The sequence below is a fragment of the Saccoglossus kowalevskii genome, chromosome 1, assembly GCF_978046115.1.
Source record: "Saccoglossus kowalevskii chromosome 1, keSacKowa6.1, whole genome shotgun sequence".
Lineage (NCBI taxonomy): Eukaryota > Metazoa > Hemichordata > Enteropneusta > Harrimaniidae > Saccoglossus > Saccoglossus kowalevskii.
Window position 1 is genome coordinate 40816483 of NC_140641.1, and position 144179 is coordinate 40960661.

A 144179-nucleotide genomic window follows, 5' to 3' on the forward strand; every position below is an offset into this window, starting at 1 on the left:
TCTGATATCTCCGTGGGTCTCACCTGCCCAAACATGCATATTTGGTATAATTTATATTTGTTGCCATGACAGCAATGTGAGGAATTTATTTTTTCAATGTTAGCATTTATATATGTCATTCAATGTGCACTGACCGGACAACAATGCTAATCTCGGTCTATTGTTGGTGTTGAGTCATTATTATTGTTAAGACTCAGCCTTCGAAGGTGCCACATTCAGTTTGTGAGAACATTATGAACTTGTTAGCAACTCTCAGATAGTGGGCATGGCCAAAACACAATTATGATGATAGAGCTGTTTTGGACGGGTAGCCTTTTATGTGTTTTCAAGCTACAGGGTCAAATAAACGCGGTTACCGGGGCAACAGTGTATATGTCTTTATACATGTAAAATTATAACATGGAAGTGTAAACTGTGACAAGTTCGACCAATAATGTTGATAGAAGGGTGTTCAAATCACATCGAAATGTGCGTTCAATGTTTCTAGTTTGATATGCGTGTTCCGTTCAGTCACTATTGTTTGTATTCGGTCACTACTACTTATCAGTTGTCTGTGTTTCTTTTCAATACGGTGTGACCCAACGTCGCGTACTATAACGTCTTTGTCATTCCACTATCCGAATCGTATGCTGCAGGTGGTATATCTCTGGATACATGGCACATCGACATAATAGGCACCAAAGTAACAGTTACTGATATTACTGCCATTTTTTGAACTTTAACACCCATGTCAGTGATTTTACAATTTGTAGTGGAAATGGTGATGCCGTTGCATATAAACAATCTACACAAATATCGGGTAAACCAAAACGACCACAATTATTTGTATAACTATTTATTCACCCAACGAATACAAACAATAAAACCAATTTATACATTGACATCAATTACTCTGGGCTCTAAAACTGATGTCATGAATTAGTTTTTGCGTATCTGTTGACCGACTTAATTAGCTGATTATTAGCGAATTGCTGTGTTATGTCTGTCATCGTTTAGGCCTATTTGAAGTTTTGGACGGAACTTGGCTCAGTGATTTGGAACTAATTACGAGATAACCGTCGCTATTCTGACTACGATTTCTGACAGTTGGTATCCGTAGTTATTAATGTAGTGAACGATTAATCAAAAGATATGACGTATTCAGTACTTAGTGTGATTGGCTTTATGATTGAAAGTTACGCCCTAGAGTCTTTTTTACTGTTTTGTAATTGGTTAGAGTTTTGAAAATGAATAAAGAGAGTTTTAGTTGGTCTTGGCGAGTAGACCAGGACAAGTCCAGTCCTGGAGAGCCTTGGGCGAGTGTTGACGCAGTCTAAGTCCAGCCTAAGAGAGTCTAAGTCCAGTCCTGGAGAGTCTTGGGCGAGTCTTGGGTCAGCCTTGCGATAGTCTTGGGGATTTTTCCCCAGGGCGCTGTGTCTGATAGAGTGCTCGATTGACCGACTAAGACGAGAATTGAAACGTATTTCGTTGTGTGTGTCTTATTTGACTGTAAAGCTTAAGTGACTTTCCCGATCCCGCACCTCAACGGGACGAGATATAGAGACGAGACGAGATTTCCCCCTGACAAGTGTGGAGAACCCCAGAGAAAAGAATTTTCCCCCTGATACTGAACTGAGCAAAATCGAATAAGTAAGGGAATCGTCACTGAATAGTGTATGGAAATAGATAATAAAAAAAATCTACAGGACAGTGACCCCGAACTGTTTTATTATAATACGGTAGCTAATTTAAATAGTTCACTTGTACTGATTGAAATTAGATTTAGAATAAGAGAAGATCAATATCATGATGTATCGTTAAAATTCAAACATGCTTGCTATCAATTCACTTTTATCTGTAATATATAGTTAATACAACAATCATTAAAATATTTCAGAATTCAAGGAAGCATTCGCTCTCTTCGACAAAGATGGCGATGGTACCATAACAACTAAGGAACTGGGAACCGTCATGCGGTCATTAGGCCAAAACCCAACAGAGGCTGAACTTCAAGATATGATCAACGAAGTTGATGTCGATGGTAAGCATATTATTATGTATGACTACAACTATGTATATTCGTGGTCGTGGGATGGATGGGGTGGCAGGGTGGTCACTTTTGACATGGATGGGATGAGGAGGGAGAATACTCATCAGGATGGATGAGATGAGAAGTGTGCGTTCTCGTAGGACGAATGATGCGCTGGTTGGGAAACTCGGAGGATAAATAGGACAAGGAGGATGGGTACTCGTGGAATTGATGGGGCAAAATAGGTGGGTTCTCGTGGAATGGGTGGGGCGGGGAAGGGTAATCGTGGGATTGATAGGCAGAGGAAAGGGTTACTTGTGGGATGGATGGAGCGAGAAAAAAGTACTCGTGGGGGAGGGGGGTCTATTTGGGGCGAGTAGTGCGAGATTATGTTAGAATTTTCTTTTACACTAGACTATAATACGAAACATACAAGAAAATATACCCTTTCAATTGTTGCAATATTTATGTATTATTCAAGTCTGCACACTGCACAGATAGCTCATGGTATTTCACACACTTTGGAAACACCCGCTAAATAAGAATACTCTACTCTACTCCAAGTGGTTGGCGCACGTGATTACAATTTGGATACGCAACATAAAAAAGGGCGAAATGGGGGTTATTGCGAGGTTGTTTCGGTGATACATGGGGGTTATTGCGAGGTGGTCTAGGTGACACATGGGGTTTATTGCGAGGTGGGCTAGGTGATACATGGGGGGGTGCGAGGTGGTCTCGGTGACACATGGGGTTTATTGTGAGAATATATATGTGACACATGGGGTTTATTGCGAGGTGGGCTAGGTGATACATGGGGGTTATTGCGAGGTGGTCTCGGTGACACATGGGGTTTATTGTGAGGATATATATGTGACACATGGGGTTTATTGCGAGATGGGCTAGGTGATACATGGGGGTTATTGCGAGGTGGTCTCGGTGACACATGGGGTTTATTGTGAGGATATATATGTGACACATGGGGTTTATTGCGAGATGGGCTAGGTGATACATGGGGGTTATTGCGAGGTGGTCTCGGTGACACATGGGGTTTATTGTGAGGATATATATGTGACACATGGGGTTTATTGCGAGATGGGCTAGGTGATACATGGGGGTTATTGCGAGGTGGTCTCGGTGACACATGGGGTTTATTGTGAGGATATATATGTGACACATGGGGTTTATTGCGAGATGGGCTAGGTGATACATGGGGGTTATTGCGAGGTGGTCTCGGTGACACATGGGGTTTATTGTGAGGATATATATGTGACACATGGGGTTTATTGCGAGATGGGCTAGGTGATACATGGGGGTTATTGCGAGGTTGTTTCGGTGATACATGGGGGTTATTGCGAGGTGGTCTAGGTGACACATGGGGTTTATTGCGAGGTGGGCTAGGTGATACATGGGGGGGGGTGCGAGGTGGTCTCGGTGACACATGGGGTTTATTGTGAGGATATATATGTGACACATGGGGTTTATTGCGAGGTGGGCTAGGTGATACATGGGGGTTATTGCGAGGTGGTCTCGGTGACACATGGGGTTTATTGTGAGGATATATATGTGACACATGGGGTTTATTGCGAGGTGGGCTAGGTGATACATGGGGTTATTGCGAGGTGGTCTCGGTGACACATGGGGTTTATTGTGAGGATATATATGTGACACATGGGGTTTATTGCGAGATGGGCTAGGTGATACATGGGGTTATTGCGAGGTGGTCTCGGTGACACATGGGGTTTATTGTGAGGATATATATGTGACACATGGGGTTTATTGCGAGGTGGGCTAGGTGATACATGGGGGTTATTGCGAGGTGGTCTCGGTGACACATGGGGTTTATTGTGAGGATATATATGTGACACATGGGGTTTATTGCGAGATGGGCTAGGTGATACATGGGGGTTATTGCGAGGTGGTCTCGGTGACACATGGGGTTTATTGTGAGGATATATATGTGACACTTGTGGTTGGTACGAGGTGGCCTAGGTGGCGCACATGGGGGAAAGGGTTATTGTGAAGTGACCTAGGGGATACATGAGGTTGGTACGGGGTGATCTAAGTGGCACACGGGGGGTGTTATTGCGAGGTGGCCCAGGTGACATATGGGGTTTATTGCGAGGTGGGCTAGGTGATACTGGGGGGTATGATTGCGAGATGGCTTAGGTAACACATGGGGTTATTGCGAGGTTGTCAAGGTGACACATGGGGGTATTGTGAGGTGACCTAGGTGACACATAGGGTTTATTTTGAGGTGGTCTAGGTGACATGTGTGGTTTATTGTGAGATGGCCAAGGTGACATATGGGGTTATTGCGAGGTGGCCTAAATGACACATTGGGTTTATGGTGAGGCGGCCAAGGTGGCACATGGAGTTATTGCAAGGTGGGCTGGGTGATACATAGGGGGGGGGTTATTACGAGCTGGCCTAAATGACACATGGAGTTTATTGTGAGATGGCCAAGGTGGCACATGGGGTTTATTGCAAGGTGGGCTGGGTGATACAGGTGGGGGGGGGGGGGTATTGCGAGCTGGTCTAAGTGACACTTGGGGCTTATTGTGAGGTGGCCAATGTGACACATGGGTTTATTGCGAGCTGGTCTAAGTGACACATGGGGTTTATTGTGAGATGGCCAAGATGACACATGGAGTTATTGCAAGGTGGGCTTGGTGATACATGGGGGGTATTTTTAGGTTGCCTAGCTGGCACACGGAGAGGGGTATATTGCGGTGGTCTATGTGACATATATGGGTTATTGCGAGGTGGTCTAGGTTACACATGGGGGCTATTGTGTGGTCTACGTGACACATAGGGTTGTTCCGGGAACATATAGATTGCCTCGTCCTCATGTATTTGCACTAATTAATCAATAATCTGGAAAACAACGCAAATAGTGGCCCTTTATGTTGGATTTCGAGGCATTTCTTTTGTATCATATAGGTATAATGATTACGTGAATTTCTTTATATTACCAGGCAATGGGACGATTGACTTTCCTGAATTTCTCCAGATGATGTCAAAAAGGAACGAAGGTGGAGACTCCGAAGAAGAACTTCGAGAAGCATTCCGTGTATTTGACAAGGATGGCAACGGATTCATAAGCGCCGCTGAACTTCGTCATGTCATGACAAACCTTGGAGAAAAATTAACTGACGAGGAAGTTGATGAAATGATTCGAGAAGCCGATACAGATGGCGATGGACAAGTTAATTATGAAGGTAATCGTGAATCATGTGACAATTTGTATATTGGATGAGATGCATGCGTAATAAACAAACACCTGATACAATCCTATACAGCAGACAATTTATTTATTATAATCCCCCTGGATTGCACTGGAAATTAAGCTAATTGGCATTCATCTAATCATTTATATGGAAAGTTTAACGTCCCATGACAGTGGCCCCATTGACACGTGATAAAACGTATCCCTATGCATGAGGGTTTTAATTGACAGGTTGGATCATTCCATTTTAATTGGGGATAACAACATATGAACTCTGTATAATTAATAAAACAACACATTCATTCAATAGAATAAATAAAAAAATAAAATAAACTGAAACAAAATTATATGCTACTTCATCGTATAAATTAGACGTCTAATTTACCAAGCCTATCTCTTTAAACTATTTTATTACATCGGTGTTGTGTCCAGCATTTCAAGGATGGTGCACCTTGGGAAATGTCTCGTAGCCGTGTTGCTTTTAGTGATAAACGCTTTGCAACCATTACTGGTCGCAGGTGTATTTTTGACACTGGCAGAGAGTTATATAGTAAATGTTCACGTGACAGAAGGGTACATATTAATTAATCATAGCGAAAACAACATCATCTTTCGTAATTATTTTTTTACAGAATTTGTGAAGATGATGACAACAAAGTGAAGATCTTCATTATCATGTTTCCTCAAATTTTCCTAATTATTCATGGAACGGAATTTCATTCTACTCATCTTCCAAGCGATCCACATGTCGGGGATCTTGCTGTTACTAGGTGACGATCAAATTATGCAAATGATATGTAAATACTAGCTTATTATGTAACTAATTATGTGCATAATTAATGCCTGTAATCCTGATTCGGGCTTGCACATTTCGAATTCATCTAAATAACCTTTCTTACCTTAATTAAAACATGCTTATATACTTTATTCAGTGGCTTCAATACATTATTTATACACTTTACGTCGAGTCTGTACAATAATTAAAATTTAAAATTTTTGTCGAATAATTCTTTCCACTGACTGTGTTTTGTTACAACAACAAATGCACCATCTGAAGGATGGTTTAAAGTTTTTTTAGAATAATTAAATGCTTTTTATACTTAATTGTGTATTTTAATTATGTATGATTCGGTGACAATGTACTGGGTTACGTAATCCAACAGGCGTATACGATCATTACAGTTAATGAATAAAATCACTTTCAACTTTCAAAAGTGCTAAATTCATGTTACCTGAAATTACACGGTGCATAATTAAATAACTGATACATTAATGTTTTCAAATGTCTAATTGCTAGACTATAATTCAAAGGAGTTCGTGCCAAATTCAAGTTTCTACAGACCATGCTACTGCGCATGTATAATGCGTAAAGCGAGATTACAACGTTGAAACTCCGAAATATATTGCATTTTTTATGACTCAATTTATTTAAACAATTATTACTAGAGGTCAAATTGAGACGATGGATGTTTCACCATGGTGTTTATTTCAAATTTACACAACGCGGCATTGTCGTAGATAAATAAGATTCACAAATCACTTGCACTGAACCACAAGTGTACCGTTAAGCATGTACATACTCTATCTATTGCTCACATAGAATGCTTTAACTTGTCATTCAATTATCACATAAGTGTACTTATCACCGCCCATATATACTAAAACTACCGCAGAGTGGAATAGTGACTCAAAGCGAATAATTTTTAATTAACATTTAACATTTAAGAAAATAATGTTTATTCATTTCATTTGTTCGTGTCAATTAGATTGACTACACCCGTGATTCATCGCAGAGCATCTTAACGTAATGCACAATAACGTATCAAAATCACCATAAAACTTCTGATAACTGCAGCTTAGTATTGTATCCCCTAGTGATATCATCACTTTAATTAACGGCTTGATGCGACAACAGCCACGCCAACCGACTTGGCATGAAACCCCACATAATCTCGTTATTACCACTATTAATGTAAATCTAAGGATCAATTGAAAGTGTAAGTAAAGAGTGTGAAATAATACAAGAGCGAAATAAGTGTCGTACTTTAAGGTTTGTGAATAATGGTAATGTGATTAGAAATAATGAATATGCATGTAATAACGTCTAAGTACAGCGGTTTCGCATAGCTGACTCCTTGACATGCCATGAATACTGAACAGAATGTCGCTCCCTTAATGGGTTATAGCAAACAACTGCGCGAGAAATATGTTCTATTACTTTTAATTATTCCTCTGTGAGTGTGCATGGAGTAAAACAGATGTGACTTTCTGCATAGAGCACTCCACGGAGTGGCGATCAAACGAGGTTCATATCCAGGTACTTGAAATCAGATAATGTCATACCATAAACCTTCCGATGGAGGGTTTGTGGTTATACTGTCACGTGATCCATATTACATTACCTATATCACCATGTTATTACATCACCCATGTCACAGATAACTTAACTAGATAATTCATCAACTATGCGATACATTCGTGTTTTGAATTCTCAAAAATGAATGCGTACCAACTATAGAGGTCGCACTAATATTATCTCTAATTTTACATGGGGTGGGTGTATTAGACAGTGATGGCCAACAATTGGCATTAGTACTCATCCAAAACATATTCATGTTTCGCGGATACGTATACGTACGTCGAAATAACCGTTGGTCCATCCTACGAGCGTTGTAACTGGAAAATTAATATTAAAATAAATTTAGAAAAACATTTTTGGCATTAGAATTTTAATTTAGATTTATATACTGTACATACATATCCCTTCACTAAGTAACAGTTGAATATTGATTGTATAATACTTGAGTTCAAATCAATTGTATTCAAAGTACATCCATGTAAAGGGTTGCAATTTAATTTAGTTGTTTCGGTTCCGCCCAGACAGCCTCCCTTGGAATGTCTCTCCCTTTTAGTCGTTTGGTTGTTATTTGGTTAATAATTGTTGTGATACTCCCTGCTTATCCGTTTGTCATTCCAGTACCATTCTCTTGGCATACCCCTCGCTGATATATAGGTGTACCCTGCTTAATATGTTTAATTCTGTGACCTTTACTTGGGATAGCCCGGTGTTCTATTGGTCAATTCCGCAATCTTTTCTTAGAATCTCAAATATTCCACACCCCTTCCCGCAAGTCTGCTTAATCCTGTGAACTTCACTTGGGGTAGTGTGATGAATTTGTTTTTACGTATCTGTTAATCGACTTAATTAGTTGATTACGAGTGAATGGCTGTGTTATGTCTGGCACCGTTTAGGCCATGTGAAGTTCTGGACGCAACTCGACTCAGTGATTTGAAACTAATTACGAGATAACCGTCGCTATTCTGACTACTATTTCAGTAGTATTCGTAGTTATTAATGTAGTGAACGATTAATCAAAATATATGACGTGTTCAGCACTTAGTTTGATTGGCTTTATGATTGAAGGTTACGCCTTAGAGTCTTTATACTGCTTTGTAATTAGTTAGGGTTTTGAAAATGAATAAAGTTGTTTTTAGTTGGTCTTGGCGAGCACACCAGAACAGAGGCAGTCCTGGAGAGTCTTTGGGCGAGTCTTGACGCAGTCTAAAGGCAGTCTAGGATTAGCCTTGCGATAGTATTGGGGATTTTTCCCCAGGGCGCTGTGTCTTATAGAGTGCTCGACTGACAGACTAAGACGAGAGTTGAAACGTATTTTGTTGTATGTGTCTTATTTGACTGTAAAGTTTAAGTGACGTTCCCGGTCCCGTACCTCAAGGGGACGTGATAGAGAGACGAGATTCCCCCCTGACACGTGTGGAGAACCCCAGAGAGGAAGAATTTACCCCTGATAGCAGCCTTTCTGTTTAGTAGTCTGTTTCCCAATCTCGTGACATTTCCCTGTTAGTCTGTGACTTTAATCCCGTGACCCTCTCATGAGATACCCTGCTGGTCAATTCTTTGCCCAGGGGGTTCTCTGAATAAAATATGGTACGCAAGCTGAAGTAAAAAAAAAACGCGTAAAAGGGTTGTTATTTAGTTATTTGACGCATGTACCGGATGTAAAATATAGTAATAAAGTGTGAAAAAAGGAATCTCAACTTGAAAATAGTATGATTTTAGTATGTATATAGGGTGTCTATTTTAAGTTTCTGCACTTGAAAAGGAGTATAATTTCACAAAAATAAGTACGTCATGGTGTTTAGAGGCTTTTTTGAAAAGCTATACTTCAGCAAGGGTACCAGTTCCTGCTCAATGCTACCACCTTTCCCGGCTACTCCGTTGCTTGATTGCCCCTGCTGGTCCGTTGGTTAATTCCGTGACTTTCATGTCTCCCCGTGGTTGCTCTAGTCCTGTTGGTTAATTGTTATAGCAGCAATAGAACAGAGCACTAAATATCATCTCAGTCTCGACAGCCTTGGGCGTCAAATCAAATGGCGCTTTTTAACCAAGGAATTTTGTCGTCTGAAAACGGCCTGTGAGGGCTCACTTTACTTACATCAATAGTGGCCGGTATATTTTTAGTGTGGCTTAATTGTCTAAGAGTAATTTCCTTACATCAGTTGATATCTTATAACTTGTTTTACAATTACCTTGTTAATCTGGTGCAAAAACGGTCAGGGTTGAATTTAAACTCAAGTAGACTTAAGAATTTACATTAGAATAGGTCTTCGGATTTGATTACGTTCTTTTCAAAATGAATAATGTCAAAGACAGGATTATTATCATTACGAGAAATGTAATTTTCGTATACAGATTAGGTATTACAATAAAATAGAACTGACTTTCCCCGTGTTTTGGACAAACCGCGGCATTTTCTTTCATCGCCACTTATTCGCTGAATTCGTGAATTTGTGGTGGCGATATGATTTATCTAACCGATGGAAAACAATTTAACAATTTCCCAGCGTTTGCAAAGGTCGACAATGTTCCGTCGCAGACCAATGTAAGAATAATGGTCATACTTTGTTACTGCCACGCCACCTAACGTCCAAACTATGAATTTCGTTCATACATTTACCACTCGTTGGGGTTTGGGGTTGTGATGCACTGTGCTATTAAATACACATATTTTCAATTTTGCGAACAATGTACAGCCCTGCCGGACTGAATTTAGACTGGCCGAATTCTTTCCATGGCTTGAACTCATGGTTGATTTTTTCTTTTATTTTTGAGCTTCTTATTTATAATTACAGCAATGAATTCTGGGATTGTAGAATCCGTTACAAACAAACTAGAGACCCAATTTGGCGGCACATATGAAAACAGCTTTCCATCCCCTGAATTTATTCGCCTCTTATAACACATTGTTTAAAAAACATGCCGACTCGCCCATAACGGTTGTCAAAAGTGATTTACATTTTTGTCACTTTGACTTGGCGCAGACGTTTTACTCTATGTCATTTTTGTCACTTTGACTTGGCGCAGACATTTTACTCTATGTCATTTTTGTCACTTTGACTTGGCGCAGACATTTTACTCTATGTCATTTTTGTCACTTTGACTTAGCGCAGACATTTTACTCTATGTCATTCTATACTCACATTCCTTAACTTAATACTTCTAAAGTTGTGACGTAGACTATGGCATAATCATTGTTGACATATTTCCGTCTGTCTGAAATAAATATAGTTACAGAGGGCGCTTTTATACAGAAACTAAGGGGTGAAAAGGATTGGATGCGCATAGAATAGCGTGGTCACAAGAAGGTCGGGTTATTGTCTAGTTGGTGTCATTCATAGATCATTGTCACTACGTATGTTTCCGACTACATGACAGACGGTTAGTGAAGAAATTTGTATTCACCACTGCACTATGGTAAGTAAATATACCACTATCTTACCAACACAGGCATAAAATATAATAACAATTTATGTTTAGTATTTGATGTCAAGAAACAATACATTCGATCGGGTTATCAACTATTCAATACACGATCTGTGTATCATATATTCACACAATGTTTTATAAGTTAATGCTTATTTTGAAACATATTGCATTAATCCATGGCCTGCAGCTATTGTTTGTAACTGCGAACCACTTTGTTACGAGGATACAACGCATTGTACCATGACTATTAACAAAAATGACAGTGTGGCGTCTTAACCTATTCCATTCTCGCTCTTATTGTCCCCTTTTCAGTTTATCACGAAACACGCTTTTGTTTGCTATTTTCCTATCTAGCAACTCGCCCTACGTCAGTATTTCTGCTGTTCATACAAAGAACAAATAATAATGCCATAAACATTAAAGTTCAAAGTTTCAATGTTTACTGCCGAAAGCTACTTTATACTGAAGTACTTCAGGACAGACTACAATTCACATATTTCTTTTGTAAGGAGCGAATTCATATTCTTCCTTTTGTATTTTAAATTCAAGTTAAATTCAGATCCAGACGGAAAGAGTAGTAACAATAATGCCCAGCAAGAACAGTCAAACGTTATGCAAAATGGCCAATCAGTACAAAAGGAATCCACTGGAGAAGACTTGTCGAGTCGTGACTTGACCAAAGAACAGCATGACGGTAAGGTTGACTTGTGTGTGTTGTTTTGTTGCCAATAACATTCTGGTATACTAATAGGTTGACGTGAATCTATGACAGAGAGAACACACAATGGAGATTACAGAATAAATAGTATCGTGCGACCTTCGTTATACACCCAACTTTCTGTACGTGCCAGATGAACAGAACACGTGTATATGTTAAATAGTGCATAACTTACTATATCAGTAATTTGTATAGATTGCTACAATCGACGTACTGCAATGGTGACTTAGATAAATAACATGTCCGAATATTTTAGTTTACGTTTTAAGTAAATATTTGTAGTTTTGGTTTCATGCAGCGCGTCACTGTTATATCAACAATTAGTTGTAAATGAATTCACGATGAATTCGCCGATATGTTGTGGAAAACGTACACGATTACTTTTACATTAAGGTATATATGACATTGCTAGAGTAAACAAAATAAAGTCAAACGTCAGAGAGTCATATCATTCACAATCAGCGGTAATGTGTTAATAAAGTCTGATTTTGTGATATACATGTGTATATCAAATTATACTTAAAGTCATATCATTCACAATCAGCGGTAATGTGTTAATAAAGTCTGATTTTGTGATATACATGTGTATATCAAATTATACTTAAAGTCAGCAAGCGACACAACTGGTTAAATTATGGACCCATCGAGATAATAACCTCAACAAAGTAGTTTCAATAATGATAAAATTAATGGGTGCAATAGAGACTGTGTTTCGCTAGGATAAACAATGTTATCACACCCATGAATTTAGGATGAAATCATGACTACTGTGGTGTATATCGCACAAACGTAGATGCTATTCACTCTCTGACAGATCAGACGACAACAGACGCATCTTATATATTTTTAAAGACACGGAAACATTGACATTCCCACTTTTATGAATTAAAGGGGACATAAGAACTGAAAACCGCATGAAAACTACATCTGTGTACTTGATAATGTGATCACACATACCCTTCAACTACTAAATACATTTCTTAAACATTCAATTGTTATCAAGTTGAAGTCAAAATAAAAAAAAACAGTGAGCAGGTAATATATATATATTTATTTGATGAATGATGTTTATTTTTTTATTCAACTTTCGGTGTATATATATACATACCGAAAGTTGAAGAAAAAAAACATCATTCATGAAACACACATCACAATAATCGCACAAAGCTTATCGATTTATCCAACAAATATAACTTAGCCCATAGTCCATCTATCTAGACAGAGGAACTGTGCTTAGCCTTGGTGTCGCCGGCGACCAATAAACTGACAAAAAAATCTACTACTGCGGATCAGCTCCAACATATCACATAAACAAGTACTTATCAATGAATTATCTTCCAATGACTATATACAATGTACTAGGAATAAAGGCACATAATAGGATTTGAGCTGCCGGTGTGTGAATGATTAATATTTCAAAACACACCCACATTTAATTTTAAGTTCACAAAAGAATTTAATTTGGGTCAATATAAGGAGCATTTTAATGTTGATTTGTTGAAATTTGGCTAATACACCGTTTTGTGTTCATCGTATCTTACTCGTATGAACAAGTATTAATAAGGAACCCACTGCGACCCGCAGTGCGATTCACAATTATACATTACGAATATCAGAAAAGACACAGTTAGGACAAACTGATATTGTGACTGTAGTTCTAACGTCCCACCTATCTCTTTGACCATTGATACCCAAATGTACAGAACTCATAATATATGAGGGAGTGGTAAACACATGCACTGGATAATGTGCATTATAATCCCCATATCATGAAGGTCAAGGCTTTTGTATGCGTTATTTAGGAACCTAGTATTCAGCCATGAATACCCATAAGACTTTCCTATGCTGTACAATAGAACATCAGGATAGTAATGTATTTTCTGTCCAGGGTAATGAATGATATTACACAGCTATCCTGTTCTACGTGGCACAGGCAGGTTATACGTGAAGAAACCTATCAAACAGTATAGAAACAAGTTAGCATACATGGCGTTCAAGTTATATGCGATTCTGCTCTAGTCACGGTCGCCCTGTCGTGAACAAATCACGTATACACCTTTCGACTTTGAATTGTGGATTTTCTTTTATACTAACAGTTTGTAGGTTTATAGAAACGCTCTTCAATTGAACAAAATGTGTGAATCGTTCTTTTTAATAATAGTAACCTATGGTTTGTTACTCAGCAGTTTGTAAGTTCATTAAACTTTCTTTATAATGTTCATTATGTTACATGGGTGATCTACGTAGGGATACCTTATAAGCAGCTTATACATGACTCTCACGGTCAGCTGTTTTTTGGTACATTCAATACTCTGCATATTGTGCTTGCAGTTCAAATAATGGGCTCACTTAATCGCTTGACAAATTCCAACACCTTTCGAATTCTAACTCCAAAATGCCATTTTGTATTTCACCACCTTAAAATAAGCCACAGTAATTGCGTGGGCCAGTTTAAATGAAAGGAACAATGCACTGCAGAAAAATACATAGACAGTAAACATTATTCTTCGCCATCTGTATAAACATTTTACTTTCAACATAACCGCTCTCCCATAATCATGCGATATATTAAAAAGGACGAATCTCTAATTTTCACAGACAATCAGTTAAATTGGATGCACAATTGACAATAGAACAAACAAGAAGTTCTTTTCAAAGATATTGTCAATAAAGAAAATGCGTTTTCAAAAGACTCATGGCAACCATGCACAGTGTATATGCTTATCGGCGGTTCAAATATGTGCAGTAGTGTCGTAGTGCAAGAACATGGTACTAAAACGTATTAGCAAATAAATTATGCGAGGACAGCCAACATTGATTCTGTCACTGAATCGAAACTCATAGAACCGTGTGTTTTATAAGTGCGTCTAACTTAGATTGTCATCGTCTGAATCTCACGTCTGTGTGATCCCAACTCTACTCGAGTCAACAACAGGCAGTGACGAAAACATGTTCTTGCGATTGAGTGGTAGATTACGCCATAAATTATCCTCCAATTGAAGTAGGTCTTGCATGACTAAGTCCTACTTAATTGTGTCACTTCATTGGATGTAGAATCAATGGCAACTAATTGTATTCGGAATTTGTACTAACATTTTGACCCAATTGCAGGCTTTATTTCTCTAGGGTAGTGAGATTTACAGTGAATAATTCTATAAATGTGGTGTGTAATTATTTATCTCAGTCATATCTTTTGAAAGACAGTCCCTTTTCCATTATTTGGGCAATAGGCCAATCTTATTTTAAGCTTATTGCCAGATTCCCATTCAGGTTTACTTTACAAACATTGGCATCCTACAAACAAACATTTGCGTCGGGTCTTCAATTTATTACATAGAATAAAATACATACCATATATATATATACGAGCCGTATATGTGGAAGGATTCTATTGTGAGTCGTCTTTCTATCAAAAGGATGTCATTGTAACAACAATTGTGTTTCGAAACAAATCATTTATATCACTGACCCTTTATACACTGTTACGTGAAATGCGATTCGACCATTACTTATTCAGGATTATAGTAATTATTTAATAAGACAACGCCATACTATTCTAGAATAAACTACTAATATACAGGCGGTATAAACAACTGTCCCGTATATTGAACTCTGACCTCTGGTTGCATACTATGTCAGCAAAATTTATGCTTGTAACAACCTCCTTTGTGAGATAAATGTAACATCGCGATTTTATGGTCCATGGTACAAGACAATCGACAAGCGTAAACTTCTGTTTTATCATGTCATGGCAACCGTAACTAACAATGTTTATACCGCTTAGCAGCCGCACGACTGTGGCATCTATTTTAATACAACCTATCCCGTGTGAATGACACGAAGTGCAATTATTTTGACCATTTACGTATTGCCTACACAAATAAAATGAACAACGACTGGGATATTGACGCAGGGATATCGCATTAAATTGTCATTATGATAAAGCCCTGATACCTAGTCCCGAACAAGGTATATGGTCTATGTGAGACTACTAGGGTATGTATATGCACTGACTGCCAAAACTTGCACTTTCCACACAACAAACGTGGAGAGAGAGAACTATGGAATTCAGGAATTGTCGCCTAATATATATATATATATATACATTTTATTCTCAAAAAAAAAAGAACAAAAAAAAACTAAGAACAAGGACAATGAAATATGCGCATATAAACATAAATATGAGATATTAGTTGATTTGTGGGATTCGTGTTTACTTTATTACCAGCCATTGACATGACGAATGTATTTTACATACTGGGTATTGTAAACACACGCTAAAAATGGAATGTATACAACGAGGTAGAACAAAATAATTACGTAACCAAAATTGGAATAATACATAAGGGATAGAAAGACGTATTATATGACGTCATTATATCAAATTACCATGGATTAGACTAGGTACACAGTCCCACACAAGAAAAATGTATTACCTCGTGCCCGCAGTTGCTGTAGTTAAATACAATGACACGAAGCTACGCCGTTACTTTGTTTTTGGTATGACAAGAAAAATGTCTGCGTAAAAACCTAATGTCGAATACCGAGACATTTAAAATTTTTTATCATGCAACGACTCTATTCACTGTCGCTTTATCGTAATTATAGACTGAGTTCCTTAAAACATTCACATTTACGTCGAATTTGAACGTGGTTTGTGTTAAAACTTGTGGCTGAACGTCTTGAGCTGTATTTGTCGGCTCACCAAGCGGAATTTTTTGATTACTGTTATTTTGCTGTCATTGGCTGCCCGGCAATACTTCCATTTTCTACTTTCTACCTGAAATTGACTTCTTATTTACCAAACAAGAAATCATGTTTGTTCACTATTTCAAAAACGTCTTATTGAAAACTGTTGTAGTAGTATGTTTGACTATTTCATGACACATTTTATTTTCGTTAGGTTAGACTCATTTCATTTTAGCTATTAATTTCATGAGTTTTGGTCACTTTGCCATTTTCGATATCTTCTTGATAATGAAGATTTGACATTTATATGTGATGTACATTTCACGATAAGTATGTTATATGCATCACTTAGCTATTGTAGGTTCTCTCTCAGATTAAGCATTACGTATTGTAATACAGAGTGATTGTTACTTTTACTAGTCATCGTGATTACAGTGCGGATCAAAAAGCGAAACAAAAACTAAGATTTTAGATTAGTCTACTAATAATATATATCATGAAAATGACAGTACAAGCTTTTCTGTATTAAATTGTTTGTCGTTTGAAACTTTATACTAGCAACGATGGGTAGAGGGAGGGACTAGAGCGTGATAGCTTGACTACTATGAACTGTCACTGAATTCAAACCAACAGTGGCAGTTAATGCAGATATAATCTTAATACAACAAATGACTACAAATAAATATGATATGATATCATTACTTGAGGCATACTTGAGGTGTATGGTAACGATCATAACTGTTATACAGACGTAGGATTAACAATAGCCGATTTGTTTCAGACAGGTTCCTTAACTCACAAGGAAATTGAGTATCTCGATGATAAAGGAATAAACAAACTATTGACGTTTGATTAGGACCACGGTTGTGCTCACATGCTGTGGTCAATTCTTCTACTCCGATGGTTCTGTACATATAAGGTGTTTGCGCGAATCGATAATTATTTTGCTTCACTAAACTAGGTAAACATCATTGTGGAGTTTATGGGTAAACCAAACTGACTCATAACGAGTTTCATTTCACTCGTATAGTTGTATACACGTTTCTATTTATTGTTCTTTATTTCACGATATACCTAGGAAAATATCCCAGCAATATATCACAAAGCAGATAACATAGCCTAGATATACCATAGTGCCATGGAACATATCCCAGATATACCATAGTGCCATGGAACATATCCCAGATATACCATAGTGCCATGGAACATATCCCAGCAATATATCACAGAGGAGGGAAAATATCTTAGATATACCATAGTGCCATGAAATATATCCCAGCAATATATCACAGAGCAGGGAACATATCTTAGATACACCATAGTGCCATGGAACATATTCCAGCAATATATCACAGTGCAGGGGACATATACCAGTAATATATCACAGTGCAGGGGACATATACAAATAATATAATACAGTGAAGAGGACATATACCAGGAATATATCACAGTGCAGGGGACATATACCAGTAATATATCACTGTGCAGGGGACATATACTAGTAATATATCACAGTTCAGGGGGCATATCCCCAGTAATATATCACAGTGCAGGGGACATATCCCAGTAATATGTCACAGTGCAGGGGACATATCCCAGTAATATATCACAGTGGAGGGGACATATCCCAGTAATATATCACAGTGCAGGTGACATATCCCAGTAATATATCACCCAGCAGGGGAGATATCCCAGTAATATATCACAGTGCAGAGGACATATACCAGTAATATATCACCCAGCAGGGGAAATATCCCAGTAATATATCACAGTGCAGGGGACATATCCCAGTAATATATCACAGTGCGGGGACATATCCCAGTAATATATCACAGTGCAGGGGACTTATCCCAGTAATATATCGCAGTGCAGGATACATATACCAGTGATATATCACTGTGCAGGGGACATATCCCAGTAATATACCACAGTGCAGGGGACATATCATAGTAATATATCACAGTGCAGGGGACATATACCAGTGATATATCACTGTGTAGGGGACATATCCCAGTAATATATCACAGTGCAGGGGACATATCCAGTAATATATCACAGTGCAGGGGACATATCCCAGTAATATATCACAGTACAAGGGACATATCCCAGTAATATGTCACAGTGCCATGGAATTTATCCCAGTAATATATCACAGAGCAGGGAAAATATCTTAGATATACCATAGTGCCATGGAACATATCCCAGCAATATATCACAGTGCAGTGGACATATACCAGTAATATATCACAGTGCAGGAGACATATACAAGTAATATAATACAGTGAAGAGGACATATACCAGGAATATATCACAGTGCAGGGGACATATCCCAGTAATATATCACAGTGCAGGGGACATATCCCAGTAATATATCACAGTGCAGGGGACTTATCCCAGTAATATATCGCAGTGCAGGAGACATATACCAGTGATATATCACTGTGCATGGGACATATCCCAGTAATATATCACAGTGCAGGGGACATATCCTAGTAATATATCACAGTGCAGGGGACATATACCAGTGATATATCACTGTGTAGGGGACATATCCCAGGAATATATCACAGTGCAGGGGACATATTCAGTAATATATCACAGTGCAGGGGACATATCCCAGTAATATATCACAGTGCAAGGGACATATCCCAGTAATATATCACAGTGCCATGAAATTTATCCCAGCAATATATCACAGAGCAGGGAACATATCTTAGATATACCATAGTGCCATGGAACATATCCCAGCAATATATCACAGTGCAGGGGACATATACCAGTAATATATCACAGTGCAGGAGACATATACAAGTAATATAATACAGTGAAAAGAGGACATATACCAGGAATATATCACAGTGCAGGGGACATATACCAGTAATATATCGCAGTGCAGGGGACATATCCCAGTAATATATTTCAGTGCAGGGGACATATCCCAGTAATATGTCACAGTGCAGGGGACACATCCCAGTAATATATCACAGTGGAGGGGACATATCCCAGTAAATATCACCCAGCAGGGGACATATCCCAGTAATATATCACAGTGCAGGGGACAAATCCCATGAATATATCACAGTGCAGGAAACATATACCAGTAATATATCACTGTGCAGGAGGCATATTCCAGTAATATATCACAGTGCAGGGGACATATACTGGTAATATATCACAGTGCAGGAGGACATATCCCAGTACTATATCATAGTGCAGGGGACATATCCCAGTAATATATCACAGTTCAGGGGGCATATCCCAGTAATATATCACAGTGCAGGGGACATATCCCAGTAATATGTCACAGTGCAGGGAACATATCCCAGTAACATATCACAGTGGAGGGGACATATCCCAGTAATATATCACAGTGCAGGTGACATATCCCAGTAATATATCACCCAGCAGGGGAGATATCCCAGTAATATATCACAGTGCAGAGGACATATACCAGTAATATATCACCCAGCAGGGAAGATTTCCCAGTAATATATCACAGTGCAGGGGACATATCCCAGTAATTTATCACAGTGTAGGGGACATATCCCAGTAATATATCACAGTGCAGGGGACTTATCCCAGTATTATATCACATTGCAGGGAACATATCCAAGTGATATATCACAGTGCAGGGGACATATCCAAGTGATATATCACAGTGCAGGGGACATATCCCAGTAATATATCGCAGTGCAGGAGACATATACCAGTGATATATCACTGTGCAGGGGACATATCTCAGTAATATATCACAGTGCAGGGGACATAGCCTAGTAATATATCACAGTGCAGGGGACATATACCAGTGATATATCACTGTGTAGGGGACATATCCCAGTAATATATCACAGTGCAGGGGACATATCCCAGTAATATATCACAGTGCAAGGGACATATCCCAGTAATATATCACAGTGCAGGGGACATATCCCAGTAATGTATCACAGTGCATGGGACATATCTCAGTAATATATCACAGTGCAGGGGACATATCTCAGTAATATATCACTGTGCAGGGAACATATACCATTAATATATCACAGTGCAGGGGAAATATACCTGTAATATATCATTGTGCAGGGAACATATACCTGTAATATATCGCAGTTTCGTGGATAATGTTGCAATAATACTTCACAATGCAGTAATGTATATCAGTACTATCACAGTAGTATATGATAGTCAGATGGACCATATTATAGTAATGTATCGCAGTGCAATGCAAATTATAATTTATCATAGGAATATTTCTTAGTAAAGTGTCATCATGTTTTAATATGATATCACAGTGCTTTGTGGCATATCGCAAGATCAGTACGGCGATTTGGATTTGTGACGAGTTTATTACCACCGACTATAAAATGTACTGGCGAAAAAACTACCACAGAAGAAACGACGTAGATCCTCATTCAAAGTCAATTCTGTTCCATAAAATACCCCTATGCATATCTAGATTTTAATTTCAAATTTGAAACTTTTTGACAATCATAATTTACATTCGAACAACAGTTTTACTGGCTTGTGTGAGCCTGGGAACGATTATTTTCACAAGAACAGAATTTAAGCGACATGCCTAAACTTTTAATAGCAAAGCCCGTCTTAAACTGTCGGGTTGTTTTAAACGAAACTATTGTATATTATATACCTCATGGCAGCCAATTACACTCGCGCATTACAGGTAGACATATTCCTGTGTCTACCTGCTGACAAAGTCGTATGGCATCCTCGATCCGGGCACCTTCCTCTCGAATATAATTTACGCCAATAACTGTCAAAGGAACACGATACGCGGCAATATTCATGCAATAACTAGATTGACATGCTTGCTTTCACTATTTTATTGAGTAGAAAACTAGGATTTTGTTGCGATTTCACGCGATTTTCAGTCGCTCTTGTTTGTTTTGCCAGTGCGCTTAGCTACGAGTACGCGCTTTGAGACATTCGATCTGTGGTTGCGCAATTTGTCTGTAATGAATCTGAGAGTCTTTGCCGTGCCCACTGTGTTTGATTTGTGTGTATTGACAGCATATCTACATATATTATTATGTAAAGTGTATTTGTTGAAATAGTATGGTGTTGACATAAGAGGCGAAGCCTTGGTTGTCAGGATCTCGAAAACTGTGTATCCACCATTGTTCGGGTGAAGATTTGTAAGCTTTTCATAGAGTGACTCTGTTGGTTGTATTTATGCTATTATATACAGATTGATTTTCAACAGTGTGACAGTATTAACTTCCGATACAACAACACAACTAAACGTGGAAATTTAAAATTACAATAACCAACACAATAAACGTAGACGGAAACAAACGTGTATTTCAGCCACTTCTTGATTCATACAGTTTATTGCCAAGCTTGGTCGCACCAGTACATCCGGGTACTAAATTGAACGAGTTGCACGTTTGCATCAATGATCGGGCTCACCTGAATGACATTTGAGTCGAGCACAACCGCCCATGCGTCGTTTAAAGACTTATTCACTCAATTCTTCGAATTTTTTGAAAACTACAGGTGTCGTTGCTACAGTCAATGTACGTAAACGGTTATCATAATTTCAAAAAAAAAACGTTTTTTGGCATGAATGACCCGCTTGCAATCGCACATGTAGTACTAGCGTTGTATGCATTTATGCTTTGATTATGTAATCATGATCAACGTAAAGTTTCTAGTAACATAATCATTGGATTCATTGAATGTGAATGTGTGATTATTTAGATTTTGGTTTCAAGTCTGCATAGGCGCGTGTATGGATAATCAATTACTGTTTTATGGTTTCTATGACGACATTTTTCATCTGGATAGTAAATTGTCAATTTCTGTCTCCAGATAACAAGCAGAGGCTTGCAATCCGATAAAATATATAAATCACCTAATGCGCTCGTGTTCCCATTATTTCATTGAACGAATCATACTGCTGTGTTTTCAGTGTGAACACACATTTTACGATAAATTAAACCATAATATTTTGTCATGGTGTAATAGCAAACACAATTATTACAAAATACAGGCGGCGAGGGAGGAGGAGAACAGCTATAAGGGGACAAACGATTCCAAGATGACGTCACATGAGTGAGGAATACCAGAAGGATATTATATATTTATCATATTCGTCGACGTTTTACGAGCGTAGACATGTTCTAAGTATATAAATTGTTCGAAGTATCACGCACTCTTGTTTGTGTGCAATTTAAAGTTGCCATTATTTCTGTTGGTGAAATCGTAGGAAAGTCACGGTTATACGGACGATTGTTTGATGCATGTATCGACCAACTACCAGCATACTAGTACGCTGGAGCATATAATGCGAAGTTCTCTGTGGACAAACATTTACAACAAAATACAACATTGTTGATATATCAATAGCTTTACCAGATATATTTCCAACTTGTTTACAATCTAGCGACAAATCTAGCCATGTAAATAAGTGTGATAATTAATGGAAAAGTAAACCTAGATCATATTCATGGTTATGTTACACTATTGATGTTCACCTGCATCAAAAATAATAATAACAATTTGTGCATCATAACATTACAAGCTATGAGTGTTAATTAAATTAAATCCTGTACAATTGGCGGACACCGTGGTGGCCGACATTGTTGTACAAAACATCGCCCTCATAAGAAAGTATGAGGCTATGAAGCAAGTAGTTGTGGGGGAAGTGTGACGTCAATTCCCCTGATATGATTGAGGCCGAACTAAAGCGTAGATAAGATGACAGTCGCCGTGAAATCGATGCGTGATCTACTTGATCTATCTATTTCTTACTTTAAAATGTAAAAACAATATTCCAAAGGCGTGGAGAATACATAATAATCATGTCAATCGCTTACTTCTTTTCATTGACGACAGTAAACTTTTTGAGGACATCCAACATTTATTGGCGACCTCAGCGATAAAATGGATGACAGGCAATAAACGCGGTGAACTATGGGTAATATAGCCATATATGGCGCTGTAACCTAGCGGGCAGATCTAATCAGGTGAAAACACACTGACAGTTTAATAAAAATAACATGTATTAGCACTTTTGCAAGTTACTTTCGCAATCGTGACAAATTAGGGTTTATTTCAAACGAAATTTATTCGATCAAGTTGTTGCAAGATAAGGTAAACGAAAATAAATTCGCATCTGCCAGTAATAAACCGTAAAAATAATGACACTGCAATGCTGTAACGACACTGAAGCGAAGTGAACGCAAATGAAAATTACGCTGATGCCACAAGGTAGCGGACTTCTGTTTATGCGAACCCGAAGTCAAATAAGCCAAAGCATTTGCGACATTGGTATTGTATGGCTCAGGACCCAGTTCATGGATATTCATTGTTATGTGCTTCACTGGAACTATGTACAACGCTCTCGAATGTTGAATAGCCCGGGAGTGAACTTGTGTTTATAACAATCAGGGGGGGGGGGATTACGTCACTAAAACCCCCGGATGTAGATGTTTGTAGGGTGATTTTCACCTCCATGAAAACTCCCCATGTATCTTCACGCACGTTTGTTCACGAGGCTCTCTTGTTCACACAACGTGTGCAACAATAATACAAATCATTTTAAAGTATTCGTGCCAGTTCATGGCAACTGCACAATCATGAATGTGGGCTAGGTTTACTTTTATTTAATTTAGAAAATGTATATCATCACAGTGTGACATCCGCCCAGGTCTATGTATCATAAACTTAGTTATGCACTTTTCCTTCCAAAGCGTAGAATGATGATTGAAGATTTGCTAGTATTCAGGAACGTTTGGTGAAATCTGTATCATCTGTATCACTACACACCATGACGATAATAGAATAAATGCACATGTGGACGCCCTCTATGTTCGTATAACTAATGCTTTTGGTTTACTCGAAAGAATGAATGAAATAATTCCATGCTAATAATAGCGCCCGCCAGCGCCCGCCTTAGGATATTTGAAGCGCTTTGGCAATTGAATAAGTTGAAAGTAATTTTCACACACTTTTACTGACGTGACAATGACTCCATGTCTTGGCCTAACCACATAATAATAATTGTTGTAATAGTAGATAACAACTGGCATATCTTGGCAAATGTATAGATACAATTATCCGGGGTCTAATACACAACTAAGGGTCTGGTTCAATCAAAGACAGAGAAAGAGAAGTCTTCTCTCGTGTCTTTGGTTCAATATAATGCGAACAACTGTATCTCCGTATGTCATAGAATATTAAGTGACACAGTGGTTATCACGCTCGCCCTTCATACCAGAAACATAATGGGTTTGTTCCCCCCTCCCAACGACTATTTACTTAGCAGTATAAACTAAAGTACTAAAGCAAATCTTTCTAAAACTCCAAACATGCGGAATGAGGTTTGGGAAAATGGCAAAAACCACCTGGACGTTAATGAATCAATTTATCCGCATCGCAATGAGTAGCGAAATAATTGACAAAAAAAGTATATGTGCCCTATGCTGTTGCAACAAGCTCGCCATATTTCACAGCGAACACTGTGGGTTAGAGGTTTCGCACTACCGTGACAATATAAGACGCCCAGAACACATGGTGTTCGATTAAATCTATTGTTTGTTGAGTTCAAAAAGACTACAAATACTTTTCGATGATGAACACATTATATCAAAATTTGTGTTTGCAGTATATTCAACTGAAACTAGACAAAATGCAGTTGGAAAAATAATGTGTATCAGGTTTTTCTGGAATTGAAAATCACAACTGGCGCTACAAAGATTCGGCGAAAACAGCGTAACAAACTCACACAGTTGATGGGGCCAGAAATATGTGGAAGGATGCCAGAAGATGATGATGGCAGTGTGCAAGACGTGTTACAAACTACGGGAGCCAAAGAATCGCAATTCGATATTTGTTTTGACTTCATCAAAGTCAAATATTGATGTATGCATATGTGTGTTCAACAACATTCCGCCAAAGAGGGCGTACTTTATTAGAAAATTGGCGATCGGTAACAGAATCTGGAAGGACTATATGTACTCCAATCTGGACCGTGGTTAGCCAAATAAGTGACACAGCAACATTCACTATATCATTTTCAATACAAATTTAGTAGTAGTTAACCAGATAATTCATTGGTGATATGAATTATTGGATGGGAAGCGTGGTTGTATATATATTTCCTCATTTTGATGTGTATTATATGAAACTGACGTCGGTTTCAATCTTAAACTGTCTCTTTATTGTCGGACATTGCCAACATACTACAAATACACACAACTAAAACTAGTGTAATGGTATTGGAAAGAAATATTCATTTTCAAATATAATACATCATGGATGATTGAGTTGTTTGATGTATCAATGGCCGCGCTGTACGATAAAATCGCCATATACCATTTTTACACATTTACGAGCGTCGCCGCAACAGCTGCGTTGTAGTTATTATCCCAGGACATAGTAAATATTGTCGATGCAAATAGTAAACTCACAACGTCGCTCAAATTATTTGCAGATTAATGAGTTATTGTGTTAATTTGCGACTATATGCGGTGAACGTAATCACTATATTCGGCATACTGCTCCCTATTATCACTCTACTATCTCATAATCGCTGTTTTTATTACAGAGCTCAAAGAATGCTTCGATTGGTTTGACAAGGATGGAAATGGATCAATATCATCTGATGAACTTGGTACACTTATGAGGACCCTTGGGCAGAATCCAACAGATAAAGAAATAGAATTGATGATAGCAAAAACAGATTTTAATAGTGAGTACACGGCTAAATGTAAAAATAATTGGCTGACCGTGAGACTGACGAGGTGGGTGGGTGGCTGTTTGATGACTGACTAGTCTGACAAACACTAAACAAGAAATCTACGAATCCTAGCATCTTACTCGTCATTGTATTTGTATGTGAGGTTAGTAACGGCCGAAGCTACATCTAAAAGAGTAAATTGAGAAACAAAATGTACCTTTTGTTGTATGTTGAATTCTGTCGTATTTACTGCGAGTACATCCTTTAAAAACTGTGGGTCGTTCATCAAATATTTTACACAATAATGACTATATTATAAACAAATACTGAAACAAATACGAAGGCAGAAGGGTTAAAGGCCCAGGGTTGGTTTGTTATTATGTACAAAGGGTGATTACTTGACATTCACGTCACAGGGAGTAGCTGTGTTGCACAGCACAGCAACAAGTCGGAATGAATTCATTACATTCAATGACATTTCCACCTCATTTTATCTACGTAATTAATTGACAAATTTTTCTATGGTATGTGTTGGAACGAATTAATTATAGCGAAGTACAGAAATTACCATATTAAATAGAAGCATGTCTCGCTGACAGAACTCATTGCCTAAGGGGATCATTGTTAATGCAATTGTTACACCTGGTCTTTATTACGCATGCGTTACGCGGCAAACGACATAAAAACGACTGACATCGAATTGATACACGTACAGCGAGTTGTACATGGACACAATCGTGAAGACGAATGAATAAAACATGTAAAAAAAACTGTGGGTAACGCGGCACGTATGATACTGTAATGTAAATTGTCTTTGGATATTAATGGATTCACGGATTTGCATCGCTTAACATAAAGGAGCTGATCATCAGGTGACTCATTCATGTTCGTCCCAAGCGAACACTGGCGTTGCTGGTTATTGATCGATCCAATATAAAAATAATCCATAAAATGTGAGTTAATATCACTTGCATTTTGATTGGTCTCCAGGGAGAAGCATATCTAGAGCTATACTAATGGGGTGCTGTGGACTGAATATTATCAATTTATCATGAATAGCCATGTTTTATTGTCACAGGTATCACAAAATACATAGATATCAAATGACGTGTATGTGTTTTACATGGGTATATCCTATATCTATTTTTCCCTGGCGTAACGCACGAATGTATTTAATAACAAGATGGAGTTCATAACCGTCGAGGCAGCTTTGTACTACAGGTGCCAATGTCTGTGTAGGTTATCGTTCACATTTATCATTGTGAAACAACGTCGAAAAGGGTTGATGAAATCCTGGTACGTTTGAATTCATTTTCATTCATAATGTGACAATATTGCGATCTATACATCTGAGATACTTGTTCTTATTAACAATATGTCAAGATTGCGAGCTGTACTTCTTAGACACTGTTCTGGTTAACAATGTGTCAACATAGCGATCTGTAAATCTGGGACACTGTTGTTCTGGTTAACAATGTGTCAAGATTGCGATTTGTACTTCTTAAACACTGTTCTGGTTATTAATATGTAAACATTGCAATCTGTACATCTGGGACACTGTTCTCATGGTTAACAATGTGTCACCATTGCGACCTGTACATCTTGTACACTGTTGTTCTAGTTAACAATGTGTCACATTGCTATTTGTACATCTGGAACACTTGTTCTGGTTATTAATGTGTAAACATTGCAATCTGTACATCTGAGACACTGTTCTCATGGTTAACAACGTGTCAACATTGCGATTTGTAAATCTGGAACACTGTTGTTCTAGTTAACAATGTGTCAACATTGCGGCCTGTACATCTGGGACACTGTTCTGGTTAACAATGTGTCAACATTGCGATCTGTAAATCTGGGACACTATTGTTCTAGTTAACAATGTGTCACATTGCTATTTGTACATCTGAGACACTGTTGTTATGGTTAACAATGTGTCAACATTGAGATCTGAACATCTGAGACACTGCTCTCATGGTTAACAATGTGTCACATTGCTATTTGTTCATCTGGAACACTTGTTCTGTTAACAATGTGTCAACATTGCGGCCTGTACATCTTATACACTGTTGTTGTGGTTAACAATAAATTAGCATTCACCATGCGGTGTATGCATGCTTCGCTCGAGAAAACCCTACCACGTGATACACCTGTCATTTATTCAAATAAATTCCATTCCTCATAAACGTGTGAACGAGGGCTCTGCCGTATAGTCAAATTAGTTGCCTATCAATCAATGAAATCATATTAATTTCAATGGCATGTAACCTGTACAGCTACTAGTATTGGAAAATACAGTATACTTCTGGAGCAGTTTCTTAATAACTTATCCTCACGGCAACGAATGCATTATTTTAAGGCGACAGTTAAATCATTGTATTATAAATGATCATGTTTTGTTTGTCCAATTATATATTAATCGCTATTTGTTTTTATGTCGTAGTTTGTCCGTTTGACAGACACCCTCTCGCCCAAGTTTGAACGACGATTTAAGCCATCTATGGCAGAGTGGAACGCCCTCAATGATTGTTCTCAGTGAATCATAATACAGCGTTGAAGCCGTAAACTTGCTTTTATGTGATCACAGTTAATGTACGGAGCCTCAGTTGGACCACCAATAACAAGAATTGCACCTCGTTTTATGGAAAAGTAAAAACTATCCCGCCATAATGAGATACTACCTCGTTATAAGAAGATACTTTCTCGTTATAGCGTGATACGAAACATTATTATTATAGGATAGTATATCGTTATTACAGGATAATATATCGTTATAACGAGGTACAGAATTTTTATTTTTCTCTCATAAAACGAAATGCAAATTTGTTATATTGACCGTAATGAGGCTCCATAAAAAAGAAAAGTGTACGCGCATAAATAATTATTATTATAAGACTACAATCTTTACTCAAGGGAAATTTTGCTATTTTTCATGTTTGTCAAGAGAGCACGCAGGTTATTACAGATGCAGCACTTCAAGCACTTCTATAAAAAAGTTCGTTTCACTATTTTTGTTTCTCACTAGAAAACGGTGTGATAGATTTTGACGAGTTTGTTGACTTAATGGCAACGCACATGGTAGACGACCCGGAAGACGAACTCATAGAAGCATTTAAAGTATTCGACAAAGACGGAGACGGGTTTATTGATGCCGGAGAGCTGAGACGAGTTGTCAGAGGTGTGGGCGAAAAATTGACCGATGATGAAATTGAGAATATGATGACAGAAGCTGACGTGAATGGGGATGGGAAGATTGATTACGAAGGTATAAACGGATATAAAATATATTTAGTTTTATAGGTCGGAAACCCCCACACACCTGTTAAGGTTATAGATGCCCAATTCAAGGTGTAGTGCATTTCTCACGGGAATTAAAAATTTATTATCAACAATGATTAGTAGAAACACTTTTGATAATTGAAATTAAAAGAATGTGGCATAGCCGTACATTGGCATTCCAAATTGAAGCATAATTTATAACGTTTGATGACTTTCTGACATTAAGTCTGCGTGGAGAATTTCAAGCCCTTATTGCCAAGTGTTTATAAGAGCATCTCTATAATAATTATGTTTATTAGAGTGTTTCTATGGTGATTGCTACTTAGTGTTTAGAAGAGCGTCTCTATAATTATTGCCAAGTGTTTATAAGAGCGTCTTTATAATAATTGTGTATATCAGAGTGTTTCTATGATGTTTGTGCAGTGTTCATAAGAGTGTTACCAGATGATTGCCAAGTGTTTATCAAAGTGTTTCTAAGATGATTGTGAGCAGTGTTTATAAGAGTGTTTCTATGGTGATTGTCAAGTGTATACAAGAGTGTTTCTACGGTGATTGTGCTGTTTATATAATAGTGTTTCTATGCTGATTGTGCAGTGTATATAAGAGTGTTTCTACGGTGATTGTGTTGTGTATATAATAGTGTTTCTATGATGATTGTGCAGTGGTTAGAAGAGTGTTTCTATGGTGATTGTGCAATGTATATAAGAGTGTTTCTATGGTTATTGTGCAGTGTATATAAGAGTGTTTCTATGGTGATTGTATAGTGTATATATAAGTGTTTCTATGGTTATTGTGCAGTGCATATAAAAGTATTTTTATGGCGATTGTACAGTGGATGTATAAGTGTTTCTATGATCATTGCCAAGTGTATATAAAAGTGTTTCTATAACGATTGCCAAGCGTTTATAAGAGTGTTTCTCTGATAATTGTGCAGTGTTTATAAAAGTGTTTCTATGGTTATTGTGCAGTGTATATAAGAGTTTTTCTATGATGATTGTACAGTAGATATACAAGTGTTTCTATGGCCATTGCCAAGTGTATATAAGTGTGTTTCTATGGTGATTGTATAGTGGATGTATAGGTGTTTCTTTGATAATTGTGCAGTGTATATAAGAGTGTTTCTCTGATAATTGTGCAGTGTTTATAAGACTGTTTCTCTGATAATTGTGCAGTGTATATAGCAGAGTTTCTACTATGACTGTCAAGTATTTATAAGAGTGTTTCGATGATGATTGTGCAGTGTTCATAAGAGTGTTTCTCTGATATTTGTGCAGTGTATATAAGAGTGAGATAATTGTGCTGTGTATAGAAGAGTTTTTCTCTGATAATTGTGCAGTGTATATAGCAGAGTTTCTACTATGACTGTCAAGTATTAATAAGAGTGTTTCGATGATGATTGTGCAGTGTTCATAATAGTGTTTCTCTGATATTTGTGCAGTGTTTATAGCAGAGTTTCTACTATGACTGTCAAGTATTTATAAGAGTGTTTCGATGATGATTGTGCAGTGTTTATAAGAGTGTTTCTCTGATAACTGTGCAGTGTATATAAGAGTGTTTCTCTGATAGTTGTGCAGTGTTTATAAGAGTGTTTCTATGATAATTGTGCAGTGTTTATAAGAGTGAGATAATTGTGCAGTGTTTATAAGAGTGAGATAATTGTGCAGTGTTTATAAGAGTGTTTCTATGGTGATTGTGCAGTGTTTATAAGAGTGTTTCTATGGTGATTGTGCAGTGTTTAGAAGAGTGTTTCTCTGATAATTGTGCAGTGTTTATAAGAGTGTTTCTCTGATAATTGTGCAGTGTTTATAAGAATGTTTCTATGATAATTGTGCAGTGTTTATAAGAGTGAGATAATTGTGCAGTGTTTATAAGAGTGTTTCTCTGATAATTGTGCAGTGTATATAAGAGTATTTCTCTGATAATTGTGCAGTGTTTATAAGAGTGTTTCTATGATAATTGTGCAGTGTTTATAAGAGTGAGATAATTGTGCAGTGTTTATAAGTGTGTTTCTCTGATGATTGTGCAGTGTATATAAGAGTGTTTCTATGGTGATTGTGCAGTGTTTATAAGAGTGTTTCTCTGATAATTGTGCAGTGTTTATAAGAGTGTTTCTCTGATAATTGTGCAGTGTTTATAAGATTGTTTCTCTGATAATTGTGCAGTGTTTATAGAAGAGTTTCTACTATGACTGTCAAGTGTTTATAATAGTGTTTCGATGATGATTTTGGAGTGTTTATAAGAGTGAGATAATTGTGCAGTGTTTATAGAAGAGTTTCTACTATGACTGTCAAGTGTATATAATAGTGTTTCGATGATGATTGTGCAGTGTTTATAAGAGTGATTCTCTGATAATTGTGCAGTGTGTATAAGAGAGTTTCGATGATGATTGTGCAGTGTTTATAAGAGTGAGATAATTGTGCAGCGTTTATAAGAGTGTTTCTCTGATAATTGTGCAGTGTATATAAGAGTGTTTATCTGATAATTGTGCTGTGTATATAAGAGTGAGATAATTGTGCATTGTTTATAGAAGAGTTTCTACTATGACTGTCAAGTGTTTATAATAGTGTTTCGATGATGATTGTGCAGTGTTTTTAAGATTGAGATAATTGTGCAGTGTTTATAAGAGTGTTTATCTGATAATTGTGCAGTGTTTATAGAAGAGTTTCTACTATGACTGTCAAGTGTATATAATAGTGTTTCGATGATGATTGTGCAGTGTTTATAAGAGTGAGATAATTGTGCAGTGTTTATAAGACTGTTTCTCTGATAATTGTGCAGTGTTTATAGAAGAGTTTCTACTATGACTGTCAAGTGTATATAATAGTGTTTCGATGATGATTGTGCAGTGTTTATAAGAGTGATTCTCTGATAATTGTGCAGTGTATATAAGAGTGAGATAATTGTGCAGCGTTTATAGAAGAGTTTCTACTATGACTTTCAAGTGTTTATAATAGTGTTTCGATGACGATTGTGCAGTGTTTATAAGAGTGAGATAATTGTGCAGCGTTTATAAGAGTGTTTATCTGATAATTGTGCAGTGTATATAAGAGTGTTTCTCTGATAATTGTGCAGTGTATATAAGAGTGAGATAATTGTGCAGCGTTTATAGAAGAGTTTCTACTATGACTTTCAAGTGTTTATAATAGTGTTTCGATGACGATTGTGCAGTGTTTATAAGAGTGAGATAATTGTGCAGTGTTTATAAGAATGTTTCTCTGATAATTGTGCAGTGTATATAGCAGAGTTTCTACTATGACTGTCAAGTATTTATAAGAGTGTTTCGATGATGATTGTGCAGTGTTCATAAGAGTGTTTCTCTGATATTTGTGCAGTGTATATAAGAGTGAGATAATTGTGCTGTGTATATAAGAGTTTTTCTCTGATAATTGTGCAGTGTATATAGCAGAGTTTCTACTATGACTGTCAAGTATTAATAAGAGTGTTTCGATGATGATTGTGCAGTGTTCATAATAGTGTTTCTCTGATATTTGTGCAGTGTTTATAGCAGAGTTTCTACTATGACTGTCAAGTATTTATAAGAGTGTTTCGATGATGATTGTGCAGTGTTTATAAGAGTGTTTCTCTGATAATTGTGCAGTGTATATAAGAGTGTTTCTCTGATAGTTGTGCAGTGTTTATAAGAGTGTTTCTATGATAATTGTGCAGTGTTTATAAGAGTGAGATAATTGTGCAGTGTTTATAAGAGTGAGATAATTGTGCAGTGTTTATAAGAGTGTTTCTATGGTGATTGTGCAGTGTTTATAAGAGTGTTTCTATGGTGATTGTGCAGTGTTTAGAAGAGTGTTTCTCTGATAATTGTGCAGTGTTTATAAGAGTGTTTCTCTGATAATTGTGCAGTGTTTATAAGAATGTTTCTATGATAATTGTGCAGTGTTTATAAGAGTGAGATAATTGTGCAGTGTTTATAAGAGTGTTTCTCTGATAATTGTGCAGTGTATATAAGAGTATTTCTCTGATAATTGTGCAGTGTTTATAAGAGTGTTTCTATGATAATTGTGCAGTGTTTATAGAAGAGTTTCTACTATGACTGTCAAGTGTTTATAATAGTGTTTCGATGATGATTGTGGAGTGTTTATAAGAGTGAGATAATTGTGCAGTGTTTATAGAAGAGTTTCTACTATGACTGTCAAGTGTATATAATAGTGTTTCGATGATGATTGTGCAGTGTTTATAAGAGTGATTCTCTGATAATTGTGCAGTGTGTATAAGAGAGTTTCGATGATGATTGTGCAGTGTTTATAAGAGTGAGATAATTGTGCAGCGTTTATAAGAGTGTTTCTCTGATAATTGTGCAGTGTATATAAGAGTGTTTATCTGATAATTGTGCTGTGTATATAAGAGTGAGATAATTGTGCATTGTTTATAGAAGAGTTTCTACTATGACTGTCAAGTGTTTATAATAGTGTTTCGATGATGATTGTGCAGTGTTTTTAAGATTGAGATAATTGTGCAGTGTTTATAAGAGTGTTTATCTGATAATTGTGCAGTGTTTATAGAAGAGTTTCTACTATGACTGTCAAGTGTATATAATAGTGTTTCGATGATGATTGTGCAGTGTTTATAAGAGTGAGATAATTGTGCAGTGTTTATAAGACTGTTTCTCTGATAATTGTGCAGTGTTTATAGAAGAGTTTCTACTATGACTGTCAAGTGTATATAATAGTGTTTCGATGATGATTGTGCAGTGTTTATAAGAGTGATTCTCTGATAATTGTGCAGTGTATATAAGAGTGAGATAATTGTGCAGCGTTTATAGAAGAGTTTCTACTATGACTTTCAAGTGTTTATAATAGTGTTTCGATGACGATTGTGCAGTGTTTATAAGAGTGAGATAATTGTGCAGCGTTTATAAGAGTGTTTATCTGATAATTGTGCAGTGTATATAAGAGTGTTTCTCTGATAATTGTGCAGTGTATATAAGAGTGAGATAATTGTGCAGCGTTTATAGAAGAGTTTCTACTATGACTTTCAAGTGTTTATAATAGTGTTTCGATGACGATTGTGCAGTGTTTATAAGAGTGAGATAATTGTGCAGTGTTTATAAGAATGTTTCTCTGATAATTGTGCAGTGTATATAGCAGAGTTTCTACTATGACTGTCAAGTATTTATAAGAGTGTTTCGATGATGATTGTGCAGTGTTCATAAGAGTGTTTCTCTGATATTTGTGCAGTGTATATAAGAGTGAGATAATTGTGCTGTGTATATAAGAGTTTTTCTCTGATAATTGTGCAGTGTATATAGCAGAGTTTCTACTATGACTGTCAAGTATTTATAAGAGTGTTTCGATGATGATTGTGCAGTGTTCATAATAGTGTATCTCTGATATTTGTGCAGTGTTTATAGCAGAGTTTCTACTGTGACTGTCAAGTATTTATAAGAGTGTTTCGATGATGATTGTGCAGTGTTTATAAGAGTGTTTCTCTGATAATTGTGCAGTGTATATAAGAGTGTTTCTCTGATAGTTGTGCAGTGTTTATAAGAGTGTTTCTATGATAATTGTGCAGTGTTTATAAGAGTGAGATAATTGTGCAGTGTTTATAAGAGTGTTTCGATGATGATTGTGCAGTGTATATAAGAGTGTTTCTCTGATAATTGTGCAGTGTTTATAAGAGTGTTTCTATGATAATTGTGCAGTGTTTATAAGAGTGAGATAATTGTGCAGTGTTTATAAGAGTGAGATAATTGTGCAGTGTTTATAAGAGTGTTTCTATGGTAATTGTGCAGTGTTTGTAAGAGTGTTTCTATGGTGATTGTGCAGTGTTTATAAGAGTGTTTCTCTGATAATTGTGCAGTGTTTATAAGAGTGTTTCTCTGATAATTGTGCAGTGTTTATAAGAGTGTTTCTATGATAATTGTGCAGTGTTTATAAGAGTGAGATAATTGTGCAGTGTTTATAAGAGTGTTTCTCTGATAATTGTGCAGTGTATATAAGAGTGTTTCTCTGATGATTGTGCAGTGTATATAAGAGTGTTTCTATGGTGATTGTGCAGTGTTTATAAGAGTGTTTCTCTGATAATTGTGCAATGTTTATAAGAGTGTTTCTCTGATAATTGTGCAGTGTTTATAAGAGTGTTTCTCTGATAATTGTGCAGTGTTTATAGAAGAGTTTCTACTATGACTGTCAAGTGTTTATAATAGTGTTTCGATGATGATTGTGGAGTGTTTATAAGAGTGAGATAATTGTGCAGTGTTTATAGAAGAGTTTCTACTATGACTGTCAAGTGTATATAATAGTGTTTCGATGATGATTGTGCAGTGTTTATAAGAGTGATTCACTGATAATTGTGCAGTGTTTATAAGAGAGTTTCGATGATGATTGTGCAGTGTTTATAAGAGTGAGATAATTGTGCAGCGTTTATAAGAGTGTTTCTCTGATAATTGTGCAGTGTATATAAGAGTGTTTATCTGATAATTGTGCAGTGTATATAAGAGTGTTTCTATGGTGATTGTGCAGTGTTTATAGAAGTGTTTCTACTATGACTGTCAAGTGTTTATAATAGTGTTTCGATGATGATTGTGGAGTGTTTATAAGAGTGAGATAATTGTGCAGTGTTTATAGAAGAGTTTCTACTATGACTGTCAAGTGTATATAATAGTGTTTCGATGATGATTGTGCAGTGTTTATAAGAGTGATTCTCTGATAATTGTGCAGTGTTTATAAGAGAGTTTCGATGATGATTGTGCAGTGTTTATAAGAGTGAGATAATTGTGCAGCGTTTATAAGAGTGTTTCTCTGATAATTGTGCAGTGTATATAAGAGTGTTTATCTGATAATTGTGCTGTGTATATAAGAGTGTTTCTCTGATAATAGTGCAGTGTATATAAGAGTGAGATAATTGTGCATTGTTTATAGAAGAGTTTCTACTATGACTGTCAAGTGTCTATAATAGTGTTTCGATGATGATTGTGCAGTGTTTTTAAGAGTGAGATAATTGTGCAGTGTTTATAAGAGTGTTTATCTGATAATTGTGCAGTGTTTATAGAAGAGTTTCTACTATGACTGTCAAGTGTATATAATAGCGTTTCGATGATGATTGTGCAGTGTTTATAAGAGTGTTTCTCTGATAATTGTGCAGTGTATATAAGAGTGTTTCTCTGATAGTTGTGCAGTGTTTATAAGAGTGTTTCTATGATAAGTGTGCAGTGTTTATAAGAGTGAGATTATTGTGCAGTGTTTATAGAAGAGTTTCTACTATGACTGCCAAGTGTATATAAAAGTGTTTCGATGATGATTGTGCAGTGTATGTACATGAATGTGGTTTGTCCATATATTCTACTGGTATAATCGGCACACTAAACAGTAACCGTAATTTGTACTCGGAATGTAAGGAAGAATGAAGCAAAAGAGCAACTGTACAGTGTAACGTATTTGGCTATCAGAGTAATAATATAAGAATTCTACGTGACCAATATCATACCACTTTCGTATGATAGTTTAAGAAACCATCCTGACCGTTCTAAGACGTCAATTCATCTCTAATTTGTTTAAGCCGATAAAGACATTATATTGAGATGGCGAGGTGTTCAATGTACTCTCCATCACAATGCATGGTAAAACCTCCACTGTCTGCAAGGCTAATATAATTAGTTTGGTAACATAAAAACAGAGTTAATAGCAGTATACAGCCCCCTTTTCGAGAATACCGACTTTCAAGTTGCAATCATCTATTCACTGACATTCAGTAGTCAAGGTCGGTCGCCCTTTGCAAATACTTGGTAATTACGTTCTATTGAACTATATACTGCTAGGCATTTCGAGGTAACGTGTATATATTAACCACGTGATAAATGGATTCCATATTTAGTTACACGAATTTAATTGTGCTGACATAGTTGTTCATTAACCTTGATTTATAAGTCATCTATATGATGGAGTATACAATACCGATGGCGTATGGTTTAGGATGCTAATTATACGCCACATACTGAACTAGTACATACAGTATCATATAATATATTGTACATCACGTGTAGTAGAACCATCTATGTGTACGTGGTGTACAACCATCGTTGTGTACATGGTGTAGCACCATCTATGTGTACATGGGGTAGAACCATCTATGTGTACATAGTGTGGCGCCATCTATGTGTACGTGGTGTAGCACCGTCTATGTTTATGTGGTGTAGAACCATCTATGTGTACGTCGGGTAGAACCATCTATGTGTACATAGTGTAGCACCATCTATGTGTACGTGGTGTAGCACCATCTATGTGTACATGGGGTAGAACCATCTATGTGTACATAGTGTAGCACCATCTATGTGTACGTGGTGTAGCACCGTCTATGTGTACGTGGTGTAGAACCATCTATGTATACGTGGTGTAACACCGTCTATGTGCACGAGGGGTAGAACCATGTATGTGTACGTAGTGTAGCACCATCTATATGTGTACTTGGTATAGCACCATCTATGTGTACGTGGGGTAGCACCGTCTATGTGTTAGTGGTGTAGAACCATCTATGTGCACGTGGTGCAGCACCATCTATGTACACGTGGGGTAGAACCATCTATGTGTACATGATGTAGCACCGTCTATATGTACGTGGTATAGAACCATCTATGTGTACGTGGTGTTGCACCATCTATGTACACGTGGGGTAGAACCATCTATGTGTACATGGGGTAGAACCATCTATGTATACGTGGGACGAACCATCTATGTGTACGTGGGGTAGCACTATCTATGTGTATGTGGTGTAACACCATCTATGTGGACGTGGTGTTGCACCATCTATGTGTATGTAGTGTAGCACCATCTATATGTGTACTTTGTATAGCACCATCTATGTGTACGTGGGGTAGCACCATCTATGTGTACGTGGGATAGCACCATATATGTGTATGTGGTGTAGCACTGTCTATGTGTATGTGTTGTATAACCATTTATGTTTATGTGGTGTAACACCATCTATGTGCACGTGGGGTAGAACCATGTATGTGCACGTGGGGTACAACCATCGTTGTGTACATGGTGTAGCACCATCTATGTGTACGTGGGGTAGAACCATCTATGTGTACATAGTGTGGCACCATCTATGTGAACGTGGTGTAGCACCGTCTATGTTTATGTGATGTAGAACCATCCATGTGTACGTGGTGTAGCACCATATATGTACACGTGGTGTAGAACCATCTATGTGTACGTGGTGTTACACCATCTATGTACACGTGGGGTAGAACCATCTATGTGTACATGGGGTAGAACCATCTATGCATACGTGGGAAGAACCATCTATGTGTACGTGGGGTAGCACTATCTATGTGTATGTAGTGTATCACCATCTATGTGGACATGGTGTTGCACCATCTATGTGTACGTAGTGTAGCACCATCTATATGTGTACTTTGTATACCACCATCTATGTGTAGGTGGGGCAGCACCATATCTATGTGTACGTGGGATTGCACCATCTATGTGTACGTGTTGTAGCACCGTCTATGTGTATGTGGTGTATAACCATCTATGTTTATGTGGTGTAACGCCATCTATGTGCACGTGGGGTAGAACCATGTATGTGCACGTGGGGTAGAACCATCTATGTGTACGTGGTGTAGAACCACCTATGTGTACGTGGCATAGCACCATCTATGTGTACGTTGGGTAAACCATCTATGTGTACATGGGGTAAACCATATATGTGTATGTGGGATAGCACCATCTATGTGTACGTGGTGTAGCACCGTCTATGTCTACGTGGTGTAGAACCACCTATGTGTACGTGGCATAGCACCATCTATGTGCACGTGGGGTAGAACCATCTATGTGTACGTGGGTTAGCACCATGCATGTGTACGTGGTGTAGCACCGTCTATGTGTACGTGGTGTAGAACCATCTATGTGTATGTGGCATAGTACCGTCTATGTGCACGTGGGGTAGAACCATCTATGTGTACGTGGGGTAGCACCATCTATGTGTACATGGGGTAGAACCATCTATGTGTACATGTGGTAGCACCATCTATGTGTACGTGGCATAGCACCATCTATGTGTACATGGGGTAGAACCATCTATGTGTACATGTGGTAGCACCATCTATGTGTACGTGGCATAGCACCATCTATGTGTACGTGGCATAGCACCATTTATGTGTACGTGGGGTAGAACTATCTATGTGTACATGGTAGAACCATATATGTGTATGTGGGGTAGCACCATCTATGTGTACGTTGTGTAGCACCATCTATGTGTACGTGGGGTAGAAACATCTATGTGTACATGGGGTAGAACCATATATGTGTACGTGGGGTAGCACCATATATGTGTACGTGGTGTAGCACCATCTATGTATACGTGGTGTAGCACCATCTATGTGTACGTTGTGTAGCACCATCTATGTGTACGTGGGGTAGAAACATCTATGTGTACATGGGGTAGAACCATATATGTGTACGTGTGGTAGCACCATCTATGTGTACGTTGTGTAGCACCATCTATGTGCACACGGGGTAGAACCATTTATGTGCACATGGGGTAGAACCATTTATGTGTACGTGATGTAGAACCATCTATGTGCACATGGGGTAGCACCATCTATGTGTACGTGGCATAGCACCATCTATGTGCACATGAGGTAGAACCATCTATGTGTACGTGGGGTAGCACCATGTATGTGTACGTGGTGTAGCACCGTCTATGTGCACTTGGGGTAGAACCATCTATGTGTACGTGGCGTAGAACCATCTATGTGTACATGTGATAGAACCATCTATGTGTACGTGGGGTAGCACCCTCTATGTGTACGTGGTGTAGCACCATGTATGTGTACGTGGTGTAGCACCATCTATGTGTACGTGGGGTAGAACCATCTATGTGCACGTAGTGTAGCACCGTCTATGTGTACGTGGTGTAGAACCATCTATGTGTACGTGGCATAGTACCATCTATGTGCACGTGGGGTAGAACCATCTATGTGTATGTGGGGTAGAACCATCTATGTGTACATGGGTAGAACCATCTATGTGTATGTGGGGTAGCACCATCTATGTGTACGTTGCGTAGCACCATCTATGTGTACGTGGGGTAGAAACATCTATGTGTACATGGGGTAGAACCATATATGTGTACGTGGCATAGCACCATCTATGTGTACGTTGTGTAGCACCATCTATGTGTACGTTGTGTAGCACCATCTATGTGTACGTGGGGTAGAACCATCTATGTGTACGTGGTGTAGAACCATCTATGTATACGTGGCATAGCACCATCTATGTGCAAGTGGGGTAGAACCATCCATGTGTACATGGAGTAGAACCATCTATGTAAACGTGGGGTAGAACCATCTATGTGTACGTGGTGTACAACCATCGTGTACGTGGGGTAGAACCATCTATGTGTATGTGGGTTAGTACCATCTATGTGTACGTAGTGTACCGCCATCTATGTGTACATTGTGTTGCACCATCTATGTATACGTTGGGTAGCACCATCTGTGTATACGTGCTTTAGCACCGCCTCTGTGTGCGTTGTTAGCACCATCTCTGTATTGCTTGTACATGAGTACTATTTTTAACGACTCTTCCGCAAATTCTAACCACATTGTTTTCTTTTTCTTTTAGAATTCGTAAAATATATTGCAGCGAAGCCATAAATTATGTACTCACCTGGGAGTAATAGCACGCACTGGCGGAGATAACGTAATTAAACATCATTTACAATTTACAACGGGCTATAATAATTACGCATGCGTAACCAAGTTAGTTGTGAAACTCATTTCTTTTCATATATTGCAGATAGTAATGTCGTTGACAGATTTCATCCTGATATTTTATTTTTTCAGTATTGTGAGTGTTTATTTTATACAAACCAGGCAGTACAAGTTCGTTATATCTTGTTCACTGCGAATATTATGTTATGTCAAACAATGAGTTTACAGAATATGAATGTACATTGTGCATTTGTCTGGAAAGAAATTACCCATGTACGTAGTATTTTTTTTGTTAAATAACACACCACCCATTATGTATTAGCTATTATGAGCAACACACAATTCAGCATGTAAATACTATAACATTAACATATTAAACAATACTCCCAAACATTTATTCTAGCTAGTTATTTTTTGTTACGAATGAATGCTGAGTCAGTTAAACCAATAGAAATTGGAGTTATTAATATCACTCGAAAGCGTTATTTCAAAACGATATTGTCATAAATTTCGAACTTAAGAACCCAATGTCATATGATACAGATTACAAGTGATGGGTTCATATTCAGCGTCTCAGCCTTAATTTGAATTGCATATTACTAAACCCGATATATCATACAATCATGTGTTCCAATTCCCGCTTGTATTCGGTTATTAATATTGGTCATTACTAGAGCGATAAGCATGTATTTGCATAATATGATATATCATCTTAACAATAATTTAACCGTCTTATCTTTATCTGTTTCGTATGCATCGCTGATTAATGTTTTTTTTGTCGGTTGTTATTTGACTTAAGATGAATTATTATGATGTATAACTTTAAATTTATTGAATGCAATTCTAAAATAGCGAATTGTATTGTGTTATCAATTTTTATTAATACTTTCTATAAAATACAGATGTAATGATAAACATACTTTCAGCCATGGAAAGTCTAACGATAACAAACATTATGAATAAAATTCCCAATATTTGGTAGCCAAACAATGCATACATGTCAATTGCTGTTCTTCTTGTTGTTTCACCCTTCTTTTGATTTCGCTGACGAATGGTGTTGATCTGAAACGTTTAGTGTCTAGTGAGTTTCTATCTTTTGAGTGCCATGTTGGTTTCACTTTGTTGTGAATTTATCCTTCGATTGCGGTGTTGTGGGTAGTTACATTAACATAGTTACATTTCTTTGTGAATTTGCTGTCTGGCAAACATTGTGCAATAAGATTATAATTTCACACGTCTATTTAGTATTTGTAAGTGCACATTCATTACCTGTTATTTCAAGCTGTGACAGCGCGTTGTGGGGTAACAAAGAATGTGTCTGCTTAGGCAATGGCGAGGCGCAGCATGGGCTTAATAATGATTATTTGACGGAGCTTAGGATGATTGTTGGTGAGTTGGTGGGCATACCTACGAGTACAGTGGAGAATGCGACGTTAGACTGATTGAGGTTTTGTTTGATGGAGCTTGGTTCATAAGTTTAGTTAACGTTGCTGATGAGTGGTGGTATAAGGCCATTGGGTGTTCCATAGTTCATTCGGGGGAACTTTCGACGACTGTTGATGGGTGCCTGTTAAAGCCTATTGGTTGATTTTTTGGTTGACTATTGATAGATGGTGTAATCAGGTCATTGGCTAATTTATAATTCTTTTGATATAGATTTGGTTAAAAATTGGTTTTGGTGTTATAGGGTCATTGGCTGATATATAGTTTTTTGGTGGACCTTTGGTTGATCATTGGTGTGGGTGTTATACAGTTATTGGCTGATATATAAATCTTTGGTTGACCTTTGGTTGATCATTGGCGTGGGTGTTATACTTTTATTGGCTAATATATAATTCTTTGGTGGACCTTTGGTTGATCATTGTTGTGGGTGTTATACTGTTATTGGCTGATATATAGTTCTTTGGTGAAGCTTTGTTTGACCATTGGTGTGGGTGTTATACTGTTATTGGCTGATATATAGTTCTTTGGTGGAGCTTTGCTTGATCATTGGTGTGGGTGTTATACTGTTATTGGCTGATACATAGTTCTTTGGTTGACCTTTGGTTGATCATTGGTGTGGGTGTTATACTGTTATTGGCTGATATATAGTTCTTTGATTGACCTTTGGTTGATCATTGCCGTGGGTGTTATACTGTTATTGGCTGATATATATAGTTCTTTGGTGGAGCTTTGGTTGACCATTGGTGTGGGTATTATACTGTTATTGGCTGATATATAGTTCTTTGATGGAGCTTTGGTTGACCATTGGTGTGGGTGTTATACTGTTATTGGCTGATATATAGTTCTTTGTTTGACCTTTGGTTGATCATTGGCGTGGGTGTTATACTGTTATTGGCTGATATATATAGTTCTTTGGTGGAGCTTTGGTTGACCATTGGTGTGGGTGTTATACTGTTATTGGCTGATATATAGTTCTTTGGTGGAGCTTTGGTTGACCATTGGTGTGGGTGTTATAAGGTCATTGGCTGATATATAGTTCTTTGGTGGAGCTTTGGTTGGCCATTGGTGTGGATGTTATACTGTTATTGGCTGATATATAGTTCTTTGGTGGAGCTTTGGTTGACCATTGGTGTGGGTGTTATACTGTTATTGGCTGATATATAATTCTTTGGTGGACCTTTGATTGATCATTGTTGTGGTTGTTATACTGTTATTGGCTGATATATAGTTCTTTGGTTGACCTTTGGTTGATCATTGGCGTGGGTGTTATACTTTTATTGGCTAATATATAATTCTTTGGTGGACCTTTGGTTGATCATTGTTGTGGGTGTTATACTGTTATTGGCTGATATATAGTTCTTTGGTGAAGCTTTGTTTGACCATTGGTGTGGGTGTTATACTGTTATTGGCTGATATATAGTTCTTTGGTGGAGCTTTGCTTGATCATTGGTGTGGGTGTTATAGTATTATTGGCTGATATATAATTCTTTGGTGGACCTTTGATTGATCATTGTTGTGGTTGTTATACTGTTATTGGCTGATATATAGTTCTTTGGTGGGGCTTTGGTTGATCATTGGTGTAGGTGTTATACTGTTATTGGCAGATATATAGTTCTTTGGTGGAGCTTTGCTTGATCATTGGTGTGGGTGTTATACTGTTATTGGCTGATACATAGTTCTTTGGTTGACCTTTGGTTGATCATTGGTGTGGGTGTTATACTGTTATTGGCTGATATATAGTTCTTTGTTTGACCTTTGGTTGATCATTGTTGTAGGTGTTATACTGTTATTGGCTGATATATAGTTCTTTGTTTGATCATTGCCGTGGGTGTTATACTGTTATTGGCTGATATATAGTTCTTTGTTTGACCTTTGGTTGATCATTGGCGTGGGTGTTATACTGTTATTGGCTGATATATATAGTTCTTTGGTTGACCATTGGTGTGGGTGTTATACTGTTATTGGCTGATATATAATTCTTTGGTGGACCTTTGATTGATCATTGTTGTGGGTGTTATACTGTTATTAGCTGATATATAGTTCTTTGGTGGAGCATTGGTTGAACATTAGTGTGGGTGTTATACTGTTATTGGCTGATATATAGTTCTTTGGTGGAGCATTGGTTGACCATTAGTGTGGGTGTTATAATGTTATTGGCTGATATATAGTTCTTTGGTGGAGCTTTGGTTGACCATTGGTGTGGGTGTTATACTGTTATTGGCTGATATATAGTTCTTTGGTGGAGCTTTGGTTGACCATTGGTGTGGGTGTTATACTGTTATTGGCTGATATATAGTTCTTTGGTGGAGCTTTGGTTGACCATTGGTGTGGGTGTTATACTGTTATTGGCTGATATGTAGTTCTTTGGTGGAGCTTTGGTTGACCATTGGTGTGGGTGTTATACTGTTATTGGCTGATATATAGTTCTTTGGTGGAGCTTTGGTTGACCATTAGTGTGGGTGTTATAGGATTATTGGCTGATATACAGTTCTTTGGTGGAGCTTTGGTTGACCATTGGTGTGGGTGTTATACTGTTATTGGCTGATATATTGTTCTTTTGTTGACCTTTGGTTGATCATTGGCGTGGGTGTTATACTGTTATTGGCTGATATATAGTTCTCTGGTGGAGCTTTGCTTGATCATTGGTGTGGGTGTCATACTGTTATTGGCTGATATATACTTCTTTGGTAGACCTTTGATTGATCATTGTTGTGGGTGTTATACTGTTATTGGCTGACATATAGTTCTTTGGTTGAGCTTTGCTTGATCATTGGTGTGGGTGTTATACTGTTATTGGCTGATATATAGTTCTTTGGTGAAGCTTTGTTTGACCATTGGCGTGGGTGTTATACTGTTATTGGCTGATATATAGTTCTTTGGTGGAGCTTTGCTTGATCATTGGTGTGGTTGTTATAGTATTATTGGCTGATATATAATTCTTTGGTGGACCTTTGATTGATCATTGTTGTGGGTGTTATACTGTTATTGGCTGATATATAGTTCTTTGGTGGAGCTTTGGTTGATCATTGGTGTAGGTGTTATACTGTTATTGGCTGATATATAGTTCTTTGGTGGAGCTTTGCTTGATCATTGTTGTGGGTGTTATACTGTTATTGGCTGATATATAGTTCTTTGGTTGACCTTTGGTTGATCATTGGCGTGGGTGTTATACTGTTGTTGGCTGATATATAGTTCTTTGGTGGAGCTTTGGTTGACCATTAGTGTGGGTGTTATACTGCTATTGGCTGATATATAGTGCTTTGGTGGAGCTTTGGTTGACCATTGGTGTGGGTGTTATACTGTTATTGGCTGATATATAGTTCTTTGGTGGAGCTTTGGTTGACCATTGGTGCGGGTGTTATACTGTTATTGGCTGATATATAGTTCTTTGGTGGAGCTTTGGTTGACCATTCGTGGGGGTGTTATACTGTTATTGGCTGATATATAGTTCTTTGGTGGAGCTTTGCTTGATCATTGGTGTGGGTGTTATAGTATTATTGGCTGATATATAATTCTTTGGTGGACCTTTGATTGATCATTGTTGTGGGTGTTATGCTGTTATTGGCTGATATATAGTTCTTTGGTGGAGCTTTGGTTGATCATTGGCGTGGGTGTTATACCATTGTTGGCTGATATATAGTTCTTTGGTGGAGCTTTGGTTGACCATTAGTGTGGGTGTTATACTGTTATTGGCTGATATATAGTTCTTTGGTGGAGCTTTGGTTGACCAATTATGTGCGTGTTATTCTGTTATTGGCTGATATATAGGTCTTTGGTGGAGCTTTGGTTGACCATTGGCGTGGGTGTTATACTGTTATTGGCTGATATATAGTTCTTTGGTGGAGCTTTGCGTGATCATTGGTGTGGGTGTTATACTTTTATTGGCTAATATATAATTCTTTGGTGGACCTTTGGTTGATCATTGTTGTGGGTGTTATACTGTTATTGGCTGATATATAGTTCTTTGGTGAAGCTTTGTTTGACCATTGGTGTGGGTGTTATACTGTTATTGGCTGATATATAGTTCTTTGGTGGAGCTTTGCGTGATCATTGGTGTGGGTGTTATAGTATTATTGGCTGATATATAATTCTTTGGTGGACCTTTGATTGATCATTGTTGTGGGTGTTATACTGTTATTGGCTGATATATAGTTCTTTGGTGGAGCTTTGGTTGACCATTAGTGTGGGTGTTATACTGTTATTGGCTGATATATAGTTCTTTGGTGGAGCTTTGGTTGACCATTGGTGTGGGTGTTATACTGCTATTGGCTGATATATAGTTCTTTTGTGGAGCTTTGGTTGACCATTGTTGTGGGTGTTATACTGTTATTGGCTGATATATAGTTCTTTGGTGGAGCTTTGGTTGGCCATTGGTGTGGGTGTTATACTGTTATTGGCTGATATATAGTTCTTTGGTGGAGCTTTGGTTGACCATTGGTGTGGGTGTTATACTGCTATTGGCTGATATATAGTACTTTGGTGGAGCTTTGCTTGATCATTGGTGTGGGTGTTATACTGTTATTGGCTGATATATAGTTCTTTGGTGGAGCTTTGGTTGATCATTGGTGTGGGTGTTATACTGTTATTGGCTGATATATAGTTCTTTGGTGGAGCTTTGGTTGATCATTGGTGTGGGTGTTATACTGTTATTGGCTGATATATAGTTCTTTGGTGGAGCTTTGCTTGATCATTGGTGTGGGTGTTATACTGTTATTGGCTGATATATAGTTCTTTGGTGGAGCTTTGCTTGATCATTGGTGTGGGTGTTATACTGTTATTGGCTGATATATAGTTCTTTGGTGGAGCTTTGCTTGATCATTGGTGTGGGTGTTATACTGTTATTGGCTGATATATTGTTCTTTGGTGGAGCTTTGGTTGACCATTGGTGTGGGTGTTATACTGCTATTGGCTGATATATAGTTCTTTGGTGGAGCTTTGCTTGATCATTGGTGTGGGTGTTATACTGTTATTGGCTGATATATAGTTCTTTGGTGGAGCTTTGGTTGATCATTGGTGTGGGTGTTATACTGTTATTGGCTGATATATAGTTCTTTGGTGGAGCTTTGCTTGATCATTGGTGTGGGTGTTATACTGTTATTGGCTGATATATAATTCTTTGGTGGAGCTTTGGTTGACCATTGGTGTGGGTGTTATACTGCTATTGGCTGATATATAGTTCTTTGGTGGAGCTTTGGTTGACCATTGGTGTGGGTGTTATCAGGTCATTGGCTGATATATAGTTCTTTGGTGGAGCTTTGTTTGACCATTGGTGTGGGTGTTATACTGCTATTGGCTGATATATAATTCTTTGGTGGACCTTTGATTGATCATTGGTGTGGGTGTTATACTGTTATTGGCTGATATATAGTTCTTTGGTTGACCTTTGGTTGACCATTAGTGTGGGTGTTATACTGTTATTGACTGATATATAGTTCTTTGGTGGAGCTTTGGTTGACCATTGGTGAGGGTGTTATACTGTCATTGGCTGATATATAGTTTTTTGGTGGAGCTTTGGTTGACCATTGGTGCGGGTGTTATACTGTTATTGGCTGATATATAGTTCTTTGGTGGAGCTTTGCTTGATCATTGGTGTGGGTGTTATACTGTTATTGGCTGATATATAGTTCTTTGGTTGACCTTTGGTTAATCATTGGCGTGGGTGTTATACTGTTATTGGCTGATGATATATAATTCTTTGGTGGACCTTTCGTTGATCATTTGCGTGGGTGTTATACTGTTATTGGCTGATATATAGTTCTTTGGTGGAGCTTTGGTTGACCATTGGTGTGGGTGTTATACTGTTATTGCCTGATATATAGTTCTTTGGTGGAGCTTTGGTTGACCATTGGTGTGGGTGTTATACTGTTATTGGCTGATATATAGTTCTTTGGTGGAGCTTTGGTTGACCATTGGTGTGGGTGTTATAAGGTCATTGGCTGATATATAGTTCTTTGGTGGAGCTTTGGTTGGCCATTGGTGTGGATGTTATACTGTTATTGGCTGATATATAGTTCTTTGGTGGAATTTTGGTTAACCATTGGTGTGGGTGTTATACTGTTATTGGCTGATATATAGTTCCTTGGTGGAGCTTTGGTTGGCCATTGGTGTGGGTGTTATACTGTTATTGGCTGATATATAGTTTTTTGGTGGAGCTTTGGTTGACCATTGGTGTGGGTGTTATACTGTTATTGGCTGATATATTGTTCTTTGGTGAAGCTTTGGTTGACCATTGGTGTGGGTGTTAAAGGATCATTGGCTGATATATAGTTCTTTGGTGGAGCTTTGCTTGATCATTGGTGTGGGTGTTATACTGTTATTGGCTGACATATAGTTCTTTGGTGGAGCTTTGCTTGATCATTGGTGTGGGTGTTATAGTATTATTGGCTGATATATAATTCTTTGGTGGACCTTTGATTGATCATTGTTGTGGGTGTTATACTGTTATTGGCTGATATATAGTTCTTTGGTGGAGCTTTGGTTGATCATTGGTGTAGGTGTTATACTGTTATTGGCTGATATATAGTTCTTTGGTGGAGCTTTGCTTGATCATTGGTGTGGGTTTTATAATGTTATTGGCTGATATATAGTCCTTTGGATGACCTTTGGTTGATCATGGGCGTGGGTGTTATACTGTTGTTGGCTGATATATAGTTCTTTGGTGGAGCTTTGGTTAACCATTAGTGTGGGTGTTATACTGTTATTGGCTGATATATAGTTCTTTGGTGGAGCTTTGGTTGACCATTGGTGTGGGTGTTATACTGCTATTGGCTGATATATAGTTCTTTGGTGGTGCTTTGGTTGACCATTGGTGTGGGTGTTATACTGTTATTGGCTGATATATAGTTCTTTGGTGGAGCTTTGGTTGATCATTGGTGTGGGTGTTATACTGTTATTGGCTGATATATAGTTCTTTGGTGGAGCATTGGTTGACCATTGGTGTGGGTGTTATAAGGTCATTGGCTGATATATAGTTCTTTGGTGGAGCTTTGGTTGACCATTGGTGTGGGTGTTATACTGTTATTGGCTGATATATAGTTCTTTGGTTGACCTTTGGTTGATCATTGGCGTGGGTGTTATACTGTTGTTGGCTAATGTATAATTCTTTGGTGGACCTTTGGTTGATCATTCTTGTTGGTGTTATACTGTTATTGGCTGATATATAGTTCTTTGGTGGAGCTTTATCTTGATCATTGGTGTGGGTGCTATACTGTTATTGGCTGATATATAGTTCTTTGGTGGAGCTTTGGTTGACCATTGGTGTGGGTGTTATACTGTTATTGGCTGATATATAGTTCTTTGGTGGAGCTTTGCTTGATCATTGGTGTGGGTGTTATACTGTTATTGGCTGATATATAGTTCTTTGGTTGACCTTTGGTTGATCATTGGCGTGGGTGTTATACTGTTGTTGGCTAATGTATAATTCTTTGGTGGACCTTTGGTTGATCATTCTTGTTGGTGTTATACTGTTATTGGCTGATATATAGTTCTTTGGTGGAGCTTTATCTTGATCATTGGTGTGGGTGCTATACTGTTATTGGCTGATATATAGTTCTTTGGTGGACCTTTGGTTGATCATTTGCGTGGGTGTTATACTGTTATTGGCTGATATATAGTTCTTTGGTGGAGCTTTGGTTGACCATTAGTGTGGGTGTTATACTGTTATTGGCTGATATATAGTTCTTTGGTGGAGCTTTGGTTGACCATTGGTGTGGGTTTTATACTGTTATTGGCTGATATATAGTTCTTTGGTGGAGCTTTGGTTGACCATTGGTGTGGGTGTTATACTGTTATTGGCTGATATATAGTTCTTTGGTGGAGCTTTGGTTGACCATTGGTGTGGGTGTTATAAGGTCATTGGCTGATTTATAGTACTTTGGTGGAGCTTTGGTTGGCCATTGGTGAGGATGTTATACTGTTATTGGCTGATATATTGTTCTTTGTTGGAGCTTTGGTTGATCATTGGTGTAGGTGTTATACTGTTATTGGCTGATATATAGTTCCTTGGTGGAGCTTTGGTTGATCATTGGTGTGGGTGTTATACTGTTATTGGCTGATATATAGTTCTTTGGTGGAGCTTTGATTGACCATTGGTATGAGTGTTATACTGTTATTGGCTGATATAAAGTTCTTTGGTGGAGCTTTGATTGATCATTGGTATGGGTGTTATACTGTTATTGGCTGATATAAAGTTCTTTGGTGGAGTTTGATTGACCATTGGTGTGGGTGTTATACTGTTATTGGCTGATATAATGTTCTTTGTTGGAGCTTTGATTGACCATTGTTATGAGTGTTATACTGTTATTGGCTGATATATAGTTCTTTGGTGGAGCTTTGGTTGACCATTGGTTTGGGTGTTATACTGTTATTGGCTGATATAAAGTTCTTTGGTGGAGCTTTGATTGACCATTGGTTTGAGTGTTATACTGTTATTGGATGATATATAGTTCCTTAGTGGAGCTTTGGTTGGCCATTGGTGTGGGTGTTATACTGTTATTGGCTGATATATAGTTCTTTGTTGGAACTTTGCTTGATCATTGGTGTTGGTGTTATACTGTTATTGGCTGATATATAGTTCTTTGGTGGAGCTTTGGTTGACCATTAGTGTGGGTGTTATACTGTTATTGGCTGATATATAGTTCTTTGGTGGAGCTTTGGTTGACCATTGGTGTGGGTTTTATACTGTTATTGGCTGATATATAGTTCTTTGGTGGAGCTTTGGTTGACCATTGGTGTGGGTTTTATACTGTTATTGGCTGATATATAGTTCTTTGGTGGAGCTTTGGTTGACCATTGGTGTGGGTTTTATACTGTTATTGGCTGATATATAGTTCTTTGGTGGAGCTTTGGTTGACCATTAGTGTGGGTGTTATACTGTTATTGGCTGATATATAGTTCTTTGGTGGAGCTTTGGTTGACCATTGGTGTGGGTTTTATACTGTTATTGGCTGATATATAGTTCTTTGGTGGAGCTTTGGTTGACCATTGGTGTGGGTGTTATACTGTTATTGGCTGATATATAGTTCTTTGGTGGAGCTTTGGTTGACCATTGGTGTGGGTGTTATAAGGTCATTGGCTGATATATAGTACTTTGGTGGAGCTTTGGTTGGCCATTGGTGTGGATGTTATACTGTTATTGGCTGATATATTGTTCTTTGGTGGAGCTTTGGTTGACCATTGGTGTGGGTGTTATACTGTTATTGGCTGATATATAGTTCTTTGGTGGAGCTTTGGTTGACCATTGGTGTGGGTGTTATAAGGTCATTGGCTGATATATAGTACTTTGGTGGAGCTTTGGTTGATCATTGGTGTGGGTGTTATACTGTTATTGGCTGATATATAATTCTTTGGTGGACCTTTGGTTGATCATTGGTGTGGGTGTTATACTGTTATTGGCTGATATAAAGTTCTTTGGTGGAGCTTTGATTGATCATTGGTATGGGTGTTATACTGTTATTGGCTGATATAAAGTTCTTTGGTGGAGTTTGATTGACCATTGGTGTGGGTGTTATACTGTTATTGGCTGATATAATGTTCTTTGTTGGAGCTTTGATTGACCATTGGTATGAGTGTTATACTGTTATTGCCTGATATATTGTTCTTTGGTTGACCTTTGGTTAACCATTGGTGTGGGTGTTATACTGTTATTGGCTGATATATAGTTCTTTGGTTGACCTTTGGTTGATCATTGGCGTGGGTGTTATACTGTTATTGGCTAATATATATAAAGGAATTAATCATGCAACCTTTAGTTGTGTGAGCTCGCATCGTCACTTGTATCTTGATGTCCATCTTTGCAACAGAAACAAGCCAACATGCATCAAGCAGAAAACAACATACACGACAACTACAAGTGCCTGACAGAATAGAAATGTCAGTATTGCTATGGATTCACTTCTCAGAGTGTAACAGACAAATGCTCTTACCCACAACACGTTGAATGCATAGTGATACATCTTATTCGCTGCAGCCACATCAGGCTACACGAAATCCTTGGTTAGACAGACTAAAAAAATAAAAAAATATATCACATAAACAGCTGGTTTAATGGGTGTAATCGCTCTGTTGATATTTGAGCTGTCTGTGATAAACAGCGAATGCATTAGTGACAATTTATTCTTCATGGAGCATCGATAGAATGAATAACAAGCATGTTTATTAGACCATGCACGTAAAAACATATTTCAACTTGTGAGTAAAGTCGAACCATTGTGTTAGGAAAACAAAGGTTAAAGGTTGTTGTTCACCACACATAGTAACGCCACCATAAATATCAGAATGACCTTACATTCAGACAGAATGACTGTGAACGTACAAACCATGTACTGTGGATAATTCAGTACGATATTTTAACGCGTTGTTGGTAAACAATTTCATGGCTTAGTAACTCGTTAGGCACAAGATTGGAAAACTAAAAGTGCCCTTACTGTTTGACAAATAAACACAAGATATTTAAACATAAAAGAATACATATTTACAATGTATGCAATCTACTAAAACTAATTTTCAGATACGATAAGTATATTACGTGTGACTATAGAGAAAAGTGTTTGGGCAAATCAAATGTGTGATGCATTTAAATATACAAGTTATGTGCAATGTGACTATGCAAGATACCAAAGCATAATTGTAGTAATATTTTAGTAAATATTCCTAACTAGTTAACCTTTAATCTTCTTTACATTTGGCGAACTATGCCAATTGACAACATCCAAGAAAATGGGTTATGTTGAAAAATGAACAATTAAGTTGAAATTCAATTTACAAGAACGATTATATTAGAGTTTGATTGCCTGAATACATAAAAGCAAATCGAGTCGCAAACCAATATTTCACCTTTTGATCTTAGTCACTATAAGCACACATTAATATTTACACAACTTACTAGTATGCTGGAAGCTTCCATTTTTAGATATGAAAAAACGAGGTAGTCCACAGCTCATGTCATTTATGCGAGTCATTTGAAGTGGATGGAAGACACAGGCAAAGCAATACCTTTGCATTGGATTACAATTTTTATACTAAACAATATGATCAGAACGGATGACTAGAACTGGGATATGTGATTATACAAATCATAGACATATATTTAGTCCAAAATATTCGATATTATATTAGCTGTTTTAATGATAAAACACAGACAGCTATCCGCTATGAATGCAGCGTTCTGCAGTTCTATAGACATATCCACCCGAATGAATAACGCAATCTCCACCACAATGCAATATGCAATTACAAGAAATATTGTGCGCTCGCGTAGTACGCCAATCAATAAATCAATCAGTGCTACAAATGTGTTCAGTTTTTTATTGTAACAATATTGCTAATACGTGTTACAAATTAATAGTTATTAAAGTAATATACTAATTCACGTGTTAGTATTGTTACTATTAGTCAAGCTCATATTCTGCTCCACAGCAGCAACGTCATCACATGTTCTAATGTGCATCCCATCACACGCTTTATGTGGCCTAATTCTTGATTTCAACTGAAATAAAGTTATGAACGCCTAGAATTCTTATGACTCATGCTAATAATTTCACCAATTCACAATAGACAGGCAGACCTTACGTGAATCATATTACGTTATTTTAACTACAGTAATGACTAGAGTTGGCCATGTGATTCAAATACTTACCATACTGCTATTAAGTAGTAGAACTTGAGAGGAGATTTAAATAAAGCTTGCCGTGTGATTTCAACTACAGCTACAACGCCATAGAGGACTAAATACTGAGATTTAAAGGAGTAGAACATGATATGTAATTTATGAGTTCAATTATCATAAAGCCAGAGCTGGATATCTATATGAAGCATGCTCTATGGTTTCAACTATCGTAAGGCTTTGAAGGAAGAGAGCTAGACATTTGAATGAAGCATGCTATAAGCTTTTAACTATCGTAAGGCTTTGAAGGAAGAGAGCTAGACATTTGAATGAAGCATGCTATAAGCTTTTAACTATCGTAAGGCAATGAAGGAATGGAGCGCAAGATTTAAATGAAGCATGTTATATGGTTTTAACTATCGTAAGGCCATGTAGTAATATAGTTATATGATTGTAACTATCGTAAGGCCATGTAGTAATAGAGCTATATGATTGTAACTGTCGTAAGGCTATGGAGGAATAGAGCCACTAGTATATAGTTTCAACTATCGTAAGGCTATGGATGAATAGAGCTGGATATTTAAATGAAGCATGCTATATGATTTCAACTATCGTAAGTCTGTGAAGGAATGGAGCCCAAGATTTAAATGAAGCATGTTATATGGTTTTAACTATCGTAAGACCATGTAGTAATATAGTTATATGATTTCAACTTCTGTAAGCCTATGGAGGAATAAAGCTGGATATTTAAATGCTATATGATTTCAACTATCGTAAGGCCACTAGTATATGTTTTCAACAATCGTAAGGCGATGAAAGAATAGAGCTGGAAATTTGAATGAAGCATGTTATATTGTTTCAGCTATAATGAGGCCTTGAAGGAATATATTTGGAGATTCAAATGAAGCATGTTATATAGTTTCAACTATTTCAACTATCGTAAGTCTATGAAGGAATGGAGCCCAAGATTTAAATGAAGCATGCTATATGATTTCAACTATCGTAAGGCCACTAGTATATAGTTTCAACTGTTGTAAGGCTATGGATGAATAGAGCTGGATATTTAAATGAAGCATGCTATATGATTTCAACTATCGTAAGTCTATGAAAGAATGGAGCCCAAGATTTAAATGAAGCATGCTATATGATTTCAACTATCGTAAGACCATGTAGTAATATAGTTATATGATTTCAACTTTTGTAAGCCTATGGAGGAATAAAGCTGGATATTTAAATGCAGCATGCTATATTATTTCAACTATCGTAAGGCCATGTAGTAATATAGTTATATGGTTTCAACTGTCACAAGGCTATGAGGGAATAAGGCTTGATATTTAAATGAAGTATTCTATATGATTTCTACTATCTTAAGGATATGGAGTTACTCCATGATGGTTTTAACTATCGTAAAGCCATGTAATAGAGCTATATGATTTCAACTTTTGTAAGACCATGGAGGAATAGAGCTGGATATTTAAATGAAACCTGCTATATGATTTCAACTATCGTAAGGCCATTAGAGAATATAATTGGATATTTAAATGAATCGTGCTATATAGTTGTAACTATCATGAGGCCATTCAGGGATATAATCAGATATTTCAGTGAAGCAACCTATATGTTTCAATTATCGTAAGACTCTATGAGTTCAGCTATCGTGAGGCGTCATAGGAGTATAGTGGAAAAACTTGAAAGAAGTATGATATAGGGTTTCAACTATTGTATAGTCATTAAGCACCAGAGTTCTGAGACTTGAATGAACTAACTCTATGGGTTTAAGTCTTGTGAAGGCACGTGATAATAAAGGTATAAGTAATTGAAAGGTTTCATGGAAGCTGATTTGTAGTAATCAAATAAGTGATATTTTACTGGCATGCAAGTATAAAACATAATTTATATGTATTGAAATAGATTGTGTAGTAAGTTATACGACGCAATTTCTGACAGCCTGTGCACGTAATTGCCGTAGTCATTTGATGACACATATAGCTAATCACTCACGTGATACAGTAGTTGGATTTAATCAACTATACGACCATTCCACGAATGCTCGTAGAAATGTGTTTGTTTTTTTATATTTCTGATGTAATGTTTTCTAATATACAATAGCATACGGAAACTGTTTTAAAACATATATTTACATTTTCATATTTGCTAAAATGGTTTGCCTGACAAGTACATAACAGACATGCAAATAATTACTGAGGCAGACACACAAATGTAGATTGGTGAGTAGGTTGTGGGTGGTGTACTAACGGGTGTTAAAAGTGGTAATTTCGTGCTACATGGCTGAACTCACCAGGACCACAACTGCCGGAGCAAAGGTTGGCTTATGAAGGTAAGATATAGCATTCTTCCATGTGTTCAAATGCTAAGTATACAAACAAGTTTCATATAGTTTGTATTTTGCTGGTGATACTTCACGAGTTAGCGGCAACGGATGGCAGGGCATTTTCATCCGATATTGCACACCACTGAGGCAACTACATTGAACATCGCCATGATATCACTTATTTTACCCAATGGTATGATGTGATAGGTGAAGATACATACATGTTTAAACAAATGTGTGGTGATGATAATGCACTAAAGTAATTCTGAATAATTTTATAATAAATGAATAAAATAATAACAATTTCTGTTGAACATTATTGTTGAACAGGATTATTTTTATATTTTTTACATCAACATTAATTCACATTTGTAAACATATTTCATATTTGCAACGCAGGAATGCAGACTACTTTATATTCACTAGTTTTCTCCTTGACATTTGTGCTATGGTTTATATTCCTGCTACATAACCGGCATGTATGACACTGTTCTCATGTGTCACAGTAGGCTGATACAGAAAGTATTGCATTTCTATTTTATTTTTATTTCCATTTTTTTGTCGTTGAGAGCAGTATACACAAAAAGTGTTCAATTAAACGAATCATAAGGATGTACATTGTAAAATTACTTCATTACCCAGCGTGCCTTTTAAAATATGCAACGATGTTATTGTCTTGAAAATACGAGCCTGTCAGCAGAAGACACACGAGCAGCTCGACTCGACGACATGCCCAACAGGTAGCTTGCGAGGCTTCTCTGTGAGTGGACTCATTAACTGCACTGAACTGAAAAAATTACCCTGTTAAATATTCTATGAGCCTTTGTAACGTATGTATCGGCTGAGGCGGCGATTACAGGGAACAGAGAATTATTAGTTGTATACTTAGACATGGCTATGGCAGGACTATATATTCATGCGTATTTGTCTCGATTTGTCACGTTCCAAAGGCATCAATAGACTCGCAGCGTGTTCTACGTTTTAGTGCGTTGAGACAAACAACAGGATAACTATATGCATTTAATAGCTCGCTTATTCGCATGTTGAAAACATTTATATTGATAGTGAAACGCCGAAGATTTAATTCCGTTCTACGAAAGACGCACGAGTGATGGTAAGATATGTATTTCAATTTATTTTATATTGTTGTGATTCAGTCATGGCACACCCACGTCATGCAATCGTCTATGACATATAATAGCTTCAAGCAAGGAAAGGTGGCTTGATGTATAGTGAATTTAGCATGACGCACATCGAAGGTAACACGGTATAAGAAACTTAGTGCATTCAGGCATCACATTATGAATTAGTTCATGTTATACAGCAGAGCTGTCAAATGTTAGAATTGAAATAACAATGATATCATACGGTATGCCTACTGAGACGCCGTATATGTGATCTAGTTAGATATACAACCTGTACACTGGCACACTACGGATGGCAATCTATGTAATCGAGTTAGATATACAACCTGTTCACTGACGCATTGTAATAATCTAGCCTCCTTCTTGATCTCTACACTTGTTAATCTAGATTTAGTACATAAAACATCTCATTTCCCACGCTGACTTTACGTCATACAATATAGTGTCATCGTATCGTTCGTATAATTATGTAAGATTTCAGTGAAATGGGTGTGCGCGGGCACTTAACAAGACGTCAACAACGTCGTGCATTTATTATTACGAATTATTTAATAGATAATATTTGCATATTCCCTACTGTAACAGTAACAATTTCATTGGTATCTCTTGTGTCCTTATTGTAAAGCAGATGTACTATCATATACAAATTGACTATGCATACGTTTATTAAATCGATTTTTCTTCATCCCGATAATGACTGTATCAATACTAGTCCGAACCTGTATCACAAACTTCGAAGCTTTCGGAAGAACAAATAGCTGGTAAGTTGTACTTTACGTACTTTCTATTTTCATTCGCTACTGCTGCACGGAAACACCATATACAACGACAATGACACTTGAAGTCACAGTCAATGTTCTGAATATACTCGACAGTGGCATTCTTGCACCTTGACAAATGCAATTTTCATGAAAACATCTCATTTAAAAGTACAAATCTTGTTTATTTATTTATTTATTTATTCATTTATTTATTTATTTATTTATTTATTTATTTATTTATTTATTTATTTATTTATTTATTTATTTATTTATTTATTTTTTTATTTTTTTATTTATTTATTTATTTATTTATTTATTTATTTTTTTATTTATTTATTTATTTATTTATTCTTTTATTTATACATTTATGATTTTATTTATGCATTTATTTATTTATGAATTTAAAGCCGAACCAATTTCCAGTGAATTCTATTTTAATGTACATTTCAAATAAAATTGAAATAGCAGACAATATACACAGACACGCATAGAAAATATATACAAATACATGTACAATGGTTTACTCGTCTGACCAACGACACCCCCCCCCCCCCAACGGCACGACATATATAACGTACATTTCACGTAACTTGCTGTTTAATTAATTACCTGACACGCGTTTGACACGCACATTTTGCGACGGGCTACCACATGTAGGAATATGATGAATATTATTCGCTAGTTTCATAAAGTAATTATAATTTTGACTTCTAGGAAGACAGGGAGTAATTGAAATAATGGCCGCATCATTGATAGCGAAAGGATATTCACATTAGATATGATGATATCTGATCTCGGCTGGCACAGTGTGTCATAGTATACCATGTAATGCAACGAAACATAGCACAGCACGGCTCGACACAACGGATTACACCACACAACAAAATATATCAGAACACAAAATGCAATGCCACACGAAGACTAAAATACGTGCAACACAACACAACTCAACACAGCACAATCAATAGCAAATCAAAAACCAAAACAAAAAAACAATAATACATCACCCTAAGCGACTCACCACAGAACAAAAGAAAACACAACATTGTCAACGGAGGGGTGGTATATGGAGTAAATGGAGTACAATGTTTGTCCCTGGGCGTTGGTCAAACGGCCAGAGAGCAAGCCAAGGGAGCAAGAAAGTGAATTCAGAATATGTGTGTATATCGGAGTCTGAGTCTCTCCCTAGTATGAAGTAACATGTCTTATTATAAGTTTAATCTCGTGATTCAAATTGATACATCACATGACTCAAAACACCTTTTATGATAGGAAAGTACACCCGCATAATTAAGTTTCCCGACATTACATTGAATAAAAATACAAAAGTGATTTTAGCATCTCCACATTGTGGTGAAATTCTCTATAGGCTGATTTGTCGCAAGTGATAATTGTTTACGAACTATATTAATACACGAGGTGCCATACACTTTCAGCTGTCCATATACCACAAACTTGGTAAAAGCGACACGGATGTTGTTTTATAAACCACGCTTGTTAATAGCAATGTTAAGATACGCTTGATATTGTTTCAATACAAGCGTTACCTGTGGGAAGTCTGACAACGCTCATGGTTGGTGTCCGTACGAGCGATATGACAGCATAGTAAAATGCAACACAGCATAACATGACTCAACACAACATAATACATAATAATACATAATACATGATAATACACAACACATAACATAATGCAGCACAGGACAACATAATGCACACAACTGTAATATAAAAATACAAAGCAGCACAGTACACAAATGCCACACAACATAATACTGCAACAAAATACAAAATTGCAACACAACATGATGAAATGCAGCACAGCATATAATTGCATAAACATAATATAATGCACTCGCAGTAATGCATGCATTTACAACACAACAAAATGCAATGCAGCACAGCACACAATTACAGCACAGCAAAATTCAATGCAGCACAGCACACAACTCCTAATACTGCAATTTAATCATAGCTGTATTGCCTCTCGTTTCATCACAGTGGAAATATCTTATATATCGGCTAACCTGTACTCGTATGTCACTAGTCATGGGCAGGTCATTTCAGTAAAGCTGCCTTCTCCATCACCAGTAAAGACATTTTCAACAATGCACGAGCAGTCATTGACTGACAGCAAAATGTAATTCTATTTCTACACTTGGACTTTGTTAATTTAGTTAAAGATGGCGTCCTTATACGACATTTCACTGGTTTGTGCTTTTCTTCATTGATGACATTAGTTGGATGTCGGTTTCAGATTAGAGCATCCATTCAATTCCCATCAATTATAGCAGTTGTGAATGTCAAAACAAGCTTATTTGTGTATCTGTACAAACAAGTGAATGCAATTTAAGAGTTTCACTGCTGTATGTTCCTTCCTGCTGTAACAGCACAAGAAACGTGCCTCCATGTATGCCACATTTGTAGTGATTCAATTGATTTAATTATACATGATGATAACCCAAATGTAATGATAATACTCGGATTCCCTTTCCATGAGAAACAATTTAATGTTTGGAAAGCCGCGCATATTTCCTTCCTTGTGGTATGTGAAGACAATTGAGAACATTTCCACTCGTTAACATGTAAGTAAATTGTTATATTAGTTGCCTTTAATTTCAGGTAAATGAAAGACACAGGATGCAGGTATCTAGGCAACGACTCTTAGGTGAACAACCCAACGTATCAGTCTTGTATGACTGATTTAGACCGGATACAATTGCAATAACGTAATCAGTAAAATGGATACAAATAATTTGGCACCAATTTCTAATTCATTAGGATTATTTTCGAGATAGGGGAAGGTTCAGACACCAGCGGGCTATTTCATTGTATACGTATCTGGTTGATAAAGTATTTTATATCACTCGATGTGACCGATAGCATAATGCCATACGAATATATTATTTTAGGACGGTAGACCTATTTTCAATTCAGGTCAGAGAAAATAAGATGATGATCTTTGGCTAACAACAGTTTTACATCCATTGAAGATTGACAACGAGCAGACGTAGCCAAAGGCCATTCAGTGTGAGAACACAGCTTTCTTTCTGACAGAAGGTGCATATAATTGCATATAATTGCATAGATTGGGACAGTCTACATCGGACTGTGCCATTGACCCTATGGTTATGGGCTACCTTGATAAGACGCATTGATATGATTACTACTTCAAGATTGCAAATCTCAATCATATGTCTATACTGGGTACAGTGAGATAACAATACCGTATTTTATCAAAGTGCCGTGAGTACGTGTCATTAAATATGAATACAGTCAAAGGGCAAACATTGTATCTTACCTTATAAACATATTCACAAAAATGTTTAAATACCGAGCATCAGCTTTCATTCATACACAGTCACGCCTTCACGTGACATAACACTGAATACTAATCCACATTGTATGGTATAAATGGCTATGACTACTATGAATACTCAACCACATTGTATAGCATAAATGGGTATGACTACTATGAATACTAAACCACATTGTTTAGCATCAATGGGCATGACTACTATGAATACTAAACCACATTGTGTAGTATAGATGGGTATGACTACTATGAATACTAAACCACATTATATAGCATAAATGGGTATGACTACTATGAATACTAAACCACATTGTTTAGCATCAATGGGCATGACTACTATGAATACTAAACCACATTGTGTAGTATAGATGGGTATGACTACTATGAATACTAAACCACATTGTATAGTATAGATGGGTATGACTACTATGGATACTAAACCACATTGCATAGTATAAATGGATATGACTGCTATGAATACTAAACCACATTGTATAGCATAAATGGGTATGACTACTATGAATACTAAACCACATTGTATAGTATAGATGGGTATGACTACTATGAATACTAAACCACATTGCATAGTATAAATGGATATGACTGCTATGGATACTAAACCACATTGTATAGCATAAATGGGTATGACTACTATGAATAATAAACCACATTGTATAGTATAAATGGGTATGACTACTATGAATACTAAACCACATTGTATAGCATAAATGGGTATGACTAATATGAATACTAAACCACTTTGTATAGCATAAATGGGTATGACTACTATGGATACTAAACCACTTTGTATAGCATAAATGGGTATGACTACTATGAATACTAAACCACATTGTATAGTATAGATGGGTATGACTACTATGAATACTAAACCACATTGCATAGTATAAATGGATATGACTGCTATGGATACTAAACCACATTGTATAGCATAAATGGGTATGACTACTATGAATACTAAACCACATTGTATAGTATAGATGGGTATGACTACTATGGATACTAAACCACATTGCATAGTATAAATGGGTATACCTACTATGAATACTAAACCACTTTGTATAGCATAAATGGGTATGACTACTATGAATACTAAATCACATTGTATAGTATAGATGGGTATGACTACTATGAATACTAAACCACATTGTATAGTATAAATGGGTATACCTACTATGAATACTAAACCACTTTGTATAGCATAAATGGGTATGACTACTATGAATACTAAACCACATTGTATAGTATAGATGGGTATGACTACTATGAATACTAAACCACATTGTATAGCATAAATGGGTATGACTACTATGAATACTAAACCACATTGCATAGTATAAATGGATATGACTGCTATGGATACTAAACCACATTGTATAGCATAAATGGGTATGACTACTATGAATACTAAACCACATTGTATAGTATAGATGGGTATGACTACTATGGATACTAATCCACATTGTATAGTATAAATGGATATGACTACTATGGATACTAAACCACATTGTATAGCATAAATGGGCATACTAAACCACATTGTATAGCATAAATGGGTATGACTACTATGAATACCAAACCACATTGTATAGCATAAATGGGTATGACTAATATGAATACTAAAGCACATTGTATAGTATAAATGGATATGACTACTATGAATACTAAACCACATTGTATAGTATAAATGGGTATGACTACTATGAATACCAAACCACATTGTATAGCATAAATGGGTATGACTAATATGAATACTAAACCACATTGTATAGTATAAATGGATATGACTACTATGGATACTAAACCACATTGTATAGCATAAATGGGCATACTAAACCACATTGTATAGCATAAATGGGTATGACTACTATGAATACCAAACCACATTGTATAGCATAAATGGGTATGACTAATATGAATACTAAACCACATTGTATAGTATAAATGGATATGACTACTATGGATACTAAACCACATTGTATAGCATAAATGGGCATACTAAACCACATTGTATAGCATAAATGGGTATGACTACTATGAATACCAAACCACATTGTATAGCATAAATGGGTATGACTAATATGAATACTAAACCACATTGTATAGTATAAATGGATATGACTACTATGGATACTAAACCACATTGTATAGCATAAATGGGTATGACTACTATGAATACTAAACCACTTTGTATAGCATAAATGGGTATGACTACTATGGATACTAAACCACATTGTATAGCATAAATGGGTATGACTACTATGAATACTAAACCACATTGTATAGTATAGATGGGTATGACTACTATGGATACTAAACCACATTGCATAGTATAAATGGGTATACCTACTATGAATACTAAACCACTTTGTATAGCATAAATGGGTATGACTACTATGAATACTAAACCACATTGTATAGTATAGATGGGTATGACTACTATGAATACTAAACCACATTGTATAGTATAAATGGGTATACCTACTATGAATACTAAACCACTTTGTATAGCATAAATGGGTATGACTACTATGAATACTAAACCACATTGTATAGTATAGATGGGTATGACTACTATGAATACTAAACCACATTGCATAGTATAAATGGATATGACTGCTATGGATACTAAACCACATTGTATAGCATAAATGGGTATGACTACTATGAATACTAAACCACATTGTATAGTATAGATGGGTATGACTACTATGGATACTAAACCACATTGTATAGTATAAATGGATATGACTACTATGGATACTAAACCACATTGTATAGCATAAATGGGCATACTAAACCACATTGTATAGCATAAATGGGTATGACTACTATGAATACCAAACCACATTGTATAGCATAAATGGGTATGACTAATATGAATACTAAACCACATTGTATAGTATAAATGGATATGACTACTATGAATACTAAACCACATTGTATAGTATAAATGGGTATGACTACTATGAATACCAAACCACATTGTATAGCATAAATGGGTATGACTAATATGAATACTAAACCACATTGTATAGTATAAATGGATATGACTACTATGGATACTAAACCACATTGTATAGCATAAATGGGCATACTAAACCACATTGTATAGCATAAATGGGTATGACTACTATGAATACCAAACCACATTGTATAGCATAAATGGGTATGACTAATATGAATACTAAACCACATTGTATAGTATAAATGGATATGACTACTATGGATACTAAACCACATTGTATAGCATAAATGGGCATACTAAACCACATTGTATAGCATAAATGGGTATGACTACTATGAATACCAAACCACATTGTATAGCATAAATGGGTATGACTAATATGAATACTAAACCACATTGTATAGTATAAATGGATATGACTACTATGGATACTAAACCACATTGTATAGCATAAATGGGCATACTAAACCACATTGTATAGCATAAATGGGTATGACTACTATGAATACCAAACCACATTGTATAGCATAAATGGGTATGACTAATATGAATACTAAACCACGTTGTATAGTATAAATGGGTATGACTACTATGAATACTAAACCACATTGTATAGCATAAATGGGTATGACTACTATGAATACTAAACCACATTGTTTAGCATCAATGGGTATGACTACTATGAATACTAAACCACATTGTATAGTATAAATGGATATGACTACTATGAATACTAAACCACATTGTTTAGCATCAATGGGTATGACTACTATGAATACTAAACCACATTGTATAGCATAAATGTGTATGACTACTATGAATACTAAACCACATTGTTTAGCATCAATGGGTATGACTACTATGAATACTAAACCACATTGTTTAGCATCAATGGGTATGACTACTATGAATACTAAACCACATTGTATAGCATAAATGGGTATGACTACTATGAATACTAAACCACATTGTTTAGCATCAATGGGTATGACTACTATGAATACTAAACCACACTGTATAGTATAAATGGGTATGACTACTATGAATACTAAACCACATTGTATAGTATAAATGTGTATGACTACTATGAATACTAAACCACATTGTATAGCATAAATGGGTATGACTACTATGAATACTAAACCACATTGTATAGTATAAATGGGTATGACTACTATGAATACTAAACCACATTGTATAGTATAGATGGGTATGACTACTATGAATACTAAACCACATTGTATAGTTTAAATGGGTATGACTACTATGAATACTAAACCACATTGTATAGTATAAATGGGTATGACTACTATGAATACTAAACCACATTGTATAGTATAAATGGGTATGACTACTATGAATACTAAACCACATTGTATAGCATAAATGGGTATGACTACTATGAATACTAAACCACATTGTATAGTATAAATGGGTATGACTACTATGAATGTTAAACCACATTGTATAGTATAGATGGGTATGACTACTATGAATACTAAACCACATTGTATAGTATAGATGGGTATGACTACTATGAATACTAAACCACATTGTATAGTATAGATGGGTATGACTACTATGAATACTAAACCACATTGTATAGTATAAATGGGTATGACTACTATGAATACTAAACCACATTGTATAGTATAGATGGGTATGACTACTATGAATACTAAACCACATTGTATAGTATAAATGGATATGACTACTATGGATACTAAACCACATTGTATAGTATAAATGGGCATGACTACTATGAATACTAAACCACATTGTATAGCATAAATGGGTATGACTACTATGAATACTAAACCATATTGTATAGTATAGATGGGTATGACTACTATGAATACTAAACCACATTGTATAGTATAAATGGATATGACTACTATGAATACTAAACCACATTGTATAGCATAAATGGGCATGACTACTATGAATACTAAACCACATTGTATAGCACAAATGGGTATGACTACTATGAATACTAACCCACGTTGCATAGTATAAATGGGTATGACTACTATGAATACTAAACCACATTGTATAGTATAAATGGGTATGACTACTATGAATACTAAACCACATTGTATAGTATAAATGGGTATGACTACTATGAATGTTAAACCACATTGTATAGTATAGATGGGTATGCCTACTATGAATACTAAACCACTTTGTATAGTATAAATGGGTATACCTACTATTAATACTAAACCACATTGTATAGTATAGATGGGTATGCCTACTATGAATACTACACCACATTGCATAGTATAAATGGGTATGCCTACTATGAATACTAAACCATATTGTTTACTGTAAATAAACAACTACTACGAACGACAAACCAAATGTCAATTAATTATTAGTATGAGTAATATGCTGCATTATAATACACCTTTGGATTATGACTGGTTGTTTACTGAACGTATTGATTCTAAATCTGTAGCAAGTATTTCTCTAAATGAATACTTTATTGATCATCACCAAAACAACGAATATATAACAAATACTGAAATAATTCTTTCATATTGTCGCAGCAAACAATGTCACTTATTCGGTTACAGAGGCGTGTATGACACTAAATAACGCTTCTCGAGTGTAAGAGCAGGATGTGTCGATATCTGTCAATATTACATACTACCTGACTGTACATTTTGTCTCATTAAACGTAACATTTTTTCTTGTCATTTAGTTTGTTAATATGTCATACATTTGAATCGAGCAGCAATGTAAAATCATGACATGATGAATATGACATTACGAATGAAACATTTACTGAAATTGAAATCCAAACACTTTTTTTATTATTGCAAATAACGAGGAACATTTTACAATTACTTCATGGGCACATGTTTCCTTTTGAGTCCATAGCAATCATGCTATTTGCTTCAAAACCTCCATTAGCAAAATGAGATTGTTTTGTGCCAGGGGTGATTCTACTCTCTGCATGAACAATTCCTTCAAGAAGAAACAAATCGACACTTACGGTTCTGATCTCTTTTCGCTCTGCTTTCTGTACATTGTGTTTGCCTGGTGTTAAAATTGATTTATTATCTTTCACACACTTAAAGGTCGCAGCCTTTTATAGTAATCCTCTCTTTGTATTTAGGTTAAACTGCCAGGAAACATTGTAAAATTTCCATCCCATTAACTCAAGTATATTGTGAGGTCACAACGTATGTAACGACGATAAGAACTACAGTGTGCATGTCTTATTAAATCAAACAGGCACAGAACGTCATGTTCACACTTGCGAGTATGATTGATGTCATATCGTTTCAACTGATAACGCCATAATGATGTTGTAAGCAAGATGATGTCTAGATTAGGTGACAAATGTCAAGGTTCAATTTCTGCATTTAACTTAATAATTAATAATTTCATTCGGCTTATTGAAAATGAAAATGCACCATGAACGGTACATGGAAATGGGTTTAATGCAGGCTTTGGATTTATTCATAGTACTACCAAGGTGAAGTACTGTAATATCGTGAGACATGACCCTGAAATGCAAATATAGAGAAACAATTTAATGAAAGGTTGTTAGGGTTAATCATGGATTAAATCAGTTTTGTCGAAATTTGCATATAATATTAGCCATATACATTTCACTGCCACTAAATTGTGATTTCGCTTCAACTAGAACATATAATCATTTGAGATGTGATTGAGATGATTGTGTGGATGTTTGAATGATTAAAGCGTATTCACATTTACTGTCATTAGTACATTCTTTTTTGAAACGGTTTCTCTCTCACTGCACCTGAATTTGTACCGCGCCATACTAATCACAGTCATAGTGATATGTCAAATCTAATCTAATAATCAATTACATGACTACAATATTGATGCATGACGGGAAATGAAAAAAAAATTCGCACAACATTTGTGTGCGACTATTTTATTGTATATGAATGTACACTGTGTACTAGCACACCAAACGAGTAACAACACTCATATAATCTTGCATTCTTGTAAATTGCTTGCAGTTGTCACGCTCGCATAATATGTTAGGTTAGCATGTTTAATTTGATTCGGTGATGTCAGCTACCTGTTTTACAGAAGCTAACTGAAACTGATTAAGACGTTGTAATCAGTTGCATTTTACAAGCATAGATTATTGTACACTTTCACAGCAATACGATCAAAGCTAAATAGGTTTTGTGTAATTGCCTATTTGAAAAATCAAAAGACGAAATTTATTGTGTGGCAAGCAATACGTGTTTGTTAATATATAATACAGATACAGCTGCAGACATGCGTACAATTTAAGCTAATTTAATTTAGAAGCAACGTTAAAGCGAATAAATTGATTTGCAGCAGAGCAATTGTAATTTCAACAGTGTATCAACTTAGTTTGCTCTGTTCATGAACTGATGTATCTATTAGTTATGAAAACATTGTCTAGTCATATTTGTGTGGCACATTTTCGCAGAAGAAGTGTTTGAAAGCCAACTTAAAATTATTGCTAGCTGGCAAACCTAGCACCGTGCTATCTAAAATGGCAAATACTAGAATTTGACTGTATTTGTAGACAATTACTTAAGTAATCTGATTCAATCGATATGGCACAAAGCGTTTAACCCCAAGACGCGTTGTATTATTACGCTTAATGCTTTATATAGACAGAAACAATACAGATAGGACAAGGTTATTACAGTAACTGAACAAATGTCAACCCAAATAATAAAATGCACTTTGTTTACAATTATAATGAAAAAAACGGCCTGATGTAAGACCCAATGCCTTTTCAGGTACCGCCATGTTGAGATTCCCAGTAGATACCCACGGTATAATATAAACTTGTTGATTTCAAGTAATCTGCGCATGCATATATTTTTCGCAAGCGTTGATTTATTAATATCATTGATATAAATATTGAAACAAAAAGTATTATTCGTTTACCCTTGATAATATTTTTATCAATATACCTACTTATAAAGCTCCAGGTTCCTTTGATGCTGTTTGCACAATTCCCTAATAGCTTGCTAATATAATTTGTTTCTGCTTTTCTCAAAATAGAAGTAAGTAAATTTCGTAACTCATAAACTTACAATATGATCATTATGAATACTGGTAGTAATGAGATCACTTATCACGGTCAACATTATTATTTTGAATAAATTATCAAATCTCACCAAACTCAACATAAACTTTGTCCTTTTTCAATTGGAAAAAATAAATTTAATTCATTAACGTCCCACGCTGATTTTGAATAAATTAGTCAAATTGTCGCTTGTTCGAACTACGTGCACGTAATAATTAATTTAATGTGCAATAACATCACGAAATTAAATACGTTTAGTGCGGTATGAACGACTGCGTCCTGTGGCGGAATGTTATTGCCGCCACGCGCTATAACGCTTCTGCTTCCCATCTAAACAAAGAGACGTGTTCGAATGTGACGTAAATAGTCTTGAACTTATCAATGATGGTGACGTAGTAGTGTTAGCGACGAAAATAACAACACATTCTTTTTTTTCAAAATAAAAACATTTCAATATATCTTATTGACATCTATTGTGATACAGGGCTTCTTTATACGTAATTTTGACATTCAAATGAAAGAATAGATGTGACTAGTTATGGCAATGCGTGCAATTGCCGAAGCTTCTTTTAAACATATTCTTATGCTTTCGATATAGGTTTTCGATGTATTTTGTTTTAATGTGTTGATCTATATAGAAACAACACTTCAATTCGTTGCTCAAATCCTGAACAAAATCAAACAAAGCTCAATCTTAACGCAACCCAACTACCCTGTTTCTGATCCTCGACTGTTAGGGAGCCTCGTTTTGAATTGCCGGGAAAATACCAAACATTTCTACACGTAACTAATTTGCATAGCTATTCATTGGCTCTTGGGGCTCTTATTTGCACATAAGTGTGACTTTGGAAGTCGTATTATCAACTTACACAAAGATAGCAGGCTACAATAATTTTGGGATACTAAACCATACAATGACATGCATGCAACTTATGCCAAACAAATTCACTTTAGAAGGGACTATATCTCATTTACATATAAGTTATTGACTATACCAATGTTATTCCACGGCAAATGACTTGATCTACAGTGCGCATGTACTAATATAATCTAATATACAAAATATTGACCCCGACCAAGGTATATACACAGATTTATCGACCCTCACATAGGATTGTTGAGCTTCACTTCAGTCGACAAACCTGTATATCGACCGCGATAGGGGACAATATCATTTACAAAATAAAATATAACCATCCGACCGTCGGATATTTCAGAAGCAGCGATGTCTACATACGATGCAAACACAGCACACTGGGCCACCAATACCAAAATGAAACTCAATAAAAACACTTTTTCCGTGGAAGAAATGAACTAAAAATTTGAGTATCATCCGTAGTACACGAAGTATCTCTCGGTTACATGTATCTATATAGATACAAAACAAAAGGTTGAAGGCAATGTCCAGCATTATAATACCACACAAACAAATTAATCACAACTAAACCTCTGATCAGTACACAGCGCCTCAAAATGCTCATCAACTGACTTTCCACCAAAGAACACAAAAATGTCTACACGTACGGACAAGGCAATATGTTTATGGATATGTAACAGCGAAAAACTCATAACAAACAGCGAGTTACTCCAAAGGCAGCAAAATGTGTATAGCTCAAACATAAACAACATTTTCATAGTGATAAAAAACTTATTCCTTAAATACACCAAAACAATAACATTTTGCATTGATATACAGAATTGTGAATAAAGGTATATGTATGTACTTTGCATTAAGCGTGTTATAAATTGTAGAAGTTTATGTTGAAGGGTCGATTTTAAAGTGAATTAGGAATTTTGGAGTTTTTTCGCAGTTAACTAGAGAATACCCATGATGTCCTGATTAATTTAATATTTTGCTATTTTCTTTATTATGAAGGCTATAATGCAAATATTTTCAATGTAGAATATATGTGAACATAACGGTGTTAGTTGGTTCTGGGGGGTTGTGTGTAGCTCGCTGACTTTTGTTTCTTTGTTCATGGTATTACATTGCTAGACATTAAATATTAAACAAAATTATAGACCGGCAATTATGCGAATCTGATTGGCTGATAGGACAATGAGGTATAATATTATATCATATTACCAACAAAAGGCAATTATTGACTGAAATATATATTGACTGTAGTGTTTGTGTTTTATACAAAATAAAGTACAATCATTCATTAGTGTAAATCATGAAGTTGTGTTATTACAATTCTCGTACTTCGTTTTGTATATTTAGATTCTCTAACCCATTTCAAAATACGTAACAAAACAAGTCTTATATGCAATAAGCAGTTCAATTCTATCATGAATAATACATGATATGATGAATACATAAAAAAGGCCAAACCTCAATCATTCTGATCCGAAATGCGCAGAACAGCATCCTCACTAAAGAAATCATCATCTACTATTAACTCCCATAAAAATCGCCTATTGTCTCAATCAGCGATCATACCTTATCCACAGACAAATCTTAACTGGCTTCACACTGCACTAATATGGACGGGAAATCGTCTGGGACTAGTACATGTAAGCTAATTCATTTATCTATAAGCCCGATTATCAAAAATACACCTTTTTTGATCCAATTAAAGAAATGCTTGCTTTTTCCAACTTCATAGTTGACACACAGTATACACACACTACTCAGGTTCGGTTTTATCAGTATACTCATAATATACTGATGCACCTGGTTTTTGCTACTGTCACGCAGTTATGATTAATAAACTGGCTTGAGTAATTTGATATGATGGTTGGACAACACAGTGGGTATATTGCATTATATATCACGCTGATATCCGGCATAGTAGTAATGAACAGCAGCGACCGAATTAGACATTGATGTGAACCGAATAGTGTTGTATAAATTTTAAGTCAGATGTTGATTCTCAGAATGAAGGCTTTTATTTTTATCGAATATGACATCTGGATCACTCATCCCTAAAAGCAAATTTGTCACAAAGAAAACAAATATTTGACTGCTAGGTTTGCTACTATTACTGTTAAATAAATCCTGTGACATATTTACTCATTAAATATTTACCATTTTAGAAGAAGAAATTAAAGCCCCATGCATCATAAAATGATGGATAAAACCATTAAAACGAGGGGGGATTCGCACATGCGTAATGTGTAACAATACACATTTTCACCTTTAACCTGAATATGTTAACTAATCCAATTTTTCTTTCAACTAATATAGCTATCCTTGTTAAACTTGATTATTACATATTATCTTAATGTTATATGTTCAGTGACCGTGCTTATAAAACTTTACAATAGTTCAAGTTAGGGATATGTAATATGTGACTTGTATGTTGTGTTGTGACTCACTATATCACTTATTGGCATATTCTTACATTTAATAATAACTAGTCTTTATCTTTTACCCGTAATTTGTTTCATGTATATCCATGGATGGGGGAATGTATTGGGTTTTATCTTTTAACAAGCCACTGTTTACTTAACAGCTTCACAGCTATTATCTCGACATTATTTAATTAATAAGAGTGACGGACAGCAACACTAAATAAATGACGGTGAATCGATGCAATTGTCATTGTTTATATCGCTATAGATCTAATTAATATCATAATTACATTGATAAGCTACATTTAATGTAATATTATCATCTCAATCTTTCTGTATTATCTATACGGATCGACATTGTTGGTGCAGGATTCATACCACAATTACAAACTACATCTATCTATGATTTAAACCATATTATTTCAAATGATCTAGTGTACCTGAACTCGGCTGCAACAATGCATAGACGAGCGCTACCTACTACGCCATTCGAAACGGCGTATAATTAAACACGGAGCCACGGTGACTAGATTATCATGCACAAGTCGAGTTACATTACAAAAACATCAGGTAGTATATTACCGCACATATCAAGTATCGTGTTCATTTCAAGCTTCAGCCAATGTGTTTGAGTGTATATGATTTACAATACGTTTTCAGCGACGGGTTTCACGGGTTTTTCAAAACCATGATTATCTAAACAGACGAATATTGTCTTTATTATATCTTGTACCAATGCACAGTGTAGTGAATACAGCTGCGTTCAATTGATCGTTTAAATCAACATACTCGGTTACCATAAACGATCCCCACATGTACGTTGTTAAATATATATTTTATAACAGTGCTAATAAATAATTTGAAAACGTTCTTTCAATGCCATGCTCTACATTTGCAGCATTCTCTCTGTAATATCAATGAAGTCATCATATTGCTAATATATTAAAATTGTCACACGTCATTCATCGCTCTCGGCTATATATTAATAAATAAGTTAACAGGTGGAATTATATTACGTATGTTAATTTCATTCCATAGAATACGTTCTCCCCGTCGCGTGTTTCGGCGGAAACAATTGGCTAATGTCGAACTCAAAACCTGGAGTCTGGGTACTTCACCCAAAAATTGATCCAAAATGCTATACCTTGAACTAAAACGGTATTTCCCTCTAAACAGGCAACGTAATATAAATGTGACCTCTTGTCAGGGTCATTTCTTGAGGATATACGTCAAGTGTTCCTCGAACGTGTCAAACACACTCACATATACGGTGACCCAGAAATCTACTAATTTGATTTAGATATAATTTGATGATGGAATGATATCAGAACTGTCTAGACAACTGAGGATACAGCATAATTATTTCCATTTAAAGTTTTAGATGAAGATTCGTAAGCAATCGGAGCATTAACATTTTGTTTTTTGCTTTCTTGTATATATTGGCTACACACGGGGAGTATTTTGAGGTTCTATGACGAATGGAACATATAAAATCAACAACATTTTTAGCGCTATGAGTGGCCATAATCCTGAATTTATACTTTAATTGTCTTATATCTTACATACAGATTTCAAAGACGCGTTCACTCTTTTCGATAAAAATGGCGATGGCTGTATTACGACGAAGGAATTGGGAACTGTTATGAGATCACTTGGTCAAAATCCCACTGAAACGGAACTTCAAGATATCATAAATGAAGTCGACGCTGACGGTGAGAGCGCTTTCGGATGTCATTTTAAACAAACGTATTATATAATGTTGTTATCATTTGTAATGTAAATGTAATGAATAGATATTACTATGTGTGACCACATTTGTGTTGTAAAGGCAAAATAACATACGCATTATCACGTTTTATGAAAACCATACATTGTCGGTGTAACACATTCAAGAATGCTTTTTAAATTGAACAATGAAAATTCAAACTTCCCACGCTGATAGTGTAATATTATAAGACAAGCATCGTTGCTAAGAGATATCGTTGCATGTTTAAAGTAGCATCTTGATTACCCTTAATCATATATGGTTTGAGACAGGGGGGTTGCATGACACGATTGGTTGGAATAGTCGCCTTATTTGCACAAATTAATATTCAAGAGCAATGAAATACTCGTCTCTTGAGAAAAATTGTGCCAAAATGTTTCCTGATAGCATACATGCTATTTTTAAATTGACAGATTCTAACGTTACGAGCTAAAAAAAAAATAATCGAAAAATTGTTTTAAAAGTGTTTTTGAGAAACATTTTGATCAGAATCCCGCAAACTGTTGAAAATAACAACAGGTTTATTCTTTAATGTGATCATAGTAAGTTACGAAATTAATGGAGATTGCTGAAGCATGTTGACATTTCATTCTAGTACTATTGCTCAAAAGTATTCAATAATCTTCACAAGTGACAAGTTACCTAATTAGCATTCATTTTGATAAATTACTTTTAAACGCAATATAATCACGCATAGAACTTACTGCAGCAAGAAACTAGCAGCGTCAAACTGGTTGTCCAGTTGAATTACAATAAACACAATTTTAGGGTGTGTATAGTCTTATGCAATGTTTCTAAGTTTCGTTGAGGATTACTTTGTACAGAAATCACTGAAATGATTCTATCTATTCGTAAAAGGGACGTTGTTCTTCGACAGTGGCCTACGGACGACAAACTTCAAAACGTTCCATCAGATCGATAGTCGCCCTCTCGTGCCAATCGCCCCTGCTCTCAGAGGTACATCCCATTCTTAATTTTATTTTGTGCGTAGTTAAACCCAACAGCTTTGCAAATTATAAGCTATATGCCGGAAATATAACTTTTAAGCCATTAATTTGACTTAATTAGACAATATTTATGAAATCATGTTTAAGATGTTTGAATAACTATTTTCATATTACTTGTGTATTATTTATTTAACGAGGCATTTCAAAAGTTGTTTTAAATAAATCATTGTTTGAATATTCGTCGATAAGGATAAATTATTCGCTGATTATTGTTTGTGAACAAAGCTAAACTTTAGTTATCGTCATTTTAGGAAACAGTACAATTGACTTTGCTGAATTCCTGAATCTCATGGCCAAAAGAATGAGCGGAGTTGACCCGGAAGAAGAGCTACGGGAGGCGTTCCGCGTTTTTGATCTTGACAGCACAGGGTTTATCAACGCAGATGAGTTACGTCATGTTATGGTCAACCTTGAGGAGTCTACGATATCGCAAGAGGAAGTGGATGAAATGATACAAGATGCTGATACAAATAACGACGGCAGAATTAATTATGAAGGTATAATGGGTTTGCCCTTTATATAAAATAAAATAATACATATGCCATGGTATCCCTAGACTCATATCAGTTCTTACATTACATATGCCATGGTATCGCTAGACTCATATCAGTTCTTACATTACATATGCCATGGTATCGCTAGACTCATATCAGTTCTTACATTACATATGCCACAGTATCGCTAGACTCATATCAGTTCTTACATTACATATGCCATGGTATCGCTAGACTCATATCAGTTCTTACATTACATATGCCATGGTATCGCTAGACTCATATCAGTTATTACATTACATATGCCATGGTATCGCTAGACTCATATCAGTTCTTACATTACATATGCCATGGTATCACTAGACTCATATCAGTTCTTACATTACATATGCCACAGTATCGCTAGACTCATATCAGTTCTTACATTACATATGCCATGGTATCGCTAGACTCATATCAGTTCTTACATTACATATGTCATGGTATCGCTAGACTCATATCAGTTCTTACATTACATATGCCATGGTATTGCTAGACTCATATCAGTTCTTACATTACATATGCCATGGTATCGCTAGACTCATATCAGTTCTTACATTACATATGCCATGGTATCCCTAGACTCATATCAGTTCTTACATTACATATGCCATGGTATCGCTAGACTCATATCAGTTCTTACATTACATATGCCATGGTATCGCTAGACTCATATCAGTTATTACATTACATATGCCACGGTATCGCTAGACTCATATCAGTTCTTACATTACATATGCCACAGTATCGCTAGACTCATATCAGTTCTTACATTACATATGCCATGGTATCGCTAGACTCATATCAGTTCTTACATTACATATGCCATGGTATCGCTAGACTCATATCAGTTCTTACATTACATATGCCATGGTATCGCTAGACTCATATCAGTTCTTACATTACATATGCCACGGTATCGCTAGACTCATATCAGTTCTTACATTACATATGCCATGGTATCGCTAGACTCATATCAGTTCTTACATTATATATGCCACGGTATCGCTAGACTCATATCAGTTCTTACATTACATATGCCATGGTATCGCTAGACTCATATCAGTTCTTACATTACATATGCCATGGTATCGCTAGACTCATATCAGTTCTTACATTACATATGCCATGGTATCGCTAGACTCATATCAGTTCTTACATTACATATGCCATGGTATCGCTAGACTCATATCAGTTCTTACATTACATATGCCATGGTATTGCTAGACTCATAACAGTTCTTACATTACATATGCCATGGTATCGCTAGACTCATATCAGTTCTTACATTACATATGCCATGGTATCGCTAGACTCATATCAGTTCTTACATTACATATGCCATGGTATCGCTAGACTCATATCAGTTCTTACATTACATATGCCATGGTATCGCTAGACTCATATCAGTTATTACATTACATATGCCACAGTATCGCTAGACTCATATCAGTTCTTACATTACATATGCCATGGTATCACTAGACTCATATCAGTTCTTACATTACATATGCCATGGTATCGCTAGACTCATATCAGTTCTTACATTACATATGCCATGGTATCGCTAGACTCATATCAGTTCTTACATTACATATGCCACGGTATCGCTAGACTCATATCAGTTATTACATTACATATGCCATGGTATCGCTAGACTCATATCAGTTCTTACATTACATATGCCATGGTATCGCTAGACTCATATCAGTTCTTACATTACATATGCCACAGTATCGCTAGACTCATATCAGTTATTACATTACATATGCCATGGTATCGCTAGACTCATATCAGTTATTACATTACATATGCCATGGTATCGCTAGACTCATATCAGTTCTTACATTACATATGCCATGGTATCGCTAGACTCATATCAGTTCTTACATTACATATGCCACGGTATCGCTAGACTCATATCAGTTCTTACATTACATATGCCATGGTATCGCTAGACTCATATCAGTTCTTACATTACATATGCCATGGTATCGCTAGACTCATATAATTTCTTACATGACAAAGGCAGTGGTATCGCTGTGCTATTGGACGATATCAAAGAATCTTACTAGACCCAAATACCGATGGAAATTGCGTAAATATATATTAGCGAAATCATATTCCAATTAACTAATAACTGAATTCATTCACTCATTCGCATAGAAATGTATGCTTGTCATGCGATTTTGTCATTATCTTGCAATTTGCACGACTTCAAATTATATATCCATGCAATCTAATAATGTGATGTTCATTTTGTATCAACACTAATATATATTTGGTTTAATTCGACTTTCAGAGTTCGTACGGATTATGGTAGTATCAAGGCCAGACTAAGTGATAACAGTGCAACATTCACGTGACTGGCTATTATGTGTTATCTGTGATGCAACAGTATTATGTATTTCACACACAGCATGCCTTAAATTCGACTATCATCCAGTCTGAATTGGTTCTCATATCCTCAACTTTCACGTGCCTCGACCTGGTGGTTGCCGGTCTGTGCTTCTTGGCGACCTCTGATCACGTGCCTCTTTCTGATGATCGCCAGGAACACTTTTCTCAATTTTCTAGTGATCCGAACTTCTTTAATGTTGCATATTTGTTCTTCCAACTGCGTTCATCCAATGAGTTTAACAATAGTACTGTGATGCATGCATGTCCAACCGGAACTGAATTTATTTTACGACATAAACACGGCATTCTCGTTTTTTTTTTTTTTTAAATAAATAATAATTAAACGTGTATTTGGGCTTGGAGAACTGTTCAGTAACTGATATTCCAGTGGCGCTTGTTGAGTGTAATTATATAATAGCATTTGATCATGTGGAATGTGCCAATGCCAATGGTTATTAATTATTGGAGAGTACCCAGTTAGATTGACACATTTTCAAATACCGTTAATTCTCTTAAGGTAAATTGAGCTTGTGATTGTATTTCTTATTGTATCGTATTGTAATGTTATTGATGAATCATTTCAAATCATTATACTGAAAGTTATTCTTTCTAATATATTATGTAGTGTAGTAGTGTTCCACTTCTTCAATTACAATGCAATTTTTTATTTATATATTTTTTGGAATATTGTTCAGTGATTTTATACTGATGCACAAGCATATATATGCTTTGCTACTTGGAATTTCTTTTTTTACCAAGAATAATTTAAGTTATACGTATATTGTATATACCTGAATATAATCCAACTATCGATTTTGCATTATATGGACTCTTTCAACTTTTTCTTGTAATGATTGGCTACTGTATACAAATAAATTATGCATAACTGATGTCTGAACACCACATAATAATCTATGTCTGTTTTACATAATCAGAATAAATATACTGTTCCAAATAACACATACTAGATGACATTATATGTGATTTTCTCGTTTATGGGTATTTGCCACTAGTTGTACGATCTATAAATCTTAATATGCGACTATCTGATGCAATGGATTGTCATCCAAATTAATATGAATGATTCAGTTTACTATTTCACGATATGCCATATATTGGGTGGAATAAAAAGGGTCACGTTTTAGGTTACGTATTTATTTTAATGTTCAATAAAATATTGAATTATAAATTTATCAGCGCATGACCCCGTTGACTTGAAGTAAATATATACTCATCTTCACCTGTGCACTCTGACAGAATGTACCTGGTGTGTACAAATACATGCGTACATTGATAAACATTGTTAGTGACACTCACTGTATTGCAACTTCTTGGTAACCCTTAAAGAAACATTAACTTTTTTGAGAAACACTGTAATAATCTTACAATTGTGTTTGCTATACAGGTTGCCTTACAACGAATCGACTGATAAATGAAATATATACGTACACATTAAATATACATTTATCTCTTTTATTTTCTTACTTCACCCATAGCAAAAACGTGTTTATGCCTTATATAAATTTAGTTTAACAGCGTCAAAGATAATTAATAAACAAAGATAAACATACTCTTGAAATATCTCAGTCAGTTCATTTATGGGAAGTGATCCAATCACTGCCACTGTTTCATCTTTGATTGGTAGTTGGTGAATCTTAAACTATATTCATTTTGCTGTTTTGTAATCAATGAAGAATGGTGTTTATAAATTATTCTCAAGAATCAGTTAATATACATGATATACATGAACTGAACTAATCAAGACTACTCATAGTCACACCAAGTTTACAGGACACTCAACACATAATGCTACATATTTTGAGACATATCCAATTTCATATTCGGCCAAATGCTCATGTGATATTAACCTGATTATTGTATCCTCAATTACGGTTGGTGTACATATACAGACTAAAGGTAAATTATCTACAGCGTGTGAATGGACTTCTTAAGTTAAATGCCAACGGATGTCCATAGCTTGCTAACGACTACAGTAGCAAAGTTGGCTGGTTTGTCGTAATCAATTTCTGGGGGAACATTACTAGCATAGTGAGATTTGGCAGCTATGCAACACAAACATATGGACATATTTAAAACTTGTAGGATTTGATGATGTCCAGTATATGTATAGTGTACCCACCTCAATGTGTATTCTCTACCGCTAATATTGCATACCAAGTATAATGTTCTGTTGACTGTTCAATCATGTATTGTTAGATTTTAAATTTGCAACATCTACTTGGCCGCTGGTAAGGAAATATTATTTTGAAGCGAATTACAATTATATCGACTTGAGGATGTTGTGAAAGTTTTGTAATTTTATTCTAACTTGTTTTAGAAAATGAAATAGTCATCACCATACCTACTCATTTATCATGTTTGTGCAAAACTTTTCCCCAGATATCATGAAAATTGCTTATTTAACCCAATGTCTAACTTAGTTAATGGTGTTAGTTGGTGAGAAGGAACTCACTTAACTAAACTGTTGCATTGGACGTGTATGACAAACTAATAGTATCCATTGCTTTCTATGTGTTATTGCAATAGTCGAATACCAACTCACTCGTGTATAGAGTATGTTCAAATGACACAGAGCGTTTAATTAGTCTGGCGTTCACGCAAATTGTATCACGTATCGACTTACACTGGCTCCCAGTTGTTAATAACTGCATTTTAAGGTAGAGATGCAGGTTTGTGGGCACTTGGGAGTAATTTTTTTTTTTCTAGATAACAGGTGCAAACATTCTTTCTTTTGAATGCTTAGCAAGATTTAGCAAGGCTGTACATAAATAATAAAAAAAGAAACATGTGAAAAAAAAAATAACGGGATCTCCATATTATGCACTATATTTAACTTTTAACAAAACGATAATACATTTAAATTTGAGCATTAGCGAACTTCTTACTGAGTGAATTGTTATGCAAATTATCAATTATCTCAGCTTCATTTTGGTGCACATCCCAGAACTTTAAAAAAAAAAAATAGCTTCTAGACGCTTTGACCTTTTGTTTTGAATTTTTTTACAAATGATTGACAATGTGTTTATCTATAAAACGCCTTCGGGGCATTGTTTTTGGTTGAACGGTGTTACAACAATCGTACAGACAACTAGCCTGGGTGTTAATTTATGCATACATTTGTGAATTTGCTAATTTGTGATTTGTGAATCATGGTATCAACGTTAAGTATTTTAGACAACCTTATGGATTTAAGAAGTAAAATGGCTCTTATGATGGAGAGCGCCCTCTGTGGCAATGGCCCACATTTTTTTTTCTAATTTATTTAATTTATTTTTTCAACAGATTTCATGTCATCAAATTCCACATAAATACCCAGCATTCTAATGCCAATAGACCAGACCAAGTTCTTATCGTTAGGTGTGTGGCCATATCCAATAAGCAGGATATCTATCTTGTCGTGAATAATTTACTTTACATTAAACAACTCCTTCTAATCTTAATTTCCGCAAGAAACACCATCAGAAATCACATATCACGTTATAGGCTTTGCTCTTGTGTGTTCGAATCTCTCTTCTCCATTCACTTTTTTAAAAATAATTTATGAAGAACGTTTTCGTTAACTCCGGACGTTGCATCTTTACGAAAGCTGTCTTCGCCAATGGGCAAGGTCTGATTTACAATAGCGGTTTAAAAACATGTTACAGTTATGTAGCAAAGACAATGCCAGTTTTCAAGTTACGTACATTTATCTTTAGCAATTAAACTTAGCATATGAATACAACTGTAAAAATAATGCATACTGTATATTAAAATGTGTCAGCCTTACAGTAGTTAATATACGTTATTATAAAACGTGTGGAATATATGGATGCTGTTATTTTGTGTATATACCACATCCACACTCACATCAAAACAAGGAATTTACTGGTAAATCACGTGATTTATGGTTCATTGATTTGATACGTCAATGGTATCAGCTGGAGGTTGTTATAACCTCAGTTTGGCGGCTGACACACTAGACACGTCTTACTCGTAAACCGAACGTGTCTAGGCCAATAGGAAATGGCGTGACTCCTTAAAGTGAAACAATTACCTCGATTTATCCATTACACCGGCATATGACGGAATATCACAGGTCAGTTTGTTGCACACGTGACGGTTTGATCCAGTGTTGTGCGTGGTATCAGCAATGTATAATGTCGACGGAACACGCAATCTGTCTGTTCTATTGTGTCTGTATTTGTGGCTGACAATTTCACAATGTATTTAAACATCCCAAAGAATGACCCAAGTAGCAGGAGCTGTATGTTCATAGTAATCATAGTCTGTGTTAGTAAAATTACAATAACTGAACTATAATAGATCGAAATCAATTTTAAAGTAAACTTTATGAGTGACTTTAGAAAGACAAATATGATGGTAATAATGCAGGGTGTCCAGTAAGTTAGAACGATCAAATCGGACGATCACGTGACTTAACGTGCTTGAAGGCACAATCAAGAAAACACCATGTCAAGCGAGTCATCTGAATACTTGTTTGAAGGTATTCTGTAGAGAAAACTAGTTTTATGATTGGATTGATGGTTATTTAATATTGTTAAAGAAGTCAGTTTCATCGTTGCTGGAAAGCTATATTCTGCAATTTGAAGATCAAGTTGTTCAGTTTGCTGATAAATGGTAAGTAAACGCCTCCTCCACTATTAGTATGTCTCGGGCACGTCCTCCACATCACCATGTATTAGTGCATATGGGGCACGTCCTTCACATCACCATGTATTGGTATGTCTCGGGCACGTCCTCCACATCACCATGTATTGGTGTATATCGGGCACGTCCTCCACATCACCATGTATTGGTATGTCTCGGGCACGTCCTCCACATCACCATGTATTGGTATGCCTCGGGCACGTCCTCCACATCACCATGTATTGGTGTGTATCAGGCACGTCCTCCACATCACCATGCATTGGTGTGTATCGGGCACGTCCTCCACATCACCATGTATTAGTGTGTATCAGGCACGTCCTCCACATCACCATGAATTGGTGTGTATCGGGCACGTCCTCCACATCACCATGTATTGGTGTGTATCAGGCACGTCCTCCACATCACCATGTATTGGTGTGTATCGGGCACGTCCTCCACATCACCATGCATTGGTGTGTATCGGGCACGTCCTCCACATCACCATGTATTAGTGTGTATCGGGCACGTCTTGCATATCACGGTTTGACTCACAAAATTATATTACCCCTGAACGAAAATTGACCTAAAATGTTTGAGAGGTTTCGATTCTATATTTGTTTGCTGTAAGTCATTGTTTTATAGTTATATGCAAATTGGCGTAATTGGTTACGTAAGACCTTACGCGATAGTTTGCTCAGCAAGAGCACGTAAGTAGATAAACTTTCATTCGTTATTTGTAGGTGTACCCCCGTTTAAGGTAGAGATGCAGTTTAGCTGAAAGGTATTTTAATTAGTTAATTAGAAAACCAAGATGACCTCTCTAGTCCACAGAACTATATATTTTCGAAAGCTTATTGTATGAATTTTAAAATGTTGTTAGTATTTTTTTATGGAGTTTGAAATGTGCACAAAAATGTGCTTTTTGTGGTCAAAACTGATTAAAAAAAATTAGTTCCTAAACCATGCTACTTTTTTCTGTAAAAAAAACGATTTATGGGTACATCTGTTTACTATGAAGAAAGTGCCGTCTCAAAAACTGTCTACCAGTTGTCAATTTTGCAGGGCAGCAGCCCAAATTTTCCTACTTCAAGTTTATGCATAAATTAACAACCAGGCTAGTTGTCTGTACGATTGTTGTAACACTGTTCAACTAAAAACAATGCTCCGACGGCGTTTTGAAGATAAACACATTGTCAATCATTTGTGAAAATTTCAAAACAAAAGGTCAAAGCGTCTAGGAGCTATTTTTTTTAAAGTTGTGGGATGTGCACTAAAAAGAAGCTGAGACAATTGCTAATTTGCATAGCAATTCACTCAGTAAGAAGTTTGCTAATGCGCATAATTAAAATGGCTGTAACAGTTCCAAATTTAAATGTATTATCGTATTGTTAAAAGTTAAATATAGTGCATAATATGGAGATCCCGTCATTCCTTTTTTTCACCACATTTCTTTTTTATTATTTATGTACAGTCTTGCTAAATCTTGCTAAGCATTCAAAAGAGAGAATGTTTGCACCTGTTATCTATATTTTAAAATCGTTTTTGAGTATGTTCCACTATTCACAATTCTACAAAATGTTAACAGTCTATAGCCAAGACTGTTTGGATAATAAAAAGCAAAAAAAAAAAAAAAAAATTCACTCCTAAGTGCCCACGAACCTGCATCTCTACCTTAATATCAATATACCTTCTGTCTTCAGAGTGAGCCCTCAGCTTACATTTCAATTGCATCCTTTGTTTTTTAAGGAGTGTACTTGTACAAACATTTCCACATTTTCGGAGGAGCAGATCCAGGGTGAGCAACTCATGAGTATATCTATTATATTTTACCTCTTTCCTCAAAATTAGTTCATGAAAAGCAATTGTATTTGAGATAATTCATGGAACAAAGTTCTCCATATATTTGAAATGCAGGTTATGTTATGCCATGGTAGCACTCTCAACCTCGAATTGGTTGTAATGCATCGGTTGTTATATAATGAACCAACTTTTCCAGTTGAGCGGTACTGTATATTCCAAATATTCCAGTCGTAACAGAATAGGCTATTGCATGGTAACAGCTGCATTTCCTAATTCATTAAACAATTGACCCAGGTAAACGAATCCGGATTAGTGTAATTGTTGCGATCTACTGGCCCGTCACAAAAGTAAAACATAAATTTGCACAATGACTCAAACTCCTATTTGAGGAATTCATTTGATCCTTGTACCGTGGCCTACATATGTGTCGTAGGATATTGGTCTGTCATGGACCAGTCATATCAAAACAGTTTGATATACTAATCTCGGTAATACTGTATATCATTCACCTTAGCATCAATGCCTTTATCGCGGATAATACTGGATACAGTAAGATTCATATAAACAAATGATCGCAGTTGGTTTAAATATTTTGTTATTTTCAACTTAACAAAAACTCAAGACCATTGCGTTGAAAACAGCACCAGCGCTGGTAGGTTTGACTGAGCTCAAACAACTCTCAAATAGAATTTAAATTGGTTACATATGTGTTATATATAGATAAACGAGAATGTGTGTATTCTATATTGACAACATATGTTTAGGTGTGTATTATATATGGGCTACATGTTAAGGTTTATGTTATATATGGGCTACATGTTTAGGTGTGTATTATATATTGGCTACGCGTTTAGGTTTGCGTTACAGGCTAAGCAGTTTGTTGTTGATTATATATTGGCTACATGTTCAGATGCGTATTATAAGCTAAATGTTTATGTGTGTATTATATATGTACAATATGTTTGGGTGTGTATTACATATGGGCTACATGTGTAAGTGTGTGTCAATATCGGCATCACGATTAGGTTTATATGTTTAGGTGTGTCTTATAGGCGAAGCATTTATTGCTGAGTATATATTGGCTACATGTTTTGGTCTGTATTATATATGGGCAACATGTGTAGGTGTGTTTTATATATGGGCAACATGTGTAGGTGTGTATTATATATGGGCAACATGTGTAGGTGTGTATTATATATGGGCTACATGTTTAGGTGTGTAATTTATATGGGCTACATGTTTAGATGTGTATTATATATGGGCTACATGTTTAGATGTGTATTATATATGGGCAACATGTGTAGGTGTGTATTATGTATGGGCTACATGTGTAGGTGTGTATTATACATGGGCTACATGTTTAGGTGTGTATTATACATGGGCTACATGTTTAGGTGTGTATTACATATGGGCTACATGTGTTTGTGTGTGTCAATATCGGCATGACGTTTAGGTGTATATGTTTTGGTGTGTCTTATACGCGAAACATTTTTTGCTGATTATATATTGGCTACATGTTTAGATGTGTATTATATATGGGCTATATATTTATGTGTGCATTATGTAGGGGCTACTTGTTTAGGTGTATATTATATCTGAGCAACATGTGTAGGTATGTATTATATCTGGCCTACATGTTTAGGTGTTTATTATATATAGACTAAATGTTTATGGCTGTATTATATAGGGACTACATGTTTAGGGGTGTATTATATATGGGCTACATGTTTAAGAGTATGTTTTATATGGGCTACATGTTTAGATGTGTATTATTTATGGGCTGCATGTTCAGGTGTGTGTTATGTATGGGCAACATGTTTAGGTGTGTATTATATATGGGCTACATATTTAGGTGTACATTATGTATGCGCTACATGTTTAGCTGTGTTATATATAGGCTGCATGTTTATGTGTTTATTATATATGGGCTACACGATTAGAGGTGTATTATGTATGGGCTACATGTTTAGGTGTGTATTGTATATGGGCTACATGTTTAGGTGTGTATTATTTATGGGCTACATGTTTAGGTGTGTAATTTGTATGGGCTACATGTTTAGGGGTGTGTTATATATGGGCTACATATTTAGGTGTCTATTATATATGGGCTACATGTGTAGGTGTGTGTCAATATCGGCATCACGTTTAGGTGTATATGATTAGGTGTGTCTTATAGGCGAAACATTTTTTGCTGAGTATATTTTGGCTACATGTTTAGGTGTTTATTATATATGGGCTACACGATTAGAGGTGTATTATGTATGGGCTACATGTTTAGGTGTGTATTATATATGGGCAACATGTGTAGGTGTGTATTACATATGGGCTACAGGTGTAGGTGTGTGTCAATATAGGCATCACGTTTAGGTGTATCTTATAGGCGAAAATATTTTTGCTGAGTATATATTGGCTACATGTTTAGGTGTGTATTATATATGGGCTTTATATTTAGATGTGTATTATATAGGGGCTATATGTTTAGGTGTCTATCATATATGGGCTACATAATTAGAGGTGTATTATATATGGGCTACATATTTAGGTGTCTATTATATATGGGCTACATGTTTAGGTGTGTTATATATGGGCTGCATGTTTAGGTGTATATTATATATCGGCTACATGTTTAGGTGTGTGTTATATATGAGCTACACGATTAGAGGTGCATTATATATGGGCTACATGTTTAGGTGTGTATAATTTATGGGCTTCATGTTTAGGTGTGTATTATATAATGGCTATATGTTTAGGTGTGTATTATATAATGGCTATATGTTTAGGTGTGTGTTATGTAATGGCTATATGTTTAGGTGTGTAATTTATATGGGCTACATGTTTAGGGGTGTGTTATATATGGGCTACATATTTAGGTGTCTATTATACATGGGCTACATTTTTAGGAGTGTATTGTATATGGGCTACTCGATTAGAGGTGTATTATATATGTACTACATGTTTAGGTGTGTATTAGTTATGGGCTATATGTGTAGGTGTGTATTATATAATGGCTATATGTTTAGGTGTCTATTATATATAGGCTACATGTTTAGGAGTGTGTTAGATGCGGGCTGCATGTTCAGGTGTGCGTTATATAATGGCTAAATGTTTAGATGTGTAATATCTATGGGCTGTGTGTATTATATATGGGCTGCATGTTTAGGAGTGTATTGTATATGGGCTACATGTTTAGGTTTGTATTATACATGAGTTACATGTTTAAGTTTGTATTATATATGGGCTACATGTTTAGGTTTGTATTATATATGGGCTACATGTTTAGGTTTGTATTATATATGGGCTACATGTTTAGGTTTGTATTATATATGGGCTAAATGTTTAAGTGTGTGTCCGGTGATGTGGTAATGTGGGCAGTGAACAATACCGCTTTCATTGTTTTCTAGAGTTCCGAGAGGCATTTCTTTATTACGACAGGTTTGGTGATGGTAAAGTTCGAATTAAAGAAATTGGCGAAGTACTAAAAGCATGCGGAGAGAATCCTACTATGCCGGAACTACACAAACTGTGGAACAACCACGCTGCTGACGGTACTTATCTTGAAACCTTTCATCATACAAATGACCATTAGATACTGGAAATGATGGTGATATTAAAGGCTGCGACTGGTCCGACAGTGTTTATTGCTGTGGCCAATCCGACATACATCAGCAATACATCGAGGTGGTATAGCTGTGACTAATCTGATACATGGCGAAGGTTTAGCTGTGATTAATGGACATACATTGGGGGGGGGGTTATAGCTGTGACCGAGCCGACATATATGGTGGGGGTTTATAGATGTGACCGATCAAGACATACATGGCGGGGGTTATAGCTATGTTCGATCTGACATATATGACGGGGAGTGGTGGGGTGGGTGTGGCTTTGACCGATTCGACATACATGGCGGAGGTTATAGCTGTGACCAATCAGACATATATGGCAGGGGTTATAGTTATGACCGATCTGAAACATATAACTGGGGCGTGGTGGATGTGGCTTTGACAAATTCGACATACATGGCAGGGGTTGTGTATGTTATAGCTGTGGCTGATCTGAAATACATGGCGTAGGTTATAACTGTGACCAGTCTAACATACATGGCGTAGGTTATAGTTGTGACCGGTCTGACATACATGGCATAGGTTATAGCTGTGACCGGTCTGACATACATGGCGTAGGTTATAGCTGTGGCAAATCTGACAAACATGGCGTAGGTTATAGCTGTGACCGGTCTGACATACATGGCGTAGGTTATAGCTGTGACCGGTCTGACATACATGGCGTAGGTTATAACTGTGACCTGTCTGACATACATGGCATAGGTTATAGCTGTGACCGGTCTGACATACATGGCGTAGGTTATAGCTGTGGCAAATCTGACAAACATGGCGTAGGTTATAGCTGTGACCGGTCTGACATACATGGCGTAGGTTATAGCTGTGACCGGTCTGACATACATGGCGTAGGTTATAGCTGTGACCTGTCTGACATACATGGCATAGGTTATAGCTGTGGCCGATCTGACATATATGGCGTAGGTTATAGCTGTGGCAGATCTGACAAACATGGCGTAGGTTATAGCTTTGGCCGGATTGACATATATGGCATAGGTTATAGCGGTGGCCAATCTGACATACATGGCATAGGTTATAACTGTGACCGGTCTGACATATATGGCGTAGGTTATAGCTGTGGCCGATCTGACATATATGAAAAATATCTCACCACAATCAAAAATCCAAATCATAGAGCAGCTATGACAAAACTCAGAATAAGTGCTCATACCCTTCAAATCGAAAGGGGCAGATATAATAACATTTTAGCGGAGGACCGAATTTGCCCAGTTTGTGACAAACAGGAAATTGAAAACGAAAAACATTTTCTTCTCAATTGTGATTTATACAAGAAGGAACGAGAAATCATGATCAAGAATATTAAATACAATATAAGCAACTTGGGGACGGATGACGAAAAACTTACAAATATACTAAAAATTAAAAATGACAAAACAATCATTGAACTAGGAAAATTCATCCACACTTGTTTCAAATTACGACAAGAAAAAATCTTAAAATGCCAGTTGCCTCAACCAACCGCCAAATAATTTAATTTAATTTTTTATTTTCTATTGTCTTTGAATGTCTTGTGTTATTTTTTTATCTTTTTTGTATTACTTTATTGTATTTTCAATTAAGATCCCACTCCGGGATACGGTTTCAATAAAGATTATTATTATTATTATTATTATGGTGTAGGTTATAGCTGTGGCAGATCTGACAAACATGGCGTAGGTTATAGCTGTGACCGGTCTGACATACATGGCGTAGGTTATAGCTGTGATCGGTCTGACATACATGGCGTAGGTTATAACTGTGACCGGTCTGACATACATGGCATAGGTTAAAGCTGTGGCTGGTCTGACATATATGGCATAGGTTATAGCGGTGGCCAATCTGACTTACATGGCATAGGTTATAGCTGTGACCGGTCTGACATACATGGCGGGATTTATAACTGTGACCGGTCTGACATACATGGCATAAGTTATAGCTGTGGCCGATCTGACATACATGGCGTATTTTATAGCTGTGGCAGATCTGACATACATGGCATAGGTTATAGCTGTGACCGGTCTGACATACATGGGGTAGGTTATAACTGTGACCGGTCTGACATACATGGGGTAGGTTATAACTGTGACCGGTCTGACATACATGGCGTAGGTTATAGCTGAGGCCGATCTGACATACATCGCATTGGTTATAACTGTGACCGGTCTGACATGCATGGCGTAGGTTATAGCTGTTGCAGATCTGACATACATGACATAGGTTATAACTGTGACCGGTCTGACATACATGGCATAGGTTATAGCTGTGACCGGTCTGACATACATGGCGTAGGTTATAGCTATGACTGGTCTGACATACATGGCATAAGTTATAGCTGTGGCCGATCTGACATACATGGCGTATTTTATAGCTGTGACCGGTCTGACATACATGGCGTAGGTTATAGCTGTGACTGGTCTGACATACATGGCGTAGGTTATAGCTATGACTGGTCTGGCAAACATGATGTAGGTTATAGCTATGACTGGTCTGACATACATGGCATAGGTTATAACTGTAACCAGTCTGACATACATGGCGTAGGTTATAGCTATGACTGGTCTGACATACATGGCATAGGTTATAGCTGTGACCGGTCTGACATACATGGCGTAGGTTATAGCTGTGACCGGTCTGACATACATGGCGTAGGTTATAACTATGACTGGTCTGACATACATGGCGTAGGTTATAGCTGTGACTGGTCTGACATACATGGCGTAGGTTATAGCTGTGGCAAATCTGACAAACATGGCATAGGTTATAGCTGTGACCGGTCTGACATACATGGCGTAGGTTATAGCTGTGACAGGTCTGACATACATGACGTAGGTTATAACTGTGGCAAATCTGACAAACATGGTGTAGGTTATAGCTGTGACCGGTCTGACATACATGGCGTAGGTTATAGCTGTGACCGGTCTGACATACATGACGTAGGCTATAACTGTGACCTGTCTGACATACATGGCGTAGGTTATAGCTGTGACCGGTCTGACAAACATGGCGTAGGTTATAGCTGTGGCCGGTTTGACATATATGGCATAGGTTATAGCGGTGGCCAATCTGACATACATGGCATAGGTTATAACTGTGACCGGTCTGACATATATGGCGTAGGTTATAGCTGTGGCCGATCTGACATATATGGTGTAGGTTATAGCTGTGGCAGATCTGACATACATGGCGTATTTTATAGCTGTGGCAGATCTGACATACATGGCATAGGTTATAGCTGTGGCCGGTCTGACATACATTGGGTAGGTTATAACTGTGACCGGTCTGACATACATGGGGTAGGTTATAAGTGTGACCCGTCTAACATACATGGCGTAGGTTATAGCTGAGGCCGATCTGACATACATCGCATTGGTTATAACTGTGACCGGTCTGACATGCATGGCGTAGGTTATAGCTGTTGCAGATCTGACATACATGACATAGGTTATAACTGTGACCGGTCTGACATACATGGCATAGGTTATAGCTGTGACCTGTCTGACATACATGGCATAGGTTATAGCTATGACTGGTCTGACATACATGGCATAAGTTATAGCTGTGGCCGATCTGACATACATGGCGTATTTTATAGCTGTGACCGGTCTGACATACATGGCGTAGGTTATAGCTGTGACTGGTCTGACATACATTGCGTAGGTTATAGCTATGACTGGTCTGGCAAACATGGTGTAGGTTATAGCTATGACTGGTCTGACATACATGGCATAGGTTATAACTGTAACCAGTCTGACATACATGGCGTAGGTTATAGCTATGACTGGTCTGACATACATGGCATAGGTTATAGCTGTGACCGGTCTGACATTCATGGCGTAGGTTATAACTATGACTGGTCTGACATACATGGCGTAGGTTATAGCTGTGACTGGTCTGACATACATGGCGTAGGTTATAGCTATGACTGGTCTGGCAAACATGATGTAGGTTATAGCTATGACTGGTCTGACATACATGGCATAGGTTATAACTGTAACCAGTCTGACATACATGGCGTAGGTTATAGCTATGACTGGTCTGACATACATGGCATAGGTTATAGCTGTGACCGGTCTGACATACATGGCGTAGGTTATAGCTGTGACCGGTCTGACATACATGGCGTAGGTTATAACTATGACTGGTCTGACATACATGGCGTAGGTTATAGCTGTGACTGGTCTGACATACATGGCGTAGGTTATAGCTGTGGCAAATCTGACAAACATGGCATAGGTTATAGCTGTGACCGGTCTGACATACATTGCGTAGGTTATAGCTGTGACAGGTCTGACATACATGACGTAGGTTATAACTGTGGCAAATCTGACAAACATGGTGTAGGTTATAGCTGTGACCGGTCTGACATACATGGCGTAGGTTATAGCTGTGACCGGTCTGACATACATGACGTAGGCTATAACTGTGACCTGTCTGACATACATGGCGTAGGTTATAGCTGTGACCGGTCTGACAAACATGGCGTAGGTTATAGCTGTGGCCGGTTTGACATATATGGCATAGGTTATAGCGGTGGCCAATCTGACATACATGGCATAGGTTATAACTGTGACCGGTCTGACATATATGGCGTAGGTTATAGCTGTGGCCGATCTGACATATATGGTGTAGGTTATAGCTGTGGCAGATCTGACAAACATGGCGTAGGTTATAGCTGTGACCGGTCTGACATGCATGGCGTAGGTTATAGCTGTGATCGGTCTGACATACATGGCGTAGGTTATAACTGTGACTGGTCTGACATACATGGCATAGGTTAAAGCTGTGGCTGGTCTGACATATATGGCATAGGTTATAGCGGTGGCCAATCTGACATACATGGCATAGGTTATAGCTGTGACCGGTCTGACATACATGGCAGAATTTATAACTGTGACCGGTCTGACATACATGGCATAAGTTATAGCTGTGGCCGATCTGACATACATGGCGTATTTTATAGCTGTGGCAGATCTGACATACATGGCATAGGTTATAGCTGTGGCCGGTCTGACATACATTGGGTAGGTTATAACTGTGACCGGTCTGACATACATGGGGTAGGTTATAAGTGTGACCCGTCTAACATACATGGCGTAGGTTATAGCTGAGGCCGATCTGACATACATCGCATTGGTTATAACTGTGACCGGTCTGACATGCATGGCGTAGGTTATAGCTGTTGCAGATCTGACATACATGACATAGGTTATAACTGTGACCGGTCTGACATACATGGCATAGGTTATAGCTGTGACCGGTCTGACATACATGGCGTAGGTTATAGCTATGACTGGTCTGACATACATGGCATAAGTTTTAGCTGTGGCCGATCTGACATACATGGCGTATTTTATAGCTGTGACCGGTCTGACATACATGGCGTAGGTTATAGCTGTGACTGATCTGACATACATTGCGTAGGTTATAGCTATGACTGGTCTGGCAAACATGGTGTAGGTTATAGCTATGACTGGTCTGACATACATGGCATAGGTTATAACTGTAACCAGTCTGACATACATGGCGTAGGTTATAGCTATGACTGGTCTGACATACATGGCATAGGTTATAGCTGTGACCGGTCTGACATTCATGGCGTAGGTTATAACTATGACTGGTCTGACATACATGGCGTAGGTTATAGCTGTGACTGGTCTGACATACATGGCGTAGGTTATAGCTATGACTGGTCTGGCAAACATGGTGTAGGTTATAGCTATGACTGGTCTGACATACATGGCATAGGTTATAACTGTAACCATTCTGACATACATGGCGTAGGTTATAGCTATGACTGGTCTGACATACATGGCATAGGTTATAGCTGTGACCGGTCTGACATACATGGCATAGGTTATAGCTGTGACTGGTCTGACATACATGGCGTAGGTTATAACTATGACTGGTCTGACATACATGGCGTAGGTTATAGCTATGACTGGTCTGACATGCATGGCGTAGGTTATAGCTGTGACTGGTCTGACATACATGGCGTAGGTTATAGCTATGACTGGTCTGACATACATGGCGTAGGTTATAGCTATGACTGGTCGGACATACATGGCGTAGGTTGTAGCTGTCACCGGTCTGACATACATGGCATAGGTTATAGCTATGACTGGTCTGACATGCATGGCGTAGGTTATATCTGTGGCCGATCTGACATACATGGCATATGTTATAGCTGTGACTGGTCTGGCATACATGGCGTAGGTTATAGCTATGACTGGTCTGACATACATGGCGTAGGTTATAACTGTGACCGGTCTGACATACATGGCATAGGTTATAGCTGTGGCCGATCTGACATATATAGCATAGGTTATAACTGCAACCGGTCAGACATACATGGCGTAGGTTATAGCTATGACTGGTCTGACATACATGGCGTAGGTTATAGTTGTGACCGGTCTGACATACATGGCATAGGTTATAACTGTAACCGGTCTGACATACATGGCGTAGGTTATAGCTATGACTGGTCTGACATACATGGCATAGGTTATAACTGTAACTGGCCTGACATACATGGCGTAGGTTATAGCTATGACTGGTCTGACATACATGGCATAGGTTATAACTGTAACCAGCCTGACATACATGGCATAGGTTATAGCTATGATTGGTCTGACATACATGGCATAGGTTATATCTATGACTGGTCTGACATACATGGCATAGGTTATCGCTGTGGCTGATCTGACATACATGACGTAGGCTATAACTGTGACCTGTCTGACATACATGGCGTAGGTTATAGCTGTGACCGGTCTGACAAACATGGCGTAGGTTATAGCTGTGGCCGGTTTGACATATATGGCATAGGTTATAGCGGTGGCCAATCTGACATACATGGCATAGGTTATAACTGTGACCGGTCTGACATATATGGCGTAGGTTATAGCTGTGGCCGATCTGACATATATGGTGTAGGTTATAGCTGTGGCAGATCTGACAAACATGGCGTAGGTTATAGCTGTGACCGGTCTGACATGCATGGCGTAGGTTATAGCTGTGATCGGTCTGACATACATGGCGTAGGTTATAACTGTGACTGGTCTGACATACATGGCATAGGTTAAAGCTGTGGCTGGTCTGACATATATGGCATAGGTTATAGCGGTGGCCAATCTGACATACATGGCATAGGTTATAGCTGTGACCGGTCTGACATACATGGCAGAATTTATAACTGTGACCGGTCTGACATACATGGCATAAGTTATAGCTGTGGCCGATCTGACATACATGGCGTATTTTATAGCTGTGGCAGATCTGACATACATGGCATAGGTTATAGCTGTGGCCGGTCTGACATACATTGGGTAGGTTATAACTGTGACCGGTCTGACATACATGGGGTAGGTTATAAGTGTGACCCGTCTAACATACATGGCGTAGGTTATAGCTGAGGCCGATCTGACATACATCGCATTGGTTATAACTGTGACCGGTCTGACATGCATGGCGTAGGTTATAGCTGTTGCAGATCTGACATACATGACATAGGTTATAACTGTGACCGGTCTGACATACATGGCATAGGTTATAGCTGTGACCGGTCTGACATACATGGCGTAGGTTATAGCTATGACTGGTCTGACATACATGGCATAAGTTATAGCTGTGGCCGATCTGACATACATGGCGTATTTTATAGCTGTGACCGGTCTGACATACATGGCGTAGGTTATAGCTGTGACTGGTCTGACATACATTGTGTAGGTTATAGCTATGACTGGTCTGGCAAACATGGTGTAGGTTATAGCTATGACTGGTCTGACATACATGGCATAGGTTATAACTGTAACCAGTCTGACATACATGGCGTAGGTTATAGCTATGACTGGTCTGACATACATGGCATAGGTTATAGCTGTGACCGGTCTGACATTCATGGCGTAGGTTATAACTATGACTGGTCTGACATACATGGCGTAGGTTATAGCTGTGACTGGTCTGACATACATGGCGTAGGTTATAGCTATGACTGGTCTGGCAAACATGGTGTAGGTTATAGCTATGACTGGTCTGACATACATGGCATAGGTTATAACTGTAACCATTCTGACATACATGGCGTAGGTTATAGCTATGACTGGTCTGACATACATTGCATAGGTTATAGCTGTGACCGGTCTGACATACATGGCATAGGTTATAGCTGTGACTGGTCTGACATACATGGCGTAGGTTATAACTATGACTGGTCTGACATACATGGCGTAGGTTATAGCTATGACTGGTCTGACATGCATGGCGTAGGTTATAGCTGTGACTGGTCTGACATACATGGCGTAGGTTATAGCTATGACTGGTCTGACATACATGGCGTAGGTTATAGCTATGACTGGTCGGACATACATGGCGTAGGTTGTAGCTGTCACCGGTCTGACATACATGGCATAGGTTATAGCTATGACTGGTCTGACATGCATGGCGTAGGTTATATCTGTGGCCGATCTGACATACATGGCATATGTTATAGCTGTGACTGGTCTGGCATACATGGCGTAGGTTATAGCTATGACTGGTCTGACATACATGGCGTAGGTTATAACTGTGACCGGTCTGACATACATGGCATAGGTTATAGCTGTGGCCGATCTGACATATATAGCATAGGTTATAACTGCAACCGGTCAGACATACATGGCGTAGGTTATAGCTATGACTGGTCTGACATACATGGCGTAGGTTATAGTTGTGACCGGTCTGACATACATGGCATAGGTTATAACTGTAACCGGTCTGACATACATGGCGTAGGTTATAGCTTTGACTGGTCTGACATACATGGCATAGGTTATAACTGTAACTGGCCTGACATACATGGCATAGGTTATAGCTATGACTGGTCTGACATACATGGCATAGGTTATAACTGTAACCAGCCTGACATACATGGCATAGGTTATAGCTATGATTGGTCTGACATACATGGCATAGGTTATATCTATGACTGGTCTGACATACATGGCATAGGTTATCGCTGTGGCTGATCTGACATACATGACGTAGATTATATCTGTGACCGGTCTGACATACATGGCGTAGATTATAGATGTGGCCGATCTGACATACATGGCGTAGGTTATAGCTGTGGCCGGTTTGACATATATGGCATAGGTTATAGCGGTGGCCAACCTGACATACATGGCATAGGTTATAACTGTGACCGGTCTGACATATATGGCGTAGGTTATAGCTGTGGCCGATCTGACATATATGGTGTAGGTTATAGCTGTGGCAGATCTGACAAACATGGCGTAGGTTATAGCTGTGACCGGTCTGACATGCATGGCGTAGGTTATAGCTGTGATCGGTCTGACATACATGGCGTAGGTTATAACTGTGACTGGTCTGACATACATGGCATAGGTTAAAGCTGTGGCTGGTCTGACATATATGGCATAGGTTATAGCGGTGGCCAATCTGACATACATGGCATAGGTTATAGCTGTGACCGGTCTGACATACATGGCAGAATTTATAACTGTAACCGGTCTGACATACATGGCATAAGTTATAGCTGTGGCCGATCTGACATACATGGCGTATTTTATAGCTGTGGCAGATCTGACATACATGGCATAGGTTATAGCTGTGGCCGGTCTGACATACATGGGGTAGGTTATAACTGTGACCGGTCTGACATACATGGGGTAGGTTATAAGTGTGACCCGTCTGACATACATGGCGTAGGTTATAGCTGAGGCCGATCTGACATACATCGCATTGGTTATAACTGTGACCGGTCTGACATGCATGGCGTAGGTTATAGCTGTTGCAGATCTGACATACATGACATAGGTTATAACTGTGACCGGTCTGACATACATGGCATAGGTTATAGCTGTGACCGGTCTGACATACATGGCGTAGGTTATAGCTATGACTGGTCTGACATACATGGCATAAGTTATAGCTGTGGCCGATCTGACATACATGGCGTATTTTATAGCTGTGACCGGTCTGACATACATGGCGTAGGTTATATCTGTGACTGGTCTGACATACATTGCGTAGGTTATAGCTATGACTGGTCTGGCAAACATGGTGTAGGTTATAGCTATGACTGGTCTGACATACATGGCATAGGTTATAACTGTAACCAGTCTGACATACATGGCGTAGGTTATAGCTATGACTGGTCTGACATACACGGCATAGGTTATAGCTGTGACCGGTCTGACATACATGGCATAGGTTATAGCTGTGACCGGTCTGACATACATGGCGTAGGTTATAACTATGACTGGTCTGACATACATGGCGTAGGTTATAGCTATGACTGGTCTGACATGCATGGCGTAGGTTATAGCTGTGACTTGTCTGACATACATGGCGTAGGTTATAGCTATGACTGGTCTGACATACATGGCGTAGGTTATAGCTATGACTGGTCGGACATACATGGCGTAGGTTGTAGCTGTCACCGGTCTGACATACATGGCATAGGTTATAGCTATGACTGGTCTGACATGCATGGCGTAGGTTATATCTGTGGCCGATCTGACATACATGGCATATGTTATAGCTGTGACTGGTCTGACATACATGGCATGGGTTATAGCTATGACTGGTCTGGCATACATGGCGTAGGTTATAGCTATGACTGGTCTGACATACATGGCGTAGGTTATAACTGTGACCGGTCTGACATACATGGCATAGGTTATAGCTGTGGCCGATCTGACATATATAGCATAGGTTATAACTGCAACCGGTCAGACATACATGGCGTAGGTTATAGCTATGACTGGTCTGACATACATGGCGTAGGTTATAGTTGTGACCGGTCTGACATACATGGCATAGGTTATAACTGTAACCGGTCTGACATACATGGCGTAGGTTATAGCTATGACTGGTCTGACATACATGGCATAGGTTATAACTGTAACTGGCCTGACATACATGGCGTAGGTTATAGCTATGACTGGTCTGACATACATGGCATAGGTTATAACTGTAACCGGCCTGACATACATGGCATAGGTTATAGCTATGATTGGTCTGACATACATGGCATAGGTTATATCTATGACTGGTCTGACATACATGGCATAGGTTATCGCTGTGGCTGATCTGACATACATGACGTAGATTATATCTGTGACCGGTCTGACATACATGGCGTAGATTATAGATGTGGCCGATCTGACATACATGGCATAGGTTATAGCTGTGGCCGATCTGACATGCATGGCATAGGTTATAACTGTGGCTGATCTGACATACATGGCATAGGTTATAACTGTGGCTGATCTGACATACATGGCATAGGTTATAACTGTGACCGGTCTGACATACATGGCATAGGTTATAGCTGTGGCCGATCTGACATACATGGCATAGGTTATAGCTGTGGCCGATCTGACATACATGGCATAGGTTATAGCTGTGGCCGATCAGACATACATGGCATAGGTTATAACTGTGGCTGATCTGACATACATGGCGTAGGTTATAGCTATGACTGGTCTGACATACATGGCGTAGGTTATAGCTATGATTGGTCTGACATACATGGCATAGGTTATATCTATGACTGGTCTGACATACATGGCGTAGGTTATAGCTGTGGCCGATCTGACATACATGGCATAGGTTATAACTGTGGCCGATCTGACATACTTGGCATAGGTTATAACTGTGGCCGGTCTGACATACATGGCGTAGGTCATAACTGTGACCGGTCTGACTTGCACGCCGTGACAAAGTCAATAGTTCACAATATATACTAATATTTTTTTATTAATACTTACACATTCCCTGGAAGGTTTGACAATGATTAGAAAAGTTTAAGAAGGAATAAAAAGTTACAAAAATGTAAATAGATAAAATAAATCAAACTAAGCTAATACATTACAGATAATAGCAAGTATAAAATTATGATACTACCATAGATAGAAAACAAAATGCAAAACTTAAATAGTGTTCAAAAGAAGGTTGTCACTGGGGTTGCCGTCTTGTTTCAAAACACTTCTGTAGGTACCTTGCTACGGGAAGTGTTAGGCCACTGTTGTTTAGCAAGGCTATGAATTGTGTCTTTGGTAGCAAATTTTTAAAGTTTTGAATTTTGGTTTTTGCCATTTCGAATAGGAAATTTCTTTCGGGGGTATATCTTTTACATGACATCATGAGGTGATACTCATCTTCTACTTCATTTTGATCACAAAGGTTGCATAATCTATTAGCAAGGGGTATTCCTTTGTGTCTGCGAGTCTCAATTTTCAAGTTATGGTCACTGAGGCGGAATTTAGTTAAATTTTCGCGCATCTCAATGTTTTTTAGGGTAACAAGGTATGTGTCAAAAGCTAAATTGTTTTTTAATTCTCTGTATGTTCTTAATTTATTTTTTTCATTTTGTTTTGATCGATTATCATTATGTAATTCACTTTTCCAAGTTGATATGAATGATGTTTGTATATTTTTGTTGATTTGTCCTAATTGCCTTGCTGTTAGAATTTCATCGCTGTCGACCAGGTTAGACTGGTTGATGTTATTCAATAGGGAATCTATATTGGTGTACCATTCACTATTAATTTCTTTATTTTCTTGGGAAGCCAGTTATAGTAATGGATTTGACGAGTTCTTTATACGATTAAAATATGTTATCATTTGTTTTTCGATAAAAGTCTCCATTAGGTAACGTATAAGTTCACCGTATAAACCCATTGTTGTAGTGTTTTTGGATGTGCCCAAAAGAAAACGAAGATAATTTATATGTACATCTTCAATTGGTGATTTTAGTGTAATTTCATTGGTCTGATTAGTTTATCAAACAGAGAGAATGACAGTGGTATACCTTTAAAGGCCTTTAAAGCTTTTCTTTTTATGCTTTTTAGGCCTTCCTTGAATTTTACATTAGCGCTTACTCTTAATCCTAGGTAATTGGTTGATTTTACTTTAATTAACTCACAACCTTCAAAGAAGAAAATATTATTCTCTAGAAGTCTGTTTGATCTGTTAAAGATCATAGTTAGATGCCATGTTTTAGTGTATATCGATAAATTATCAAGGCAAGTTTGTAATCCTGTTTTCGATTCAGAAAGTATTACAAGATTGTCAGCATACATTATACAGTTAATAGGTATATTTTGCAGTTTGGGTGGGTCACATCCAGGTTAATTAAGAACATCAGGTAAATCGTTTATGAAAATATTGAATAGGGTTGGGCTTAAGTTACAGCCCTGTTTTACTCCCACCCTTGAAGTGAAGTGTTCAGTTAATCCTTCTTTGCTCTTAACTTTATATTTTACCTTACTAAACTTATTTTTGATAATTTTATAGATTTTTATAGATATTCCAAGTTTTAACAATTTAATATGCAACCCCTGATGCAAAACACTGTCGAAGGCCTTTTTTAGGTCAACAAACCACGCATATATTTTATTTGTATTTTTACTATTATTTTTTGTGTTTTAATATTTTATTTGTTATTGACAGTGCTACTGTGGTAAAGATATTTGTTAATTATTGTCTTAAGAATGAAGATATTGTCTGTTGTGCGTCGATCTTTTCGGAATCCGAATTGCTTGTTTGAAAGTATGTTCTTTTTCTCTAAGAATGTGATTAGTCTAATGTTTAGAATGCTTGTAAATAATTTGCCAAGGCAACTAGAAATGGCAATGTCTCTATAGTTTGATGGGTTGGATTTGGGGCCGGATTTGTGGATTGGTATTAAAAAACTGAGGTTCCAAGAATCTGGAAAGTGTTTTGAATTAAAAATTATATTAAAAAGCTTATGTATGGCTTTCAGTAAGTTGGTTTGGCTGTGTTTTAGCATTTCATTGCATATTTTATCTTGACTCGAAGCTTTATTATTTTTCATAGGTTAATCCCTTTTAATATTTCATCTTTTAGAATTGGACCGTTCAAGTCAGAATTAAGAGCCATGTGTTCTTCTTTGTTCTTTAATTCAGTAGTTAAATCATCACTGTGGGATGTGGAATTTGCATTAAATAACTTTGTAAAGTATCAAAGCCATTCAACTGGTTTTATATTGTTATTACACTCGTTGTGCAATTCTTCATTATTCATTTCACGCAATGTTTTCCAGAATTCAGAAGGGTTTTCTTTTGAGGTTTCAAGTTGGTTTAGTAGAAGAGTATATATTAATTAATGAAGAGTTGGTATACATGACCAAGCAAAAGGTCTATACAATAGTTTATGACAATAGTAAATTTATGTAGGGGTCAAGTGAAACGTCATTAGTACGTTTACTATTGCCTTGTTTTCGTACAGGAAAGAAGACTATTGAGTTCAGTGATTTCTTGTCAATATTATCTGCGAGAAACACGATGGATCGAGACGACGATGTCCGTGAAGCATTTCGTGTGTTCGATCTCAAGGGGTCCGGATATGTAGACGGTAAAGAGATTCAACATGTGCTTGAAAACCTGCAAGAGTTGGAAATACCTGACGCAGAAATAAAGGAAATGTTAGCGTTTGCTGACGCCAACAATGACGGGCAAATTAATTATGAAGGTAAACAATACCTATATTGACGTTGAGGGCACACTTACCGGTGAGTGACCAACAACATCTCAAATAATGATAAATAAGTTTATCTAAAGCGCTGTGTTTCTGTTACCGATCTGTGTAATGTGTGTAGTATTTCACTGTGGGCGTCCGTTGACGAGAATATTCTGAAATTCAAAAAATTGTATACTCGAAAATGTATGTTCGATGATTTTAGTAACAATCGTCGATACTATAGTCTTTTAAGGGGTTGACCAGAGCCCGATATGGGATGTTGCTTGACGTCTAAATTTCGTGTCTATGTCCCTATTACACGTATTGTGTACGTCGATTGTCTTGTGATATGCAAATGAGTCAAATACAAATAGTTTGGATGAATTTCATCGTATATCCATATGGTAATTACAATGTATTTTGAATTTACTTCAGTGCAAATAGACTGGCGATATATTCACAGACACTATAGACTTAATGGAAGTTTGATAGCCAGGGACAACACAATTCGTACGATAGAACAGTTTAACTTGACCGTCATAACTGAAATACATCTTATGTATTCATTTGGTACACTATATTGTGGGTTTGTAATGTAAGCTCCTCTCACCAGTCTAGACACTTACCTGTTTGTTCTGTTTGTTTCCAGAATTTCTACGAATGATGCGATTATGTGATGAAGATAAATGTGATTCGTCAACAAGCTCATTGACAGTTTGAATTATTCGCAGCGATACCGTCACAGTTGTAACTTGTCAAAGTGAACTTTATAATGTCATGATTATGAGAAATGGACTCAAATACATAAATTGGAATAATTTATTTACAAACTCATCGGATAAGCATCACACAATGGACCCTGTGTTAATGCATTCAACGTCTGTAACAAACTCGTTTTATATCAATCTTTTATTTGTTTATTAAATAGTTAAATGTTAAATAAATATTGGTAGGAACATGCTTCAAAAAGATTGGCAGAACCGGACCAGTCTTTGGCATATTTGTCTGTAAAAAATGCAACATTGACTTTTGTGACATTTTGTCCATATTTGCGATTCACTGTCGTAATACCAGTATTTTGTCATGAGAACGAGGCTACGAATAACAAAAACTGTAAATGCAATGCATTACAATGTAGTAAAATACATGCATGCAAAAGGGATACTATAATATATCTGATATAAATAAAATACTTGTCATTCCCCTGTTTAATACAGGATGGTAAAGTCTTTAATGATTCATAAAAAAGAAATGTTTATTTCTTTTAGTTATGTGCATCTTCGACGAGCCTGAGTGAATGGCGCCATCAGCGGTAATGCCTTAACATTTTATATCCAGTGTAATTGTGGGTGTTCTTAACAACATCTTCATTTCCAAATGACGAAATCATGACAAAATATTACTCTTACATGAAAGTCACATTCTTAGATTTCCTAGTTCATAGATCGTACTTGAAAAACGTGAAAGTTCAATGACACCATAATCGCAAAATTTATTGAAGAGTAGAATCAAACTAAATCTGACAACTATAAGGCTGTGAATGGTTTTCATGTCGCTCATATAGCGAATTGGTACTAAAGCGTCTATACGTCATGAAGACGTCATAAAACTACAGCAAGTTTACATTTCTGATCGATTGGTGTACTATACATATTGACATCCAAGTCTAAAATTCAATGCATACAATAAAAGCCATTATAAAAAGTAACAGATTGCACGACATACGAGTGCTTTCATACATTGTTTCCGTTTTCGTTTGTTTATAGTCGAGCCATGGAGGTAGAATTTGCCTCCGTGTTTGTAAGTGCACCTGTCTGTGAAATCACGGTCTTATTCATATGTGTGTTGGGGGGGTGTATGGTCACCATCTTGCTAAACGTTTGTAGAATGTTTATTACAAATTTATAACAAAGATATCTATTTTTAAATAATAAGGGATGGTTTATATTGATTATTTTTTCTTCTTGGTATGTCTTATTTATCTGTTACTCAGCCCAACGGACTATGAACTAAATTACAGGACTGGAATACCCGGTAGCTGGTACGAGAAAGACCGCCCACGTGGACGGAGGACAGTTGTACATTATTAGCCTACGTCCAGTACGACAAAGCTGATGTACCCGTTATCAAACATACCCTGTCCACCTTAATTCCTACGTACAATATGACGAACCCAATGTACCCGTTTTCAAACATGCACTGTCCACCCTAATTTAAATATAGAACACGCCAGTTTTATGTGAGCATACATCAAACTTTGTTTTAGCTGAGAATGATACAACTAACTGCGCCAGGGCGTTTCATCATTTCAATGTCATTTGTGATTTATATCCTTATTGATGTATATTTCCATGTCAAGTTATATTGTGATAGAGCGTTACCGTCGTTGAATTGATCACATGTGATTTCTTCTCCCTAGCGACCCTTGTGTGTGTTTTATTGTCGCCAGTCCCCAGAAAGGGCCTCTTTATTTGCCAGAACGGTGGAATACAAAGTACACACCGCAAATCATACCTAAACAGCACTTTTATCTTTGATGGAATATTTGACAAGGTATTATATGATTTATAACGCAGTTAATATGTGCCCTTGACCCAAATACTCACATGGAATATATCTAGTGTATGTGATAAGAAGATTCCGCGTGTAACGTAGTTTAGTTACGCTTGAAATACCCGACCTTATGATGAAAACCTGCTATAATATAGTACTATTATAATTCGTACATTTCACACATTTTTAGAAAATCAAATAACATATTTAATTAATCGATCGAGCAAAGGTTGATTATCATAATTAAGGTCCAAGTTTCTCGATTTGCATATTATGAGTTATTTTAGAATTTAAAAGACACATGTTTGTTAGTCGTTACATAAATGTATTAACACAGTTTATTTCCAAAAATAATCGAATAGAGAACTGATGATATTATTGTTATTTATTGATGGTATTCATCAGTTCATTGTAGTTGGTTATATCAATTATTGGTGATTTTGCTATCTATGTATATTTGAATTACTAAATGTCTTATAAGCAATTATTTTAATTATAAAATGTCAGGGATGTTTGCGTAAAAGATAAACTACACAGTATTATATCGCGTATTTCTCTGGGGAGTGTGTGTGTTTGAGAATAATCTAATCCAGTTCATATATGTCAAATTATCCATGTTCTGAAAAGCGTATTAGTTTATTTGCAAATGTGTGTATCGGTATATGATTACCCGTGTTTACAACACAACATTGAAGTATCTCTTAGATCACGTACTAATTATAGAAGAATCTCTCTAAATGGAGTCTGTAATAGACGGTGTTGACAAATGCCTACCCTAAAATTACTTGCGAGTATTGAATATACCAAAAAAATGCTGGAGTTCCATAACTAACAGTCAGTTATCTATATAAAAATGTACCTATATATTTTAAAGAGAAAACAATGTTGGCTTCATCATGTTGTACATTTGATACACAAATTAATTTATGTTCACGGTGTGTTCAGTTACATGGACGGCTTGCAATTCGAATTGTAAGATAAAGCAATTTCCCGTAGCAAAAACAGTATTATAATATATTCATGCTCTAAAGGAAGTAATTATTAAGTATTTATACAAGGGGCCTCTCTACGTGGTGCATTGTCAGATTATAACACTCACACCCCTATATACCATGAATGGTCATTGGGGTGCCTTGATAGCAACGGTGTTGGAATTAAATTATTTGCCAAAAGCAATTGAGACATCCGGTTAATCTTTTCACATAATTTAAAAATGAAATATTGGCAAATAAAGGTCCCAATGGAGAGTTGTCTACTTGAAGGTCTTCACCTAATAATGAATTAATGTTGCTAAATATATAAACCCTGGAATATTGATTATCTTATTGTCCGCATGCAATTAATTGCGCTGTCAATTACTTATCAATGTGTAGGGATGGAATATGGCACCTGTTATCACATGACATAGAGTAACGTTAGTTAACAAACAGTATGGGTCAGTGGGATATGAGCAATCATCGTGCTCAACGTATCACTAAATTATTTGCACCCTTCTTATTAATAGCGGACTAGTAATGCATAACAATATTAATGAGTTGCTATTGCATTAGGAATGCGCACATCAAATGGCGTCAGTCAAAATAATTACTGTCACATTTACATGTTAATAACCATATTACAATATTGATGAAAAAACACATTCTTGAACTGAATGATGCGCAGTTGTAGTTGTAGTTGTAGTTGCGCATGAAACACTGAACCAGAGAATACTTAAATGTTTATCCATAAATATTGTTTATATTAAAATTAAAATATACTTCTTCGAAAATTATTGCGCGATGGTGTGTATATGTGTATAATGACACTAAAACGTGGTGTTTATTTAGGTGTGTAAATGGCTGCACCGTCACTTGAAGTGCGGGGTGATACAGGTTGTAGTGTGATAGCTAAATTGAAATTTCATATAGATTCATCTGCTATATAAACAGTTCTAGGCTTGTCAGGTCATGACATGTCAGGACATTAGGAGCATTGAGGAGTCGTAGCTGGGTGTCCTGGGATGTAGCTCACACGATACTTGAATCGAATTAGAACTGTAAATGTACAGGAAATGTGTTACTCGATACTGCGCTATTATCGCGACAATACTGCAACACAAACACATGTAGAAAATGTTATCCCCTTAGTAGTTCCAAGGCACTTATCCGAGGTGTGGGTGAATCATCTTCCAGTGCTCAGCTACGGTGCAATTCAGCAGTTACCGACCACAGCCACACATCTACAGCCACAATGATAGCTGTGTTATAATGTATATTTATAAATTCGTGATTGGTTAGGCCTATGAAGAATAAAATAGTTACATTTCATTCAGCTATTACGCTTGTAAGTCAATGATACAGCCACAGTCCCTCTCAAGAGGGGCCGTGGCCGTGGCAACCAAACAGTGCAGGTTTAATTATTTACTTTTGGGTCATTATGTGTAATAATAGTTTTACGAAATAACATATCACACACAGGAAAGTGTGAACATGCTCATTTAGGTAGTATTCTAATCTACATCTAGATCAATATATTGTTGTAGTCATGGTAACATGACCAATGTGTTATACTGAAGCGTTATTGAAATTGGTTCCACATTTAAACGAATTAACTAATTAATATATAGGATTAAAGATTGATATCAATCGACTTGGATATTTAAAGTGAATAGTTTTGTTGCATTTTGTACTTAACGTATTAACTCCAATTAACATGACCCAGGATTGTTTTGTGAAATGTTATTCCTTAATATCACGGTCTTTGTTACACTTATTAGTTTAACTAAATTACAAATCATTGTATGTTTTACTGTGTGGTTTTCACCGGAATAAGGTTTAATTTAAATCTCCATACGCGTCGTAGTTCTTCACTTTTACTGCATCATCAAGGGTGTCATTCATGTGACGCGTTTTACGACTCCCTAGGGTGAGAAAGCACCACATTGTATAGCTATGGACAAATGAGTTCATGGCATATGAAAGACCTACCCCGACGTGTTAAACTGTTATATGTAAATGAGTTAGGTGCGAAGACGACACGCTTGAATCACGGGAAGTCATATACGGAGTGTGTGCGAGGATAGAGAGATCGTTTTGAGGCGAGGCTCCATTCATTATAATTCGGGGATTATAGATTTACACAGTTACAAGGAGTGAATATTCTCATACAATGGTGAGTGGTTTCTTGTCATTCGCGCCAGGGGCATGTTAAGCTAATGAATACAACCAATAATGTGGGCAGGTATCCTCATATGCATGTAGCATATTCTCTTACAGTGGACTTTACTCTAGCATGCAAGGCAAGTATCAGACTCTTTCTGTCTATTTTGGATGCCGATACATGTTATTGGAATGTGTCTGTATATCATACTCCATTTGACAGGGTTATGTACACCAGTATATAATGTCCTTTGATAACCATCGCACTGATCGCACTGTTAAAGGTCGCTAATCTATTTACAACCTACAGGTTCTAACAAGTAATTTTGTTAGCGTTTTACTACAAAAATCATAAACAGGTATTTCACCTTGAAGCACCCGATGACCACGGATTAAAGTAGCAACATTGTTTGTATGACAATGAAGTAACCCCGAATCTCTGACAGGAATGTAGTAATTTTTTAGTAAAACGTCTTGATAAAGCGTTGTGTTTTGACAAAGGCTATTGGTCACAATGACGTACCGTTATCGACCTCTTGAAAAGAAGCTCGTAAAATGTCACAATTCTCGATAGGGATTAATTCCCCTTCTTTTATGAAATGTTTACGTCGTACATTATACTGTATTTCAGTTGAGCAATTCATTCATTTTATACGCCAACGAATATTATTTAAATTAGGGCCCATGGCATGTAGTCGTATTATCATCAACGCCATAACTTTTATGTATATGTGTTTCACTATCATCCACGGTGTCGTTATTGTGACATGACCTATGAGTCCCTTCGAGACCAGGCGTCTCACGTGACGTCGTGTTTTACACCTGAATGCAAAATAGTTGGACAATTTTGCAAGGAATCGTAAAAACAATTCGCGGTGTCAAGTCATATACTCTCAAGGGGAGGGAATATTGTCGAATACTAAAACAATTAAAGGCAATCGAGCGTGACACTTTATGCATACGCGCTTGACATAGGTCAATGCGTCGTGTCTACGGCAGATCAATATTCCATAAAGTTATAAGGTTGTTTTTAAAACACTCAACAAACAAGGAGTTACTTGACGAGGGAAACGGGGCAGGTGATATGTCGGGCCGGGGCCATTGATCGCAACAATCAATAAACACCGTTCACATTAAATCATGAGTGCTTAGCAGACATTACAATGACGAGTCTCTCTGTGACTTATACTATTTATTTGTTATTGGCACAGTAAGATGTTATTCATTCGGAGTTGATTTTAAAATCGTAGTACGAGTGTCTGCTTTTGCGACAGTACTAGCAAAAATGTTATAAATTCGTCGTAATATCGGTACATGTCACGTTGACACCATAATATGTTTTAAATTCGTCGTAATATCGGTACATGTCACGTTGACACCATAATATGTTATACATTCGTCGTAATATCGGTACATGTCACGTTGACACCATAATATGTTATAAATTCGTCGTAATATCGGTACATGTCACGTTGACACCATAATATGTTATAAATTCGTCGTAATATCGGTACATGTCACGTTGACACCATAATATGTTATAAATTCGTCGTAATATCGGTACATGTCACGTTGACACCATAATATGTTATAAATTCGTCGTAATATCGGTACATGTCACGTTGACACCATAATATGTTATAAATTCGTCGTAATATCGGTACATGTCACGTTGACACCATAATATGTTATAAATTCGTCGTAATATCGGTACATGTCACGTTGACACCATAATATGTTATAAATTCGTCGTAATATCGGTACATGTCACGTTGACACCATAATATGTTATAAATTCGTCGTAATATCGGTACATGTCACGTTGACACCATAATATGTTATACATTCGTCGTAATATCGGTACATGTCACGTTGACACCATAATATGTTATAAATTCGTCGTAATATCGGTACATGTCACGTTGACACCATAATATGTTATAAATTCGTCGTAATATCGGTACATGTCACGTTGACACCATAATATGTTATAAATTCGTCGTAATATCGGTACATGTCACGTTGACACCATAATATGTTATAAATTCGCCGTAATATCGGTACATGTCACGTTGACACCATAATATGTTATTCATAATAGATGACGCTACATGACGCGAAATTCGTTACGTAACAGTACATCACATCCGCTCTCCTTTAACTAAATATTATATTTGTTCGTAGGCCGAAGAGGTGTCCGAAGAACAGTTGAAAGGTATGTGTAACCAAAGCAGTGTATTATATGGGATACAAATCAATATGTATTGTGTGAAAATTGTAATACATGTGTAAGAGACAAGAGAAATGTGAATTCACTTGTCATGTTATATTTCCAACCACAATGATAATCTTTCACCAGGAACGTTGCATACACTAACTCGGGCTAAGTGAATATACTAAAACCAGTGATGGAAAAATGAAAAGTTTTAACGTGTGCTATACTTTGATTGTAACAAGTACATTTACCCTGTAAATTTAAAACATAACAGCCATTTTGTATTGTTTTTAAAGCCGGGGAACGATTAAACATATAATTTCTGAAACGAAAAAATCTATGCATGTGTTTCTAAATAAAATGGTATTTTACAGTTTTGGTTATACATGTTATACAACTATACATCAGAAGGTGAGCAGGCTATGTGCTCTTTGTACTTTTGTAACATCATTTGAATACAAAAAACAGTCCCGCGAGATTTTGTATCCTCACGCGTAGTCTATGACCCGTATTGATTGTTTATGGGCTTGATGGTCATTAGTTAGTGTACACATCGTGTTTAACGTTTTTTTTCGTATTATTTAATATTATTGGTAGATGTCGCCAATAATGATTTGTTATCAGGATTATGAATTCTATTAGGAATTGTACAGTTGTTACTACTGTCTCTACTACTATTAATAGTAGTAAATCTAAGATAAATATCGTTATTTATTACATTTGTACTGCAGTTTATTTTGATTCGTCCCTGAAATCAAAATCGGTATTTCCACACCCCATATGCAAATGAGGTCTGAGAGCAAACAATGTAGTCCCATCAGGAGTACCGTTTTTCTAAACATAATGGTACTTTTAGGCAGTCACGTATTTTGACTAAAACTAATTTGCATATCATCCATGCAATAACGTTTTTGGTATTTTCACGGTCGATATGCCAATGAACATGGTATTTCCATTGGCTACCGAACTATTTTTATTTTGTAAACACCGTTTACACTCGAGATGCGGTGTATTCTGCTGTACTTTCACTCGCTTCGCTCGTGAAAGTATGGCCGCAGGATACACCCCTTCACTCGTGAAAATAACTTCCATACGCAACGAAAGTCACGGGAAGAGTGTGGAGTTCTGTCATATTACGCGCCTGGCTAATATTTTTATTTCTCCGAGAATTGTCTACATCTTTTGTCCATCATCTTATCTCGCCATATGTGTGTTTATGTACAATAGGCCGATATCTGTAATGAAAGTGTTGTTAATTAGGCCATATAATTACACAGCCATGTTTTATGAAAGAAACCCATAAGTGGATGAAAATAACATTTTCACACACATGTATTATTAATATTGCTAGTATTAGATGACGTCATGTCGTGTGCTAGCCATTAGTAACACCGTGTGGTGTGCATACGTTTGGTGTTGTCATCTCATCTACTTGGATATCGACTTGTGGTGTACTAGTATTGTATACAGTTATGTTATATACACATTATATGCGGCCATGTCGTGTACAAGCATTGGATGACGTCATGTCGTGTACAGGCATCATATGACGTCATGTCGTGTGCTGCGTTGGATGACGTCACGTCGTGTGCTGTCGTTGGATGTGTTTATGTGACGTACTACTATTTGATACTGTCACACGCAAGGCAACTAGCGTTATACATTTTCCTATATATGAATCCGCACTTTTTATGTTTGTCGGTATGTCATGAATATATTGCGTATTGGTTTTCGTGGTACGGGCTTAACAATTAATTGTTTTGTTTTAACAAATCGTTTAGTGTATGTGCTCTTCCCTTTCCAATGTAAATCCAGAAAGAACGCTTAATGTGAAATGTGGGTCATACCAAGAAACAAAAATGCTGACAAGATAGTACGAAATTACTGTATACGGTACATCACTCACATCATGGTTACCATATCACATTTGATGACATAAAGAAAATAAGATAATATTTTATGTTCATATTGAATACAGCTTTTTGTTACCACTATTTGACAACTGTTCTGCTGTATAAGAGGCAGTATGGAAATTAGTTGCACTTAACCTGAACCAATCCCATAATGCACCAAGATAAATCATTATGTCTATGGGCATACTTTGTTTTCACTGAAGTGTAATATTAAAAATAATGAGCAACTAAATATAAACACTAAATAATACCATGCAATTAATTGATTAATTTCGTGTGAACATTTTTTCTAGTTTAAGAAATTGTTAGTTTGCCAATCATCTTTTAATACTGGAAAGTTAATACGTCTGATTATGCTAATGGCATTGTGTTTGCATTAATACGTAATAAAGTATTCGGCTATATTCTTCCCCATGGCATGTATGCATCGCTGACAGCTACCATTGTGTTGATTGTTCTATAAATAAATATCAAGCTACTCCATGCATACCATATCAAGTGTAAAGAAAACACAGAGTTTTGCATAATACTACCTGAATCCAGTCGGTACCCGAGCATACATACAGCGGATAGAGGCACGTGCAAAGACTATGCAATGTATAAGACAAGACTCTTTCATTAGTTGTCTCGACCATGTCATGTTTTCTCGCAATGGAGTGTTTACATAACACTCATAACTTAATAAGTTTATGTAGTATATACACCTGAGATAAAAGGAATCATTTGACAGGGATTTTGTATTCACATTGCATTTCATGGCGGTACTTATACACCAAGTACTAGAGATGTTCAGTAACGATGACTTAAGAGATCTTAGGGTCTAGGTCTAGTAGTCATAACAGTATAATGCTATTTTTGTGTCAATTGTACAGAGCGCATTAATTATTAGGGATAGCGATTCTACGACGTCTCGTGGGGATACCGCGTATATTACACATGCAATTGTAAGTTGGTTTAATAGTTGTGCACTTGTAGGCTAATTTGATTGAATTAATTCCTTTGGGAAGTTAGATTAATTCGCAGACATCATCATTATATTTTCCCTGCATGTATATTATTATTAAGGGCTTAAATAGTTTTAACCTCACAATGCACTTTAAACTTGTCTGCACTTTTCTATTTGACTACCGAGTGTTTCATTTTTATTTACAGAATTCAGGGAAGCATTTGCATTGTTTGACAAAGATGGGGACGGTACCATAACAACTAAAGAATTGGGGACCGTCATGCGGTCATTAGGTCAAAACCCAACAGAGGCTGAGCTCCAAGATATGATTAACGAAGTCGATGCTGATGGTAAGAAGACTCGGCAGATTATACTTTACTATCCAAATAATCGCCAAAGTCTTTAATACATACAACGTCCACTCGCAAATGAATAATGAATCATGTATTTACCAAGTTATGCATTTAAGTCCTCAAATCTGTATTATTTACACTCTGGACTTCCACTTGCTTGGTAAACTTACGTTGAGTGTCATGTACCATTCGGCTTCCACTTGCTTTGTAAAGTCATGATGAATGTCATCTACCAATGGACTTCCTCTTGCTGGGTACAGTCTTGTACAGTGTCATCTACCACTGGGATTCCCCTTGTTTTGTACAGTCATAGAGAGTGTCGTCTGTTGATGAAGTTCGACTTGCTGGGTACAGTCTTGTAGACTTCCGTCTACAACTAGGCTTCGACTTGATGGGTACAGTCTTGTAGAGTTCCGTCTAACACTAGGCTACCACTTGCTGGGTATAGTCTTGTAAAGTTCCGTCTGCAACTAGGCTTCCACTTGCTGGGTACAGTCTTGTAGAGTGTCATCTACCACTGGGATTCCCCTTGTTTTGTACAGTCATAGAGAGTGTCGTCTGTTAATGAAGTTCCACTTGCTGGGTACAGTCTTGTAGAGTTCCGTCTATAACTAGGCTTCCACTTGCTGGGTATAGTCTTGTAGAGTTCCGTCTAACACTAGGCTTCCACTTGCTGGGTACAGTCTTGTAGAGTTCCGTCTAACACTAGGCTTCCACTTGCTGGGTACAGTCTTGTAGAGTTCCGTCTAACACTAGGTTTCCACTTGCTGGGTACAGTCTTGTAGAGTTCCGTCTAACACTAGCCTTTCACTTGCTGGGTACAGTCTTGTCGAGTTCCGTCTACAACTAGGATTCCACTTGCTGGGTACAGTCTTGTAGAGTTCCGTCTAACAATAGCCTTCCACTTGCTGGGTACAGTCTTGTAGAGTTCCGTCTAACACTAGCCTTCCACTTGCTGGGCGGAGTCATATTGAGGGTCATCAAACCACTTGACTGCATCTTAACTTTCCTAGTACAATAATACATTCACACCTGGGTATCTGTAAAGGGACCCTCCACATAACTACCCAGCATGTCTAGTGAGTTTATGACTCCCTACGTGGCTGTACCAAGCGTATGTAAGCCAAGGTTTTTTTAGTATCACCTATGCGGTGGTATTGTGGTCCTGTTGCCTGTAAATACTAGTCGTCTTTTTTATTTATTTATTTATTTATTTATTTATTTATTTATTTATTTATTTATTTATTTATTTATTTATTTATTTATTTATTTATTTATTTATTTATTTATTTATTTATTTATTTATTTATTTGTTTGTTTATTTGTTTATTTATTTATTTATTTATTTAAAATTGAAAATTACAGTCTACATGACTGTGTACAGCAAGTAAAAACATATATTAACGAAAATGTTTCTGTCGGATAACAGTGGAATCTTAACAAAAAAAGGTGATATATCAATACCATTTAATTATATCAATTTTAGGCAATGGCACAATAGATTTTCAAGAATTCAACGTCATGATGGCAAAGAAAATGAAAGAAACAGACCAAGAAGAGGAACTTCGAGAGGCGTTCCGGGTATTTGATAAAAACGGAGATGGGTTCATCAGCGCCGAGGAATTACGGCATGTCATGAAAAATTTAGGCGAAAAACTGACAGATGATGAGATTGAGGAAATGATCCGTGAGGCAGATGTCGATGGCGATGGGCAGGTCAATTATGAAGGTAGGTATGTCTATACTGTCTATACGTGACATACAGTGCACCGTTGCACGTACCGTGATGGTCTAGACATTTGAAGACACTAAATATTGAACTTAATTTGCGATATCAAAAAAATTAATTTATAATTAATAAATAATAATTATTTTTCTTGTTTTTATTCTATACAGAATTCGTAACAATGATGTCATCAAAGTGAGTGTCACGGAGACATAGATTATGAAGATCTTTGATCATTGCGTTTTTCAATAATTGATCACCTTTCTTCTAACGTTCACCTTTGATCCTATATAGTTATAATTATCACATTATACGCTTTGGTTGGATAAAAATTGTGCCACTTAATGCAGGTTTTATGGTCATCGCGAAACCATTGTTCTGATTGACAAACGGTGTACGTAGTGGATCAACTTTAATTGCTCATACATGCCTATAAGTCGTAACACTCAACGATATGTGCAAGCAAGCGCGTCAAAGCCAGCAACACTTTTGCTGGGTATTCACTCTATGTAGCTACATGCATGCTGTATTCTTACACAGTCATCTATGTATCTACCTATAGCTATGTGCTGTTTTCCCTCACCGTGTCTGTCCAACTATATTCGGACACTTGGTGGCGCTATGATACTTTATGTCAGTAAATAATCGAACATGCTAGCAAAACTATACTTTACTGACATTCACGTCAGTGTTTAATTGTCCCTGTGTACAGTGTTAATTATTGAACAGCGGACATATATGAATCTTTAATCTTATTATTATTATTTTAACACTAATATGTACTGCACTGTTACTGTGTTTTTATATTATGTAAATATGTGCTACTATATTCCGTGTTTCACCGTGACATGTATGCCAAGCATACACATTTTTCTTATCGGTAGCATTAATTAGTTTGTCTTGTCGCAAATTCACGACAGAGATAATTAAAAGTTAATATTTAAATGACAATCGTTCCTATAATTACTAGCTACTCAATACATAATTGTAACTTGTCATGTTCTGTAATAGTTTGCTATATTACGCCTATTTAGGTATTTTATTTTATTTTCGGGTAAATGTTTTTGAAATATGTGATTAAACATTGCTTTACTGTGTGTGGTCATATTGTTATTGCCTTTTGTGATACGTATATAATTAGACATTGAGGGTATGAATTGAATACTTAATTTCACTGGGCTGACATATACATCTCGAGTGGTGGTTGGCCATCATGATGGTCTTTCGTTTTGGCGTATATGTATGCAGCACAGTCCACCGAATAAATTAAACTTATTAAGTATTCTTTTGGAGAAAAATACACCATTCTACTAAATGCAGCCAGTGAACGAATACTACCAATACTATTAGTGAGTACTCTCATGTTGGTTAGATACAAAAATAGTCTAGTAAATAATAAATAAATAAAGTATGAATTACTACACATTCCCTGTATATGTGTATGAAGTATTCCCTAGCATTCATTCTATGCAGCTACATGTATGCTGTATACCTCACATACCTCTATGTAATTTATTATCCCTTTACACCCTTCTATGTAGCTACATGTGTGTTGTATACCCTCACAACCCTCTATGTGATTTAGTATTCCTTTACACCCTTCTATGTAGCTACATGTGTGCTGTATACCCTCACATCCCTCTATGTAATTTAGTATTACTTTACACCCTTCTATGTAGCTACATGTGTGCTGTATACCCTCACATCCCTCTATGTAATTTAGTATTACTTTACACCCTTCTATGTAGCTACATGTGTGCTGTATACACTCACATCCCTCTATGTAATTTAGTATTCTTTTACACCCTTCTATGTAGCTACATTTATGGTGTATACCCTCACATCCCTCTATGTAATTTAGTATTCCTTCACATACTTCTATATAGCTATATATGTGCTGAATACCCTCACATCCCTCTATATAATGTATTATCCCTTTACACCCTTCTATGTAGCTACATGTGTGCTGTATACCCTCACATTCCTCTATGTAATTTATTATCCCTTTACACCCTTCTATGTAGCTACATGTGTGCTGTATACCCTCACAACCCTCTATGTGATTTATTATCCCTTTACACCCTTCTATGTAGCTACATGTGTGCTGTATACCCTCACAACCCTCTATGTGATTTAGTATTCCTTTACACCCTTCTATGTAGCTACATGTGTGCTGTATACCCTCACATCCCTCTATGTAATTTAGTATTACTTTACACCCTTCTATGTAGCTACATGTGTGCTGTATACACTCACATCCCTCTATGTAATTTAGTATTCCTTCACATCCTTATATGTAGCTACATGTATGCTGTATACCCTCAAATCCCTCTATGTCATTTATTATTCATTTACACACTTCTATGTTGCTACGTGTATGCTGTATACCCTCACATCCCTCTATGTAATTTAGTATTCCTTCGCAACCTTCTATGTAGCTACATTTATGCTGTATACCCTCACATCCCTCTATGTAATTTAGTATTCCTTCACATACTTCTATGTAGCTATATGTGTGCTGAATACCCTCACATCCCTCTATGTAATTTATTATCCCTCTACATCCTTCTATGTAGCTACATGTATGCTGTATACCCTCACATCCCTCTATGCAATTTATTATCCCTTTACACCCTTCCATGTAGCTACATGTTTGCTATATACCCTCACATCCCTCTATATAATGTATTATCCCTTTACACCCTTCTATGTACTACATGTATGCTGTATACACTCACATCCCTCTATGTAATTTAGTATTCCTTTACATCCTTCCATGTAGCTACATGTGTGCTGTATACCCTCACATCTCCCTATGTAATTTATTATTGTTTTACACCCTTCTATGTGGCTACATGTATGCTGTATACCCTCACATCCTTCTATATAATGTATTATCCCTTTACACCCTTCTATGTAGCTACATGTATGCTGTATACCCTCACATCCCTCTATGTAATTTAGTATCCCTTTACACCCTTCCATGTAGCTACGTGTATGCTATATACTCCCACATCCCTCTATGTAATTTATTATCCCTTTACACCCTTCCATGCAGCTACATGTTTGCTATATACCCTCACATCCCTCTATATAATGTATTATCCCTTTACACCCTTCTATGTAGCTACATGTATGCTGTATACCCTCACATCCCTCTATGTAATTTAGTATTCCTTTACACGCTTCCATGTTGCTACATGTATGCTTTATACACTCACATCCCTCTATGTAATTTAGTATTCCTTCACATCCTTATATGTAGCTACATGTATGCTGTATACCCTCAAATCCCTCTTTATCATTTATTATTCATTTACACACTTCTATGTTGCTACGTGTATGCTGTATACCCTCACATCCCTCTATGTAATTTAGTATTCCTTCGCAACCTTCTATGTAGCTACATGTATGCTGTATACCCTCACATCCCTCTATGTAATTTAGTATTCCTTCACATACTTCTATGTAGCTATATGTGTGCTGAATACCCTCACATCCCTCTATGTAATTTATTATCCCTCTACATCCTTCTATGTAGCTACATGTATGCTGTATACCCTCACATCCCTCTATGTAATTTATTATCCCTTTACACCCATCCATGTAGCTACATGTTTGCTATATACCCTCACATCCCTCTATATAATGTATTATCCCTTTACACCCTTCTATGTAGCTACATGTATGCTGTATACCCTCACATCCCTCTATGTAATTTAGTATTCCTTTACACCCTTCCATGTAGCTACATGTGTGCTGTATAACCTCACATCTCTCTATGTAATTTAGTATTGTTTTACACCCTTCTATGTAGCTACATGTTTGCTATATACCCTCACATCCCTCTATATAATGTATTATCCCTTTACACCCTTCTATGTAGCTACATGTATGCTGTATACCCTCACATCCCTCTATGTAATTTAGTATTCCTTTACACCCTTCCATGTAGCTACGTGTATGCTATATACCCCCACATCCCTCTATGTAATTTATTATCCCTTTACACCCTTCCATGTAGCTACATGTTTGCTATATACCCTCACATCCCTCTATATAATGTATTATCCCTTTACACCCTTCTATGTAGCTACATGTATGCTGTATACCCTCACATCCCTCTATGTAATTTAGTATTCCTTTACACGCTTCCATGTAGCTACATGTGTGCTGTACCCTCACAGTCCTCTATGTAATTTAGTATTCCTTCACATCCTTCTATGTAGCTACATGTATGCTTTATACCCTCACATCCCTCTATGTAATTTAGTATTCCTTCACATCCTTCTATGTAGCTACATATATGCTGTATACCCTCACAATCCTCTATGTAATTTAGTATTCCTTCACATCCTTCTATGTAGCTACATGTATGCTGTACACCCTCAAATCCCTCTTTGTCATTTATTATTCCTTTACACCCTTCTATGTTGCTACGTGTATGCTGTATACCCTCACATCCCTCTATGTAATTTAGTATTCCTTCGCAACCTTCTATGTAGCTACATGTATGCTGTATACCCTCACATCCCTCTATGTAATTTAGTATTCCTTCACACACTTCTATGTAGCTATATGTGTGCTGAATACCCTCACATCCCTCTATGTATTTTATTATCCCTCTACATCCTTCTATGTAGATACATGTATGCTGTATACCCACACATCTCTCTATGTAATTTATTATCCCTTTACACCCTTCATGTAGCTACGTGTATACTGTACACCCTCACATCCCTCTATGTAATTTATTATCCCTTTACACCCTTCTATGTAGCTACATGTATGCTGCATATCCTCACATCCCTCTATGTAATTTATTATCCCTTTACATCCTTCTATGTAGCTACATGTATGCTGTATACCCTCACATCTCTCTATGTAATTTATTATCCCTTTACACCCTTCTATGTAGCTACATGTGTGTTGTATACCCTCACATCCCTCTATGTAATTTATTATCCATTTTATACCCTTCTATGTAGCTACGTGTATGCTGTATACCCTCACATCCCTCTATGTAATTTATTACTCCTTTGCACCTTTCTATGTAGCCACGTGTTTGCTGTATACCCTCACATCCCTCTATGTTATTTATAATTGCTTTACATTCTTCTATATAGCTACATGTGTGTTGTATACCCTCACATCCCTCTATGTAATTTATTATTCCTTTACACCCTTCCATGTAGCTACGTGTATGCTGTACACCCTCACATCCCTCTGTGTAATTATATTATTGCTTTACATTCTTCTATGTAGCTACATGTATGCTGTATACCCTCACATCCCTCTATGTAATTTATTATTCCTTTACACCCTTCCATGTAGCTACGTGTATGCTGTATACCATCACATACCTCTGTGTAATTATATTATTGCTTTATATCCTTCTATGTAGCTACATGTATGCTGTATACCCTGACATACCTCTGTGTAATTTAGTATCCCTTTACATCCTTTTATGTAGCTACATGTATGCTGTATACCCTCACATCCCTCTATGTAATTTATTATCCCTTTACACCCTTCTATGTAGCTACATGTATGCTGTATACCCTCACATCTCTATATGTAATTTATTATTCCTTTACACCCTTCTATGTAGCTACATGTGTGCTGTATACCCTCGCATTCCTCTATATAATTTATTATCCCTTTACACCCTTCTATGTAGATACATGTACGCTGTATACCCTCACATCTCTATATGTAATTTAGTATCCCTTTACATCCTTTTATGTAGCTACATGTATGCTGTATACCCTAGCATTCCTCTATGTAATTTATTATCCCTTTACACCCTTCTATGTAGATACATGTACGCTGTATACCCTCACATCCCTCTATGTAATTTATTATCCCTTTACACCCTTCTATGTAGCTACATGTATGCTGTATACCCTCACATCTCTCTATGTAATTTATTATCCCTTTACACCCTTCTATGTAGCTACATGTGTGCTGTATACCCTAGCATTCCTCTATGTAATTTATTATCCCTTTACACCCTTCTATGTAGCTACGTGTATGCTGTATACTCTCACATCCCTCTATGTAATTTATTACTCCTTTGCACCATTCTATGTAGCCAAGTGTATGCTGTATACCCTCACATCCCTCTATGTAATTTATTATTGCTTTACATTCTTCTATGTAGCTAAGTGTATGCTGTATACTCTCACATCCCTCTATGTAATTTATTACTCCTTTGCACCCTTCTATGTAGCCACGTGTATGCTGTTTACCCTCACATCCCTCTATGTAATTATATTATTGCTTTACATTCTTCCATGTAGCTACATGCATGCTGTATACTCTCACATCCGTCTATGTAAATTATTATTCCTTTACATCCTTCTATGTAGCTACATGTATGCTGTTCACCATCACATACCTCTATGTAATTATATTATTGCTTTATATCCTTCTATGTAGCTACATGTATGCTGTATACCCTCACATCCCTCTATGTAATTTATTATCCCTTTACACCCTTCTATGTAGCTACATGTATGCTGTATACCCTTACATCTCTATATGTAATTTATTATTCCTTTACACCCTTCCATGTAGCTACATGTGTGCTGTATACCCTCGCATTCCTCTATATAATTTATTATCCCTTTACACCCTTCTATGTAGCTACGTGTATGCTGTATACTCTCACATCCCTCTATGTAATTTATTACTCTTTAGCACCATTCTATGTAGCCACGTGTATGCTGTTTACCCTCACATCCCTCTATGTAATTATATTATTGCTTTACATTCTTCTATGTAGCTACATGCATGCTGTATACTTTCACATCCGTCTATGTAAATTATTATTCCTTTACATCCTTCTATGTAGCTACATGTATGCTGTATACCCTCACATGCCTCTGTGTAATTTAGTATTCCTTTACACCCTTCTATGTTGCTACGTGTATGCTGTAACCCTCACATCCCTTTATGTAATCTATTATCCGTTTACAACCGTCTATGTTGCTACGTGTATGCTGTATACCCTCACATCCCTCTATGTAATTTAGTATCCCTTTACATCCTTTTATGTAGCTACATGTATGATGTATACCCTCACATCCCTCTATGTAATTTATTATCGCTTTCCAACCTTCTATGTAGCTACATGTATGCTGTATACCCTCACATCCCTCTATTTAATTTAGGATCCCTTTACATCCTTTTATGTAGCTACATGTATGCTGTATACCCTCACATCCCTCTTTGTAATTTATTATCCCTTTACACCCTTCTATGTAGTTACATGTGTGATGTATACCCTCGCATTCCTCTATGTAATTTATTATCCCTTTACACCCTTCTATGTAGACACATGTACGCTGTATACCCTCACATCCCTCTATGTAATTTAGTATCCCTTTACATCCTTTTATGTAGCTACATGTATGCTGTATACCCTCACATCCCTCTATGTAATTTATTATCTCTTTACACCCTTCTATGTAGCTACATGTATGCTGTATACCCTCACATCTCTCTGTGTAATTTATTATCCCTTTACACCCTTCTATGTAGCTACATGTGTGCTGTATACCCTAGCATTCCTCTATGTAATTTATTATCCCTTTACACACTTCTATGCAGCTACATGTATGCTGTATACCCTCACATCTCTCTATGTAATTTATTATCCCTTCACACACTTCTATGTAGCTACGTGTATACTGCACACCCTCACATCCCTCTATGTAATTTTTTATCCTTTTACACCCTTCTATGTAGATACATGTACGCTGTATACCCTCACATCCCTCTATGTAATTTTGTATCCCTTTACATCCTTTTATATAGCTACATGTATGCTGTATACCCTCACATCCCTCTATGTAATTTATTATCCCTTTACACCCTTCTATGTAGCTACATGTATGCTGTATACCCTCACATCTCTCTATGTAGTTTATTATCCCTTTACACCCTTCTATGTAGCTACACGTGTGCTGTATAACCTCACATCCCTCTATGTAATTTATTATCCCTTTACACCCTTCTATGTAGCTACATGTATGCTGTATACCCTCGCATCTCTCTATGTAATTTATTATCCCTTTACACACTTCTATGTAGCTACGTGTATACTGCACACCCTCACATCCCTCTATGTAATTTTTTATCCTTTTACACCCTTCTATGTAGCTACATGTGTGTTGTATTTGCTCACATCCCTCTATGTAATTTAGTATCCCTTTACACCCTTCTATGTAGCTACGTGTATGCTGTATACCCTCACTTCCCTCTATTTAATTTATTATCCCTCTACTTCCTTCCATGTAGCTACATGTATGCTGTATACTCTCACATCCCTCTATGTAATTTATTACTCCTTTGCACCCTTCTATGTAGCCACGTGTATGCTGTATACCCTCACATCCCTTTATGTAATTTATTACTCCTTTGCATCATTCTGTGTAGCCAAGTGTATGCTGTATACCCTCACATCCCGCTATGTAATTTATTATTGCTTTACATACATCTATATAGCTACGTGTATGCTGTATACTCTCACATCCCTCTATGTAATGTATTACTCCTTTGCACCTTCTATGTAGCCGCGTGTATGCTGTATACCCTCACATCCCTCTATGTAATTATATTATTGCTTTACATTCTTCTATGTAGCTACATGTATGCTGTATACCCTCACATCCCTCTATGTAATTTAGTATTCTTTCGCAAAATTCTATGTAGCTACATGTGTGCTGTATACCCTCACATCCCTCTATGTAATTTATTATTCCTTCACACCCTTCTATGGAGCTACATGTGTGTTGTATACCCTCACATCCCTCTATGTAATTTATTATCCCTTTACACCCTTCTATGTAGCTACGTGTATGCTGTATACCCTCACATCCCTCTATGTAATTTATTATTCCTTTACACCCTTCTATGTTGCTACGTGTATGCTGTATACCCTCACATCCCTTTATGTAATTTATTATCCGTTTACAACCTTCTGTGTTGCTATGTGTATGCTGTATACCCTCACATCCCTCTATGTAATTTATTATTCCTTCACACCCTTCTATGTAGCTACGTGTATGCTGTATACCCTCACATCCCTCTATGTAATTTAGTATTCCTTTACACCCTTCTATGTAGCTACATGTGTGTTGTATACCCTCTCATCCCTCTATGTAATTTATTATCCCTTTACACCCTTCTATGTAGCTACATGTGTGCTGCATACCCTCACATCCCTCTATGTAATTTATTATCCCTTTATACCCTTCTATGTAGATGCATGTGTGCTGTATACCCTCGCATTCCTCTATGTAATTTATTATCCCTTTACACCCTTCTATGTAGATACATGTACGCTGTATACCCTCACATCCCTCTCTGTAATTTAGTATCCCTTTACACCCTTCTATGTAGCTACATTTGTGCTGTATACCCTAGCATTCCTCTATGTAATTTATTATCCCTTTACACCCTTCTATGTAGCTACATTTGTGCTGTATACCCTAGCATTCCTCTATGTAATTTATTATCCCTTTACACCCTTCTATGTAGATACATGTGTACTGTATAACCTCACATCCCTCTATGTAATTTATTATCCCTTTACACCCTTCTATGTAGCTACATGTATGCTGTATACCCTCACATCTCTCTATGTAATTTTTTATCCCTTTACACACTTCTATGTAGCTGCGTGTATACTGCACACCCTCACATCCCTCTATGTAATTTATTATCCTTTTACACCCTTCTATGTAGCTACATGTGTGTTGTATTCCCTCACATCCCTCTATGTAATTTAGTATCCCTTTACACCCTTCTATGTAGCTACGTGTATGCTGTATACCCTCACATCCCTCTATTTAATTTATTATCCCTCTACTTCCTTCCATGTAGCTACATTTATGCTGTATACTCTCACATCCCTCTATGTAATTTATTACTCCTTTGCATCATTCTGTGTAGCCAAGTGTATGCTGTATACCCTCACATCCCTCTATGTAATTTATTACTCCCTTGCGCCTTTCTATGTAGCCACGTGTATGCTGTATACCCTCACATCCCTCTATGTAATTATATTATTGCTTTACATTCTTCTATGTAGCTACATGTATGCTGTATACTCTCACATCCCTCTATGTAATTTATTATTCCTTTACATCCTTCTATGTAGCTACATGTATGCTGTATACCCTCACATACCTCTGTGTAATTTAGTATTCCTTTACACCCTTCTATGTTGCTACGTGTATGCTGTATACCCTCACATCCCTTTATGTAATTTATTATCCGTTTACAACCTTCTGTGTTGCTATGTGTATGCTGTATACCCTCACATCCCTCTATGTAATTTATTATTCCTTCACACCCTTCTATGTAGCTACATGTATGCTGTATACCCTCACATCCCTCAATGTAATTTAGTATTCCTTTACACCCTTCTATGTAGCTACATGTGTGTTGTATACCCTCTCATCCCTCTATGTAATTTATTATCCCTTTACACCCTTCTATGTAGCTACATGTGTGCTGCATACCCTCACATCCCTCTATGTAATTTATTATCCCTTTACACCCTTCTATGTAGATGTATGTGTGCTGTATACCCTCGCATTCCTCTAGTATGTAATTTATTATCCCTTTACACCCTTCTATGTAGATACATGTACGCTGTATACCCTCACATCCCTCTATGTAATTTAGTATCCCTTTACATCCTTTTATGTAGCGACATGTATGCTGTATACCCTCACATCCCTCTATTTAATTTATTATCCCTCTACTTCCTTCCATGTAGCTACATGTATGCTGTATACTCTCACATCCCTCTATGTAATTTATTACTCATTTGCATCATTCTGTGTAGCCAAGTGTATGCTGTATACCCTCACATCCCTCTATGTAATTTATTATTGCTTTACATTCTTCTATGTAGCTACATGTATGCTGTATACCCACACATCTCTCTATGTAATTTATTATCCCTTTACACCCTTCTATGTAGCTACATGTGTGTTGTATACCCTAGCATTCCTCTATGTAATTCATTATCCCTTTACACCCTTCTATGTAGATACATGTACGCTGTATACCCTCACATCCCTCTATGTAATTTATTATCCCTTTACACCCTTCTATGTAGCTACATGTGTGCAGTATAAACTCACATCCCTCTATGTAATTTATTATCCCTTTACACCCTTCTATGTAGCTACATGTATGCTGTATACCCTCACATCTCTCTGTAATTTATTATCCCTTTACACACTTCTATGTAGCTACGTGTATACTGCACACCCTCACATCACTCTATGTAATTTATTATCCTTTTACACCCTTCTATGTAGTTACATGTGTGTTGTATTCCCTCCCATCCCTCTATGTAATTTAGTATCCCTTTACACCCTTCTATGTAGCTACGTCTATGCTGTATACCTCACATCCCTCTATTTAATTTATTATCCCTCTAGTTCCTTCCATGTAGCTACGTGTATGCTGTATACCCTCACATCGCTCTATTTAATTTATTATTCCTCTACTTCCTTCCATGTAGCTACATGTATGCTGTATACTCTCACATCCCTCTATGTAATGTATTACTCCTTTGCATCATTCTGTGTAGCCGCGTGTATGCTGTATACCCTCACATCCCTCTATGTAATTATATTATTGCTTTACATTCTTCTATGTAGCTACATGTATGCTGTATACCCTCACATCCCTCTATGTAATTTAGTATTCTTTCGCAAAATTCTATGTAGCTACATGTATGCTGTATACCCTCACATCTCTCTGTGTAATTTATTATCCCTTTACACACTTCTATGTAGCTGCGTGTATACTGCACACCCTCACATCCCTCTATGTAATTTATTATCCTTTTACACCCTTCTATGTAGCTACATGTGTGTTGTATTCCCTCACATCCCTCTATGTAATTTAGTATCCCTTTACACACTTCTATGTAGCTACGTGTATGCTGTATACCCTCACATCCCTCTATTTAATTTATTATCCCTCTACTTCCTTCCATGTAGCTACATGTATGCTGTATACTCTCACATCCCTCTATGTAATTTATTACTCCTTTGCATCATTCTGTGTAGCCAAGTGTATGCTGTATACCCTCACATCCCTCTATGTAATTTATTATCCCTTTACACCCTTCTATGTAGCTACATGTATGCTGTATACCCTCACATCTCTCTATGTAATTTATTATCCCTTTACACCCTTCTATGTAGCTACATGTGTGCTGTATACCCTCGCATTCCTCTATGTAATTTATTATCCCTTTACACCCCTCTATGTAGATGCATGTACGCTGTATACCCTCACATCCCTCTATGTAATTTAGTATCCCTTTACATCCTTTTATGTAGCTACATGTATGCTGTATACCCTCACATCCCTCTATGTAATTTATTATCCCTTTACACCCTTCTATGTAGCTACGTGTATACTGCACACCCTCACATCACTCTATGTAATTTATTATCCTTTTACACCCTTCTATGTAGTTACATGTGTGTTGTATTCCCTCCCATCCCTCTATGTAATTTAGTATCCCTTTACACCCTTCTATGTAGCTACATGTGTGCTGCATACCCTCACATCCCTCTATGTAATTTATTATCCCTTTACACCCTTCTATGTAGATGCATGTGTGCTGTATACCCTCGCATTCCTCTAGTATGTAATTTATTATCCCTTTACACCCTTCTATGTAGATACATGTACGCTGTATACCCTCACATCCCTCTATGTAATTTAGTATCCCTTTACATCCTTTTATGTAGCGACATGTATGCTGTATACCCTCACATCCCTCTATTTAATTTATTATCCCTCTACTTCCTTCCATGTAGCTACATGTATGCTGTATACTCTCACATCCCTCTATGTAATTTATTACTCATTTGCATCATTCTGTGTAGTCAAGTGTATGCTGTATACCCTCACATCCCTCTATGTAATTTATTATTGCTTTACATTCTTCTATGTAGCTACATGTATGCTGTATACCCACACATCTCTCTATGTAATTTATTATCCCTTTACACCCTTCTATGTAGCTACATGTGTGTTGTATACCCTAGCATTCCTCTATGTAATTTATTATCCCTTTACACCCTTCTATGTAGATACATGTACGCTGTATACCCTCACATCCCTCTATGTAATTTATTATCCCTTTACACCCTTCTATGTAGCTACATGTGTGCAGTATAAACTCACATCCCTCTATGTAATTTATTATCCCTTTACACCCTTCTATGTAGCTACATGTATGCTGTATACCCTCACATCTCTCTATGTAATTTATTATCCCTTTACACACTTCTATGTAGCTACGTGTATACTGCACACCCTCACATCACTCTATGTAATTTATTATCCTTTTACACCCTTCTATGTAGTTACATGTGTGTTGTATTCCCTCCCATCCCTCTATGTAATTTAGTATCCCTTTACACCCTTCTATGTAGCTACGTCTATGCTGTATACCTCACATCCCTCTATTTAATTTATTATCCCTCTAGTTCCTTCCATGTAGCTACGTGTATGCTGTATACCCTCACATCCCTCTATTTAATTTATTATTCCTCTACTTCCTTCCATGTAGCTACATGTATGCTGTATACTCTCACATCCCTCTATGTAATGTATTACTCCTTTGCATCATTCTGTGTAGCCGCGTGTATGCTGTATACCCTCACATCCCTCTATGTAATTATATTATTGCTTTACATTCTTCTATGTAGCTACATGTATGCTGTATACCCTCACATCCCTCTATGTAATTTAGTATTCTTTCGCAAAATTCTATGTAGCTACATGTATGCTGTATACCCTCACATCTCTCTATGTAATTTATTATCCCTTTACACACTTCTATGTAGCTGCGTGTATACTGCACACCCTCACATCCCTCTATGTAATTTATTATCCTTTTACACCCTTCTATGTAGCTACATGTGTGTTGTATTCCCTCACATCCCTCTATGTAATTTAGTATCCCTTTACACACTTCTATGTAGCTACGTGTATGCTGTATACCCTCACATCCCTCTATTTAATTTATTATCCCTCTACTTCCTTCCATGTAGCTACATGTATGCTGTATACTCTCACATCCCTCTATGTAATTTATTACTCCTTTGCATCATTCTGTGTAGCCAAGTGTATGCTGTATACCCTCACATCCCTCTATGTAATTTGTTACTCCCTTGCACCTTTCTATGTAGCCACGTGTATGCTGTATACCCTCACATCCCTCTATGTAATTATATTATTGCTTTACATTCTTCTATGTAGCTACATGTATGCTGTATATACTCTCACATCCCTCTATGTAATTTATTATTGCTTTACATTCTTCTATGTAGCTACATGTATGCTGTATACCCACACATCTCTCTATGTAATTTATTATCCCTTTACACCCATCTATGTAGCTACATGTGTGTTGTATACCCTAGCATTCCTCTATGTAATTTATTATCCCTTTACACCCTTCTATGTAGATACATGTACGCTGTATACCCTCACATCCCTCTATGTAATTTATTATCCCTTTACACCCTTCTATGTAGCTACATGTGTGCAGTATAAACTCACATCCCTCTATGTAATTTATTATCCCTTTACACCCTTCTATGTAGCTACATGTATGCTGTATACCCTCACATCTCTCTATGTAATTTATTATCCCTTTACACACTTCTATGTAGCTACGTGTATACTGCACACCCTCACATCCCTCTATGTAATTTATTATCCTTTTACACCCTTCTATGTAGCTACATGTGTGTTGTATTCCCTCACATCCCTCTATGTAATTTAGTATCCCTTTACACACTTCTATGTAGCTACGTGTATGCTGTATACCCTCACATCCCTCTATTTAATTTATTATCCCTCTACTTCCTTCCATGTAGCTACATGTATGCTGTATACTCTCACATCCCTCTATGTAATTTATTACTCCTTTGCATCATTCTGTGTAGCCAAGTGTATGCTGTATACCCTCACATCCCTCTATGTAATTTGTTACTCCCTTGCACCTTTCTATGTAGCCACGTGTATGCTGTATACCCTCACATCCCTCTATGTAATTATATTATTGCTTTACATTCTTCTATGTAGCTACATGTATGCTGTATACTCTCACATCCCTCTATGTACTTTATTATTGCTTTACATTCTTCTATGTAGCTACATGTATGCTGTATACCCACACATCTCTCTATGTAATTTATTATCCCTTTACACCCATCTATGTAGCTACATGTGTGTTGTATACCCTAGCATTCCTCTATGTAATTTATTATCCCTTTACACCCTTCTATGTAGATACATGTACGCTGTATACCCTCACATCCCTCTATGTAATTTATTATCCCTTTACACCCTTCTATGTAGCTACATGTGTGCAGTATAAACTCACATCCCTCTATGTAATTTATTATCCCTTTACACCCTTCTATGTAGCTACATGTATGCTGTATACCCTCACATCTCTCTATGTAATTTATTATCCCTTTACACACTTCTATGTAGCTACGTGTATAATGCACACCCTCACATCACTCTATGTAATTTATTATCCTTTTACACCCTTCTATGTAGTTACATGTGTGTTGTATTCCCTCCCATCCCTCTATGTAATTTAGAATCCCTTTAAACCCTTCTATGTAGCTACGTCTATGCTGTATACCTCACTTCCCTCTATTTAATTTATTATCCCTCTAGTTCCTTCCATGTAGCTACGTGTATGCTGTATACCCTCACATCCCTCTATTTAATTTATTATTCCTCTACTTCCTTCCATGTAGCTACATGTATGCTGTATACTCTCACATCCCTCTATGTAATGTATTACTCCTTTGCATCATTCTGTGTAGCCGCGTGTATGCTGTATACCCTCACATCCCTCTATGTAATTATATTATTGCTTTACATTCTTCTATGTAGCTACATGTATGCTGTATACCCTCACATCCCTCTATGTAATTTAGTATTCTTTCGCAAAATTCTATGTAGCTACATGTATGCTGTATACCCTCACATCTCTCTATGTAATTTATTATCCCTTTACACACTTCTATGTAACTGCGTGTATACTGCACACCCTCACATCCCTCTATGTAATTTATTATCCTTTTACACCCTTCTATGTAGCTACATGTGTGTTGTATTCCCTCACATCCCTCTATGTAATTTAGTATCCCTTTACACACTTCTATGTAGCTACGTGTATGCTGTATACCCTCACATCCCTCTATTTAATTTATTATCCCTCTACTTCCTTCCATGTAGCTACATGTATGCTGTATACTCTCACATCCCTCTATGTAATTTATTACTCCTTTGCATCATTCTGTGTAGCCAAGTGTATGCTGTATACCCTCACATCCCTCTATGTAATTTATTATCCCTTTACACCCTTCTATGTAGCTACATGTATGCTGTATACCCTCACATCTCTCTATGTAATTTATTATCCCTTTACACCCTTCTATGTAGCTACATGTGTGCTGTATACCATCGCATTCCTCTATGTAATTTATTATCCCTTTACACCCCTCTATGTAGATGCATGTACGCTGTATACCCTCACATCCCTCTATGTAATTTATTATCCCTTTACACCCTTCTATGTAGCTACATGTGTGTTGTATACCCTAGCATTCCTCTATGTAATTTATTATCCCTTTACACCCTTCTATGTAGATACATGTACGCTGTATACCCTCACATCCCTCTATGTAATTTATTATCCCTTTACACCCTTCTATGTAGCTACATGTGTGCAGGATAAACTCACATCCCTCTATGTAATTTATTATCCCTTTACACCCTTCTATGTAGCTACATGTATGCTGTATACCCTCACATCTCTCTATGTAATTTATTATCCCTTTACACACTTCTATGTAGCTACGTGTATACTGCACACCCTCACATCACTCTATGTAATTTATTATCCTTTTACACCCTTCTATGTAGTTACATGTGTGTTGTATTCCCTCCCATCCCTCTATGTAATTTAGTATCCCTTTACACCCTTCTATGTAGCTACATGTGTGCTGCATACCCTCACATCCCTCTATGTAATTTATTATCCCTTTACACCCTTCTATGTAGATGCATGTGTGCTGTATACCCTCGCATTCCTCTAGTATGTAATTTATTATCCCTTTACACCCTTCTATGTAGATGCATGTACGCTGTATACCCTCACATCCCTCTATGTAATTTAGTATCCCTTTACATCCTTTTATGTAGCTACATGTATGCTGTATACCCTCACATCCCTCTATGTAATTTATTATCCCTTTACACCCTTCTATGTAGCTACGTGTATACTGCACACCCTCACATCACTCTATGTAATTTATTATCCTTTTACACCCTTCTATGTAGTTACATGTACGCTGTATACCCTCACATCCCTCTATGTAATTTAGTATCCCTTTACATCCTTTTATGTAGCGACATGTATGCTGTATACCCTCACATCCCTCTATTTAATTTATTATCCCTCTACTTCCTTCCATGTAGCTACATGTATGCTGTATACTCTCACATCCCTCTATGTAATTTATTACTCATTTGCATCATTCTGTGTAGCCAAGTGTATGCTGTATACCCTCACATCCCTCTATGTAATTTATTATTGCTTTACATTCTTCAATGTAGCTACATGTATGCTGTATACCCACACATCTCTCTATGTAATTTATTATCCCTTTACACCCTTCTATGTAGCTACATGTGTGTTGTATACCCTAGCATTCCTCTATGTAATTTATTATCCCTTTACACCCTTCTATGTAGATACATGTACGCTGTATACCCTCACATCCCTCTATGTAATTTATTATCCCTTTACACCCTTCTATGTAGCTACATGTGTGCAGGATAAACTCACATCCCTCTATGTAATTTATTATCCCTTTACACCCTTCTATGTAGCTACATGTATGCTGTATACCCTCACATCTCTCTATGTAATTTATTATCCCTTTACACACTTCTATGTAGCTACGTGTATACTGCACACCCTCACATCACTCTATGTAATTTATTATCCTTTTACACCCTTCTATGTAGTTACATGTGTGTTGTATTCCCTCCCATCCCTCTATGTAATTTAGTATCCCTTTACACCCTTCTATGTAGCTACGTCTATGCTGTATACCCTCACATCCCTCTATGTAATTTAGTATCCCTTTACATCCTTTTATGTAGCTACATGTATGCTGTATACCCTCACATCCCTCTATGTAATTTATTATCCCTTTACACCCTTCTATGTAGCTACGTGTATACTGCACACCCTCACATCACTCTATGTAATTTATTATCCTTTTACACCCTTCTATGTAGTTACATGTACGCTGTATACCCTCACATCCCTCTATGTAATTTAGTATCCCTTTACATCCTTTTATGTAGCGACATGTATGCTGTATACCCTCACATCCCTCTATTTAATTTATTATCCCTCTACTTCCTTCCATGTAGCTACATGTATGCTGTATACTCTCACATCCCTCTATGTAATTTATTACTCATTTGCATCATTCTGTGTAGCCAAGTGTATGCTGTATACCCTCACATCCCTCTATGTAATTTATTATTGCTTTACATTCTTCTATGTAGCTACATGTATGCTGTATACCCACACATCTCTCTATGTAATTTATTATCCCTTTACACCCTTCTATGTAGCTACATGTGTGTTGTATACCCTAGCATTCCTCTATGTAATTTATTATCCCTTTACACCCTTCTATGTAGATACATGTACGCTGTATACCCTCACATCCCTCTATGTAATTTATTATCCCTTTACACCCTTCTATGTAGCTACATGTGTGCAGTATAAACTCACATCCCTCTATGTAATTTATTATCCCTTTACACCCTTCTATGTAGCTACATGTATGCTGTATACCCTCACATCTCTCTATGTAATTTATTATCCCTTTACACACTTCTATGTAGCTACGTGTATACTGCACACCCTCACATCACTCTATGTAATTTATTATCCTTTTACACCCTTCTATGTAGTTACATGTGTGTTGTATTCCCTCCCATCCCTCTATGTAATTTAGTATCCCTTTACACCCTTCTATGTAGCTACGTCTATGCTGTATACCTCACATCCCTCTATTTAATTTATTATCCCTCTAGTTCCTTCCATGTAGCTACGTGTATGCTGTATACCCTCACATCCCTCTATTTAATTTATTATTCCTCTACTTCCTTCCATGTAGCTACATGTATGCTGTATACTCTCACATCCCTCTATGTAATGTATTACTCCTTTGCATCATTCTGTGTAGCCGCGTGTATGCTGTATACCCTCACATCCCTCTATGTAATTATATTATTGCTTTACATTCTTCTATGTAGCTACATGTATGCTGTATACCCTCACATCCCTCTATGTAATTTAGTATTCTTTCGCAAAATTCTATGTAGCTACATGTATGCTGTATACCCTCACATCTCTCTATGTAATTTATTATCCCTTTACACACTTCTATGTAGCTGCGTGTATACTGCACACCCTCACATCCCTCTATGTAATTTATTATCCTTTTACACCCTTCTATGTAGCTACATGTGTGTTGTATTCCCTCACATCCCTCTATGTAATTTAGTATCCCTTTACACACTTCTATGTAGCTACGTGTATGCTGTATACCCTCACATCCCTCTATTTAATTTATTATCCCTCTACTTCCTTCCATGTAGCTACATGTATGCTGTATACTCTCACATCCCTCTATGTAATTTATTACTCCTTTGCATCATTCTGTGTAGCCAAGTGTATGCTGTATACCCTCACATCCCTCTATGTAATTTGTTACTCCCTTGCACCTTTCTATGTAGCCACGTGTATGCTGTATACCCTCACATCCCTCTATGTAATTATATTATTGCTTTACATTCTTCTATGTAGCTACATGTATGCTGTATACTCTCACATCCCTCTATGTAATTTATTATTCCTTTACATCCTTCTATGTAGCTACATGTATGCTGTATACCCTCACATACCTCTGTGTAATTTAGTATTCCTTTACACCCTTCTATGTTGCTACGTGTATGCTGTATACCCTCACATCCCTTTATGTAATTTATTATCCGTTTACAACCTTCTGTCTTGCTATGTGTATGCTGTATACCCTCACATCCCTCTATGTAATTTATTATTCCTTCACACCCTTCTATGTAGCTACATGTATGCTGTATACCCTCACATCCCTCTATGTAATTTAGTATTCCTTTACACCCTTCTATGTAGCTATATGTGTGTTGTATACCCTCTCATCCCTCTATATAATTTATTATCCCTTTACACCCTTCTATGTAGCTACATGTGTGCTGCATACCCTCACATCCCTCTATGTAATTTATTATCCCTTTACACCCTTCTATGTAGATGCATGTGTGCTGTATACCCTCGCATTCCTCTATGTAATTTATTATCCCTTTACACCCTTCTATGTAGATACATGTACGCTGTATACCCTCACATCCCTCTATGTAATTTAGTATCCCTTTACATCCTTTTATGTAGCGACATGTATGCTGTATACCCTCACATCCCTCTATTTAATTTATTATCCCTCTACTTCCTTCCATGTAGCTACATGTATGCTGTATACTCTCACATCCCTCTATGTAATTTATTACTCATTTGCATCATTCTGTGTAGCCAAGTGTATGCTGTATACCCTCACATCCCTCTATGTAATTTATTATTGCTTTACATTCTTCTATGTAGCTACATGTATGCTGTATACCCACACATCTCTCTATGTAATTTATTATCCCTTTACACCCTTCTATGTAGCTACATGCGTGCTGTATACCCTAGCATTCCTCTATGTAATTTAATATCCCTTTACACCCTTCTATGTAGATACATGTACGCTGTATACCCTCACATCCCTCTATGTAATTTATTATCCCTTTACACCCTTCTATGTAGCTACATGTGTGCAGTATAAACTCACATCCCTCTATGTAATTTATTATCCCTTTACACCCTTCTATGTAGCTACATGTATGCTGTATACCCTCACATCTCTCTATGTAATTTATTATCCCTTTACACACTTCTATGTAGCTACGTGTATACTGCACACCCTCACATCACTCTATGCAATTTATTATCCTTTTACACCCTTCTATGTAGTTACATGTGTGTTGTATTCCCTCCCATCCCTCTATGTAATTTAGTATCCCTTTACACCCTTCTATGTAGCTACGTCTATGCTGTATACCTCACATCCCTCTATTTAATTTATTATCCCTCTAGTTCCTTCCATGTAGCTACGTGTATGCTGTATACCCTCACATCCCTCTATTTAATTTATTATTCCTCTACTTCCTTCCATGTAGCTACATGTATGCTGTATACTCTCACATCCCTCTATGTAATGTATTACTCCTTTGCATCATTCTGTGTAGCCAAGTGTATGCTGTATACCCTCACATCCCTCTATGTAATTTATTATTGCTTTACACCCTTCTATGTAGCTACATGTATGCTGTATACTCTCACATCCCTCTATGTAATTATATTATTCCTTTACATCCTCCTATGTAGCTACATGTATGCTGTATACCCTCACATCCCTCTATGTAATTTAGTATTCCTTCACACACTTCTATGTAGCTACATGTGTGTTGTATACCCTCTCATCCCTCTATGTAATTTATTATCCCTTTACACCCTTCTATGTAGCTACATGTGTGATGCATACCCTCACATCCCTCTATGTAATTTAATATCACTTTACACCCTTCTATGTAGCTACATGTGTGTTGTATTCCCTCACATCCCTCTATGTAATTTAGTTTCCCTTTACAACCTTCTATGTAGCTACGTGTATGCTGTATACCCTCACATCCCTCTATGTAATTTATTATCCCTCTACTTCCTTCTATGTAGCTACGTGTATGCTGTATACTCTCACATCCCTCTATGTAATTTATTACTCCTTTGCACCCTTCTATGTAGCCACGTGTATGCTGTATACCCTCACATCCCTCTATGTAATTATATTATTGCTTTACATTCTTCTATGTAGCTACATGCATGCTGTATACTCTCACATCCGTCTATGTAATTTATTATTCCTTTACATCCTTCTATGTAGCTACATGTATGCTGTATACCCTCACATACCTCTGTGTAATTTAGTATTCCTTTACACCCTTCTATGTTGCTACGTGTATGCTGTAACTCTCACATCCCTTTATGTAATTTATTATCCGTTTACAACCTTCTACGTTGCTACGTGTATGCTGTATACCCTCACATCCCTCTATGTAATTTAGTATCCCTTTACACACTTCTATGTAGCTACGTGTATACTGCACACCCTCACATCACTCTATGCAATTTATTATCCTTTTACACCCTTCTATGTAGTTACATGTGTGTTGTATTCCCTCCCATCCCTCTATGTAATTTAGTATCCCTTTACACCCTTCTATGTAGCTACGTCTATGCTGTATACCTCACATCCCTCTATTTAATTTATTATCCCTCTAGTTCCTTCCATGTAGCTACGTGTATGCTGTATACCCTCACATCCCTCTATTTAATTTATTATTCCTCTACTTCCTTCCATGTAGCTACATGTATGCTGTATACTCTCACATCCCTCTATGTAATGTATTACTCCTTTGCATCATTCTGTGTAGCCAAGTGTATGCTGTATACCCTCACATCCCTCTATGTAATTTATTATTGCTTTACACCCTTCTATGTAGCTACATGTATGCTGTATACTCTCACATCCCTCTATGTAATTATATTATTCCTTTACATCCTCCTATGTAGCTACATGTATGCTGTATACCCTCACATCCCTCTATGTAATTTAGTATTCCTTCACACACTTCTATGTAGCTACATGTGTGTTGTATACCCTCTCATCCCTCTATGTAATTTATTATCCCTTTACACCCTTCTATGTAGCTACATGTGTGATGCATACCCTCACATCCCTCTATGTAATTTAATATCACTTTACACCCTTCTATGTAGCTACATGTGTGTTGTATTCCCTCACATCCCTCTATGTAATTTAGTTTCCCTTTACAACCTTCTATGTAGCTACGTGTATGCTGTATACCCTCACATCCCTCTATGTAATTTATTATCCCTCTACTTCCTTCTATGTAGCTACGTGTATGCTGTATACTCTCACATCCCTCTATGTAATTTATTACTCCTTTGCACCCTTCTATGTAGCCACGTGTATGCTGTATACCCTCACATCCCTCTATGTAATTATATTATTGCTTTACATTCTTCTATGTAGCTACATGCATGCTGTATACTCTCACATCCGTCTATGTAATTTATTATTCCTTTACATCCTTCTATGTAGCTACATGTATGCTGTATACCCTCACATACCTCTGTGTAATTTAGTATTCCTTTACACCCTTCTATGTTGCTACGTGTATGCTGTAACTCTCACATCCCTTTATGTAATTTATTATCCGTTTACAACCTTCTACGTTGCTACGTGTATGCTGTATACCCTCACATCCCTCTATGTAATTTAGTATCCCTTTAAATCCTTTTATGTAGCTCCATGTATGCTGTATACCCTCACATCCCTCTACATAATTTATTATTGATTTCCAACCTTCTATGTAGCTACATGTATGCTGTATACCCTCACATCCCTCTATGTAATTTAGTATCCCTTTACATCCTTTTATGTAGCCAAATGTATGCTGTATACCCTCACATCCCTCTATGTAATTTATTATCCCTTTACACCCTTCTATGTAGCTACATGTATGCTGTATACCCTCACATCTCTCTATGTAATTTATTATCCCTTTACACCCTTCTATGTAGCTACATGTGTGCTGTATACCCTCGCATTCCTCTATGTAATTTATTATCCCTTTACACCCCTCTATGTAGATGCATGTACGCTGTATACCCTCACATCCCTCTATGTAATTTAGTATCCCTTTACATCCTTTTATGTAGCTACATGTATGCTGTATACCCTCACATCCCTCTATGTAATTTATTATCCCTTTACACCCTTCTATGTAGCTACATGTGTGCAGTATAACCTCACATCCCTCTATGTAATTTATTATCCCTTTACACCCTTCTATGTAGCTACATGTATGCTGTATACCCTCACATCTCTCTATGTAATTTATTATCCCTTTACACACTTCTATGTAGCTATGTGTATACTGCACACCCTCTATGTAATTTATTATCCCTTTACACCCTTGTATGTAGCTACATGTGTGTTGTATTCCCTCGCATTCCTCTATGTAATTTATTATCCCTTTACACCCTTCTATGTACATACATGTACGCTGTATACCCTCACATCCCTCTATGTAATTTAGTATCCCTTTACATCCTTTTATGTAGCTACATGTATGCTGTATACCCTCACATCCCTCTATGTAATTTATTATCCCTTTACATCCTTCTATGTAGCTACATGTATGCTGTATACCCTCACATCTCTCTATGTAATTTATTATCCTTTTACACCCTTCTATGTAGCTACATTTGTGCTGTATACCCTAGCATTCCTCTATGTAATTTATTATCCCTTTACACCCTTCTATGTAGATACATGTACGCTGTATACCCTCACATCCCTCTATGTAATTTATTATCCGTTTACACCCTTCTATGTAGATACATGTGTGCTGTATAACCTCACATCCCTCTATGTAATTTATTATCCCTTTACACCCTTCTATGTAGCTACATGTATGCTGTATACCCTCACATCTCTCTATGTAATTTATTATCCCTTTACACACTTCTATGTAGCTACGTGTATACTGCACACCCTCACATCCCTCTATGTAATTTATTATCCTTTTACACCCTTCTATGTAGCTACATGTGTGTTGTATTCCCTCACATCCCTCTATGTAATTTAGTATCCCTTTACACCCTTCTATCTAGCTACGTGTATGCTGTATACCCTCACATCCCTCTATTTAATTTATTATCCCTCTACTTCCTTCCATGTAGCTACATGTATGCTGTATACTCTCACATCCCTCTATGTAATTTATTACTCCTTTGCATCATTCTGTGTAGCCAAGTGTATGCTGTATACCCTCACATCCCTCTATGTAATTTATTACTCCCTTGCACCTTTCTATGTAGCCACGTGTATGCTGTATACCCTCACATCCCTCTATGTAATTATATTATTGCTTTACATTCTTCTATGTAGCTACATGTATGCTGTATACTCTCACATCCCTCTATGTAATTTATTATTCCTTTACATCCTTCTATGTAGCTACATGTATGCTGTATACCCTCACATACCTCTGTGTAATTTAGTATTCCTTTACACCCTTCTATGTTGCTACGTGTATGCTGTATACCCTCACATCCCTCTATGTAATTTAGTATCCCTTTACATCCTTTTATGTAGCGACATGTATGCTGTATACCCTCACATCCCTCTATTTAATTTATTATCCCTCTACTTCCTTCCATGTAGCTACATGTATGCTGTATACTCTCACATCCCTCTATGTAATTTATTACTCATTTGCATCATTCTGTGTAGCCAAGTGTATGCTGTATACCCTCACATCCCTCTATGTAATTTATTATTGCTTTACATTCTTCTATGTAGCTACATGTATGCTGTATACCCACACATCTCTCTATGTAATTTATTATCCCTTTACACCCTTCTATGTAGCTACATGTGTGCTGTATACCCTAGCATTCCTCTATGTAATTTATTATCCCTTTACACCCTTCTATGTAGATACATGTACGCTGTATACCCTCACATCCCTCTATGTAATTTATTATCCCTTTACACCCTTCTATGTAGCTACATGTGTGCAGTATAAACTCACATCCCTCTATGTAATTTATTATCCATTTACACCCTTCTATGTAGCTACATGTATGCTGTATACCCTCACATCTCTCTATGTAATTTATTATCCCTTTACACACTTCTATGTAGCTACGTGTATACTGCACACCCTCACATCACTCTATGTAATTTATTATCCTTTTACACCCTTCTATGTAGTTACATGTGTGTTGTATTCCCTCCCATCCCTCTATGTAATTTAGTATCCCTTTACACCCTTCTATGTAGCTACGTCTATGCTGTATACCTCACATCCCTCTATTTAATTTATTATCCCTCTAGTTCCTTCCATGTAGCTACGTGTATGCTGTATACCCTCACATCCCTCTATTTAATTTATTATTCCTCTACTTCCTTCCATGTAGCTACATGTATGCTGTATACTCTCACATCCCTCTATGTAATGTATTACTCCTTTGCATCATTCTGTGTAGCCGCGTGTATGCTGTATACCCTCACATCCCTCTATGTAATTATATTATTGCTTTACATTCTTCTATGTAGCTACATGTATGCTGTATACCCTCACATCCCTCTATGTAATTTAGTATTCTTTCGCAAAATTCTATGTAGCTACATGTATGCTGTATACCCTCACATCTCTCTATGTAATTTATTATCCCTTTACACACTTCTATGTAGCTGCGTGTATACTGCACACCCTCACATCCCTCTATGTAATTTATTATCCTTTTACACCCTTCTATGTAGCTACATGTGTGTTGTATTCCCTCACATCCCTCTATGTAATTTAGTATCCCTTTACACCCTTCTATGTAGCTACGTGTATGCTGTATACCCTCACATCCCTCTATTTAATTTATTATCCCTCTACTTCCTTCCATGTAGCTACATGTATGCTGTATACTCTCACATCCCTCTATGTAATTTATTACTCCTTTGCATCATTCTGTGTAGCCAAGTGTATGCTGTATACCCTCACATCCCTCTATGTAATTTGTTACTCCCTTGCACCTTTCTATGTAGCCACGTGTATGCTGTATACCCTCACATCCCTCTATGTAATTATATTATTGCTTTACATTCTTCTATGTAGCTACATGTATGCTGTATACTCTCACATCCCTCTATGTAATTTATTATTCCTTTACATCCTTCTATGTAGCTACATGTATGCTGTATACCCTCAGATACCTCTGTGTAATTTAGTATTCCTTTACACCCTTCTATGTTGCTACGTGTATGCTGTATACCCTCACATCCCTTTATGTAATTTATTATCCGTTTACAACCTTCTGTCTTGCTATGTGTATGCTGTATACCCTCACATCCCTCTATGTAATTTATTATTCCTACACACCCTTCTATGTAGCTACATGTATGCTGTATACCCTCACATCCCTCTATGTAATTTAGTATTCCTTTACACCCTTCTATGTAGCTACATGTGTGTTGTATACCCTCTCATCCCTCTATATAATTTATTATCCCTTTACACCCTTCTATGTAGCTACATGTGTGCTGCATACCCTCACATCCCTCTATGTAATTTATTATCCCTTTACACCCTTCTATGTAGATGCATGTGTGCTGTATACCATCGCATTCCTCTATGTAATTTATTATCCCTTTACACCCTTCTATGTAGATACATGTACGCTGTATACCTTCACATCCCTCTATGTAATTTAGTATCCCTTTACATCCTTTTATGTAGCGACATGTATGCTGTATACCCTCACATCCCTCTATTTAATTTATTATCCCTCTACTTCCTTCCATGTAGCTACATGTATGCTGTATACTCTCACATCCCTCTATGTAATTTATTACTCATTTGCATCATTCTGTGTAGCCAAGTGTATGCTGTATACCCTCACATCCCTCTATGTAATTTATTATTGCTTTACATTCTTCTATGTAGCTACATGTATGCTGTATACCCACACATCTCTCTATGTAATTTATTATCCCTTTACACCCTTCTATGTAGCTACATGCGTGCTGTATACCCTAGCATTCCTCTATGTAATTTATTATCCCTTTACACCCTTCTATGTAGATACATGTACGCTGTATACCCTCACATCCCTCTATGTAATTTATTATCCCTTTACACCCTTCTATGTAGCTACATGTGTGCAGTATAAACTCACATC

General features: G+C 36.9%; 5 protein-coding genes across 6 annotated transcripts in view; all 5 read left to right on the forward strand.

Annotated features, from left to right (window-relative positions):
• The window catches only part of LOC144354126 (calmodulin-alpha), an 8125-nt gene extending 1787 nt beyond the window's left edge, over positions 1–6338 (forward strand). The window contains exons 3-5 of the mRNA XM_085501992.1: positions 1877–2020; positions 4984–5226; positions 5867–6338. Coding sequence (XP_085358118.1) covers positions 1877–2020; positions 4984–5226; positions 5867–5895 — 416 coding nt within the window. The 3' untranslated portion in view covers positions 5896–6338. The remainder of the gene's footprint in view (positions 1–1876; positions 2021–4983; positions 5227–5866) is intronic.
• Positions 6339–10832: 4494 nt separating this feature from the next.
• On the forward strand, positions 10833–41466 carry LOC100371565 (uncharacterized). The gene is made up of 5 exons (XM_085502000.1): positions 10833–11007; positions 11569–11713; positions 25992–26135; positions 29149–29388; positions 40985–41466. Exons 1-5 carry the CDS (start codon positions 11005–11007, stop codon positions 41014–41016), a joined length of 564 nt encoding a protein of 187 aa, XP_085358126.1. The 5' UTR covers positions 10833–11004; the 3' UTR covers positions 41017–41466.
• Positions 41467–57158: 15692 nt separating this feature from the next.
• On the forward strand, positions 57159–78809 carry LOC144350470 (uncharacterized). Its single transcript, XM_085496435.1, has 5 exons — positions 57159–57564; positions 58308–58356; positions 74583–74726; positions 76038–76283; positions 78622–78809. The coding sequence occupies exons 1-5, from the start codon at positions 57562–57564 to the stop codon at positions 78657–78659; spliced, it is 480 nt and encodes a 159-aa protein (XP_085352561.1). The 5' UTR covers positions 57159–57561; the 3' UTR covers positions 78660–78809.
• A 3874-nt stretch (positions 78810–82683) lies between these two features.
• LOC100371717 (calmodulin, striated muscle-like) lies at positions 82684–104208 on the forward strand. The gene is made up of 4 exons (XM_085496436.1): positions 82684–83357; positions 88568–88711; positions 103034–103276; positions 103914–104208. Exons 2-4 carry the CDS (start codon positions 88669–88671, stop codon positions 103982–103984), a joined length of 357 nt encoding a protein of 118 aa, XP_085352562.1. The 5' UTR covers positions 82684–83357; positions 88568–88668; the 3' UTR covers positions 103985–104208.
• A 4656-nt stretch (positions 104209–108864) lies between these two features.
• LOC100371257 (calmodulin-like) lies at positions 108865–116434 on the forward strand. 2 transcript variants are annotated; one of them, XM_002734044.4, is made up of 5 exons: positions 108865–108967; positions 111139–111169; positions 114235–114378; positions 115868–116110; positions 116278–116424. In XM_002734044.4, the coding sequence occupies exons 1-5, from the start codon at positions 108965–108967 to the stop codon at positions 116304–116306; spliced, it is 450 nt and encodes a 149-aa protein (XP_002734090.1). In that variant the 5' UTR covers positions 108865–108964; the 3' UTR covers positions 116307–116424. The 2 variants fall into 2 exon arrangements, with proteins under 2 accessions (XP_002734090.1, XP_077864777.1); XM_078008651.2 differs by lacking the exon at positions 108865–108967 and adding an exon at positions 108989–109094 and having other exon boundaries at positions 116278–116434.
• The last annotated feature ends 27745 nt before the right edge of the window (positions 116435–144179 follow it).

What these genes read in the sequence shown, in the direction of transcription:
- LOC100371717 (XM_085496436.1), top strand. Translation starts at nt 88,669, where the DNA reads ATGCCGGAACTACACAAACTGTGGAACAACCACGCTGCTGACG. An exon ending in GAACAACCACGCTGCTGACG is followed by an intron (nt 88,712 to 103,033) that starts GTACTTATCTTG and finishes GTTTTCGTACAG; the next exon opens with GAAAGAAGACTATTGAGTTC. An exon ending in CGGGCAAATTAATTATGAAG is followed by an intron (nt 103,277 to 103,913) that starts GTAAACAATACC and finishes GTTTGTTTCCAG; the next exon opens with AATTTCTACGAATGATGCGA.
- LOC100371565 (XM_085502000.1), top strand. An exon ending in AGCAAAAACAGATTTTAATA is followed by an intron (nt 26,136 to 29,148) that starts GTGAGTACACGG and finishes GTTTCTCACTAG; the next exon opens with AAAACGGTGTGATAGATTTT. An exon ending in TGGGAAGATTGATTACGAAG is followed by an intron (nt 29,389 to 40,984) that starts GTATAAACGGAT and finishes TTTTTCTTTTAG; the next exon opens with AATTCGTAAAATATATTGCA.
- LOC144350470 (XM_085496435.1), top strand. An exon ending in TTCGGAAGAACAAATAGCTG is followed by an intron (nt 58,357 to 74,582) that starts GTAAGTTGTACT and finishes TCTTACATACAG; the next exon opens with ATTTCAAAGACGCGTTCACT. An exon ending in CGGCAGAATTAATTATGAAG is followed by an intron (nt 76,284 to 78,621) that starts GTATAATGGGTT and finishes TTCGACTTTCAG; the next exon opens with AGTTCGTACGGATTATGGTA.
- LOC100371257 (XM_078008651.2), top strand. Translation starts at nt 109,011, where the DNA reads ATGAATACAACCAATAATGTGGGCAGGTATCCTCATATGCATGTAGCA. An exon ending in GTCCGAAGAACAGTTGAAAG is followed by an intron (nt 111,170 to 114,234) that starts GTATGTGTAACC and finishes TTTTATTTACAG; the next exon opens with AATTCAGGGAAGCATTTGCA. An exon ending in TAACGAAGTCGATGCTGATG is followed by an intron (nt 114,379 to 115,867) that starts GTAAGAAGACTC and finishes TATCAATTTTAG; the next exon opens with GCAATGGCACAATAGATTTT.